The sequence below is a fragment of the Danio rerio genome, chromosome 17 (assembly GCF_049306965.1).
Source record: "Danio rerio strain Tuebingen ecotype United States chromosome 17, GRCz12tu, whole genome shotgun sequence".
Lineage (NCBI taxonomy): Eukaryota > Metazoa > Chordata > Actinopteri > Cypriniformes > Danionidae > Danio > Danio rerio.
In genome coordinates this window covers 32,205,675-32,345,569 of record NC_133192.1, presented here as the reverse complement: position 1 = coordinate 32,345,569, position 139,895 = coordinate 32,205,675, and the positions used below count along the sequence as shown (strand labels likewise).

Below are 139,895 nucleotides of genomic sequence, written 5' to 3'. Positions count from 1 at the left end.
GTGTGTGTATATATATAATATGTGTATATGTACTGCATGTATCATGTAATGTGTGTATAAAATGTAATATGTGTATATGTACAGACTGTATCATGTAATGTGTGTATATGTATAAAATGTATCGTATATGTATAAAATGTATCATGTAATGTGTGTATAAATATCATGCCAGTTCAACGGCAGTTGCTCTGAGCCTTTCAGTATTAGCAGTGGCGTCAAGCAAGGCTGCGTTCTTGCCCCCACACTGTTCGGAATTTTCTTTGCCCTGCTCCTAAGGCATGCCTTTGGTTCAGCAACGGAAGGAATCTACCTCCGCAAAATGTATCATACATGTGTATATGTATAGAATGTGTATATGTATAGAATGTGTATATGTACAGAATGTGTATATGTACAGAATGTATCATGTAATGTATGTGTATATGTATAAAATGTATCATGTAATGTGTGTATATGTATAAAATGTATCATGTAATGTGTGTATATGTATAAAATGTATCATGTAATGTTTGTGTGTGTATATGTAGAAAATATATCATTTGCCTATATGTATAGAATGTATCATGTAATGTGTGTATATATATAATGTAATGTATAATGATATAATGTATCACATGATATAATGTATCATGTGTGTATATGCATATAATGCATCACATCATCAGTCCCCAGTAGCTCAGTGGGTAAATCACTCACCTATCAAGCCAGATAATCAGGTTCTTGTCATCAGTGTATCATACATGTGTGTAGATGTATAAAATGTATCATGCAATGTCTGTATATGTATAGAATGTATCATGTGTGTATATGTATAAAAGGTATCATTTGCCTATATGTAAAGAATGTGTGTATGTGTATAGTATGTATCATCTGTGTATATGTATATAATGCATCACATTATCAGTCCCTGGTAGCTCAGTGGGTAAGTTTGTGTGTATAAAATTTATCATGTAATGTGTTTATATGTATAGAATGTATCATGTAATGTGTGTATATGTATAAAATGTATCATTTGCCTATATGTATAGATTGTATCATGTAACTGTGTCTATGTATAGAATATATCATGTGTGTATATGTATATAATGCATCACATCTTCAGTCCCCAGTAGCTCAGTGGGAAAGTCACTCACCTTTCAAGCCAGAGAACTGGGTTCTATCCCAAGCCTTGACATCAGTGTATCATACATGTGTGTATATGTGTAGAATGTTTCATGTGTGTATATGTATCGTGTGTATATGTATAAAATGTATCGTGTATATGTGTAAAATGTATCATGTAACATGTGTATATGTACAAAATGTATCAATGCGTGTGTATATATATATAATATGTGTATATGTACTGCATGTATCATGTAATGTGTGTGTATATGTATAAAATGTATCATACATGTGTATATGTACAGAATAAATCATGTAATCTGTGTATAAAATGTAATATGTGTATATGTACAGACTGTATCATGTAATGTGTGTGTATATGTATAAAATGTATCATACATGTGTATATGTATAGAATGTAAAATGTGTATATGTACAGAATGTATCATGTAATGTGTGTATATGTATAAAATGTATCATGTAATGTGTGTATAAGTATCATGTAATGTGTGTGTGTGTGTATATATGTAGAAAATATATCATTTGCCTATATGTATAGAATGTATCATGTAATGTGTTTATATATGTATATAATGTATCATGTGTGTATATGCATATAATGCATCACATCATCAGTCCCCAGTAGCTCAGTGGGTAAATCACTCACCTATCAAGTCAGAGAATCAGGTTCTTGTCATCAGTGTATCATACATGTGTGTAGATGCATAAAATGTATCATGCAATGTGTGTATATGTATAGAATGTATCATGTGTGTATATTTATAAAAGGTATCATTTGCCTATATGTAAAGAATGTGTGTATGTGTATAGTGTGTATCCTCTGTGTATATGTATATAATGCATCACATCATCAGTCCCTGGTAGCTCAGTGGGTAAGTCACTCACCTTTCAAGCCAGAGACCCGGGTTCTATCCCAGGCGTTGACATATATGTATAGAATGTATCTTGTGTATATATGTATCATGTGTGTATATGTATAAAATGTATCATTTGCCTATGTGTATTATATCATGTAATTGTGTCTATGTATAAAATGTATCATGTAATGTGTGTATATGTATTAAATGTATCATTTGCCTATATGTATAGAATGTATCATGTAAGGTGTGTATGTGTATAGAATGTATCATGTAATGTGTGTATATGTATAAAATGTATCATTTGCCTATATGAATAGATTGTATCATGTAATTGTGTGTATGTATAGAATATATATGTATAAATTGTATCATGTAATTTGTGTAGAATGTAATATGTAATGTGTGTATATGTATTAAATGTATCATTTGCCTATATGTATAGGATGAATTATGTAATGTGTGGATATGTATAGAATGTATCATGCAATGTGTGTATATGTATAGAATCTATCTTGTGTGTGTGTGTGTGTATATGTATAAAATGTATAATGTAATGTGTGTATATCTATCAAATGTATCATTTGCCTATATGTATAGATTGTATCATGTAATTGTGTATATTTATAGAATGTATCATGTAATGTGTGTATATGTATAGAATGTATCATGTGGGTAAGTCACTCACCTTTCAAGCCAGAGAACCGGGTTCTATCCCAGGCCTTGACACCAGTGTATCATACAAGTGTGTATATGTATAGAATGTATCATGTGTGTATATGTATAAAATGTATCATGTAATGTGTGTATATGTATTAAATGTATCATTTGCCTATATGTATAGAATGAATTATGTAATGTGTGTATATGTATAGAATGTATCATATAATGTGTGTATATGTATTAAATGTATCATTTGCCTATATGTATAGAATGTATCATGTAAGGTGTGTATATGTATAGAATGTATCATGTAATGTGTGTATATGTATAAAATGTATAATTTGCCTATATGTATAGATTGTATCATGTAACTGTGTATATGTATGGAATGCATAAATCTATCATGTATGTGTAATATGTTTATATATGTCTAAAATGTAGCATGTTTGTATAAGCATAAAATAGCATGTAATGTGTGTATATGTATAGAATGTATCATGTAATGTGTCTATATGTATCGATTGTATCATGTAATGTGTGTGTGTATATATAAAATGTATAATTTGCCTATTTGTATAGATTGTGTATAGAATGTATCATGTAATGTGTGTATATGTATAGAATGTGTATATGTATAGAATGTATCATGTAATGTGTGTATATGTATAAAATGTATCATTTGCCTATATGTATAGATTGTATCACGTAACTGTGTCTATGTATAGAATATATCATGTGTGTATATGTATATAATGCATCACATCTTCAGTCCCCAGTAGCTCAGTGGGTAAGTCACTCACCTTTCAAGCCAGAGAACCGGGTTCTATCCCAAGCCTTGACATCAGTGTATCATACATGTGTGTATATGTGTAGAATGTTTCATGTGTGTATATGTATCGTGTGTATATGTGTAACATGTGTATATGTACAGAATGTATCAATGTGTGTGTATATATATAATATGTGTATATGTACTGCATGTATCATGTAATGTGTGTATAAAATGTAATATGTGTATATGTACAGACTGTATCATGTAATGTGTGTATATGTATAAAATGTATCGTATATGTATAAAATGTATCATGTAATGTGTGTATAAATATCATGCCAGTTCAACGGCAGTTGCTCTGAGCCTTTCAGTATTAGCAGTGGCGTCAAGCAAGGCTGCGTTCTTGCCCCCACACTGTTCGGAATTTTCTTTGCCCTGCTCCTAAGGCATGCCTTTGGTTCAGCAACGGAAGGAATCTACCTCCGCACCAGGTCAGATGGCAAGCTATTTAATCTTTCTCGCCTGAAAGCCAAGACAAAGGTTCGCAAGACGCTGATCAGAGACATGCTTTTTGCCGACGACGCTGCAGTCACCACACACACCCAAGAAGAACTACAGTCGCTGATGAGCCGTTTTTCCATGGCCTGCAAAGACTTTGGGCTGACCATCAGTTTGAAAAAAACAAATGTCTTGAGCCAGGACACTGCCACTCCACCAACCATCACAGTAGATGATTACCAGCTTGATGTCGTCCACCAGTTCACATACTTGGGCTCCACCATCACCGATAACCTCTCCCTTGATGCTGAGCTTGACAGGAGGATTGGGAAGGCAGCCTCTACTCTAGCCCGCCTGACAACCCGAGTGTGGACAAACCATAGGCTGACAACTGCAACAAAGATGGCAGTGTACAATGCTTGCGTCATCAGCACTCTGCTGTATGGGAGTGAGACATGGACCACCTATGCAAGACAGGAGAGGAGACTGAACACCTTCCACCTAAGAGGTCTGCGTCGCGTTCTGGGCATTACCTGGCAGGACAAAGTCTCCAACGTCAAAGTCTTGACTCGAGCCGGCCTTCCCAGCATGTATACCATGCTCCGACAACGTCGCCTGCGCTGGCTTGGCCATGTGTGCCGTATGGAGGATGGGAGAATCCCAAAAGATATCCTTTACGGAGAACTCTCATCTGGGAAGAGAACAACAGGACGCCCATTTCTGAGATTTAAAGATGTCGTGAAGAGGGACATGAAGGCCCTCGACATAAACACCAAGTCCTGGGAAGACCTCGCAGCAGACCGCCTGAAATGGAGGTGCACCCTGACCAAACAGCTCAAGTCAGGTGAGAAGAACATTATGCGTGCGTCAGAGGACAAGCGAGTTCACCGAAAGGTGCAGAGCGTCAGCCAGGGAGGCACCTATCAATGCGACTGCTGCGGTAAAAAATGCCTCTCCCGCATTGGTCTCTTCAGCCACCAACGACGCTGTCTTAGACAATCAGTCATGCCTCAAGATAAGAGCTAGGATACGTCATCCATGGTCAACACTGACTAAAATGTATCATGTAATGTGTGTATATGTATAGAATGTATCATGTAATGTGTGTATATGTATTAAATGTATCATTTGCCTATATGTATAGAATGTATCATGTAAGGTGTGTATATGTATAGAATGTATCATGTACTGTGTGTATATGTATAAAATGTATCATTTGCCTATATGTATAGAGACATCATCAGTCCCCAGTAGCTCAGTGAGTAAGTCAGTCACCTTTCAAGCCAGAGACCTGGGTTCTATCCCAGACCTTGACATCAGTGTATTATACTTGTGTGTGAATTGAGTGTATATGTATAGAATGTATCAAGTGACTGTGTATATGTGTAGAATGTATCATGTAATGTGTGTATATGTATTAAATGTATCATTTGCCTATATGTATAGAATGAATTATGCAATGTGTGTATATGTATAAAATCTATCTTGTGTGTATGCATAAAATGTATCATGTCCCCAGTATCTCAGTGGGTAAGTCACTCACCTATCAAGCCAGTTCTATAATGTATATGTATCGTGTATATGTATGAAATGTATAATTTGCCTATATGTATAGATTGTATCATGTAATTGTGTATATGTATAGAATATATCATGTGTGTATACTGTATGTATATAATGCATCACATCATCTGAATTTAGTGTATATGTATAGAATGTATCATGTAATGTGTGTATATATGTATATAATGTATCATGTGTGTATATGCATATAATGCATCACATCATCAGTCCCCAGTAGCTCAGTGGGTAAATCACTCACCTATCAAGCCAGATAATCAGGTTCTTGTCATCAGTGTATCATACATGTGTGTAGATGCATAAAATGTATCATGCAATTTGTGTATATGTATAGAATGTATCATGTGTGTATATTTATAAAAGGTATCATTTGCCTATATGTAAAGAATGTGTGTATGTGTATAGTATGTATCATCTGTGTATATGTATATAATGCATTAATCATCAGTCCCTGGTAGCTCAGTGGGTAAGTCACTCACCTTTCAAGCCAGAGACCCGGGTTCTATCCTAGGCGTTGACATATATGTATAGAATGTATCTTGTAATGTGTATATATGTATCATGTGTGTATATGTATAAAATGTATCATTTGCCTATGTGTATAGATTGTATCATGTAATTGTGTGTATGTATAGAATATATATGTATAAAATGTATCATGTAATGTGTGTAGAATGTATCATGTAATGTGTGTATATGTATTAAATGTATCATTTGCCTATATGTATAGAATGAATTATGTAATATGTGGATATGTATAGAATGTATCATGCAATGTGTGTATATGTATAGAATCTATCTTCTGTGTGTATGTATAAAATGTATTGTGTATATGTATAAAATGTATCATGTGGGTAAGTCACTCACCTTTCAAGCCAGAGAACCGGGTTCTATCCCAGGCCTTGACACCAGTGTATCATACAAGTGTGTAACATGCAAGTGTGTATATGTATAGAATGTATCATGTGTGTATATGTATAAAATGTATCATGTAATGTGTGTATATGTATTAAATGTATCATTTGCCTATATGTATAGAATGTATTATGTAATATGTGGATATGTATAGAATGTATCGTGCAATGTGTGTATATGTATAGAATCTATCTTGTGTGTTTGTGTGTATAAAATTTATCATGTAATGTGTGTATATGTATAGAATGTATCATGTAATGTGTGTATATGTATTAAATGTATCATTTGCCTATATGTATAGAATATATCATGTAAGGTGTGTATATGTATAGAATGTATCATGTAATGTGTGTATATGTATAAAATGTATCATTTGCCTATATGTATAGATTGTATCATGTAACTGTGTATATGTATAGAATATATCATGTGTGTATATGTATATAATGCATCACATCTTCAGTCCCCAGTAGCTCAGTGGGTAAGTCACTCACCTTTCAAGCCAGAGAACCGGGTTCTATCCCAGGCCTTGACATCAGTGTATCGTATATGTATAGAATGTATCATGTGTGAATATGTATAGAATGTATTATGTAATGTCTGTATATGTATAGATTGTCTCATGTGTGTATATGTATATAATGCATCACATCAGCAGTCCCCCGTAGCAGGGAAGTCATTTTATGTATAAAATGTGTCATTTGCCTATATGTATAGAATGTATCATGTAATGTCTGTATATGTATAGAATGTATCATGTGTGTATATGTATATAATGCATCACATCATTAGTCCCCAGTAGCTCAGTGGGTAAGTCACTCACCTTTCAAGTCAGAGAACCAGGTTTTATCCCAGGCCTTGACATCAGTGTATCATACATGTGTGTATATGTATAAAATGCATCATGTAATGTGTGTATATAAATAGAATGTATCATGTAATGTGTGTATATGTATAAAATGTATAAATTGCCTATATGTATAGATTGTATCATGTAATTGTGTACATGATATAGAATATATCATGTGTGTATATGTGTATATAATGCATCACAGCATCAGTCCCCAGTAGCTCAGTGGGTAAGTCACTCACCTTTCAAGCCAAAGAACCGGGTTCTATCCCAAGCCTTGACATCAGTGTATCATACATGTGTGTATATGTATAAAATGTATCTTTTGCCTATATGCAGAGATTGTATCATGTATTTGTGTATAAGTATAGAATATATCATGTGTGTATATGTATAAAATGCATCACATTATCAGTCCCCAGTAGCTCAGTGGGTAAGTCACTCACCTTTCAAGCCAGAAAACCAAGTTCTATCCCAGGCCTTGACATCAGCGTATCATACAAGTGTGTATATGTATAGAATGTATCATGTAATATATGTACAGAATGTATCATGTAATGTGTGTATATGTATAAAATGTAATTTGTGTATATGTATGTAATGTGTGTATGTATAAAATGTATCATGTGTGTATATGTCTAAAATGTAGCATGTTTGTATAAGCATAAAATGTATAGAATGTGTCATGTAATGTTTGTATAGGTATAGAATATATCATGTGTGTGTATGTATAAAATGTATTATTTGCCTATATGTATAGAATGTATCATGTAATGTGTGTATATGTGTAGAATGTATCATGTGTGTATATGTATGGAGTGTATAAATATAGAATGTATCATGTGTGCATATGTATAGAATGTATGGTGTGTGTATATGTATAAAATGTATCATTTGCCTATATATATATATATATATATATATATATATATATATATATATAATGTGTATGTATGTATATTTATATATATATATATATTTATATGTATATAATGTGTGCATACGTATAAGGTGTGTATATGTATAAATGTATCATATGCCTATATGTATAGTATTTATCATGTATTATGTGTGTATATGTATGGAGTGTATAAATATAGAATGTATCATGTGTGCATATATATATATAGAATGTATGGTGTGTGTGTATATGTATAAAATGTATCATTTGCCTATATGTATAGAATGTATCGTGTGCACATGTATAGAACATATTGTTTGTGAATATGTATAGAATGTATTATGTATGTGTAATGTGTGTATATGTATATAATATATCATGTGTGTATATGTATATAATGTATCACGTGTGTATATGTATATAATGCATCACATCATCAGTCCCCAGTAGCTCAGTGGGTTATTCACTCACCTTTCAAGCCAGAGACCCGCGTTCTATCCCAGGCCTAGACATCAGTGTATAATACATGTGTGTAAATGTATAATGTGTGTATATGTATAAAACGTATAATTTGGCTATATGTATAGAATGTATCATGTAATGTGTGTATATGTATAAAATGTATCATGTGTGGACTGTATAAATATACAATGTATCAATGTACCGAGGCGTGTGCGTGTGTCACCAACTCGGTCCCAATTATTCCCCTCGCTGGCCAGCAGAGGCCACCATCTCCGGACTTCCAACATTACGTCATCCCTCCACTCTGATTCCAGCACACCTGATATCCATTCCGCTAATGACCCACGTACCCTTTATAAGCAGCTCACACTCACTCTTCTGTGCGAAGTCTTGTTTAGCCCCGGCCAGCATTTCTGAGCGTTCTATCCTGCCTGATCTCCCGTTTATCACTTCAGCCCGTTTCCTGACTCTGCTCTGTCTTCTGCCTGCCCACGACCAAAGCCTGTTTCACGGACTCTGATACTCGCTGCCTGCCCTTGACCAAAGCCTGTTACACGGACTCTGAATCACGCTGCCTGCCTCTGACCCATGCCTGGTAATCACTCTGTGTCTGTCATCTCCAGCCCATTCTCATTGATGTGTGTGTTGTATGTTCGCACAGTCGTGCGTGTTGTATGTTGATTAAGTGTGACTTAATAAATACTGCAAATGGATCCCTCCGTGTCAGTCTCCCGTTACAGAAGACTTCGCCCAACATGGATCCCGCAGCCATACAGGTTTTGTCTCACGAAGTCACAGCTCAAGCTCAGGTATTGACCACTCATCAACAGCAACTAACGCACTTAACTCAGTTGACAGACGAACTTGTGAAATCACTGCAAAACCTGCAAGCTGCTCCCACAGCGCAACTCACCGCCAACTACTCTCTGAGTCCACCTGTTGTGACACAACCCCCGATGGTCTCCGGAGCTCGATTGGCATTTCCTGACAAATTCTCAGGTAACCCACCAAAATGTAAAGGCTTTCTGTTGCAATGTAAACTGTTTATCGCCCAACAGCCCCATCTGTTTAAGGACGAGAATGGGAAAATTGCTTTTGTGTGCTCATTGCTCACAGGGAAAGCATTAGACTGGGCTACTACAGTTTGGCCAGACAGCACCCCGATATTTCCCTCGTTTAATGACTATCCCAAACGTTTTTGCACTGTGTTCGATCACCCTGAGGGTGGTCGTAATGCTGGCGAGGAGCTATTGTGTATCCAACAGGGAGATCGCTCTGCAGCTCAATTCGCACTGCATTTCCGCACTCTGGCAGCGCAAACAGGCTGGGCTGATGATCCACTTACTACGCTCTACAGAAAGGCTCTGAAACCAGAACTGCAAAAAGAGATGGCATGTCGTGACGAGGGAAAAACACTGGACCAGCTGATTGAACTATCCATAAGGTTAGACATTCTCCTCCGCACTCGTAACCCACTGTGCTCAATTGCTTCCAGTCCTGTATCCCCTGAAACCTCCGCTGAACCCATGCAACTGGGCAGAACCCGCCTGAACCCTGAGGAACGAGAACGAAGGAGGAGAAATCACCTGTGCATCTATTGCGGACTTCCAGGTCATACTAAGGTTTTATGCCCCAACAAGCCTCCCCCTAAAATCCTTCCGGTGAGTGCTACCATAATGTTCACGACCACTAATGACATTGAGTATACCTGTCAGTTTGAAACACAAAGGAGATGAGATTGTAACCATGGCCATGATCGATTCAGGAGCCGCTGGCAACTTTATCGATTACACGTTTGCTATCACTCACTCTATGCCTCTAACCTCCTGTGATTCCTCCCTAGCCATCACTGCTGTAGATGGGCGCCCACTAGGAGAGGGACACATAAAATTCCAGACTCTACCAATCTCTCTTCAAATAGGCTCTCTCCACGAAGAGGAGATTTCCCTTCTTGCCATCGACTCCCCTCGACACTCTGTAATCCTCGGGTTACCATGGTTACAACTACATGACCCTCAAGTTTCCTGGAGAACTGGTGAGATCATTAAATGGAGCGATCAGTGCTTTACCCAGTGTCTGCATTCTGTTTCCCCAGTCCAGATCAACACGATTACCAGCACCGAAGACCCTGAACTCTGTCAAATTCCCGAGGCTTATCACGACTTAACCGAGGCTTTTAATAAGCAGAAAGCTACCAAGCTCCCTCCTCATCGTGAAAATGACTGTGCCATCGAACTACTGCCGGGCACCACGCCCCCTCGTGGTCGAATTTTCCCTCTCTCTCAACCTGAGACTGAAGCTATGAATACTTTCATCTCCGAGAAGCTAGAAAAGGGCTTTATCAGACCATCTACATCACCTGCTTCAGCTGGCTTCTTTTTCGTGAAAAAGATGGATGGCAGTTTACGCCCCTGCATCGACTACAGAGGATTGAACGAAATCACTGTCAAAAATCGCTATCCCTTGCCATTGGTTCCAGCAGCCCTCGAACAACTTCGCTCAGCCCAGCATTTCACCAAATTGGACCTCCGCAGTGCATATAACCTCATCCGCATCCGACAGGGAGACGAGTGGAAAACCGGGATCTCTACAATCAACGGCCACTACGAGTACCTCGTTATGCCCTTAGGCCTAGCAAACAGTCCTTCCATGTTCCAGGCTTTTGTAAATGAGATATTTCGAGACATGCTCAACCAATGGGTCATAGTGTACATAGACGACATCTTGGTCTACTCCAATTCCTTATCAGAGCATATTCAGCACGTCAGGGCAGTGCTCAAACGCCTCATCCAGAACCAGTTATACGCTAAAATTTCCAAGTGCGAGTTCTATCAAACATGTATATCGTTCCTGGGTTACATCATCAGCCCCGAGGGCGTGGCCATGGATCAACAGAAGGTCGATTCAGTAATGCAATGGCCACAACCAGAAACTATCCGACAACTGCAACGATTCATGGGCTTTGCCAATTTCTATCGACGCTTTATAAGAAACTTTAGCTCAGTTGCTGCTCCACTTACCGCCATGGTTAAGGCAAATAATGCTCGCCTCAAGTGGAACCCAGACGCTACTCGAGCATTCACCCAGCTCAAAACCCGCTTCTCCAGTGCACCCATTCTGCTTCATCCTGATCCCGAGCAACCTTTCGTGGTAGAAATCGACGCATCAAACACTGGCATTGGAGCCATTCTGTCCCAGAGATCCCTATCTACGAAGAAGCTCCATCCCTGTGCTTTCTACTCTCGCAAACTCAACTCCGCCGAGAGGAACTATGACGTGGGAAACCGTGAACTCCTCGCTATGAAGGCTGCTTTAGAGGGGTGGAGACATTGGCTTGAGGGCACCAAACATCCTTTCACCGTCATCACAGACCATAAAAACCTGGAATACATTCGATCCTGCAAACGTCTGAACCCTAGACAGGCAAGATGGGCTTTGTTCTTCACACGCTTCGACTTTCAAGTCACATACATCCCTGGCTCGAAGAACATTAAGGCAGATGCTCTCTCCCGCCTCTCAGACGAGGAAACATCAGATAACGGTGATGAGCCCATTCTCAAAGATCCCCTGATCATCGCTCCCATTCAGTGGGACATCGAGCATGAAATTCTTTAAGCCTCTGAACACAGTTCCACGCCACAGTCCTGTCCTGAAAACAAGATCTTTGTTCCCCCGTCACTCCGTGAGAGACTCATCGCCGAGGTACATGACCACCCCAGCTTCGGTCATCCAGGCAGCACTGCCACAGCACAATTAATCCAATCCCGATACTGGTGGTAATCTATAAACAAGGACGTCATCAATTTCATTAATAAATGCTCACCCTGTCAGATGTCCAAACACTCCTGTCACCGTCCAGCTGGACTGCTCCAACCCCTGGAGGTGCCACGTCGTCCCTGGTCACACATTGCCATAGATTTCGTCACCGATTTACCTGTATCACAAGGAAATACCACCATCCTCACTGTTGTGGACCGATTTTCTAAATCCTGTCGCCTCATTCCCATAGCCAAACTGCCTACAGCCATGGAAACGGCCGAACTGCTCTGCGAATTTGTGTTCCGATATTATGGTCTCCCTAAAGACATCGTATCGGATCGAGGGTCCCAGTTTACCTCCCGACTCTGGTCCGCCTTCTTTAAGAATCTCCAAGTAAACGTTAGCCTAACATCCGGCTACCATCCCCAATCCAACGGTCAAACAGAGCGCCTGAACCAGGAGATCGGTAGATTCCTCCGCACATACTGTCATTCCAATCAGGCTGAATGGGCTAAATTCCTTATGTGGGCAGAATACGCTCAAAACTCTCTGAGAAAGGCATCAACAGGTTTGACTCCCTTTCAGTGCGTCCTGGGCTTCCAACCTCCTCTCTTCCCCTGGTCCGGCGAGACCACTGAACTCCCCACTGTAGATACTTGGTTCAAAAGTTGCGAGGAAGTATGGAATGCAGCTCACACCCATCTCTCTCACGCCGTACGGCGTTTCAAAGAACAAGCCGATCAACACCGACGTCCTGGTCCCACGTATTCCCCAGGACAATGGGTATGGCTCTCCACCCGTGACTTACGCCTCAGACTACCCTGCAAGAAGCTCAGCCCCAGGTACGTGGGTCCTTTCCAAATAGATAAACAAATATCTCCTGTTTCGTTCCGACTGACACTCCCTAATCAGTACCGTATTTCTCCCACTTTCCATGTCTCCCTGCTCAAGCCTGCTGTTGGTCCAGCCGAGGCGGATAGGGAGGTGGCAGCCGGTGAACAGGGTCCCCCGCCTCTCATGATCGATGGAGAGGAGGCCTACCAGATCCACGAAATCCTGAGATCCAGACGCCGGGGTGGACAACTCCAATATCTCATCAATTGGGAGGGGTACGGCCCGGAGGAAAGATCATGGATCAACCGCAAGGACATTCTTGACTCAACACTACTGGAAGAGTTCCACTTACAACATCCGGATATGCCGGCCCCTCGCCCCCGTGGAAGACCCCGGCGTCGAGACTCGCCTCACTTCAGGAGCCGTTCGTTGGGGGGGGGCTCTGTCACCGACTCGGTCCCAGTTATTCCCCTCGCTGGCCTGCAAAGGCCACCATCTCCGGACTTCTAACATTACGTCATCCCTCCACTCTGATTCCAGCACACCTGATATCCATTCCGCTAATGACTCACGAACCCTTTATAAGCAGCTCACACTCACTCTTCTGTGCGAAGTCTTGTTTAGCCCCGGCCAGCATTTCTGAGCGTTCTATCCTGCCTGATCTCCCGTTTACCACTTCAGCCCGTTTCCTGACTCTGCTCTGTCTTCTGCCTGCCCACGACCAAAGCCTGTTTCACGGACTCTGATACTCGCTGCCTGCCCTTGACCAAAGCCTGTTACACGGACTCTGAATCACGCTGCCTGCCTCTGACCCATGCCTGGTAATCACTCTGTGTCTGTCATCTCCAGCCCATTCTCATTGATGTGTGTGTTGTATGTTCGCACAGTCGTGCGTGTTGTATGTTGATTAAGTGTGACTTGATAAATACTGCAAATGGATCCCTCCGTGTCAGTCTCCCGTTTACAGCGTGCTATGTACCTGAGCGGCGGGGGTGAGTTGTGCCCAACGGACCTGAAGACCTGGGAGGCATGCGGTGAAAAGGGGTGTGCGACGTATTTAAGGACCGGAGGGGAGATTTCCAGAAGATTGTCATTCGTTTGTGGGCATCCAGCAGTCTCCCAAAGCTTTAGGGAGACTTGGGATGTCTGGGATTACATTAACATTAGCCATTTCGCAAGATTGCTAATGAGTGCATGCTTTAATAAAATGATATTCTTAGTTCAAAAGCGATGGTCTACTGCAGGGCTTTTCAATTGGCGGCCCGTGGGCCAAATCCGGCCCCCGTGACACTTTGTTCTGGCCCTCCAAACAGTGTGACCAAGACATCAAAAATAAATTTAGTTTAGTCCACAAACGGCCACTATAGTTATGAAGTTACGTGCATCTGTTCAATAACAGCACAAGCTGCAGTTAAAGGCTTCACAGAGCGTGGGTCATCATAAGCGAGTGGTGCAGGCAGCCGAAAACATGTTGGTAGAAAAGGCTATTTGTACAATGCACTGATATCGTTAATAGGGATGCAACGATTAGCTGATTTCACTATTAACTGCGCTTTAATTCGTCACAGTTTATTAATCGTAAAGTCTTCTCTAAGCCGCATTTCTGTTGCACGGAACGAAACAAAACCGGTGCAAAATGCCAAGTTGCATGTGCACTTGTTTTAAGTTTGAAGTACACCGAGGCTAATACGCACACACACAGGATTAACCATAGCAGCGGCCGTCCCCATATCTGCTTGCAAGTTTTTTATTTCTAATGTAAGAATATATGACAATATAATCTTATATGACAATAAGCGACACGCTTGCATCTTTCTGGGCGCACACAGTAGAAAAAATCTCACGGTGAGAGTTGTGAAACCATGAATATTCTTCAGACTATAAATGTACAACCAAAATCTATAATTTTTGCATTCCTAATTGTTATGTCGTTCAAAACATAACATATGAATGTGTCTGAATGTAGAAGAAGCCTACTTCAGCAATGCACTGCTTTTGTTGTGCTCTGAATCTGAAATACAACATAGGAATGTTTGTAAAAAAAAAAAAGTCTATTGTACAATGCACTGATATTATGTAGTTTCAAAATACAATGTATTAACATTTTAATGTAGAAAAAGCCAATGTGGGTGTCTTAAGGAGCAAAAATATACAGCATATGGGCTCTTATATGCTGTTGTGTCATCACCTATATGGCAAGTTATATATCTCCGGCCCTTCGTTTGGGATGCTTTTCATTAACCGGCCCCCATGACAAATTAATTGAATAGCCCTGATCTACTGTTTAACATGACAGTGGGGAAGGCAGCATGTTCTCTGCCACATCATTTGTGATGCCATTTTGAGCGTTGTTGCACTGAAAATTATATTTCATACTTATTCCCTTTTATCTTTTTAGATGTTAGTCTGAATTTAATCATTCGGTTTGTAATGTGTACCGAACCGAAAGTCTATATATACACACACACACACATACATACATACATGCATGTAAAGATACAGTGCCCAGCATTTACACCCCTTACAAAGATCCCTTTTAAGTGATTTGTTCTATGATGCTAAAAGATGTGTTCAATGAACAGTGAGTATGTTATGTTAGAAGACATATTAAATACAAGTTTAATAAAAAGGAAAAAAAATCAAGAACCAAATTATATATATATATATAATTTAATTACCTTATTCTCCGCCGACGAGCGGCCGCTGCCATTTGAATCTTTTTGGCTCAAGATTTCTGGTCTCATTCACTTCCATTCATTTTTAAAAACTGCTCGTTACGCTGCTTGATGTTGCAATTTGATATTTTATTATTATATTATTCTACTTGGTCTATATATAGATATATAGTCATGCAAACGTTTGTTTGTAGAGAAAGTAGTTTGACCGTTTTCTGCCATTTATCATTCCTGGTCATTTCTCCCATAGGCGACTGAATCTGAAGTTCTAAGACAATCGCGAAAACAGGCGCACTTCCGCATTTTAGAAAAAAGTAAATAAAGATGTTACATAACCAAACTACAAACTCTCATTGAATATTACTAAATCATCTCCCTGGGTTCGCGTGGGTTTCCTTCGGGTGTTCCGGTTTCCCTCACAGTCCAAAGCAAGTGTGCTGCAAGCCTGCGTTTGAGTGAAGGTCTCGGCCGTTAGATTGCCCCCTGGGGGCTGGCTGCAGTACAAGTCATAAAGCCCGCCTCCTCTTTGTTAATGAAGGAGACTTGAACCCAAATAAAAAAATTAATTACACTTGCAATAAAATGTCCCAAAAGATGGTTCTGGTCAATTAAGGCACTGATTATTGTGCTGAAATAGGTGCAGATCCTCATTTTTGTTAACAGTTTGTTTTTAGCAGTAATTTAATGCTGGGCGTGTCATCGTGATTGACAGCGGTGATTGACAGTTTCTCAAAGCAGCGCGTCTGAGCTTCGGCAGAAGACTGAAGTGTTATTACTCGATTTCTGTGATATTTTACTATGACAAAATGAGTTCAGCATTAAACTACAGTTTCTGACATACATGATCTGGTGGAACACTGTTTATTCGCTAAGGTCTGAGCTTTTTTCGGGCTTTATTAGTTTGCTAATACACGCCTAGCCACCCAGATAGCAAAATACACTGGAGCCAGTTCTTGCCTGCCGGAGACTTACCCCTCAGACTGACTACCTCTGCTGGACCTATTCCGGATGCCTGGACTCACTGCCCGATTCCAGCCCGAGTCAATTGAGCCAGATGCGGCGGCCGAGCGAGCAGGCGCTGCCGCATGCATGCCGGAATCAGCCCGCGACTCCGCGAGTAAGTTATGTGCGCTGCTGCCCGGAGCTGGCGCGATTGAATCTTCATTATATAAAACCCTCACATTTGTTAACGTTATTACAACCATTTTTGTTGATATGACAACAAACGCATGCTACTATGTGAACGCAAAGTGTATCACTGAGTTTAACCTTTGAATAAAGATGCAAACAGCATACATAGCAATTATTTAAATAAAGGACAAAATAAATAACAATAAACCTGTATCGATTGCACAAGTATTAAATAATAATACAATTGAATACATTTTGTAGTGCACAAGAATTAAGAAATACGAAAATGACAATAAAACTGCACAATAAAATAAACCCATTTAAGTACAGGGAAAATACAGGAGATCGTTAGCAGTAATTCTCTGTGTCTAAATAATAATCTCCACGTTGATCTCCTGTAATGTTATTTGAACTTGCTTTACAGGACGTCTCTGCATTTTAAGTTTTGGCATGTTATTAAGTAATCTACTGAATTTGCTGTTATAAATCATTATAAGGTTCTTGAAATCGAATCTTAACCTAATAGAGCTGTAAATGTTAGATATTATTTATTTACATCATTTACTGTTGGCGTTTTATTTGAACACTCCGGCTAACATTAAAATGAATGTAAATTCCTCGTTGCCAGATATAATGAAGGCATTGAATGAACCAAATGAAAACGGAGGCAAAAAAATTAAATAAATGAACAATTTAAGCGAAAATGAATAAACAATATACTAGTGATGTTGCAGCAGATAGACATTGTATTAATAGTGCAAAGTTTTTTTGCACAAATTGACAAATTGCAGGGTTGGGATGTGTAAATATCCTGTTGATATTTAGTAATCTTGCTGTATGGTAAATCGTTATGGTGTGTAGGCTATATTTTGGGATCTGTTGATGGCTAATTAAAAATAAAAACCTTTCTAAAAATGTATGTGTTGTTTATATGTTATTGTTCATATTTTACAAGTGTTATTTCTACCCCTATGAAGATAACAAATACCAACAACAAATAGGCTATAACAATAAGAGAATATATTATTTGTGCTCATATTCAGGCTAGAGTGTATAAAAGATCGTTTATTTCTGCAGTCCACCATGTATTGCTTTTATTAAAGTTTAACAGCTATTACACCACACCGTTTTTAAACCGTATATTATTGTGTTTTTAATGTAAGTGCTTCTATTTACATCAGTGAGCGTTTGTTATAGTGCAGACACCGGCAGTCGAGTGAGAAGTTCGGGGGGCGTGGTTGATTTTACATAAAGCGTTTGGTTGGAAGCTCGACTCCGCTCATTATCGCGGCTCCTCCTCTGGCTCCATCAGACAGTCCTTCTGCGCATGTCAAGGCTCCAATTTCAGCAGTCTTTTGCGACAGTTTGTGCCCGTCAAGCAGGCGTTTTGCCCTCAAGGCGTTCAATGGGAAAAGGGGCTGTCGCGTCGTCCATATTTTTTACAGTCATTGGTCCAAAGACATGGGTCGCTAAATTGTTCGTAGTGAATAAACTAAAAACTCAACTATTTAGTCTCCACTTCAATTCCTAATCTGCAATTGCCTCTCTGAATATCACACTAACTGTACCCAAAAAAAAAAAAAAAAAAATACTAATACTACTAATACTTTCCTTCTTAGACTTTACAGACCTAAAACTTGCCTATAGCACTTGTTCACTGTTGCTCTTAGTTGTGTAAATTGCTTCCTTGTCCTCATTTGTAAGTCGCTTTGGATAAAAGCGTCTGCTAAATGACTAAATGTAAATGTAAAAAATGAATGAGTGTGAATAGATGTTTCCTAGAGATGGGTTGCAGCTGGATCGGCATCCGCTGCGTAAAACATGCGCTGGATAAATTGAGGTTCATTCCGCTGTGGCGACCCCGGATTAATAAAGGGACTAGGCACTGAGCCAAAAAGAAAATAAATGCATGAATAAATCGTCTAACAACATTGTTTTATGTAAATGCGCCAAACTAGCCTATTTTGTGTATAGAAATGGATATCGCGCATTTACGCTGTGTGTATTGTATTATGTGTATTGTTATTATTGTTTTAACAAAAAATTACATTATTTAACATTAACAATAAATTACATCAAAATGACAATTACATTATAGGTGAAACAAGCACAAAATATTGTATGTAGAAACCACACAGACATTACTTATTTTTTCTACAATAAGGTAATGGTTTTGAACAAAAATGTAAAGAAATATATCGCTGCTGGATAATTCACAGAACTCCAGTGGTGAGAATGAGGTCAAACGCAGATCTCGCGAGATCTGGTTTGTCTGATCCTCAGGCAGAGTCCGTGAACGGAGTCAGTCAATGTGGGACGGAGTTTTGCCTGTTTGTTAGTGGAGAAGGAGGGGAGAGCGAGTCGTTGACTTGACACTGGGCTTGCTTGAAAATTACTTTCGGAAAGCAAGAAAGCCAAGAATGGCGTCGGGCGAGACACTGTACATCGAGGCCGACGGCTCGGAAATGCCGGCCGAGATCGTCGAGCTGCACGAAATCGAAGTTGAGACTATCGAGACCACAGTGGTCGGCGGAGACGACGACGAGCACCAGCCCATGATCGCCCTGCAGCCGCTGGTCACGGACGACCCGAACCACGTTAACCACCAGGAGGTGATTTTAGTGCAAACTCGTGAAGAGGTGGTGGGCTGCGATGACTCGGACCTCCATGCAGACGACAGTTTCGAGGACCAGATCCTCATTCCCGTGCCCGTTCCGGTGGCAGAGGAGGAATATATCGAGCAGACTTTAGTGACCGTGTCTGGCAAGAATCCGTCTGGTAGGATGAAGAAAGGAGGAGGCAGTGGGAAAAGAGTGGTCAAAAAGAGCTTCCTAAACTCCGCTGAAGCGAGCGGACGCAAATGGGAGCAGAAACAAGTGCAGATCAAAACACTGGAGGGGGAGTTTTCCGTCACTATGTGGGCATCGGGTAAGTTTTGACATCGCATCAAGTGCTTTGTTCTCGCGCAGGCCTCGTGTGGGCCTTCTTCCTCTCGAGCGCGTTATAAAGCTGCCCGATATCCCTATGCCAGAAACCTTTTTCGGAACGAAAAGCTACTTATTGAGAATGGTCCCGGTCTAAATGTTTTTGTTTTGATGGGAAGCCATGTTTTAAGTGTGGATGGGCGCCGCCATATTCCTCCAGACCATTATGGCGGCGGCCCCGAAACATGGCGGTTGTGTGAGCGGGGAAAGATGGCGGCGGGCGCGGAGAGAGGCGCTGTGAGTCCGCCGCGCTGCTGCTGCAGGCCGCAATGGCGCAGCTCGCTTTGAAGAAGGGGAGGGACCTGCTTATTTGAGCTGTTTTTCAGCCCCTGCAAACTCTTCTTCTTTCGGCTCTTCGTCTCCTAAAAACAAATGTTACCGCGTATTTAAATATTGTAACCGAGGATTTTGATCCATATTGCGCTTTCGCAGGACATGGAGCAGTTAATCTCAGTTTGCGTAGACGTGATTGTCGTGTGCAAGCAAAGAGAGGCGGGTGCCCTTTGCCTATTTTTATTTCATTTTAAACGCGGTGTAATGTTTTAAACATTGCGTGTTTCTTAATTTTAATAAGTGATGTAAGTGGTGATAAAATGAGTAGCGTATGGGGAAATATTAACGTGTTTATTGTGAGTGTTGCGCTCCATGGCCGCTTAAACTCGTATAAAAGGACGGAAGATGTTATTTTTCACTTTGATCTTGGATTTTTAAAGTTATTGTCATCTAGGTTAGAGGTTTCAGTCTTTTAGATGTATTTAGCGTTTCATGTATTTATATAGTTCTTTGTAAAAAGGTCCAAATGTATCTTGATGTTATAATGTTAAATGGAATTAATTTTGGTTTAATCTTGTTTTATTATGTAAAGTTATAAAGTTTGTAAAAAAAAATGCTAGTCGTTATAGTACGGTATGTAATTTATACTATAATCACGTTTATTTTAGCAATTATCAAATAAACCGTTTACTAAAATTTATGTTTCATTCGGTATTGCAATCATATTCATTAACGTTATTTAAATGTAAATATTCTATTATTTCCTTTCATTTACTCAAAAATGTATTTATTTTTACAGTTTTATTGAAATTGTGTGTTTGTGTGTATTATTTCTTTTAACAATTTTATGCTTTATCTCCAACTTAGATATTTAAAAACAATTTTATGATTTATCTCCCCGAACTGAACACTGCCTAGGCTTTTATTAAATAGGCAAACTATTTTAAAGCTTTTACATTTGGAGCTCACCTCTATTTAGTTTTATATAATGATGATAGTTATTTTATTTAGTTGTATTGTGAATTTATATATTTCTTAATCTCCATAGGGAGCACAATCTCATCGCCTGAACATTAAAATAAAGAATACAAACATGTATGCGGAAGCCTTGTGCACTGCGCATGCGCTTGAGCGTCGTATATGCGTTTGTTTATCTGGAACGCGCTCATAACGCAGTGCTGCGCAGAAACGAAAACACCCGAGTCGCACACTTCATCTATATACTACATATTCAATTGAAATGTATTACAAGGGCCATTTTCTACGCGATGTACGTGACCGGAATTTAAAATGCACCTCTGTCGTCTCAGCCCTGATTCGTAGTAAATTAATTGCTTTGCGCAGAAACAGTGGACAGATCATTCGTTTCACTCTGAAGATCAATTAACTTGGCCTACTTGTGACTAGCGTGTTGATCAGTGCATTTAGTATTTGATTGCTGTCAGTGTAGTTTATAAGCTCAGTATGAATGCAGGGTGTGTGATTTGATTAATTGCTTTGTTAAGCGCTTCATCTTGTTTTTGTGCAGATGATAAGAAAGATGTTGATCATGAGACAGTGGTGGAGGAGCAGATCATTGGAGAAAACTCTCCTCCAGATTATTCAGAATACATGACAGGCAAGAAACTGCCACCTGGTGGCATACCCGGCATTGACCTGTCAGACCCAAAACAGCTGGCAGAGTTTGCCAGGTAGGTGTAAAATTCAACTGTTGTGTGCATGTGCAATACTTTGATTCCTCTATACATAGAATAATAACGAAGTCAGTAATATAGCTAATGTAAAACTGATATAATGTGAATAAGCATGAGATTAAATCCCTTGGCACATTAAATAAATCAGTTTTGCATAGTTACTATTATGTTTAGTGTGTGTGTAGTATTTTGGAAAAATAAGCACAGATAAAATAACATCAGCGATTTTATTTACAAGTTTCTCAATACTACAACACACTTTGTTTATTAATAGCAACCTGTACATATATTCAGCTATTGTAAATCTCTGTTCATAGCTAATACAATCTGTATAGAATGTTTATAGTACAGCCATCTGTAAGTATTACCCATAGTCTTTCTATAACTGCACTTTATAACTTATACCTGTATGCTGCACTTGCTATTATTGCACTCCTGGTTAGACCTAAACTGCATTTCATTGCCTTGTATTTGTTCCTGTATAATGACAATAAAGTTGAATCTAATCTTCTGTTTAATTTGTCAAACCATTTTTGAGTTTCTTCATTTAATTTGAGAACTAAATGTATTGTCATTATCTAAATATACATATATATTTTTTTACACTATACAGAATGAAACCTAGGAAAATAAAAGAAGATGATTCTCCAAGGACGATAGCTTGCCCACACAAAGTGAGTGTCTGTTCTTATTATGTGAATATACAGTGCTCAGCCTATATGAGCAAACCCCTCACAAATCTCTTTTTTAAACTCATATTTTTAATAGGAAGCTATACAATATTATATTTGTGCATTTGCATTAGATTAGTCCGTACTGAGGCCAAACTTAAGATAACAGTCCAGAAACTAGTACACCCAAATGTATATGTTATATAAAAATATTAAATACAAATTAAAAAAGAGGAAAATTCAAGAGAAGCAAAACAATTTGAAAAAATTTAGTTGAAATACTGTTGGTTTTAATTAATTTTTGCAATATTTTGCTTGAATTTAATTGTATTATCTTTCAATTTCTAAATATGTTTGGTGACTAAAATATTATTTTAATAAATATATCTGTTTAATCTGCTTTGTTTAAACACACCAAAATACATTGATCATATTCACTGAGAAATGGATAAAAGAAATTTCAATTTCAAAATGGTGTGTACTCAATTATGTTGAGCACTATATGATGTTAAAAAATATTTGTAGCTAAGGTGCTGGTTTATATAGAGCAGGGGTCACCAATCTCTGTCCTGGAGGGCCGGTGTCCCTGCAGGGTTTTGCTCCAACTTGCCTCAACACATCTACCTGGATGATTCAAGTATACCTAGTAAGACCTTGATTAGCTTGTTCAGGTGTGTTTGATAAGGGTTGGAGCTAAAATCTGCAGGACACCGGCCCTCCAGGAACAAGCTTGGTGACCACTGATATAGAGGAAACCCATTCCTGAGTTTGCATGTAGCAAAGTGAAATCTAAAATGTAAAGAATTGCAATACTGAAAAAAGTTTGCTAAACTGTTTTAGTTATGATAAAGGACAGCAGTGTGATATATGATAGCAGTTTTGAGTCTCTTTGTGGTGGAAACAAGTGACCACCCATTTAGGATATTTTTTCATCAACATCAAGAATTAGTTGTTAAAGTTGTTCTGTTAAGTAAGATTGTAGATTATCATTATTGTTTGTCTCTTTTTATAGGGTTGCACAAAAATGTTTCGGGATAACTCCGCTATGAGGAAGCACTTGCACACCCACGGGCCGCGGGTTCACGTCTGCGCTGAATGTGGGAAGGCGTTTGTGGAAAGTTCCAAGCTAAAACGGCATCAGTTGGTTCATACTGGTGAAAAACCTTTCCAGGTAGGATGTGCATACCACACACATAGACTTTACTTAGGTTGCCCGCCCAGGTATGTTAATGTCTGCCCAAGTATATTTAGTCACACCTTTTTTTCTATTATTAATATCCTTTTACACATTTTGTATCTGCTCAATATAACTAAAGATCCACAATCGATAAAGTAGTGGAAAATCTTCTCTCGTTTACTAGTTTTGCTCTGTACTCACAAGACCTGTCAACAATCGTGCAGGCAGTTTCACGTGCTCTTTAGACCCAGAGAGCATTTTTAGGGTTTAAAATTTGCCCGACGCGGGTATCTAAATCTCCTGAAATATCTGAAATTCAACTTTTGCTTTCACTTTCTAAAGCTGGTGAAGACTACTTTCCACCTGGTTTCACAGCAGACAGCACACACATAGGCATAATACCAGAGAGAAAACGTAAATAATAGATTCATTAATCTAAACTGCTTAAAAACTTAACTATATACCCGAAGAGGATGAAATGACATCTAAACTGGCTGCAAAATCTACACCATTAGTAATGGTTTATTAACGCATGAGCCTTATTTAAAAAAAAATCTACTTGTTTTATTCTTGCAATTACGATCATTTTTTGAGATATTGTCTGTTTTTATGATCTTTTCTGTCATTTATTTCTGTTTTGCTGATCATTTTAATGTGTGATAGTGCTAATATTTTACATAGGCTATTTTATATACAAATTTAAAATGCTTTGGCATTCAAATCTCTTTTGAACTTGAAACAGAGAAGCGTTTTTTACCAGTGGGTGCACATGAATCTTGAAGGGCACAAAAGTTTTTCTTTTTTTTTCTTTTTCTTTTTTTTACTTCAACCCATTGTAAAGAAACAGTGTCATAAGTACAATTATTATTACAAATGAAATTGTTTTGTTTGTCCCATATAGTTAACTATTTATGTGATGTGGGTAAACAGTATTTTTTAACCCCCGCAAGAACATTTCAAACCTGTGAGAAGCACTGCATATTGTGAATTGTTGTTTCAAATGATTGATGCTGATCTGAAATTATTGTAAATAATTAATGTTTCGCTCTCTTCCACCACAGTGCACATTTGAGGGATGTGGAAAGCGCTTCTCATTGGACTTTAACTTGCGCACACATGTGCGGATTCACACTGGAGACAGACCGTACGTTTGCCCGTTCGATGGCTGTAACAAGAAATTTGCTCAGTCCACCAACCTGAAGTCTCACATTTTGACACACGCGAAAGCTAAGAACAATCAGTGAGATCCCTCGCTGAAGAAAGCTCCAAAAGACTCTGGTCTGACAACAGCTTCCTGCTCCAAAACCCTCTTTGTATGTCGTTTCTAGAAGCGTTCTTTTCTAAGAGAATCTCAGCACACATTTTGATGGGAATTGAAATGTGAACGAGGAACTGACACCAAACTTACCCCGTCAAGCATCTCGTGGTATAGACCTGAATTAAATAACTTCCCGGTTATGAGAGTTTCTTCTTTTGAAGATGTGATTGTTTTCGTGGACCTTCATTCACTTAACAAGACGCTCATTATCCTGAGCCCAAAGAAGCTAAATTGTCCATCTGTGTGTCTGTTTAAGTTTGCAAAGACTGCTTTTTAGATGTCTTCAAAGTGTGCATATTGTACACTTTTTAGAGCGTAGAGCTGTCGTGTGTGTGTGTGTGTGTGTGTGTGTGTGAGAGTGTGAGTGCGCGCGCGTGTGGGTGTGTGAGTCGTCCCTGAGACTTAAAACCTGTGAATGCTTTTCTTCAAGGAGAATGAGATGTCGTTCAGCTTTTCTTTTTCTTTTCAATGTAAATACTGCTTTTCTTTGTGAGAGGTATCCTGCGCAGGTATCTTGTTTTGTATACCTGTCCTGTACAAATGTTTTGAAATCATGTAGATAATAGAGATGTTGATTAGATTGTGTTTAACCAATTAAACAGTTTTATCCAGCTTCAGGAAGTACTGCTACATACACATGCCTTCTTTTGTAACACGTTAACAATCTTACTCAGTTTGTGGAAAGACACTCTTTTGTTTGTTTTTTAACTCTCCCTTCAAATTCTCTAATTTATTTGATGATATGGAATAAAGCTAAACTCCTCTGTGCAGTTGCTAAAAGCCTGAAGTTCATCGTGCTGTTCGGTTTGCTAAATCTGTTCTACTGCTGGGTTTGTAAAGCTTTTGTACTCGTGATGTTTCTAGTTAAAGCTAAATTGTTGCTCTTTTTGGTTAATACTAACTAACTTTAAGATTATGGTAACATTACAAATATGAGTATTTCACACTGCATCTACATCTGGTTTAGCAACATTCCTAACCTTCTAAATAATTTGAGTTGTGTAACTCCGCTGGTCCTACAGTACGCAAACTACTCCCAGCTGGGATCGAACCATGCTAAAGACTCTTGCATCTGTTGCTAGAGCACCTTTTGAGGTCAGAGGAGTGAGGTTTACCTGCACAGCACTTCGCTAGCTGGCCTGTTACACTCATCCATCTAACCTCACTACCTTCTGGATCACGACACCAATGTAACCCCACTGGGGGGAGCTGGAATTGAACTAGTGACTTTTCACATGGGAGTCGGTCGCTTTAACAAGGAGGTTAAAGACCATTGTCTCTGGCATGGTCAGAGGAGTGTGGTTTACCTGCGTAGCACTTAACTAGCTGGCCTCTGTTACAGTTGCATAATCCTAAAATATATTCTGAGCTATAATAGGATGGTTTTTCTCTATACATCCCATCTTGTAATTGACTTAACTTTGTTTTAAAAACAAAACTTTCAAATATAGATTTTCTTTTATTTATCGTCACAAATCTCACATTCCAGTACACATGTATTTAGTGTTATTTACCACTGTATGGTGGTAAAAGATGTGTTTTCCACTTCCAATTGCATTATGGTTCAATTAATTAAACCAAAAAACGTTTCTTTATTTTACTTAAAATGTACTCAAAACATGAACCACACAAAGATTACTTTTATTTCAAAATAAAAACTTTAATTTGCATTTATTTTTTCTCTCCAGCAAACAAATAAAGCAATTGTCCTCAGCCTATTCACGTACCTTTCAGAGGGAGTTCTGGAGGCAATACATCTTTCAGAAAAACAAGTCTGACCAGTTGCTCCAACAACATTTCAGTGCACTAGATGTCTAGTAGAAAAACACCACGAACCCCACAACAACAAACAAACAAACCCATTCAATGTTAATTCCCTGAGGATATCATCACAAAGTCTGTGAAATCCAATTTTTAAAAAGTCAAAAACAGGCCATTGGTTTATGCAGCTCAAGTATTTTCAATAATTAGGCTGGTTTCATAATAGTGTATCATGCTTCAACTAAATCTTAAAGCATTCAAAAGTTTATAACAGAAATAATACTTTGATATGCATTTTACAGAATATTGCACTTCGGATCATTGGTCAGTGAAGTAGATAAATTTCGTTGATATTTCTCAGTTTTTTGTTTAAAACTAAGAGGTGTGTTTAATATTTTGTTCATACAAATAAACCTCACCTAAAAGAACTGAAGTAACAACAATAATTGATCGACAGCTATGAATTGATGATATGATTCTACAACGTATTATTTAGATGCTTAAGTAAAACGATATCAGTGCGTTTCTCAGCGGCAGCTCAATCCATAAGAGAGGCAAGGAAAACTGGATAATTAGGTGTTCCCCATCCCGTAACCGGATCCCAGGAAGGGGAGGCGCAGAAACCCTTCCCCTCAACTTTATCATCCAGACAACTGAGATGACATCCCACTGTTACCTAAGAGCAAGAGGAGAAAGCACTGTGAAAATCAACAATTTGCTGAGAAGATACGGTTACTGAAGCAGCAGAACTAAATGTTTAAACAGTCACGCTTAAGCTTCTAGTTAGTCAAGCTCAATTTCACACATTGCTGCAGTAAGACATGTCTGTGCAGTGCATTTTTAAGCTTTGCCACAAGGGGCTCTACTAGATCAAGAAATTCCAAACAGTCCCCTAAAAAGTGCTGGGTTCCACACAATCGATTTGTGTTGAGACAACATGATGAAATTAAGCTAACTTATTCGCTTTTACAAATTTAAGTGGATTGAACAAATCAATTAAGTTGTCCTAACTCCTCAATAATCATGTTGTAGCAGCTCATTTTAAATTAGTTTGAACAAACAGGAAATGCCATTTTTTAAGGTGTAGAACAACATTGTACTTTAAAGTGGACCCAATACCAAATTCTGAGAACCACTCGTCTGTTTAATAGTTTTTAGCCCCAAGTAAACCACACATTTTTGGGTCCAAGCAAGATCATTTGTGTGTGTGTGTGTCTTTAAAAGCAAGTGAGCTGCTACACTTTCTAAAAGAGGACCGTGCCTTTACAGCTTGTGCCTCAGATACTTGATCATCAAACTAAAATACACTTGTCTATCTACAGATATTGACTAGGACACACCAAACTGACATAAAAGAATGAGCAGAAACGACAACTGACTGTGCTGTTGCCTTAAGTCAGGGTTGTCAAACTCAGTTCCTGGAGGGCCGAAGCCCTGCACAGTTAAGTTCCAACCCTGCTTTAACACACCTACCTGTAGGTTTCAAACAAGCCTGAAGGACTCAATTGGTTTGATCAGGTGTGTTTAATTAGGGTTGGAACTAAACTGTGCAAAGCTGCGGCCCTTTTGGAACTGAGTTTGACACCTGTGCCTTAAGTCATCTGTGTCTGGTCCTGTCTAGACCAAAATGATGTACGTGTCTGCATGAATAAATATAAATTTCCATATCTGCAGGTGTATGAACAGGCAGTATATGTATTGTCATACCACAAAGGGAAACCAAAGCTAGTACTGCACACATATAAACCGTTAACATTTTCACAGTATTTGATGCTCACAACAGCGGGACATCCTTGTGCAAATGCTTATGATAATCCATGTCATTTGCAAATATTTATAAAAACTGCAACACATTGACAGACAGTCGTTTCCTGTAATTTGTATATGTAATTTATCTTAATAAATACACTCTTATTGACACAAAATAATGCAAAGTTGGATAAATACTTTCAAATGTGTAAAAAAATGTAGAGATTAAACTGTCAAATAAATAATCTGCAAACACTTACATCATAAAGGCCTTTGCCTTGCATTTTGTAAAGGCGAGGGTTGATGAATCCCAAGGCGGGAAGGCCCTTCAGGAAGCGCTGGTCATTTATGAGGGACAGAATTCCACCCACAACTGGAGTTGATGCCTTCGAGAAAAAAAAGGAAATCCAGATTACAAAATATCACTCTTTATTGGATACTGTATTGAACCTGAATTTTGTCATTGTTATTGAACATTAATTCTGTATTTTATTTTGTACACCTGTTTAGCACTAGTGATGGGTATCTTTTTTGTTGTTATTTCAGAAAAAAAGTGTGCTGCAACAAGGACTTAAGGGACTTTGGAATCCCTCAAAGTTGTTTAGGATGAAATGTTTCAAGATAGTGTCACAACGCATACCTATGTGTGCCTATGATGTACCCTTTGATGCTTCTTACGTTCTTGTCGCAGCACGAGTGGCACCGAAATTTATATGCTAATTCGGTCCAGTGCATATCGGTTACATAGATGCATCGTCTTTGACAGCTTACAACCTCATTTGGCACTTTCACCAAGTACGATTTTGTAGACACCAATACTCCGATTTCAATATGATAAAGACAATTCTCTGATTAAGAGTCTATCCTGTAAACACCGATTTTTGATTACCTTAAAGGACCACATGTTGCTGATGTAAATGAAACATGCCGAACTGCAGCTAAGGTGGAAAAATAAAAATCTGAAATGACAACAAACTCCAGAGGAAACGTTGGATAGCGTGATGACGCAGTGACGTCAATCACTTTATGTGCTATAACATGTAAAACATGATCATAAAGGAACATTCAAAAAGCAACTCATGCCATATTACATGTCCACTTAATCATTCTCTTCTCTTATTCAGATTATGGCAAGTAATTAATTCGATTATAAAAAAATTTAATTTTAATCTTTATATTGTTCAATTAATATATATTTTTTAATCAGATAAAAGACTTTTCTAGAGTCGCTCACCATAATTTTGTGGCTCAAAAGTATCAGGCACTGTTTAGCACCCCAAACGATACCCAACCCTACACCTGAGTCTTCAAAATATTAAGCAGCATCATGTGACATTGTTGAAAACTGTGATAAGTTTGGCAGTTTTTTTTAATAAATAGGTAACAAAAAACTAATTCAAAGCATTTGAAAAAGGATAAATGTCTTTACTGTGACTTTAGATTAAGTTGATGCCAGCTTGTTGAATATATTAATAAATTATTAAATTAATAAAAAAATTAAATAGATCTCTGAATTTAAGTCAAAGTCCTAAACATTTAATTGCAATTTTGCATTGCATCTACAATAATACATTTTTGTACAACAACACAAATATGACAATATACGATTTGTAAACCAGGTGGACCTGGTGATTTGGGGGCCCTAGCATTTATGAAAAATAAACTGCATGTTATAACATTTGGTGCTAGGGGTTCTGAAAAGTCGGCAAGTTGTAATCACTGGCTGGCAATGTATTGACTGAAGCGCTCCTACTGTACGGAAGGAACGTTCCATTATTCTTGGGGGCCCAGATTTGAAAAGAAGTAACAGCATTACAATCTTAACAGTTATAGACAGATTTTACAACTTATGATAGAGCTGTATGAATAATATAGGTTTTTCGGCATTGGTTTTTCCCCAGGAAAATTCCCCGGGGCCCTAAGCGGCAGCTTACATTGCTTATTGGTTAAGCCCGCCCCTGCTAGTAAAAAATCTTGATATTGCACTTGCAAAACTTTCTTTTGATATTATCTACCAACCGAAGTTCCAGAAACCCATGGGATGGGCACACGGTTGGAGACGACCCAGTAGTTGTCAGAAAGCGCCGCTAGGTCTGGATAAGCTCTTCCAGTGGTGTTAAAATATGTCTGAGGAGGAAGAGACTGAACACTCTTCAGATACGCTCTAACAGCATCAACCTACAGAAAACAAACAAACACACATATCTTGATTTGTAGAGTCTTCACAACAAGCCAATAGGTAAACCCCCCTCACTGAAATTATAATACATTGCATGCAGCTAGAAAAGTGTTTCTTAACCACAGTGCTATAATACTCATACTAGTGCTGCAGTATGCAAATCATTTGTTTACTTGTAACATCAAAATGAGCCTTAATCATGTTTCAAACAAAACGTGTGAAATCTGATATTCACCATAGACAGTTAGGTCATGTAAATGTGCCAGCTAGAACAACAGCTAATAAAATGTGTTACATTTAAGACCATGTTTGCATGTGCGATGCACTACTGTTCTGTGTTGACATACATACAAACATGCATCATGTTTATTCATCAGAAATATAATTTTTTTAAAAACTAGCCGATACATCTGGAAACATCAGATGTTTCATTGCCTAGTATGAAAAATGCTACCTCAAAGACAAAAATGGGTCTCTTTGCATACTAAAGAAACAAATTAAAAGCTTAAACCTTAGCATGATCAAATTTTATTTGACACTTTTTCCCCAGTCTCCTTACCGCAACTCACTCTCAAAATTGTCATTAACACCATAGTGACCACAGCAACATTCTGACATCTTGAGCATTTGGCATCCATAATTTTTGACTCGAGGACTATGTTTGGCAGATACACTTTTGTTTATTTATGACACAGAGGCTACTTTTTTTAAAGACCTCTCCTGGCTATGTCCAATTAAAAGCATTTTTAGCCTCGTTGTTTGGGTTTGGTTTGGATAGAATAGATCTTTATTGTTATTGTTTTGAAGCAACGAAAGACTGTTTAGCAACCTACAAGGTTTTGGCATAATAGACTAACATAAATAAAGAAAATAAGAAAGAAGTGTTCCTAAATGCAAAACAAAAGTTTTGAACACATCCCCATTTTTCTCAGAAAACATTTCTAAAGGTGCTGTTAACATGAAATTTTCCCTGAATGTTGGTAACTAATGTAAAATGAAAGGATGCAGGGAAAAGTATTGAACACTTGAATAAAGAGAAGTGTAGAAAGGCAGTGAAAGCCCAGACAGTAGCTGAAATCTCTCAGTATTTCATCAACAACCCTCTGCCATTCATCATTGTAAACGAATATTAGCTGCCTCATTCCAACATCGACATTATCCGGATGCTGAAAATAATACCAGAGTGGAGCAAGAAAATGATCCAAAACACAGCCAAGGAAACTCAAATGCTTTCAGAAATTCAAGCTGTAGAATGGCCCAGCCAATCACCTGACTCGATATAAAATGCCAATTAAAGATCAGGTTTGATAGACGAGGCATACAAAACCATCAAGATTTTTACACTCTGTTGAATTCTGTGAAACCTGAGCAATTCAGGTGACGTCATTCCTCATATGAGGTGTCTTTACGCTGCCATCACCAAAAAGCCTTTTATATAAAGTATTAAATGTGTTTCAGTAGTTCAGTACATTATCCTTGTGTCATTCCATTGTTTTTACACATACTTTTCTTTTTTGTTTTGTTTCATTTTATGCTTGTATTGTTTGGGTTTTTACCAAAATCTAGTTCAATTCCATGTCTACAGCTCCTTTAGAAATATTATTCCCAGGAAAAACAATGTGTATGCAATACAAGACTGTATAGTGCAAACTAACAACAACTTACTCATAAAGCACGTACATTTACTTCAATAAAGAAGGAAGACTGAGGCTGCAATATATTTGTTTGTTTTCAATCTATAACAATTTCATTTATTTTGATTCATTATGAGCTTGTTTTTAGCAATATCTGGCAATTAAATGCTCATAACTCTGTGATTTCCAGGCCCACATGAAAGATGCACACTAAAAATATATATAAAAGGGACAGTTCACCCAAAAATGAGCATTTACTCGAAGTTCACCCACACTCAAGTGGTTCCAAATTCTAATGTGTGACTTTCTGTTGAGAAAAGTTAAGCTGTAATAACTTAGCAAATAGCAATAGAATAAACAAATACTGTGGAAGTCAATGGTTACAGTTTTCTTCAAATTATCTTATTTTGTGTTCAACAGGAGAAATAAAGTCAAACAGGTTTAGAAAGGGTGAGTAGTTGACAGTTTTCATTTTTGGGAGAACTATCCCTTTAAGCACTAGTATGATGTTACACTAAAAGAATTGTTTGTGGGATGTATATTTTTTTGTCACTCCTATAAAAGCCCACTGAATACACTGCAGACTGATTTTTTGCAGCAACATAAGCATAGCAAAGAAAACCGGCCGATCATGCTTTACCTGATAATCCGGCATTGGAAACACATTACTGAAGCCGCCTCCGCTGATGTAATCTGTGACCTCATAGCTGAGTTTGAAGGGGTTTTGAAAAGAAGTCCCACCCACAGTGGTCACATACGGACTAGTGATGGAAAAGTTTCAATTGTTAATCAGTTCATCAGTATTATACAGATTATTTAGAAAGCAATATCCACCTGGAAGCAGGAAAACTTGGCCTAAAGGTATTTCTTTCTTTGGTCAGGTGTCTACAGCCTGCTCCACTGTCACCTGCATTGATACATCCAGTGTATGGGAACAAACATTTTTGATAACCTTTTTATTTTATTTTTATATTATAAATTAAAAACAAAGTATGTAGCACCTTAAAGATGACTTTTGTTATCTTACCAGAAGCAAAGAGCATGGATATCCCTCTGAGGCCAGCCTTCATGAACTCAATGTTGATGCGGTTCATGTAGGCTTCAGACAGGCTGTCTTCATCGTCTCCATAGCTGATGGTGTGAACCCATGGCACAGCAGACATGTTACTGAGCAGCAGCATCCACTGGAGAAATGGCTCCTGAGACTCATGACGACCTGCAACGCAGAGCACAGGGAACGCTGGGATTTTTACAATGCATGGAGTGGAAGTATCTGTTTACTGAATTTGTAATATCCAGCAGACATGATCCCTAATGCAACATTACTTGTCAGTAAAAACAAAACAAAAAAACTACAAAATAACAAAAATGCACTAAAATTGAATAGAAAACAAATCTCCAATACAAATGATTAAAATATCATTATAATGACTAAAAAGAACACTTTAATTAAAAAACTAAACTACAAATAAAATAGCTGACCCCATTTTTTTTTTAAGTTTTAGAAAACTAATTGTAAAAAAATATAACAATAAAATAGTATTATATAAATTTTTTATTAGTATGTTTTATAGTTATTATTAAAACAATCAAACTATAATGCACTAACAAAAAAAAAAGTTACAGACAAAAAAATAAATAAAAATAAAAAACACTAGAACCAAGTAAAATCTAAATAAAAAAATAATAACTAAACAGATGTTTTGAAAACCTCTAAAAAATGTTTAAAAAAATAAAAATAGTAACTACAAAAGTATGACAAAAAATTACATACCAACATAAAAAAAATTTTAATATACACGTTATTAATTAAAAACACGTCAATGTTCAAATAATACCAGTGTGGATGTCAAACCTGGATTAGTGAAGACCCATGTAGAGATGTTTGCTCCACTGCTCATGATGTATTCCACATCCAAACTGGCCTCAATGCCAGCTTTCCCTCCTCCCTGAGTGCCCACGACCCGCTCCACAGTAGACATGTGTGTGAATCCACCACCAAACAGACTCATGAACTCAGCCAGGTCAGCAGGGTGGTAGTACTGCTCCAAAAACTAACCAGTGTACAAGGTCAAGTTAGAGGAGATATTTTACTACCAAAATGAAAATTACAGAGAAAATGAATATAAAAAAACAAGTCTTTACCATATTTACCCAGTTGATTGATTACATTAAGTACTACAAACTAAAATGCTTCTTAAATATTCAAATAAAGCATCATTCTATTAAACATTCACACATTTGCACAATTCTAGAATAAAAATGGAAGCAAGGTTAAAAAAAGCTTGTTTCTTTTTTGTTTGTTTGTTTTAAAAAGGATTTTACTTGGGGGATTTTGGGAATCTTATTTTATCACTCAATAATTGTGAAAAAAAACTGCTAAGAGTCACATAAAACCATTGTCACAATTTTAGTAAAATAAAATGTTCTAATTAATTTGCTTGATTATATGTGTAAATCCCCCCTATAAAAAAACATTTAAGACCTACAAACATGGATAAAGTTTGACAATAGACAAAGGTATTGACAGGTGCGTGATCAAAAAAACGCAAGCATGGATGAGTGAAACCTGCACAGTAAATATGAAAGGTGTACCTGAGCCACTGCCTGGCTGTTGTTGGCGGCAGTCCCCACATCTTTTGCTGTAAGGTTGTAGCGATTCCTGATGACTGCAGGAGTGACACCCAAATGATAGCCTAATATGGCTTGACGTGCTCCTTCCCAGCCTTTACTCACAATCTTGCGTTTTTGTGGAAAACGGTGAACTCCTCCAACTAAACAATAAAAAATATAAACATCATAAAAAGAACGACTTAAAGACTATCCATAAGGAACACCATATAACAGATATTTGGAATTAGTAAAAATAAATTATGAAAATAAATGTTAAAAAAGGACAGGAAATAAAAATGTGATACCGATAATGCAAATGATCAATAATAAATTAGTTACTTTTCTATATAGTTTATGATATTGAGTCATTTATAGTAATTTTGTTGTTTTTGTAAAATCTTTGTAACAATGTTTGTAACATCCTATGTTAATGTTTTCCCATTTAAACTTTAATTTAAGTCATTTTTATGTTTTGTAATTTTTAATAAAAGGAATTGAGCTGATTAAGTTGCATTGATTAAGCCAGATGATATCCTTTTTAAACATTTAGTGCAGTAGAAAATAAAGGCATCTCATAAAATTTACGGAGAAGTGAATCAAACTGAGCTACTTGACGTCTGGTGTTTTTGGCCACTTGCAGTGTACGTCATGCTTTCAGATGCACAAACGCTAAATGAAGCCAAGTTAAAAAAAAAACTGAGACTGCTGAATTTGATTTGTTTGGTTCTGTCAAACCTACACCTACTCTGAAGCTCAGAGTGTGTTCAGCATGTTTTATGCAGAACTGCAGAGAGGAACTAATGATGTCAGCTCCTCACCAAAGTCTAGATGCTGATGCACATCTTCATGAACTGAATACTGAGATGTCGACCTCAACAGAGTTTTTGTATTTTTACTGAATCGGTGAAATTTACTGCCAGGGAGCAAAGCTTCAGCCACCCTTAAAAAAGAAAGACAGAAATGAGAAACCAAAAAAGTAAATACATGGAGGAAACAATTATAAAATCACTGCTAACAATGGCAATATTTAATCAAAACTACATGAAACACTACTGATAAAAAGACCTGTCAATTTTAAGCTTTTTATGAAGTGTTTCAGTCTGATGTAAAGCAACATCCAAAATGCAATTCTTTTTTCTTTTGTCACACTTCAGCAATTTGTGTCTGAAAATTTCAATTACAGAACACTTTCTAAACTTTTTTTTTTTAAAACAAGTTTTTTTTATCCTGCACCTCATTGCAAAAACCACCACTTCGATAGCTTTCACATACACCAAACTTCAAAGTTTTATTCATATCTATACATGTCTATTCTAAAGTTTTTTTTTGTTTTTTTTTCTGAATTATGATAAATAAAATGAGTTAAATCCCACTCCAATATCTCAAAATAAAAACAAGAGTTATAAACCTGACTTCATCCAATGATTGTTAGAAAAGTATGCAAGTTAGAGCATATTTAAATGAAGCTCTCATGATCACATTTGCATATCTAAACATGACCTTTTCGAAAATTTGGTAATAGAATGATCAACTGGGAAATTCTGCTGAAAACTATTATTTTTTTACTTTCTTCATCTACAGTGAAGTGATTTTTTCTGCCATGAATAGTGTAGAATTCACTAAAATTGTTCTTACTCCACAGTCATGACACACTGAAGGAAGTCCCGTGTTATAATAGTGTGACAGTCCATGACCCCATGACTCCGAAGCCAATTCTCTACCACTTTTTCAGTCAGCGGAGAAGGTCTGGAAAGAGCAGCGACTTCGTCCAAACTCAGATACTTCCCTAAAAAATATAACAGGAATGGAAATCTGATGACTCAGTCGATCAATTGATGACTCGGCTGAATAGTTTCAATTGCAGCATTTGAGAAGCATATTAATACCATATTGATGTGAATCTGGATCTGATACTAGTTTGAGTAACTCTTCCATCTTGCTAACATTCTGCTGCTTCAGCGCAAATGTTAGTTCAACTTCTTCCAATGGTCCAACCCGTCCAAGAAATGTCCAGTCCCCAGGTACACTAAAACAACAGGGAACATGATTAAGTTTTGTTTTGTTTTGAAAATAGAGATTGTGAAAATTGCATGAAAAAAGATCAATGTATTTTATAGTTTGGACTAGGCAGGTTATTGTAAATATTACAATATTGATTTAAGCTACAAAATATGATTAGTTTAACATGCAATTCAACATTTTAGTGAAATACCTTATTGTAATTAAAGGGATATTTCACCCAAAATATTTTAATTCTCTCATCCTTTGCTTGTTCCAAGCCAGCTTGAGTTTCTTTTTTCAGTTGAACACAAAAATGCATATGCTGAAGATTCTTGTAGGGTTGGGGGGCATCAATTGACTTCTATCGTATTTATTGCCGTTGCTACCATGGATGTCAATGACCCTTTTCCCAACATTATTCAGAATATCGTTCATCTCACTTTATTTTTTTATTTTTTTATTTGTTTGCTTTTTTACGTAAGTTAGTTAATGTTAGATTTACAAAACAGCAGCTGAACCTATTAGCTAAATTAAATAAATGCTCAAAACGATTTCAACAAGTGATTAAACTTTAACATCACCTATGATAAATAAATGTTTTATAATTTTCCCATCATCAAGTCTGCACACAATCAGAATTTATAACATTCATTTAGCTAACTCACATTGTTGAGCTACATTGTAAACATTTTTAAATCAATATCTTGGACATGTTCTAGACCTGAAAATGGTTAGGTCACTTAAAAATATTGTTCCAATCTCATTCGTTCATTTCATCATCAACAAATTAAAATATTTTAGACCTCTCTCTCATCATCCATAAACAGGATAATAAAAATTATCCAGACATGTTTAAATAAGGAGCAAACATTATCAAAACATTCCACATGACTTCAGTTGTTTAATTGTAATTATATGAAGACCCAAGAACAAATTGTCATGAGATAAAAAAAAAAAAATCAAATATCCTTACATTGCCTATGTTTTCTCTCCCTCATCAAGTCATCAGGGTCTATATTTACTATGGGCAGTGTACGTATTACCATTAGAGTCAGCAGCACAACATGCAAGCACTGTTTTATTATTAGTATTGTCCATTTGAAATGAGAACCCTATTCTTTCTCAAGCTGTTTTATAGTCTTTTTCTATGCAATTGTTCTTGGAGTTTAATATGATTACAGATGAAGCACTGAAGTTAGATGCAATGCTGGTTTTTGTGTTTTTGTTTCTTTTTCTGGACTTTACATTTCTCAGGACTGTTGCTGTCTGGAGGAACACGATCTTGGTTTATTCTAAAATATCTTAATTTGTATTCTGAATATAAATGAAGGTCTCAGGAGATTGAAAAGAAATTAGGGTGAGTAATTATTAAGAGAAATATTTTTTTGGGTAAACTTATATAAATACATTAAGTTTTCAAGCATTTTTTAAAAGTTTTTTTAAAGTATGAATACAACAGTATGAATATTCTTAAAAAGTGCTGTACATTTTGAATAATACATATTCACTGGATTTTAAAGTACCAAGAATAACAATATCATGCATGTTCACAATATCACAATGTAGCTACCGCATTCTTGAATATCGGCAAATGTCTAGTTTGGACTTACACAGCATCTTGGTCAGCCTCGAGCAGCTCTCCATTGACGAGCCAAATGAAGCTCAGCACAAAAACAGCAACCCTATAAAAATACAACACTGTCACTTTAAGAGTTCACTTAAAAAAATTAAAAATGAATTATTTAAAGGTCAACGGACGAAGACATCAATAAAGTTACTGAACTGACTTTTGTCTCTTTTCTTACTTCAAATAGTCAATCTAAATGATTAAAATGCTAGAAGGCAAACTAGCAGCTCACATGTGAACTCGTTTCTGGTCGAATTCTCTCTCTGTCCTGACCATCTGACCTCGCGATGTGAACCACAGTCTCAAACAGTCTCTGCAAACATTAAACTAAGACTGACGGAAGATAACACAAAGCAAATAAAAAAGTAACTCACCGCATTGCTTTCGTGTTCGTGCACCTTGACAAACACAACACCAGTGTCCGTGTCCGAATCAGTCCAAATGTGCTGATCATGTGAGCGTCACGTGATCATCAGCTGATCTTTTGTTTTGATTGAGGAAGTGCATGTGCGGATAATATCGTGAAAACAGAGGTATAGCATGATATATCTCATGTCCTATGTTATAAATATTTTAGTGTCAAATTTTGGGTAATTTTGAGTATTTTTTGTATAAAGTTATACTTAAGTCGTGTGAACAAACTCCAAAATAGTTACAATGTGTTTTGTTTGTGTCTGTTATTCTAAGCAATCCAGATATAAGCACTCAGATTGGTTAATTGTTAAAATAAATAAAACAAAATAAGTTTTAAAAATAAATATAACTTTTAAAAATAAATGTTAGTTATTTAAATAACTTTTAAAAAGAGCAGACTAAAGAATTAATTTCATTTTATGACGTTTGGGCAAGTGTACTTGAAAATGCCCATAGAGATCAATTGTGGGGGTTAGTGACCTGTTAATAGATAAGCTTCTGACGCTGCAAAACAAAACAAAGATGATATGATTGAGGTCAACTTTATATAGTGAGTTGTTGGAAGTTGAAAAAAATAAAATACTCTGTTTAAGGGGGTTTAAATGGAGGGGGTTAGTTATTAATGTTCCGAAAAAGGTAAATAAAAATGAATTATAATGAACCTAATTCATAAAAAATATGTTATTGTTATAATTATTGTAAAACAAAATAATTAATATCAGTTTTAATGGGTCACAATAGATATAATCATGAATAATTTAATTCCTAATTAAAAAGTAAAATATTGAGTTCAGGAACAGAATTCAGCAAGAAATGAAGGAGTGCGATCTTGATTCATGGCTGCTCTAATTTATATTCATATATTATTTTTGAGTTATCCAGTAATTGAGTAATATTCATTCATTCATTCATTCATTTTCTTTTTGGCTTAGTCCCTTAAATAATCCGTGGACACCAAAGCAGAATAAACCACCAACTTATCCAGCTGGTTTTTGCGCAGCGGATGCCCTTACAGCCACAACCCATCTCTGAGAAATGAGTCATAATTAACATTTACAAATTTAGATTTTAAGTTGTATAAATAGATTATGATCCTCGTTCTTGTCTGTTTTGAGAAAAAAAACTGAAAGGAGGTAAGACAAAGAGAGAGAGAGAGAAAGATACGATTTTTAGGAAAAGGTGTTTAAAAGATGACCGATCATTCCCAAGATGATTTGGACATCTTTGACTTTCTGTCATTGGAGGAGTAGACCTATTGGGTTTGGATTTTCATTGACAGTTATGAAAATATATGCTCTGATTTTGGCGTCTACATGTGAAGATTGTGTTTATTAATCTATGTTTAACCAACTAGAATCGTTCTATGTGACGTAATGAAGTAGATAATGGCCTGACTGTATACGCAGATCAGCTCATCAAGTGCCAGAAAGTCAGAGATGTCCAAAACATGTTGAGAATAGTCTGTGACCCTTTTGGACACCGTTTCCTGAAAACTGTCTCTCTCTTCCTCTCTCTCTCTCTCACACGCACACAAACAGAGAAACTTTGGCCACTTCAAGGCCACTCCAAGCCTCCTAGCACGCTTGTTTTTCAAAACATTCTGATATTAATGAATTTTCTCAGAGGATGAAAACAGCAATAACAAACTAATAACTTTTTATTTATTTTTTTTTGAATATTTTTTATTTACTTTATTAACTCAAAATCAGAATTATTTAAAGCTTATTAATAATTTAATTACTGAATTACTTTAAAAATTTACATTTGACCCTAGACCATGAAAATGTATGTTTGTGGGAATAGCCAATATACGTTATGTTTTTTTTTTTATGACAAAAATCATCAGAAGAACTAAGTAAAGACCATCTTCCATAAAGAAATTCAGTAAATTACATAACATATATATATATATATATATATATATATATATATATATATATATATATATATATATATATATATATATATATATATATATATATATATATATATATATATTGTTAGTCATAAGCGTTGCTATATAATGAGAATATTCCATATATACTCAAAAATGACTTTTGCTGTTTGTTCAAACTACTTAACTAATTATTTAAAATGAGATGAAACAACACAATTCTTAGGTTTGTTTCGAGGACAACTTTATTGTTTTATATTCAATTCACTTAAATTTGTAAAAAAAAAAAAAACTATCTAAAAAGTTATCTTCAAATATTTTTGTTGGGACAACACAAAGGAATTGTTTGGAACTTCTATAACTCTGAAGATAAGAATAAGTTTTTTCCAAGATGCTTTTCAGTTTATCTCCTTCTGAAAGCATGACAAGCTGTGAGGTATCAGTCCATTAATGTCATCTGATGGCTCTGATTATGGGAACAAGTTCATAATAGATGTTTCTTTGGCTGCTTGAATGTGTTTAATGTGTTTTACTGACTCTACTGAATATTAGTCATTATGAGGTCAGAGAGAAAGCAGCAGAAATGTACTTTCTGGCAAAAGCTCGATAGTTTGTAACCCAATAGTGCTATATATTATAATAGAGTGTTGGCTAATCCAGCCAGCAAATCAACACACAATCAGCTGCATATCGACGTGGATGAGCTGCCGTATTTTTGTGGTGTAAAGTTGTATAAATTAAGTGTTCAGGTAGTAGCATTGGAAAAAAGCTTTACTTGAATCTGCACATTTCAGGCTGAAATGATTTCGGCCACATATTTCAGCTTAAGAACTTGAGCATGTGTTACCTGTAATGAAATGATAATGGATGGTTATGTTCCGGTAAGTGGCAAGTGAAAAGAAGCATATGCTTTATGATGGTTTAATAGTCTTTATTTTTTGGTAGTTGACAAGGTGTAAATCAATAGAAAATGGATAGCACGAAGAAAAAAAAACTAATCTAAATCCATGCTATTAATCTACATTATTGAATGCATTCACTAATGGGTTGCACAGCAGAGGGAATATCACATAACATAGCCAAAGCCTTTAAAGCTTTGTAGGTTGTATTTTTTATTTTTTGGAGGGGAAAAAACAAGGATTTTGTATTTGTGTTTAAGAGTTTAATTTAATCTAACCTGATTTGTTTATTAACCATCTAATCGTGAAACAGGGATATTATAGTTAAAACCATAAAACCAAAAAGATCAAAAACTTTAAAGTATTTAATTTCAGCTAGATGAAAAGGACATTTTCATTGTTTAACTTTAAACTATTTTTTAAAAAAGTTTTATATTAAATTAATTCATTAATTAAAAGAATAAACCAATAAATAGCATACAACAAAATTAAATAACATTTAATATAAAACCAAAAAAGATAACAATACAGGTGACTGCATACTGTTAACTAAAACTAGAATACTATATTACAACTAATATTAACTGAAATAGATTACCAGCAAAATCATAACAAAATGACAAAGAATATAAATGTAAGTACAAATAAACTCTGTACATATACAAAATAAATGAATGACTGACTGAATAAATGAATAAAGAGAATCTGCCTTAAGTGTGTTAAAGGACTTCAGTAAGTAATTTAAGATTTCTTTAAGTGGCACTGAAATTGAGTTTACCGATAGCTGAATTCACACTGATGTATATGAAGCTTTAACAAGTAAGTTTAATTTAATCATATGTAAATTACGGTTTTGTAAACTTCATTTTCCATACTCTCGTCATAATTCCGTAAGAAATGAAACATTATATGTTCACATGCAGTAATAAAACTGCAATACAATTTGAGATTTATACCTCTAAAACCTCCCCTTATTACCAATTTGTTTATAAACAATTCCAGAAAACATGAGGTTGATTTTTTAGTTGGAAAAAACAATTTCCTTACAATTGAAGTTAGATGTGTGACATAAAGACTTACTTTTTAAATCAAATGTATTGACTATTAATGCAAGTAAATATATAAGTTATACAAGTAAAAATATTTTCAAGCTAAAGCATGTTTTACAATTTATAAACGTACAACACTAGTATTATAGTCAACTGTAGATGGCAGTGCGCGCACATTAAAATATGCGATTACACAAACGATGGCAAGTAATAAAAAGTGAATTAAAAATACTGTAAAAAAGCAATTACTTTAAGTCAAAACAGTATTATTGCCCTCAAATATAATAATAAAAAATACAGTTATGCCTGTTTAAAAGACATAATTATTTTATTTCATATTAACAAAAATACATCTATAGGCCCACTAATGCAAAGATGAATAACTCGGCTGTTTTATTGTAATATATTCATATTTTACAATAGTTACGCTCAGTTTGTTTAGTATTATAAAGAATAAAGTGACACCCTTATTCCTAATCAAAATTAACCCACTCTTTGGTGATTGAAACACACATTTCTCAATCTGTTTCCGAAAGAGGGCGCCCTCTGAACACCGAGCAACAGGCAATCAGCGTCTCGCATTCAAGATATTAACACTATCTAAAGAGCAAAGGGGAGTTTCCAAAGTCATCAAGTCCATCCAACTTTGCCATTTTCGGCCAGAGACCACTGAAAATGACTCCCAAGAAGACTGCCGCTCCCTTCCTATGGGTTTCCTTGTGCTTTGGGAATGTTCTTGAGGCGGTGGTGCTGGGATCGGCGCTGTATCCCTCTGATAACGGGCTCCACTCACATCTGGATGCGCGCGGTCCAGCAGGAACCAGCGCGAGCTCCCGGAACGAGTCCACATCTGTTCATGTTCCGTCTTACATGATCTCTCTGTACAGAACTCTGTCTGAACTGGACCGACGGACTGGTAACGGCAGTCACACGCGCTCCAGGAGATATGCCAACACGGTCACCAGCTTCATGGATCTGGGGCAAGGTGAGGGAGACAGACAGACATACAGACAGAGATATAGATGGATGGGGTGTAAAATAATCTCCTCCTTGAGGCCATCGGTGCGGTTTTTATATTTACAGATTGAGTCTGATCTGTTGATTTTGATGTATTACACTTGGCACATCAGATCTGTATGGCATTACGCACATGTTGCAGTAATAAATCATGTTGCTTATTGGCTATAATTGACAGCTGTCAATCTAAGACGATTGATCTCTACTTGACTGACATTATTAATCCATGATATTGCCTTTAACTTATTTTATGTTCTGAATAGTACTATTTTACTAATTCTATTTTTTAATGATTATTAGTTGCGTATTATTATTGTTGGTTGTGGTGGTGGTGGTGATGTTGTTGTCGAATAATATAATTAGCTAATATTAATAACAGTAAATATTAATAATTATAATACGAACCAAAACTCCTAATTATCACTATTGATAAGTGACTAACAATTAGCTAGTATGCATAAAAACATTTACGCGCCGTTATGTATGTATTAGAATTAGTTTAACCTAGTTTGTGTCCTAATGAAACTACTGGCCACAAAAATACATTAGTTTAGAAAAAAGGCTAGAGTGATTTCATACTTTTCAATTGTATAAATATGTCTACTGGGTATGTCTGCGTAATGCGTAATTGCTTTAAAACAAGCTTAAAACTTCACTTTTTTTAGCATACCGCCAAATAATATGATTAAAATAACATAATGCAAAAAGAAATATGAAGTCAAATGTCTCAAATTTCCAACATCTGTGGCAAATAAAACTTCAGCAGCACCTTGAGCTAAAGTATCTAAAGCAGAGCACGCGCTCTCCCCTCCAGGTGCTGCTGATAAAGAAAGAGAAACATTTTAATTTGAAACGTATGTTCAAATAAAGATTGTCACGTGAAATACAGAATTTGTGAAATGTAGTGTGTCAGTCCGCCGTCCGGCCAAATATATAGATATGTGTAAAGAAAAAAAAAATGATGTGCGAGAGATTGAAGTGACACCCATGCATCGACGGGCCAGCTATTACATTTTGAGGGCAGACCCTTTGAATAATAAAAAGCGCCCAGTGTCACATTTGGTTAGGGGTATGGTTAAGTAGGCTATGAATTCCAAAAGTCATTTTCTGACCATATTTCCCAACATTTTGTGAGGAGTTGAGTCTTAACATCTGATTTTATTTCTGTGAGATCTTACAAAGCAAACAAAAAAGACGTGCATAACTTTGTTTAAAATTCAATAGAGGACTGAGGAGATAAAGCTGCATTCACACATCATAAGCAATGTCCAAATATAATTTTAATTTTTTTGAATAAAGCTGTCTTCACTTATATAACAATAGCATGAAACAATAATTCTTCTAAAAATATCTATTAAACATGAATCTATGATCTAATCAATTTCATTAAATGTTGTTGGTATATAAATAAATGCATCAGCCCTAACCATCAATTAGCAGTTTTAACATGTTTGCTTTGAAAATGAACAATTTCTGGTTCCAATCTGACCTATAGCATGGCTTTGTGGAAACATCACCTGTCCCCATCACAAATGATGCCAATGGATTAGACAAAAAAAAGGTAACACTTTATTTTGATGGTCCATTTGAGTATTAGTAGACTGTCTACTTAATATCTGTTGATACTGCAGCTAAATAGAAATTTAACTGACTATAAGAAACTTTGCAATACATGTCAACTTACGCTAACCCTAACCCCAACCCTAACCTTACAGTCTACTTATAATCTAATGAAAATTAGTAAATTCAACAAACAGACCATCAAAATAAAGTGTGACTAAAAAGAAACCTAATGAAAATCTTTGTGTAAAATTTGATGACCAATTTGACTGTCTGAAGACATAAAAACTTCAAATCCCAGGGTACTGGAGTCACTGAGTGCCTCAGCTTATTCTTAATGTTATGTCATTGTTTAGTCTTGCAAGCAGATATTAGCTCAGAGAAGGATACTTTACTTTAAACCCCTCTCCTCTCTTCACCTTTCATTTTATAGCATTCATTTGTCTCAGATAGGAGATAAACATATAGTGCTTTTATTTGAAAATACCTTTTGAATGGTCCTTCATGCACTCATGTAGCACCACAGGGCAGGTACAGCATTTCTGTTCAGTCCCCAAAAGTCTGGTAGCTTAGTTCAAACAGTTTGCAATCACCATTTTCAGAACCTCCCTCATAGCATAGCATCAATATGATATGTCCTGATCTGGCTTTGGGTTTTTTGTGCAGCCAACTCATATTGGATGAATCCTCTTCATGTTTAACCCATGAAACTGTGGTCCCCATATCAGGTTGCATGCTACTCTGGGTTTCATTTTTGAACTGGTTGTCAAGATGTCAACATCGAAGCTTGTTTTACTCTGAGCGCAAAGTCTGGTCTCTCTTAGCAAAGGTTGGTTCTGCATTATCTCAGTTACGGATGAGACTGAATATTGGATGTGTTTTGCAAGCAATTTCATTCTCCAGACAAAGAAAACAAAGAAACAGAGAAGAGAAGACAGCATCTTGCAGTCATAGATTTTGTTCCCCTACTGTGATTTCAAGTTAGCCATGCGAATAATGAAAGACCAGTTCCAGTTCACGGTGGCCACAGAAAACCGAGGTCCACCTCAGCTTGAAATGTTACCTAACATTTAATTACACCCTTAAGCCACCCACTTTTCAAATTTACTATGTCCTCCTAGGGACATATAGAGGCAGGAGGAGGACTTGAGCATTTCCAATGTCCTGCCAAACCTTCTTCTCACTCAATCAGTGTAATTAGCAGATGCTGCCAAAGGCCGACGCAGACTGACAGGTCAGCCAAATGCTCTCCACCTGGCCTCCGTAAGCACGCTGCACCTCATGTTTGGAGAAATCATTCAGGCCCTTGAATGTTATTCTCATCGAGTAGATGTACTGACAATTTGTGTATGCCATTTTCACAAAAGCCATATGCAAGACTGCTGAGGCAATGCATTAGTGTCTGCCTTTTGTAAGCCGCTTGTAACAAGTTCTTATTTTTAATATTCAGCACTAATTCATTCTTTCTCTTATACCTTTAGATGAGCCTTCACTTATGTTCCAGCAGCAGTACACATTCAACTTGTCTGGACTCTCCCGACTGGATGAACTGATGGAAGTGGAGCTGCGGGTTCTGAGGAGGCCACCGCAAGATGTCTTAAGCTTACTCTCTTATGGTGGGAACCTGTATCGTCTGCTCCTTCACACCTGCTCACTTCCAGGATCTCTTCACCAACCTTTGCTTCTCAGCTCCAGGACCATCGATCTTCTAGATACCTCTTCAGCCACATGGGATGTGTTTGATGTCGGCCCAATCATAAAGACCCCCCTCAAGCAGCACAGGACTGCAGAAGACACTAGGTTGTTGTGCCTTAGCATATCTGCTGTTTCTGATTCAAATAACGAGGCTGTGCATCCTGGGATGCTGGGTCTAAGCCGCGAGGATCAGCAGACCCATGAAAAAGCCTTACTAGTGGCGTTTTCTCAAGCACGGAGGAAGGAGAACCTCTTTAGGGAGATCCGTGAGAAGATAAGGGCTATGAAAAGTCGGAAGTTTTCTAATCCCACACCAGAGCATAGTATCAAAGGTCATCCGAGGCATCGGCGGAGGAGAAGGACAGCACTAGCAGGCCGTCCTGGAGTAGGACCCATTACCAGCGGAGGAAAGGGAGGTGGAAGACGGAGGACACGCTGCAGCCGGAAACCGCTTCACGTGAATTTCAAAGAACTTGGTTGGGATGACTGGATTATTGCACCGCTGGATTATGAAGCATATCACTGTGAGGGTTTGTGTGACTTCCCTTTGCGCTCACACCTGGAACCAACCAACCATGCCATTATTCAGACCCTCATGAACTCCATGGACCCAGAGTCCACCCCTCCCAGTTGTTGTGTACCCTCAAAACTCAGTCCCATCAGCATTCTGTACATTGACTCGGGGAATAATGTGGTTTATAAACAGTACGAGGACATGGTGGTGGAGAGTTGTGGGTGCAGGTAGCAATGTGAGCGAGGGGTGAGCGACCCCTGGACACTACCCTAAAGCCTCATTCGCGGAGGCTGAGCACAGCATTGTGGGCAAGACGAAGCAGTCGGAGCTGGTGTAAATGTGTGACAACGAGCATGTGTGTATGTTCAGATGGCGATAAGACAATGAGTTGTGTTTTAGAAGCGAGCGGAGGACATGTGTGCCGAGCAGCTCCAAATTCCCCTTACAACACCAAATAAACATCTCCTCAACGGAAAAATGAGTGAAAACCTGGGCTTTCCAGAAATTATTTTACATCCTGTTAATGTAAACTCAGTGATAGAGTGTTGAAGTATCCTTGCAGCAGCGATAGAAATGTTGGCCCTGTTAAACTCTGTCAGAGTCTGGGAATCTGTCAGCGGCAGCACACAACTATAACTTGTATAACAGTAAAGGTGCTTTGCATGACAGTCAGCTTATAGTCAAGAAGAAATAGCTCAGAAGAGTTTGTAATGCCTCTCTGAGGAGTCTAGCGATCCTAATCAGATATGGCATTGACTGAGCACTTTTCACTCCAAAGTTTTCCTGGTTAGCATGGCTTCGTTAGCCCCTGTTGGAAGATGTTGTAACTACAACATGTTGTAACCACCATGGCTCTCAGTTGAATTCTATTCAAAATAGCACATTTTTATGAGTCAACTGATTGGCAAGAAAACTGGGTGCAGGAATGAGCACTCAAGAACAAATCTGAGAGATTTGAAAACATAATACTCACATAATACTCACCAATAGCTTTCTTAGTCCTCCATGCAGTATGTTTTTGAAGCTTTAGAGGCTTTTAGAATTATAAAGTAGACAACTTCCAATCTCTAATGTTCAAAAGTTCATATCAAGCTTCCTAAAACTTCACAAGGGTTGTTTAGTTCATCATTTTATATTCTTAAAATAACGTTTTGAATGCTAAAATTAAGCTGCTTAACGAGAAAGAGAAAGGCGTTTTATGAAAAATAAAATGATGATGACACCACATTTGGCTTGGGTCAGATGATAAAGCTGCAGTATAGTACATGATGTGTGCAATATGTGAAAGATAAATGACTTCATTGCATCGAGTGACCTCAAACCTTATTTTGTGAAAGGCGCAGTGAAGCCAAAATCAAAATGATTGCTTTGTTTTATCTCGACACCAGATTTGGAGATCTACTTTCAGCGTTCACCTACATTGACTGAGAGGGTGTGTTTACTTGCGCTGGTAATTAAATTACATTTGTTTGATCCTTTAAATGTCATGACTTATTATGGATTATCATACAAATCCAAAACACATCCCCAAATGCTTAATTGAAAACATTTGCGATAGCAGCAAGGTTAGCAAAAGTGCAACATAATACAATAAGTATAACAAAAACTAACCCAGTTCACACCCAGCTTGAAAAGTGAAAATTCAACGACTTTCTTTCTTTTGTGGGACAAAAGCAGATGTTTTAAAGAATGAAGGTTTATCATTACAATTTGAGATCAATTTAAATGGAAAACAAAAAACATTTTCAGGGCCCTACAGTGGTGTCACCATCAGTTTATATACATTTAGTCAACATTTATGTTACAGCATAACATACAATGATTTTTTTGGTTCGTCTAAAAATTTGTTGCATAGGCTTATAGTTTTATTCATTCACTGAGCCAAAAAAATATAGACCAGTGTTTCTCAACCACGTTCCTTGAAGACACCAGCTTTATACATTTTCCGTGGCTGTTTCTCAATTCCAGGAACGCAAAGAACAGACTTAAACATATTTTAATACGAATTTCAGCAAATAAACACCCTTAATGTGTTTATGCCTTTATTGAGATTTTCATGGTAATGTTTACTTTCACCTGTTTTATTTAGGGAAACTCCTGAGGTAATCTCTGAACTTTAATTATAAATCTATATAAATATCTACATAAATTCTCACCTCCAGTCGGAATGACTTTCTGGGGCATTCTAGAGTGAGTTCGGTGCTGTCTGCATCGAAGCATACCAACAAAGCATCCAGAAACTCTCACTCGTCCTTCGTTCTTGTAGTCTTGAGATTTGGAACTGAACTTTGGCAGTTGATGATGATGTTACATGAGAACATGAGGACGCAAGATCACTGAAGAGCGCATATTGAGAAACAGCCCTTGTCTTTCTAACAAAACACACCTGATTCAGATCATCAGCTTATCAGCAGAGACGTGTGACAGGCAAAGAAGACATCGGCTGCGTTAGAAACCGCATACTTCCATACTATATAGTATGCTAAAATCAGTAAGCGAGCCAAGTAGAATTTCCGAATTTATAGAATTCGAAAAACAGTATGCGAGAAGGATGACCTACTACTTCCAGCGAGATTCTAAAGTGCGCATCCCATGGATGCTGCACTATCCCATGATGCTCCACGAGCGAATTAATGAATGGGACTGAAGCAGCGCAACTGACACGGGTAGGTCACGTGACCATGACAATATGGCGGATGTAGTAAGGTCAGAATTCCATTAATACTGCTCACATTCAGTCTGTATAGAACGTACTTTTCTAACGGCTGAGTAGTATGTTTAAATTCAAATGCAGTGAGTAGTAGACAGCTTCGAATGAAGTCATCCCATCCAGTGTTGGTGGTCCTCCAAGAACATGGTTGAGAAACACTGATATAGACAATAACAATGCCGTGGTCAGACTGACTACGAAAGTGACTTTTCCCAATAAGTCAATTTAAGCATATAGGCCTATTTTAAAAAAAGAAAATACTGTAATATTTTCACATTTTAAAGTTTGCAGTTCAATCCTACTGGCCTAAATATTATATTTTGCCACTACTTAGTAAGTATGGGGGGTAAAACTTTTTTTGATGGTCTAGTTGAGTATTTTTTAGACTTTCTGCTTAATATCTGTTGATACGGCTCCTTTAACAGACATTTAACTGACTAGAAGAAACTTTGCAAGTGCATGTCAACTTGTCCCTAAGCCCTACCTAACAGTCTACTCATAATCTAATGAGAATTAGTTGACATGTAGATGCAGTGTAACTTAAATACAACAAACAGACCATCAAAATAAAGTGTGACGGTATGTTATATGTAAAAACACCTTGCTGTAATTCATTTGTAATGTTTGTAGTTCTGGAAAAAAAAGGATTGTTCTTTTAATATATATCTTATATAATATTTATTTTATTTTCCTGAGAAGAAAGAAAGTTTGGGTTAACTGTCACTTTTAATGAATGTTAGTTTATATGCAAGTCTGACTTTTTGAATGACACTAAGCCATCAGAACAGAATGAAAATAAAGCTTCTAGTGTTCATTAATCTCAGTGTCAGGCCAGAAATATTTGCTTGCTTACTGTTTATATAACATCAACAATTTCCTCTATGAAGAAACACAAAGCAAGTTTTTAATTCATAACAGCAACTGCTTTGCTTTTTTTGACATTTCTCCATGGTAATTCTCCTCAATCAGTGTTGGTCCTACATTATGGGAATGAAAATTGTCCATGGGGGCATTATGAAAGTTGCATTCCTAAATCAACGCACCACAAGAAAAATTAGCCAAAGCATCTGTGCAGTTCAGAACAATATGATGGCACGAAATCTGTGCGACACTCCAGCAAAACTTCCTGCGTGGTTTTTACGGCACATTATTGTCGTGACTGTTTGCATACGAGCTTGTTGTTTTGATTATTCGTAAGTGCATAAATTCATTGGACGACTACACCGACTCTCTCACAGTATTTCTCATATCCTCATGCTGCTCTGAGGAAAATCTTGTTCTGAACGGTGTTTGAAAAGACAAGGCAAAATGCGATCTATTTCAAACCTATGAAAACAATTTAATTTCATTTTGGCCAGTCAAGGATACTTCAAGCAATATCTCGTCCCACTATAAACATTCCCAATCCCCAACTTGCTCCTTAATCTAATTCCTTACTCAAGGCAGTTTCTCCAAACAGTCTGATTCGTTTCATAAGCAGCCTTTCTTTCACTATTACCACACCTAACGTTAGCTGGAAGAGAAGAACATTACGGGACGCCATCTTCTCTTCAAGGAGATAAAGAGGCATGAAGACTGTTATTCGGAGGTCTGGAGGTTATCAGCTTAAGCGCTGCATGGGTTACTTCAGCTGGGCCTCGCTATTTGACTAAAGTGAAAAGCCTTAGGAGACATTTAGAAGAGAAGGAGATTCGATTCAGCAGGCCAAGTGCTCTCAGAGAAATGAATGCAAAGCCTGCAGGATTGTCATGGTTCAGTAGAGGGGTTTGGCACCCCTCGAATATACATGCTGATCAGCGCTTAGCAATGTTAACTCACCTTCACAGACATCTGTTTTATTTTACTGTAAGCTGGTAAAATATATGTTGCTCAAAAAAGACAAAAAATTGTAAGATACAAAGCAGAGCAACAAAGCCATGGCTGATATATATATATATATATATATATATATATATATATATATATATATATATATATATATATATATATATATATATATATATATATATATATATATATATATATATATATGTTGATGGGAAAAATGTAGAGACTTGGAAATTTGATTTACGATTTATGGTTGAGCTGGTTTATTCTGTAAACACTGATGGGAGGTCATCCAAATTTAAAATACAAAAACTGCCATTTAATACCTTTATTTGGCATAAAACAATCAGATATTTTTACATTTAAAATTTTAGATGCCACAAAACCAATGTTTTAACTTCAGAAGAGATTATTTTTTATTGAATTAACCCTTTTTTTATGAACCCCCCAATTTTTAACCCTTTTTAACCCAATCCAAAAAAAGATAGCTTAAAGGGGCTAATAATTTTGACCTTAAAATGTTTTTTTTTTAATTAAAAACTGTTTTTATTCTAGCCAAAACAAACAAATAAGACTTTTTATCAGAAGAAAAAATATTATCAGACATACAATGAAAATTTCCTTGCTCTGTTAAGCATCATTTGAGAAATATTTTAAAAAGAAAAAAAGTTTCAAAGGGGGGTTAATAATTCTGATTTCAACTGCACTTGCAAAGTTTCTTATAGGCAGTTAAATGTCTGTTGAAGGAGCAGTATAAGCCAATATTAAGCAGACAGTCTACTAATACTCAAGTGAGAAGTGATTGGCATGTAGTTGCAACTTTGTCAACAAAATGTGCAATAGGGACCATCAAAATAAAGTGTTCCCAATATTTTATCAGATGTTTATTATAATCCTGCTCAAACCCATACCTCAAAAATCCAAGTAAAATCTCTAAGTTTGTTCTATAGCTGTGTGAATCAAAATGAAGGCTTCAAATATGTGTAAATTATTGTACACTTCAAAGCATTTTTCCCTAATTTAATGCATTTAGAGTTGTGTATTTATCTGCCTGTGGAAAAAAAGATCAGTGTAGGATACAAAACTAAGAAAAAAGCAGAATGTCTTTTTTATTGTAAATGCACTGTGTATGTGAGAGTATGTATACTGTTAGATAAGTGTATATAATTCAATTGTAAATGTTCTGCAATATATTGCTTTCTTTTTACTTTTTGGGGATATTTTTATTACATATGTATAAAATATAAATATATAAACAAAAAGTAAACTCACTTTTTTTCAAACTCAGCATCTTTTCACACTTCTTCTATCGTATCGTCTTTTTTTTTGTACAGATGCTTTCATTTAGCTTATATAAAAACTATTGATGGAAAGAAAGAAAAAAATAGTCCAGCACTCCCGCAGCAAATCTTCTTTCCCAGACATCCACATGAAAGTGAACCCTCGGTGACTGTCTGACTCACCCACGGTTCCGGAATCATTATTGGGTTTGTATTTTGTCTCATTTTTTTGCCAGCAAGTGTTCAGGAAGTTTCCAGGTGATTCTCAATTCCATACGACAGAGGGTGAAGAGGGGGATCCGCCATTGTCCGCCGCTGGTAGGGGAGCCGCACGCCATTGTCTGCTAAACCACAGGAAACACTAATGTTTGTGTGGACGGACTTTTTTTCTTTAAATGAGCGACTTTTTGCCCTTCAATTGAACAATTGTCCGGATAAGGTTCTAATGCTAGAGCAACTGGAGAAGGATCATCAGTCACTTTTATTACAATATTTGAAAAGGAGTAGGAGCGATAACTTATTCAAAGACGTTTATGCCGTCTGTTAATCTGGTTTTGATGGATAGCGTAACTAATCTGAACGAAAGTTACTGATATTTCCTTTGTTGAGTCTACAGATATTGCAGTAATGCATTATATCAAACAATTATTAGAGACAGAATATTTTTGGCCCCTCAACAAGTTCTTTCTCAGGGATGGTTTTAAATGAACACTGACCCCTGAAATATTTGAGCAACTGCCTGGAGCCTGTGACAAGAGGGGATAGGGTTTTTCTTTAGGAGAGGAAAGATCACTTTAAACACGCTTGTTTCTTTTTTATTGAATCATGTCGCAGAGTCACAACTGAGACCAAAAAAAAAAAGCACAGTGGTGTCCAGACTTTGACTTCTGTCCAGATGTCTTTTCCTGAGATCCATGGTGGCCCGTATAAAATCTCATTCAGGTCACAGAAAACTGTGATAGACAGTTTGGGGAGGAGGAATTGATGAGGCTGTCATCCAAATCTTTTCTTGGGCCTATTGCAGTCTGATTGTGTAGTACTGTTCAAAGTGTTTCATTTAGACATTTGATAGAGGGCAGTGTAAAACATGATGAGCCCGTTAAGTTATTTGAACTTATTTCCACTCCAAATATTGTGACAGGTTTTGTTTTTAAAAAAAACATTTTTATTAAAATTGTGTTGAGTTTATGCATATTTCATAAGGCCGCAGTTTAACTTTTGTTTATATGTTTAACCCACACATTGTGACACAGGGCCGGAGTGGGACTCCTTTTCAGCCCTGGAGTTTCAAGCCTCAGACCAGCCCACCTCAGTTCATGACTGACATTAAAATAAGGTCATTTCCAAATCCGTTTCTAATGACACTATCACGTCTTTTTTTTTTTTTTTTGAGAAAACAGCTGTTTTAGAACTTCAAATGTTCAACAACCCTAACAGTATTATATGTGTTAACAATAAAACATCACACCGGGTCAGCGGCGTCGTAAAGTAACGTGCTATCCACTGAATCACAACAGTCTATGATTGAACAGTGACTCATCTTAGTTATATCATCATTAACTGCATCTTGCTCACTGAGCTGCGAGAAAATAGATGAAGAGTGGAGCTGCGGTAAAATAATGAATAAAAAGGCTGTGGTCAAGTAAATAAATAAATTTAAAAAGTGTGGCTGCTGAGAGCAACAGATTCTGGAGCTAGGGATACCGGCCCTCGCGGCCAAAAAACGGACCGGCCCACCGGGAATTCTCCCGGTCCTCCCGATTAGCCAATCCGGGCCTGCTGTGACACGTTCACAGCTGCCTTGAAAATGTGAGTCAACTCAACTTAGAGAGATTCTTTGTTTCAACTTAAGATGTTGAGTTTTAGTTAAATACAGTTGGAGTCAGAATAACCCCCCCCCCTCCCCCCTTGAAATGTTTATTTTTTTTTTAATATTTCCCAAATAATGTTTAACAGAGCAAGGAAATTTTTACAGAATGTCTGATAATATTTTTCTTCTGGAGAAGGAATTATTTGTTTTATTTCGGCAGTTTTTAATTTTTTAAAAGTTTTAAGGTCAAAATTATTAGCCCTTTAAACTATATATTTTTTATAATATACAGAACAAACTAAATAACAATTAAGTGAAATATCACTAAAAAACATTTTATAATAATAAAATACATTTTGTAGGGTTTAAAAAATAAATAAGATTCACTCTTTTTGAAATTCTGAAAATAAAATTTCTTAATAGATTCTATAAATTATGTATATTTATTTTCAGTTATTAGCATGACAACATTTCTTTAACGGTTACTTATATATACATCCACATGCTTTAGGTTTGTCGTGATGCCATTAATTAATTTTACAATACTATACCAGATGAAGTATCATGATACTGTACTGTACTGTACTGTAATTCATAAGTCAAATTATAATGAGAATTGTCAGAAATACACTTTACTTTATGTTATAATAGGCCTACTTGAATGTGATTCATAATTCCCTAAAGGCCAAAAAGTAGTATTTGCATCCCATCTCACCTAAAATGTGTTTGTTGTTTATTTTGTAGATAACTGACTAACAAAAATACATTCAAATAAAGATACAAATTATACAGAATGAAATTTGTTACAAGAGAGCATTTTTTACAATAAAATTAGGCTTTATGAAGTGGTCAAAAATTGTTTCAATGTTTCCTGTTGCTATTTCGGGTTTTTCATTAGTTTTTTTATTCAGTCTTATCAGTTAACAATCCAAAGTAATTCAAATTTTCATGTTGTGAGTCGACCTTTTAAAGAGATTGTTAGGGTCGCTAAGACATCATATTAACAGGAACAGAAATGAACCGAAGCGTTTATAAAAGCCATTAAAGGCGCAGTTTCACAACCTTAAAGGGCTCCACAGTCTATTAAAATAAAACGATCTATTGTTGCACAAACATTTGAGCATTTTAGTGACTTTTCCAATTATCTATTGTAGATAAACCATTAATGATGATACTACCGTTTACAAACTACAGTGGCAGCGCCAGTATTTTGTAGCCATAATATTGTGATACTACCATAGTACCGGTAAACTTTGCAAACCTAACATGATTAATAAATATCTGTATCATTTTCAATTCAAATTTAATAACAAAAAGTAAACATTTTATGCATTTAAATCCGTAAAAACCTGCATAATGAAATCCATCTCCTTAACAAACATTTAGACATTTACTATTTACAAATCTTTTCCTGAAATAAGAATCAGCTTGCCAAATTTGTCACACCTGTTTCATGTGTCCCGTCTGAATATACTATACACAATATGTTACATTTCACTAACCTTAATCATAAAAATAGCACCCACAAAATACTAAAAACCCATAAAATATTAACCATTCTGGTTTCACACACATGGCTGTCACCACTAGAATACAGATGGATGCAAAGGCAGCTTTAGTACAACTCCAGGCTGCCTGGCTTGTCTTTAGTGTATGTTTTTCCCATTAAAACCTTCATACATTTCTCTTCATTGTATTTCACTTTGCTGCTTCTAAAAGCACGTGATTCCACGATTACGCTCTGATGTTATTGTAAATGCTGTATTCAGACTGATTTAATCGCTCTAAACCAAATCAATAGCAATGATGGGCCACCGTGGGGGACAATTCTGGCTCTCTGTAAGTTACACAACCTGAAAAACATTTTCAATACTCCCATGAGAACAGGCTTTTGGGATGGGATGCAGTATTTGCTTTTCCTACACTCACAGTTTGTGTCATTGTAGGAGAATGTGGGACCTGAATTACACATATATATGGCTTTGGAGAAAATGAAGAGACCGCTTGAAAGTTCTCCTTAAAATTGAATATACTGTAAATACTCCTGTTATAAATATACGTATTAACCCCCAAGGCTGTTTAGTTTGAAGTTTATATTTAGCCGCACCATGTTGGTGTTTCTTAACATTCATTTTTATGAGGTGGGTCATTAGCCCAATGCTCACCCCCCAATCTGGTGGACCATGACATGCACACATACACTATGGACAATGTAGCTTACCCGATTCACCTACAGCGCATGTCTTTGGACACCCGGAGGAAGTCCACACAAACACGGGGAGAACATGCAAACTCCACACAGAAATGCCAACTGACCCAGCCAGGACTCAAACCAACGACCTTCTTGCTGTGAGGCGACAGCGATACCCACTGCACCACTGTGTCGCCCTGTAATAAACATAAGAAATAAATGTTTATTTAATCTATAAAGGTCTGATGACATTTAATCCTAATCTCAGGGGCAAAAAAATCAGAAAATGACTAAATTAGTTGGTCAAAATAGTTTTTATTTGTTGTGATTAAAAATCAAGGTTATTTCATGAAATACTGATTCGTGAAGTTTATTCATAAACTAATTTCAAGAGGATCACGTGCTTATGATTTACCACTGCTGCTCTCGCATTAGCTAATCATGATCTCCCAATCATATGATTCCTAAGTTACTATAAATAACCACAATCTTCAGTCCACATTCATCTTCATCTGGAAGAAACCCCCCTTCCTCCCCATTCTCCTCCTTTTTTCATAGTTTGGGCAGCACAGTGGCACGGCGGCCCAGTGGTTAGCACTGTTAGCCCCACAGCAAGAATATTGCCGCCCTGGTTCTCGCCAGGCTGGTCGGTGTTTCTGTACAGTTTGTATATTCTCTCGGTGTCCCCATGGGTTTCCCCTGGGTTCTCCGGTTTCCTACTACCATCCAAAGATATACATAATACATAACAGACTAAGCAAATCAGGCACTTGTCTAGCTCCCTTCCTTCTCAAGTGGTAGCTACTGCAGCCAGTTTTCGAGATCTAACTGAGGTTAAGCTCCCCTCTCGCTCTGCGTATAGGGGGGAGCTTGGACTCAAGGATCCCTTGAGCTCAGGGCTCTCTCCCGGGACAGCATGCTAAAGAAGCATATGATAAATCATCAGCTAAGTGTGAACTTTTGAAAAGTTAACCAATGAATACTTTTGCTATTTTATGGAAATCTTAATGTAGACTTTTTGTTCAAACACATAATTATATATATATATATATATTTGGAGAAACAAAATTCTGAGATATGAGATATGAGAGTGGTTTAAACCTTAAGTTTTGATTGAATTGACTTTTGTTCAACCCAGGCTCATTCTGAAAACGTAATTTTTTTTAAGCGAACGCTACGGGGCGGTATGACGCTGTTCCCTTTCGTGCTTACCGGCTGACCGCTTACCTCTGTGTGGAGGGCTTTACCGCCGAAACCAGTTTGTCCGGTCAGCTCATCGTGTAAGTCAGCAGAATTCAGATGCAAAGAGGAGGAGTTGACCACAGCGACCGGGTTCGAGTCCGGGGAAGAGCGGTTCCAGAAATCAGGTAAGACTAAAACAGAATCCAAAAAATAAAGTGAACCAGTTTATAACAGGGTGAGAACATGGTGAAATCCGAAAACGAGGTAAAAAAAATCAGACGAGGGCTTTTCTTCTTCTAGACGGCTTTTCTAAATTGTTGCTCGGGTTTAGGGAAGTGAGTGGGCAGGCGGGTCAATCTGTAAAATTGGTTGGGTTTAGGGAAGTAGGAGGGTGGTTGGCCAGTCGCGCAGTCAATCATTCAGTCAGTCAGACAGAGGCCTCTGGTGGGTTCACGCGAAAACAGCTGGGCGCGAACGACACTCACGAGATACATTCGAGATACGAAAAAGAGCACACATCGGCCTCTGGCGGATTCGCAAAAACAAAAACTGCAAAAATACGTACCTCCCGGGACGTATTTCGGGGTCTCCAGAAACGTCCATGGGACTACGTTTTCAGAATGAGCCTGGGTTGCTTTTGTTACAGTTATGAAATAGTTATAAACGTTCAGGAAACGTTCATGGGCCAGTGACATCACCATATTGAAATGGTCTATAGTAGGAAAAACAAATACTACGGAAAGCGATGGTTACAGGTTTCCAACTAAAACTTGAATTGTCATTTTTGGGTGAACTACCCCTTTAATATTTTCCATAGCTGTATATGGATATGAAGCAGCTACAGTATCCACACTGCTATTTTAAGACTGCTTCACAAGATAAATCTGACAACGACACCAAACACAGCAGACTTACAAATAATAGAAAAGATCGATTTCAGTTTTAACCCTGGATCAGAGATGATGTTAAGTTGGTACAAAAATCAAGAGAGAAGCGAACAAAGAGCAACTATTTCGATGTCAAAACAAAACATAACAAAGACCAGGGGAAAAAGAAAATGATCTATTGCAGATGATATTTGGCAGGAAAATACCAGAATATCTCTGGAACGATTCTTCATCACCACAAGAGAACCCAAACCACTCTGGAGACGTAAAACAGTAAAGCTTGTTTGCTTTGCCACAATTCAATCCACCCGGGCAGGATTACTCCATTTCCTTCTATGAACTAGCCCTGCCTCCTGGTTTAAATCAAGGATAAGCAAATTAAGGGGCTTTGTCATTCTTTTTGAGAAGCTTGGAAAGGAAGATTAAAGAGACCTGGGCTTAAATGGAGAGTCCCGACTTGCTCAGAGATCAGCTGGAAATATTTACTCTTTGTTTGCGAAGCTGAGCTTGCCAACAAGATGCGCCAATCAACGACACAATGATCCACCTACAGGACGTTCTGGTACAGAACAAGGTGCATTTCGAATCAAATGATCTAGTTGGTGCCTATGGGTCATATGGCAATACCTGTGAAACCTCTATATATGGTGGTGTCAAAGCCAAATTCACCAGTTCTAAAAGAATAGTTCATTTATTTTCCTTCAGCTTACTTCCTTTATTCATCATTGGTCGCCACAGCAGAATGAACTGCCAGCTTATCCAGCATACAGCAGATGTCCTTCCAACTGCAACCCAGTATTGGGAAACATCCATACACACATACACTATGGCTAGTTTACTTTTTTCATTTCACCTATAGCGCATGTCTTTGGACTGTGTGAACTCCCACTCGAACACGACCTTTTTGCTGTGAGGCGAGATTGCTAACCACTGAGCCACAATGTCACCCTTCTAAAAGAATAGATCATCAACAAAAAGTATTCCATCTCATAATGGCTCTCAAGTGTTTTTGAAGGATAACTGCTGCACATAATTTGAAAGTAAATGAAGTTTTGTTTTTGTTACACACTAAGCTGACGGTTTGCCGTCAGCCCAGTTCTGTCGTCTGTCCTATTCTGTCCTACTTCCATTTCAAAAGTAGGCCGCAAATTTTGATGACATAATAGCTACCATCAGATTGTGATACCAGCTTAAATTTTGATGTAGTGGTGTGATATGAGGCTGTAATACCGGCATAATTTACCCCAATCCCTACAACTCCAACCTCAGAACCATTCACATTCAGCATTGTATTGTAGCATAATCAGACAGCTAGGATATAATAATTAAACCACATTGAACTGAACTGAACCTAAACTCTAAAAACTGGACTGACACTGTTTCAATTCACAATAATCTTCTATGTGAAGCTGCTTTGACACAATCTACATTGGAAAAGCTCTATACAAATAAAGATGAATTGAATTGAATGATGTCAGGACACAGGCTATTTGGTTTGGTGCGTTCCACATTACCTCTCGTCGGGTTAACGTTGGATCTTGTTGGCCATCAGCTGAGGAGAGGGGTTTGATTGATTATTCAGCAATGAATCAGAGTGCGAGGTCAAAAAACGGAAGTGATGTAATCAAGAAAACAATTCAAATCAAGAGAAAAGATAAAAAATGCATTTATCAAATATTTCCAAATGATATGGCATCAGGTTGCTGTGTCCCAGCCTTTAAAGACACAGTTCACCAAAAAATAAAAATCTGCTCTCCATTTTACTTAACCTAGTGGTTGCAAACTTGTGTGAGTTTCTTTTTTTTCTGTTGAACACGAAGATATTTTAAAGGATGTTGGAAATTTGTAGCCACTGACATCCATAGTAATAGAACAAATACTATGGCAGTCAGTTGTTACCAGTTTTTAACATTCTCCAAAATATCTTCTATTAGATTTAACAGAAAAAACTCAGATTTGGCAAAGTGGAGGATGAGTAAATGATTCAGTGTTTAATGTTTGTAAATACATGGTTTATTTAAAGAGACATTTAAGTTATCAATACAAGACATCAACTACTTGACACAAACCGTTTTGAAAATAACATTCTAAAGGTTTGGTAAATAATGTCAAGTTGACCCCAGTGGGCAAAAGCTGTTATCTGGCTATAGGTTAATAGAAGGATTAAGCAGCAAGATGCCAAAAAGCCAAGGTTAAATATGCTAGTTTTGTCTATTGTTCCATAAGTGTGTGTTCATGTCTGTGGCAGTATGGCTAATTCAGCATGTTGAGATGGCTTTAGAGCCAATGTTGATAGAGATTAGTTTGAGGAGAATTTCACAAAAGCTATGTGAGCCAAATATGATCACATAATACTATGCTAGTTATTTGTCATTAGTTTTTTGGGAAACAAACCCCTAATTTAGTTCAGTTGAACAATCAAAAGAATAAAAGACGTTAAAGAATTTAAAGGGATAGTTCACCCAAAAATTAAAATTTACTTGCCCTAAAGTTGTTCCAAACTTTTATGAGTTTATTTATTGTTGAACACAAAAGCAGATATTTTAAAGAAAGCTGGAACACAGTAACCACTTGACTACAGCTGTTCAGCTTACTTCAAAATATCTTTTATGTTCAACAGAAGAAAGTCCAATAGGTTTGGAATAAGTAAAATATAAGTGAATGATGACAGAATTTTCAGTTTTCTGTAAATTATAAGCCTTTAAGACCTTTAGGGCCGGTTTAAACAGAATTTGCATGCAGAGATGAGGATTCTTGTTAAAATAGTAAAATGATTTGTTTACAAGCGCTGCACACTAGAGTTTGTGCAAACGAAATTCTGTTGTGCGGCACTGCGAAAAGGACTGGATTAAACAAGATGATTAGACATTTTAAAAAGTAAAAAAAATGTTTTAAATTTCGATCCAGAGAGGTCATGTTTTAATCCACGATTGGTCTCACACTGTCAAGTGATGCGATTTTGCAGTCAGAGTTCATGAAGCTTAACTTTCCAACGCGGCGACCTGCGAAACTTGCCGCATGAGCTTGCCTCTCCAGTCTGACGTATTTGCGTGTATGAATGGAAGTCTATGGGGAGAAAAGTTCAGTGTGACCGCAGTTTTAGCCTCAAGCTAAAGTTCAGGTATGATAATGGACAGTTTGTTTACAATACACACTATAAGTGACAGCTCAATCAGAATAGACTGATACATCTCATCTCAATCAGATCAGAGAAAGCTCTCTGTAGTCAGCTGATTCAAATGTTATCACTTGATTGAATGGGCGTTATCAGTGGTTATCAGCTGATAGATATGGGCCAGTAGGGGCCTTCTACTCCTACTGGTAGGCTCAGAAGGCTGTTATCATCCATCCACTTGGTTATAGCTATAGATCACATACAGCTGTGGCAGGAAGTTAACAAGAAATATTTATATTATTTATTAAATTTCCCATAATTTTTATTATTATTAAAGTCTACCCCTATCCCAACCCTAAACCCAATCGTCACAGTAATGTAAAGACAGGAGTTTTTTCTATTAGTATAGCTGATTAACCATGCAGATGGATGATAACAGCCTTCTGAACCTACTAGTAGGTGTAGAAGGCTTCTACTGGGTCATGTCTATCAAATGATAACCAGTGATAATGCCCATTCTATCAAGTGATAACATTCGAAGCAGGTGCTGTAGTTGGGCTCTAGTTGTAAATGTAAAGATTCTTTTTTTGGGAAAAATCTATAATGGTCTAAATTGACTTTTTAAAATTTAAATAAATTTGTATAAAAATTTTATACTCAACTAAACGTTTTTTATTGACTTATTCTATCTCCTCTGCTGGTCTATTTTAAAAGAGTCAAAATTTTGTTTGCAGACAAATACTTTAGACTGGTTTCTGAATCAACCAATGTGTTGAAAAGGTTCAAGAATCAAATGAATGATTCATCCAGGAAATGGACATGACCAATACTTTCAGGAATGTGGCAAGGAAAATAATTTTCAGTACATAATGATCTAAATTTTGGTCTGTTCCAATGCTAGGCTTGAGCAGATGTGGAATAACGATTGACTCATGTTTTAATACTTGTTTTTTGTCTTTTTGGAGATTGACAGTCCTTGCTCTTTTCATTATTATGGTAAAATGTGACTGGATGGATGTGCGTCCCACAATGAAGAAAGTCACAGGTTGGGAAGGACATAATGGATTGTTTTTTTTGCGTGTCCTATCACTTAAAGTTCAGGACTATCAGCTAAAGTCACATTGAGCATCAGAGTAAAACATGGGAGTTTTGATGTTTCGTTACATTGACTGAGGTGGTTAGAAGACTGAATAACATTACGGCTCCCCAGGCTCTTGAGGTAAACTGTCAAAATATTTCACTTGGTAACCCCCAGGAAATCATGCAAGCAGAGAACAAACCTACAGCCGGGTTTTCTTATAAGGGGTCCCTCTTTGGCTTCTCCGCTCACCATAAAGCAAGCTCTTGGGACATGCCAGAGCCAAGTCGGGGCCCATAGAATCCAAATAGATCTCACGGTAAGACAATAGCAGCTTTACAGGTAAAACACTATTCCAGAGTCTCACTGATGCCGTCTGGAAAATAAAAATGATCCAGGGCTGAAAAATGCATAATTTTTCACGCTTAAACCAGGGTCAGCCTGAGATTCATTAAAATGTATAATTTTGTGGTTTTATGAGGTTCCAGGTCACTGCTGACAGGACCAAATTTGACCCGTGCTAGTGCAGACATTTCCTGCAATATTAACACAATTTCTCTTTAGGCGGAAATTAAATCACAGGTAACATGTTCTGAGTGTAAAACATTTAACTGAAACATGCAATGTACTAATGCTAAAACAGTATTCAGTATACAATAGTTTCTCTTTAATTACTCAATATTCTTTTTTCAATTTTTTTATATGAAATTATTATAGAGATATTTAAAATACAAATGTGAATTCAGAAGATGTATAAATATCAAATGTGATTTTTCTAAAACTTTCAGAAATTCATTGCAAAAAACGACTAAAACTCGCTAATTATATTAATCACATTTTATTGATACCGCTGCATGATTTTTGAAAAAAAAATTCTTTGAACAATTTTGGTCCTTTTGGTCTTTTAGTATTTTAATTAAACCATAGCAGATGCATTTTCTATCTTATTCTATTTTCTGTCTTATGTTTTTTATATTTATATATAAAATTATATAATTTTTTGCTAATAAAAAACTTCCCCACATTCAGAGCACAGTGTTTTCATGTCAGGCTGCGGAATCTTTTTAATCTTGTTATTTTTTTAGCTTAAGAAATTTTAATGTTGAATAAAAAAAAAAAAGAATAATAACAATGAATTGATATTAATTAAGGATGCTCCACGCTACATGCCATTTCTTCACTTCATGTACTTGGTGTTTGCTGCACACTGTTGATAGATGAGGATTTGTATAGCGCTTTAGCCCCAAAAAATGATACTTAGCACTCCTTAAACATTTAACATTAGGTCTATTGAGTTGTACACAAATTTGTAATGGATTTAGTCCCCTTTAAATGTAATATAAAAATGGAGGCAGATTTGGGCTCCTCTCCATCTTTTAGCTCATTCTTCATTTAATCCACAGACCTCAGCAGCGCAGAGCAAATAAATGTGTGTGTTTACCAATAAGACTGTTATATTATCTGCATATTCGCAATTCTTTATTATAGATACAGCTTACTGTCATGTCATGGGGGAGCCCTCTGAAATATGCTGGTAAGGTATGTTTTGATGCTTTTTTCCCCAATTCAGGACCCCTCACAGGTACTATGAGTACATTTGTACTTTTTAGCTTTTAATATACACCTTTAAAAGAACACTCCATGTTTTTAGAAATAGGTTCATTTTACAAGTCCCCAACAGTTTTTCTTTTAATAATTAATATTTTCAGATGTGACTGGAGCACTTTTAGCTTAGCTTAGCATAAATCATTGAATTGGATTAGACCGTTGGAATGCTGTTTTAAGGTAGAAATGTGGACCTGTTAGGTGCTAAAAGTACCTTTTTAAAAGGTACTGCCCCAGTGACTGGTTTTTTAACCTTTAATACTGAGAGTGTAGTGGAAGAAATGATTCGTCAAGTGCTCACAGACAATGTTTTGATAATTATACTAGGCTGGAAAGCTTACGTATAGCAGCCCATAGAAACAATCGATAAAGAGACATATGTGTTTATAAATCTATGAGTAATGTTCTTAAAAAACTCATAGGGGGCCCAGGTACAATTTATAGCTTGCAGACATTAAAGTGGTTAAAATGCTAAATGTTTAGCCACTGTCAGAGCGTCCTGAGGTCATCTGAGATCCACTCTGCTGTCATTTTAGCCATTTCCTCCCCTGCGTCCAGGACGAAAGCATGCCGGATGCCTCTTTCACATAGTCGAATGTCCCCTTCAGGAAAGTCCTTCCTGATATCATGGCAATACTTTACTGGACACCAGTGATCCGTGGCTCCATAGTAAAAAATAATCTGATGGAGGAAAACACAAAACGAACAGCCCAGTTAAGACTTTAACTGACATAATTTAGGTTTGTTTTATAGCGTTTGTTAACAAAACATTAAATAAATCATAAGGTTTTCTGTTTTTCTGTCAGCCACTGTAGAGAGTGCTGCTGAATAATAATAATAATATTATTATTATTATTATTATTATTATTATTATTATTATTAATAATAATAATAATAATAATAATAATAATACATTTCCTTTTTAAAAGTACAGTATGTGATGGCAAAATAAAAAAAAAATCTGCCCTCAGATGTTATTTACACAATAACTTTAACCACCACTGGAGTATCTTCTTTTATAGCACAAATCAAGATGTTAGAAATAAATGATCAGTGAATGACATAAGTCTTCATTTGAAGCTCCAAACCTTTTTCTTTGAGGAAAATAATTAAAACCAAGAACCAAGATTTAAAATGATTTAATAAATCACATTATCAAAAATAAATGTAAACTTTACATTAAATAAACTTTAATAAAAAAATAAAGACAAAATTAGTAAATGCCCTTCTATAAAAGGTTTTACATTTATCTTTTTAGACAATAACATAAAACATTTATTAAATGCAATAAAAGCCTTACCAACGATTTAAATGCATAAAATAAAAAAAATAAAAAATAGAAAAAAATATTAATACACTGTAAAACCCAACAGTCAACTTTATGAAATGAGTGTAGTTAACTCAAACTTTACTGAAAGTTAATTCTACTCATTTGAAAAGTGTTTTGAACTCAGTGTTGAAGGAAATCCGTTAATGAATACCTCATTACTTCAACTTAAATAGAGTAAGTTCACAGTACTCATAGAGATTAGTTTTTTTTACTGAAATGGTTTGTAGCAATCGGTTCCCCAAATGGTTTGAGTTACCCTAACTTATTAGGTTTTACAGTACTTAGTTGGTTTGAGTTCTCTTCATTTATTGGTTTTTACTGTGTTCAAATTGTTTCTTTAAACAGTTCACAGTACTCATTAGGATTAGTTTTTAAACTTAAATGGTTTGTAGCAATTGGTTTCCTCAAACGGTTTAAGTGGTCTTAACTTATTGGGTTTTACAGAGTAAAATAAAATAAAATAAAGTAAAATAAAATAAAATACTTTGGTGGTTCAGACGTCACGAACAAATCTGTCGTTTTTATGAAATTATATTTTAATTGTATGAATTAGAAACAAGAATAAATTATTAAATTAGAGACTTTGCATAAATCTTAAATTAATGAGAAAAGTCCCTACATAAAATACATTTAACATTAATTAAACAATTTTAAAAGTAAAATACGTTTTTACAAAACAACAAAAAAATTTTTTTGTACAAAGTAATCTGCAAAAAAAGCAACCAAAAAAAAGAAAATACAAATTTGTTTGGTAAGTCAGTATTTCATTTCATTTCATTTCATTTCATTAATTGTACCAATTAAAGCAAAAAAAAAAGAAATAAATAAATCTCTATAAATCATCTTGTTATATTCAATTTGTCCAATAAACATGAATTAAATTAGACCATCCATCATGTGCCATGAATCTGTAAAGCGGAATAACTTCATAAATCACAGAGAAAATCGTCAGCAAAGGCATAGCAAAGCGAGTTCTTCACACGGGATCCAAATGGGAAAACAATCAAGATTGCATTTCAATAAAACAAAAATATAAGAAAGATTGACATTAAATCCGCCACGTCCCCCCGGACAGAAGAGCGGGACACTTGAAGGGTATTTCCTTCAGTAACCTCTGCTCGATGGTGCCAATAACATCAAACCACCCGTGCTGATTTCTAAAGGCTATTTATTGGTGAGACCTCAAGAGCTGGACACAATAGAAAGATCAAATTCTCTTGTCAGCTGCTTTGCATGATTTCTCTGACAAACTGCATAATGTTTGGCCTTTGCCGACTGTACCAGTTAATCGTGATGGCTTCTACATCTGTCGGCCTGATCGATTTCACCACAGCCCATAAATCTAATCGAGGAGTCAGATGCATGCGGTTTAAGGCTGAGAGGGGTTTAAACGTATGACCTCCTGTCTTCACCTTCAGCGTTTCTCGAAGAAAATGATTCTAGCATCGCTATTGGCAAGCAGGACGGACTGCAAAGCTGATACCAAGGAACGCTACACACTCTGACACCCATGCAGACCAACAGACAGTGGATGTTGGATGGAAAAGAAGGAGCTTCCTTCCTCTGTGGGATTATGGGTGGGATGCACAGATCAGACAGGGCTAACATTCGATCAGTTTGCGGGCTCAAGAGCTTTTCTAAAGCTTTGACAAGGAATGGCTGTTTCCATCCACCTATTTCTATCTGCATTTTAGGATGTTACATTAAAATATGGCATTTGAGAATGAGGTATATGTACATAGACTTTGATTATTCAGAAACCAGCTCATACATTTCCGGTTAACTAAAATTGCTGTGTTTAAGATCTGCTTTCTTCAAAATCACTGATCTTCACTGCCTGACTGAGATACGATATAAAGTGTGTATCAGACCGTAGAAGAAGCACTTAATTAAATTACATTGTTCCTAGACATGTCTTTAAAATATAACCATTTATTTTATCACAGTATTTTCAATTATTTAATTTGATTTGATTTATTTATTTTTTAAACAGAAATATCATACATAAGATATCATTAACAAAAAATACATTTCAACATGGTCGAAAATAAAGTGGGATGAAGCACAAGCTTATTATTTTCCAACCCCATTACCACATACATCATTCGTCTATTACTTAAACTTATTTCTTCTTTTTCTTATCTCTTCTTTTAACATTGGACATATTTATCCTTTTGGCAACTTTCACAAATTATATGTTTGATTTCATTTGTACCTTTACATTTTGTAACATAGAATCTAGAATCTAGAATTAGTCACAAACAAATTCGAGACTGCGCACAGTACAGTTTGTTTAAAGTAAATTGATCAGTTATAATAATAAATTGTAATATTGTATTCAAACAACATTCTAAATAGTGCTTCTTCCTTCCTGCCTGCCAAAATCTGTTAGTGGAAACACTTAAAAGTCATTTGAATAATAATGATGATAAAAGAATGATAATAATATTACAGGGAAAGAAATAACTTTTCCCAATTTTTTATAGCTTTCATTAAGTCCAGAATTTTCAATTCCTGTTTTTTTTTTTTTTTTTTTGGTTTTTCGCTCTGGTCTGCTGTTCCACAAAATGGTTTGTGGTTATTACCTTGCTGAGGTGTTGATGTATGGTTGCGTTGTCTCTTTCAACAACCAATCTCATTTCTTGGCTCCCCATGTACATACCGTTGGCTGCAGAAACAGAGACAAAAACAGACATGTGGATTAGCATGTTGCAGAATTGCAATAAATGACAACTAGGTAAACATTTGCATAACACAGCAGCCATGAAACTCATCCAAAACAAAAAAAAAAGCTGTTACTAGCTCAAAGGCCAGTGTTTGTACAAACACAAAAACAGCAATCATGAAGATTACATCAGGTCCCATTCACATTTACTGGACATACAGTCCTAAAAGTTTAATGATGGACAATAATGTCATTGCTTTGCAATTCAAACTGTTTTAGGATTTAACTGGAATATACTGTTGGAAGTAGTTCATAAAGAGTGTGTTCCTGGGTGCCTAGATACACAGTTAATCCCTGTGAATTTATAGTTGTCTATATACCCTTATATACCTTTTTTAAAACAGGAATCATTTGGTGTCACTTTAAAATTCTTTATTTAAAGGGGTAGTTCACCCAGAAATGTATAATTTGTCATTTACGCACCCTCCCCTTGTTCCAAACCTTTTTAAGTTTCTTTTGCTGGACACAAATGAAGAAATACTCAATAACGTTGGGAAAAAAACAACCACTGACTTTCATAGTATGAACAAAAAATACTACAGTGGATGTCAACGGCTGTTTTTTTTCTAACATTAATCAGAAAAAACAGAAGAAATTTCTAAAAGTTTAGAACCACTTGAGAGTGAACTATTTTACGTTGTGTCAGTTTAGTGGCTAATTTGTATGAATTTATATGAGTTCAGTCATATGAAAATGTAGGTGTGATACCCAACCCCACCCCTAAACCCAAGCGTCATTGTGTGATAAGCAAACCATACTAAATTTTAAGAAAGAGATTGTACAAATTCATACACATTCATTCATCCCACAGGTTTAAAATATCCTTATGGTGGTAGCTGGATTGAAACACACCTTTTACCCACGGCACATGGTTACCTATATGCAACAAAATAAGTGATTTTTAACAATATTTTTATTTATTATACACTATTTCTTTTCAATAGGTTGAAGTTTTTTTTAATAGCTTAAAATTATAAAAAAAGACATCCACTATTTGTTTTACTTTTATTCTATTCAGGAGCCATGTGCACCCACTGAAAGGTAAAATCTGCTGCTGACATTTTGTACAGCAAATGAGAAACAAATGACTTAATGGAATAAAAACATCTATGGAATAAAAATCCAGTAATTACTAGAATAAAAACTGTAGATTATTTAAATAAGGCAAATGATTATATATATATATATATATATATATATATATATATATATATATATATATATATATATATATATATATATATATATATATATATATATATATTTAGGGATGTAACGGTATCAGAATTTCACGGTACGGTAATACCTCGGTATGAATGTCACGGTACGGTATTTATTGAATCATTTACAGGAAAAAACAAAACTTATGAAAATACTCCAAAAAAGTGCCAAGTGTCAATGACATACAAATTAGCCATCTATCTGTAAGCTTTCAAACAGGAACTTCAATTTTAATAACAAAAAATTATTAAACCATGTAAAAACAATAAAGTTTCAATTTAGTATTGTTGAAAACTCATCACATTCAACATTTAATCACACTCAGCCCATCTAAACAGATGAGAGCTCTGCTAGTCGGACTTCTCATCAAGCATCCCCCGCTGGATCTAATCTCACTATATTTATTAAATGGGCTATTTCATTCATCTTGTTGTCTTTATCTAACGACATATTCCCTGACTTTGGTCATTGGAATCTATTACTTGTTCTCAGGTAACGTGTTTTGGCTGAGCGCAAAGATAAGTTAATGATTAATGTAACCACGTACATTCTGTATATTGACTGATCGCTTGCCTTTATTTCCTATAATGTATAAACTTATTGTATGTTATACTTTTAAAATGGCCATTATCGATTATTAAAACTGATACTCAGCAAAAGAGAGGCTGTGTTTCGTATTTTCACTGAAATTGAAAGGAGGCAGTTGTTATCGGCTCCGTTTTGTTATAAATATCCACACAGTGAAGATGACGCTCATCTTATGCAGCACGACGCCTCAACATGTCTGCTGTCTAAGTTGCTAATATTAAAATGAAAATAGGCAGTTCCTTAAATCATGTTTACATTTTATTGTTGAGAAAGTGAAACAAGCCAGGGTGATGTGAATGAAGTTATAAAGTACACTGTTCCCTTTGAAGATTTACCCGTGTCCTCGGTATAGTCTGCTTTTCCATATCAAACTGAGAAGAAGAGACTGCAGCCTTGATCAAACTTGCGAAGTCTGAACTTACAAGGAGAGGATGCAGGACTGAACTGTGCGTGTTAGGCTACTTAATATTCAGGAAAAGCCCCAATCAGAGAGGCGAACGTCTGCAGCCCCGCCTCCGTTTTCAGAAGTCTCCGTTTTCCATTATCCACACTGAGACATTATCCACACATTTCGAAACGCTCCGTTTTCGGCGCTCGAGAACTTCGGCGTAGTGTGGACGGTTGGCGTAACCGTAGCAAAACTTATGCGTTTTCAAACTAAAACGCATTAGTGTAAACGGGGCCTTAGAGTTTTCCAGCTCTTTTCATCCCCGCTTCTAGCAGCACACTCCATTTCCGCATTACTGGATCTGTAGCGACAACAGACCGCAAGGGATGATGGTCAAGCATGGGCTGATGGGTATTGTAGTTTTTGCTACCTCCCGTTCGCTTCATTCGCCTAAGCAAATTTTCTCAGAAGACCTATAGTTTTACCGAGTCATGCGACTTCGGTAATATCGAAAAAAATTAATATTGCGGTATGACGGTATTTACAATACCGTTACATCCCTAATATATATATATATATATATATATATATATATATATATATATATATATATAATTAGCCATTTCTAATAGTGTACATACTTTGCTGTTACATTTTTCCAGTTTAGATGTAATTTCGCCCTCTCTGAGTAAATAGAAAAGTTTATCTCAGTTTATCTGAGTCGTTTAGATCAAAAAATCTCAGTCTTGCAGCTGTGCACGCGCTTTCAGCTGTGAAGGTAAGTGAAAGTAAATCAGGGTTAAAATAAAAATGATGTCATTACTGAGCTTAGAAAGCTAACCCAAAAGCCGAATGTTGGATATTTTAGAAGATTTTTAGAAACCTTGAACAAACAAATTTTTAAGTTCAAAAAAGGCACGTCTCTGTCGGTCTCTGCAGAGCACTTGAGAATGTCTGTGGAAGGGATGACAGATCTTGCGCACAAAAAAAAGAGAATTAGGAAACGTATAGGGCAAGACGAGATTTTCCAGTAGTTAATTGATCGTGGATGCTTGGCTATTGGGCTTATACATAAAAAAGTGTAAAATATAAATAATAATAAAAAGAAATGTCATCAAATATACTTGGACGGTCGTCAATATACAGTGCATCCAGAAATATTCATAGCGCTTCACTTTTTCAGATTTTTTTATGTTACAGCCTTATTCCCAATATGGATTAAATTCATTTATTTTTTCAAAATTCTACACACAATACCCCATGATGACAATGTGAAAAAAATAAAAATTTAAATTGTTCCAAATTTATTACAAATAAAAAAACTAAAAAAAATCACATGTACATAAGTATTCACAGCCTTTGCTCAATACTTTGTTGATGTAACTTTGGCAGCAATGACAGCCTCAAGTCTTTTTGAATATGATGCCACAAGTTTGGAACACCTGTCTTTTCTGAATTTTTGCCTATTCCTCTTTGCAGTACCTCTTAAGCTCTATCAGGTTGGATAAAAAGCAACAGTGTACAGCCATTTTCAGATCTCTCCAGAGATGATGAATACGATTTCAGTCTGGGCTCTGACTTTCCGGATGCACTGTACGTCTGCGGTCTACAGTCTATTGGCCCGTTTCCACTGAGTGGTATGGTACGGTTTGGTTCACTTCGGTACACTTTTATAGCCATTTCCACTGTCAAAGGGTACCTAAAAGCAAACTGAATCATACCACTTTTTGGTTACCCTTTGCAAAGGTTACCTAGCATGAAAACCAAAAGACGTACCAAAAGGCGGAGCAAGAAGCACAGCTATTGATTTACAGAGATACGTCACTCGCACAAGCAGGAGAATGAAAACCAAGAAAGTGCCATTTTATAATATATACATATAATAACAAGTTATGGTCGACCTGAGCTCAAACAAACCTTGTCGTCGTCTTTATGAACAGCCACAAAGCCAAGAAGAACAAAATCTGCTGTGTCATGTTGTTTTTTATGAGCCCGTCTATGTGCAGGAAGCATTGCACTAAATCAAAAAGTTACGAATTGCTGTGAGAAAGAATATTGTGGCTGAAGCTGTCAAACATCAACTAAGAAGAACCGCCACTCCAAACGAGGAAGCAAATGGTCAGACTTTGTTTGAAGATTACCAAAACAAACATTTTTTCAATTAACTTGCATGGATTAAATGTTCACCTAAAGAATGACAAAGTGTGCTAAAATTAAAATGGTATTAAATTTGAAATTAAATTTGTAGCTTTGGTAGCTGCTCCACACCACCGCTAAGCACACACACACACACACACACACACACACACACAGACATACGTACACGCACACACACGAAAATACGAGCTGCTTGACCTTGATGACCTTGGCAACTATTCAAACAGGCTGATTCTGATTTTGCACATGGCTAAAGATTTGGCCAAGAGATGTGTTAATATCCTTTCTCATCAGGACATTCCTCGCATTGACGACTGTTCACCCTCAAACTGGAGGAAGTGTGTACACATGTGTGCGTAAGGAAAAACTGCTCAAATGACTTGCTTCCACTGAGTGAAGAGGAAGTGTGGGTATGATCACACATCCGCACGGCTCTACCGCTATCATATTAATCACGGCCGGTGCACTATATCATCCAGCCCTGTTAACACATTTCACAAGACCGAGAGCCTCACACTAAAAAGGGAAAAAGGGCAAGTAATCAATTTCATCCCTTTCTCATAGAAGAAAAGCATAGAGGAACTGTTTTAAATAATTTCAACTTCTGCCATGTTTCATTAGCAAACTCATTCTTAATGTTTGCTCCTCCAGAGTGGAGAGTTTAATTCAGCAAGGAAATGATTTTTGGAAATGAGAAAAAACTGAATGAAAGCCTTCTGTGTACAAAATGAAAGGGGTTTTCCCAATGTTCATGAGTAGTGGTGAGTTCACTACAAAATACGGATCTATGATTATTCATTAAAATTTTTATTTATTATTTTATTACATTTAATCATAACCTGCATTCAGTGACACAAGAAAAATGATCCCATTCATTTCAAAGGAAAGCTGGTGATCTCCGGTGAGCATTGGTGACCTGATGGAGATGTGTATAGGTAAGAAAAACATTAACATTGTGCAAATTAGCAGCGCATTTTACAAGAAACATCCAATAGGATCGAAGAGTATGTCAGAGGAGCTCACACATTAATGTCTTGAGTGCAGCAAGAGATGACATGCTTGTATGATTTACTGTTATAGATACAATAAAATGATGCATGGAAAAGAAGCTGTTGGCAGTCATTGTAACTTTGATTTATATACTGACTAATATGTTTATCATTTTATTATAAATGTAATAAAATGATACACAGAAAATAAACTGTCGGCTGTCATAAAGACTTTAATTCATATTGACTGTGTATAAAGCAATTAGCAGTTAGTACTGCTGCAGTTTATATTACAGTTTTCTCTGCATAATGGCCATCATTTATCATATTCAAACAATGTTTGAAGTGATATGTTGTCAGAGTTCTTATTGCTAACTACTGTTTAAGTAGTTTACAACAAGAAAACCTGTTTATAAACTGAAAAAATATAAAGATTAATCGCAATAAATAACATCCTAAATTAAAGTTTGTTTTGAAACAATATACTGTATGGATATGTATATATATATATATATATATATATATATATATATATATATATATATATATATATATATATATATATATATATACACACACATGCATGCATATATTTGAGAAAGTATTTATTTATATTTAGATGTAAAAAAATATGTGTGTAAAATATCAAATAAATTTAAATATCTATGTAACAAAATTATTTTATATAGTTTTGTTTATATGTATGTGTCCCACAATAACAAATAAACAAAACATGTATACACACACACACACACACACACACACACACACACACAAACACACACACACGTGTATATACACTCACTAGCCACTTTATTAGGTACATCTGTCCAACTGCTCATTAACGCAAATTTCTAATCAGCCAATCACAATCAGATTGACATCATGGAGGTGCAACTGACAAATCTGCAGCAACTGCGTGATACTATCATGTCAATATGGACCAAACTCTCTGAAGAATATTTCCAGTACCTTGTTGAATCTACTGTATGCCACGAAGGATTAAGACAGTTTTGAAGACAAAAGGAGGTCCAACCCGGTGCTAGTAAGGTGTACCTAATAAAGTGCCAGTGAGTGTTTATGTATATATAATACACACACATATATTATAAACTTTTATTTTGGATGCAAATAATCTGAATAAATTTTTGCCCAGCACAAAATACGGACATTTTTTTTATAATGTGGAGTATTACTAACAATCCCTACAATTTCTGATAATATTTTGTAAAGATATGTCCAGACATTCATTGTAAAGATAATGTTCACTCAAACACAATGAATGAATGAATGACATGAGACAAAATATTTTTTTTAGTAATATGAACAATTCCCAGTATAAACAATTTTGAGTATTTGAGTAATTCACCATCATTTATTCACTCATTCATTTTCTTTTCGGCTTAGTCCATTTATTAATCAGGGTTGCCACAGCGGAATGAATCGCCAACTTATCCAGCATATGTTTTACGCAACAGATGCCTTTCCAGCTGCAACCCATACACTTAGCCATTCACACACACTCACACAACAGCCAATTTAGTTTAACCAATTCACCTATAGCACATGTCTTTGGACTGTGGGAAAACCGGAGCACCCGTAGGAAACTCATGCAAACACAGGGAGAACATGCAAACTTGATACAGAAATGCTAACTGGCCCAACCAGGACTTGGACCAGTGACCTTCTTGCTGTGAGGCGACAGTGCTAACCACTTAGCCACCATGCACCTAAACACTGATGTCCAAGGTAGAAATCAAAATTGAGTAAATAACTTTTTGAAAAGAATTCATCAAATAATTACTTAATTATTATTTACATAATTACAAGAGTTCATCTGGTGGACAAAACAAAATGAATGAAGAATATCTCATTCGAGAATGGAACAAGCATAGACAATAAAATAAAATAAAATAAAATAAAATAAACAAAGAACCTTTATTATTTGGGTCAGCCTTCATTATGAGATCATTAATCCTTTTTTCAAAAAAAAAAAAAAAGGACTCTAATTCTGATCATTAAACTTGCTAAAAGCATACTTCACAAATAGTAAAAACGAAATAAAAGGAAAACAAATAGTGGCAGTCATATTTCAAAGAAATGTCCAAGAGGAACTGATGGTATAATGTGTCCTTTATTCCCAGCATCAGAGAGGTTTCAGAGTCATTTAAGTGTTTGGGTTGGCTGCTGTTGGCTTCTAAATAAATGTTAAAGTTATATGCAAGCTTTCCTTTGCATTTTGATGCGTGCCAAAGAGAGACTTAAGTCACTTGAGATGAAGAGCAAACAAATATTTACTACTGAACACAATGAACAGATGGAGACGGACTAAGGCATCTAATTTTATTACACTAAACACATCCATAACAACATCCAGCCACCGAAGTAAACTGCATTAGAGGATGTTTAAACTAGAGGGTTTCACAGAAAAAGAACATTGACTGTGCTTCCACTACCTTTAGCCTTGACTCAAAGACAAGAATCTTTGTCTGTAAGTACATACTCAGGTAGGCAAGATATTCAGTCAAATTATGATTATGGGACACAATGTATTGCACACTTCAATATTGATTACTTTTTAGAGTACTGTATATCCAAATATGTTTAAGTGAAAATATTTCTGCCATTTTCCTTCAGCTTACAAAGATGATAACGATGTTGTAAAAGCACAGAAATTAATATCTAATGAAAATATAAAATTCAACAACTACAGTACAATTAGAATGATTTGGTCAGATCATTTGTCCAGAATTGACTTATTTTTTAATGGGAAAATAAAACGAAACAAGTTAAAGACAGAATTACTACATTTTAATCTTATTTTAATAACTATATAAAAAGATATAGGATTATGATTAGTCTGATTGCTAAAAACACAAAGCAATCCACTTTTTACATTCATGAAAGCTGAATGAAAGCTAACAAATTAGCCAATCAATCAATCTTCTAAATTGTTAAAATTCAGGTGTGTATGATACAAAAACTAAAAATATGAACAAATAAAATATCACTCAGAAGTTGTAATATTCAGAATAGTATGTTCTAAATATATTATAATACATTTGTTATATATTCCCCATTAAATATTTCTGGGAGATCATAACTGCCACATCATAGAAATAAAAGTGTGCATATGAGACAAACTTCAGACTTTTAAACAATCTATAATATATCTTACAATTGCAAATTAAATTTTAACAAATCTGACTTTTTTAAAACTATTTTAATTTATATAATCCTCCTAAACAAATGACTTTGGTCACACTTTATTTTGATGGTCCGTTTGTTGAATTTAAGGTACATTGTATCTACTGTACATGCCAACTAATTCTCATGATAAGACTGTTAGGTTAGGGTTAGTGTAAGTTGACATGTACTTGCAAAGTTTCTTCTAGTCAGTTAAATGTCTGTTGAAGGAGCAGTATCAACAGATATTAAGCAGACAGTCTACTAATACTCAAATGGACCATAAAAACAAAGTGTTACCAAGACTTTTACTTAAGATGTAGGTCTGTGTAGTGATTGTGATAAGAAAGCCACACAATTTAATCCTTATTTTCATCAGAATATTATTATAACCATTATAGTCATTTGATTTGAAGAATAAAAAAACTTGTGTTCTGGTCTAGGCTCCAGTGCAATACATTGGAATTGAATTGTACACTTTAAATAATAAATTCACATTGAAATAACCTTTAGCAAAAGGTATGATGACAGACAGGAGGACAGTCCTTCAGGGAGAAGACAGAGGTTTGGTGATAGAGATGGGTGTGCCAGTCTTGGGGCAGTGATCTGCCAGACATCCCCTGCTCTATCTCACTTATCTCCAGGGGGGCATCGGGCTGGGGGGTTTGGCAGGGCACAGCATTCCAGTCAATTTTACACATCCTCACACATGCACCTAGTTAACTACTGACTGAAGAGGTAGAAACGATGGATCCGGGGTGCAAAAACGCAAACACAGACGCACAAACAGACAAACACTTGCAGATATATCAGAGTGTTCTGGATGCAGCAAGGCATAAAATCAGGACGGATTGTTTCATTTGTGATTATGTCATAAAAGCTAAACATGCAATAATTATGAACCTTTTAAATAGCTTTAGTCATGTATATGCTGAAATATGTGACCACGGACCACAGTTTTATGTTACACGAGTTGCACATTGTATGGGTCAAATTATTGTTTTTAAATTTTATTTAAAAAAAAAGTAATTTTCAGTAAAGATCAGGATTAATGAAGATATTTTATACATTTCCTAATGTAAATATATCAAAACTTTATTTTGATTGCTATTATTCACTTTTAAGTACTTTCTCAGTATTTTGATTTCAGAATGTCAAATAGTAGCATCTTGATTGAATATTGTCCTCTCCTAATGAACCAGACATCTAATAAAAGTTTATTTATTCAGCTAATGATGTATAAATCTTAATAAAAATGTAAATAAAATACAATTATGACTGGTTTTTGTCACATGTGTTATGTTAACAATATGTATAATGCAATTGTGGATTATAATTTCTCCTAATTAGCCAAGTGCAAGCTTAACGACTGTCTAATCATCAAAGATTTATAGAAGAAAATCAACTGTAAAAGCCTGTGGTGATTTAAGGAGCAGACTAAGCCTTGCAAACAAACAAAAGCTTTTAAATGCTTCATCCTGTTCAGTTCAAGATGCAGATGTGGAACAAAAAGGTTTCTTCTTCCACTGGGCCAAATGTGACTCTTTATGCTCTGTAGTTGCTCCCCAATTGTATTGTTGATATTCATTTTACACCACACAATCTTCTACTGCCACTAAATCCCATCTATTTACGTCTTTTCACCAGTCACTTTTCATTAGTAGCACAAAGAAGACAATTTCAAGCTCGCGTAATTTCAAAGTGCAGCGTATCATCCAGTTTCTCCACCATTTGCACGGACCGAGGCAAAATGTGCTTCTCTTTATTTCATTTCCCTTTAAAAGAGCTAAACGAATGTGACAATTATATTCTTCCTTCCAATTCAATAACATATGTTGTAATAGAAAGCCACATCAACTTTTTTTTTTTTTTGCATTAAAAGAACACAAGGTGGGTGGCCGTGATCAATTGCACCTTAAATAAACCCAGTTTGGACAGCAGAAATTTTGGAGAGTTCTACTGATAAAGGGATAAACAAACCTTACGTTATCATCTGTCAACACTTTTTCATTTGTACCCCTAATGAACAGGATATTCCTATTCGGCCCTTTGGGGGTGGTTTGTGCTTTCTTTTTTTCCTGACAGATCACACCTGATGTCTAGATCATGAACCATTATTACTGTGGTTTTGACTGTGCAAACAAGTTCTAGAGAACATACAGTTTCAGCAAGGCTCTGTTATTAGGAAAGGTCAACTATATATCAAAAACCACAATGAGAAAATAACTGTTGTTACATACTGGACGAGGGGGAAAAAAAGCTCACATTTTTAGGGGATTTTTACTACCCTCTGGGCAAACACAAGAATCGCAGATGTGGTTTTTGGATCTCAAGTAAAATAATAATATAAAAATAATATAAATGACTAGCCCATGGACACAATGTCATAAAATGACAAACCTTCAATATCAGGCAGCAAGGCACTTTACAAAGTGTGGAAAATCAGGAATCTATGTATTTGGATTTGACATGATCAAGTCACAACACTCTATTTTATTGTATAACTATTTTCCAATGGTATAATGTTTTAAAAATCCTTATGTTTCAAATCTTTAACAGATATATAATCAAACATCAAACAACATAACAATAAATACCATCCAGAGCAGGATATTCAAAAAACAAACCAAATACACAGCAGTATAAAACTGAAGATGTAGCAAGTTTACACACTGTAAATGCAATCAATAAATTAATTTACGTTTAAGTTTGAATACATTCCTAGAAGTCTCATCAGAGAAGCTCATTTGAAGCACAATTGCAGGAATTTTTCAGCATCATTTTGAACACAGCATGTGTTTGATTGTATCCTGCTCCATCTAATGGTGATGTTCAGGCAAATACTAGCACAGATTCTATGGTTATATTTAAGAGTACATCTTGGTTTGACTTCTTCAGTTATTTAATCAATTTGTCTGCTAAAACAAAATGCACCATTTGAGCAGTTTTCACATCTGCAAGGACATACAGTACATGTATCATGCTGAGATGTGGTGGAGCATTATAGTTATCATGCCTGATCTTGTAAAATGCAAAATATTTGGAATGACTGCAATGCTTTTTTTCATTTCTTTTATACATATACAGTTGAAGTCAGAATTAATAGCCCCCCTCCCCCCTTAGATTTTTTTATTCTTTTTTATACATTTCCCATATACTGTTTAACATAGCAAGGAAATTTTCACAGTATGTCTGATAATTTTGTTTCTTCTAGGGAAAGTCTTATTTGCATTATTTCAGCTAGAATAAAAGCAGTTTTTAATTTTTTAAAAAACATTTTAAGGTCAAAATTATTAGCCCCTTAAAGCTATATTTTTTCGATAGTCTACAGAACAAACCATTGTTGTACAATGACTTCCCTAATTACCCTAACCTAGTAAACCTAGTTAAGCCTTTAAATGTTAAAAAGCTGTATTGAAGTGAAAAATATCTAGTCAAATACTATGTACTGTCATCATGGCAAAGATAAAACAAATCAGTTATGAGAGATGAGTTATTACAACTATTATGTTTAGAAATGTGTTAAAAGAACTCTGTTAAACAGAAATTGGGGGAAAAAATAAACAGGGGGGCTAATAATTCTGACTTCAACTATATGTAATGTGTTCTTAAGTAACATGAGTATATGATGACAGAATTAAGGAGATTAATTAAATAATTAATTATTGTTTGGATAGAACATAACTAATATTTTTTACATTTACACATGCACAAAAAAACCTAATAGAAGTACACTTTTGAAATGTTTTGCACATTTCTTTACATGACACACACACATTTGCACGTTTCTTTTTTCAATCTGAAAATACAAAATCTTGAAAATGTGTTTTAAAAATGTATGTTATAAATGGATGTTATAGTCCCCTTAAACTAAATTTTAAGAAAATAATGATTCAAGCACATGCATTTTACACATTCAATATATATACTGTGTGTGAGCACTTGAAAAGAAAAAATAACAATGGCTGTCTACAGGCCTGTTCATGTTACATTTACACAACAGACATCGCCACCTGCTGGACTGGCATCCATATGTTTTGGTGTCATTTTGTGTCTAAATACACGCTTTTGACCAACGCTTTTCACTCTTGATGGCATTTCCAGCAAGAATTTCCCAAGCTTCCGGACACAGCCATAGATTACCATCAAAAATGCAGTTGCCATTCACAACCATTTCCTTTCCATGCTTTCCAGCTCGTTCATGAGCCACTTTAGGTGGGTTCATTTAAAAGCATTTGCAATTGCAATTGATGTAGAGCATAACGAAATAAGAGCAAAGGGTCTCAACAAAATCTGAACACAAGTCTTCCCAAGAGATGCACTTGAACCCAAGTTAATACCAGGTGGATATAGTAATGCATCATGCCTGACTACTTGTGATTGGATTACCAAAAACACATGCTTATACCAAGTGGAAACAGGTCCAAAGGCACACAATTTGATCAATGGCCAAATACTTTGTATTTTGTTCAATTTCAAGTCTACCAGTGTAAAGGTGTTCCACATATTGGCCGACTTTCCAAGCAGAAACAGGTGGCCGGAGGAGGAAGTGAATGTGACTCAAACGTAAGGTGGAAGATAAAAAGTTCATGACTTTAGCCTCTAGGTTCCAAAATCAGGTCGAAGTTAACTTAGTTCCATGATAACAGGAAAGGGAGCCATTTGCCGCTACGCTCTGGTTTCCCACCTTTCCCCTGTGAGACAAATGATGAACAGCAAAAGGCACTAAAGGAACTGATGCAGGGACGAATCTTCCGGTTCTCGTAAATTAGGCCAACAGAAGCCTGGATAGAAAAACGCAAAAGTGTTCAATCATAAAAAACATGGCATAAGAGGTTAGGTGAGTGAAAACAGAAGCTGTGTGAAGTGGAGTGTTGCAGCCTACTGAAAGGATAAAGCATATTAGAGAGCGTTACAGCGGCATGATCCCAGCGGACCTCGAGCAGGCACGCCTCATTGACGTTTACGCTCCTAGATGCAGAACCTTGATGTCTGCATGACAGACATTGTGTGCATGCTCCACATGCAGTTAACATCAAAATATCAACATTCTCAGTTTCAAGGAAAGGGATTTCTGAGCAAATAAATCCTTAAATGTGCCCAGGAAGTTCCAGCTAATAGCAACATGCTTTCTTAATTAAGTCTGTCAACTCACCATTAATTACGGACGTAATAAAAGACAGAGCTGCTTTTCGTATGCGGTCACGGGCCAGCACTCAATGGTACAAAACGCACGCATGCACATGTGTACATACAAGACCACCTGGCCTTTTCGATGAATAACAACGGATTAAACTCCCTCGCGGAAACGTATTCCAACATTTGATGGTATTTAATAAGGAACGGGAAAGAGAGCTGCAATTGAACATTTTGTTCAGAAGAAAGAAGAAACTAAATCCATTCCAATTGACACTCCGAGAGATGTGCTAATGATTAAAAGCATGCTTACAAGCCTTGTCAGGAGCGAAACTCCAATTCCCTGCGCAACAGGGGGAGAAGAAAACTAAAGGTAAAACTGACAAAACAGACAGAGAGGAGAAAAGAAGAGCGAGCGAGTGAGAAAACTGGTTCTTCGGAGCGACTAGAGAGTGGAGCTCACACTAATGCCTCTGGGCTCTACTGAGGCCTCTTTGGCAGAGACTCTCCGGCCATCACAACATCCATCACTCTCCCTCCAGGACAGACAGGGGAAACACTCAGCCTTTCACCTAGAGAGAGAGAGTCTAAGCTAGCGGTCCCTTCGCTGGAGAGGCCTCTTAATTACTCCTACTCACAACACTTCATCTGCACCATTAGTTCATGTACCGAACGCCCAGGAGATTATGTATATGAGTTATGATAAATAAAATCTTAATTCAAAACATTGTGAGGCACCACACTCTTGGCTGCCACTCAAACATTATTTGCATTTACCCCCCCTTCTCTCTTTTGGTCTTGATTTTTTATATTCAGCTGAATCATCTTTGAAGTGGTGATATACTTCTTCTCATCTGATAAAAAAGAGATAGCTATGCATCTGTACAGTGGAGGATTGGAGGGATGCCAGCATGTGAACTTTTGAAAGGTTTCAGCACCTCATTGAAGTGAGGATTAGATCTCTGGAGCAGAGTCCAAACTGAGAGATGGAAATGGAGACACGAGGGGACATCGCTGATGGGAAAACTTAAAAGTTGCGTGAGAGTTATGCTTTAGCTGTGTTTATTAGTGCTTAGAGTATTGAAGACTGAACTATTTTAGATAAATCATAACAAAATGAAAATATGGTCACTGCTAAAAACATATTATTAATAAGTCTGACACTTACAGCACAAGAGGCAATACACTTATTATAGGAAGAGTAATCCAGAAGGAACTTGAGATATAACATTTTGTGGAAGGCAGGTGATAAATAAGCTTCAAATAAGGTCCTAGATTAAAATTAAAATCACTATCTGTACATTTACACAATCCAACAGACATTTGTCTTGATATTTTCTCATTCTGAACAAATAAATGTAGTCTCCAGCTATAAGTATTTCGGCTTTTTACTTGATTAGGAGCTTTCCTTCAAAGCACATGTAGCAAATTTGATTTGCAAACTAAGAGTTAAGCTTTAGTTTCACCATTGAAATGAATCCCGCTTTTCTCTTAAAGCTCGTAAACATTTTGGTGTCTGCAAAATGTTAACCATTGCTTAACTATGGTGATGTTCTATATTTGAATGCTTCAACCAAATGTCTTCAGCCTTTATACTTTGTTTATCATAGCGCTTGTTGCAGGCTGTCGTAGACTAACTCACCATTGTGAACTGTATGCCAAAGCTGAGTGGCCTTCTCTGAATGTAAGAAGGTACAACCACTGGATGACTCTGGTCTACAAGGCTCTTCTGGGTCTGGTGCCTTTATACCTATGTTCCCTTCTTCATAGGTCAAAAAGCCAGTATGCCCTACATTCAAGTGAATCTTATCATTTGCCTGTTTCCTGGCTTTAAAATGAAATAGGGAAGCGATACTTTAGTCATGAACTAAAAATGTCTGAGCTCATACCAATTAAATAATTTCGCTCCTTCCTTTATAACAAACAACAACAGTCCATTTGTCAATGCATGTATTTTTAACATTTATTATTATATGTATTATTATAACTTTTTCCTTATTATTATCATTTTTATAAGTCGTGTGCTGTGGAAGGTCACCCTTGTAAATGATATCTTTATCTCAATGTTTTTGTTTTTTATATGGTTAAATAAAGAGACACACATATATGCAGTTGAATTCAGAATTATTAGACCCCCTTTGAATTTTTTTTCTATTTTTTAAATATTTCTCAAACAATGTTTAACAGAGCAAGAACATTTTCACAGTATGTTTGATAATATTTTTTTTCTTTTTAGATAAAGTCTCTCTCTCTCTCTCTCTCTCTCTCTCTCTCTATATATATATATATATATATATATATATATATATATATATATATATATATATATATATATATTTACTTCTGTATATGTATGATTCGAAGTAAAGTGCAAAGTTTTGTGTAAAGTGACAGTTATTTTTAATATAGTTTAAAGACTACACTAAATTACTAATACTACAGAAAATAATAAATTACACTGAATTAAACATTCATTCAGTGGATACGTTCAAGAGATAATTTAGAAATTTTTGAAAATATTTACATAATACTTCCCAAATTTCATTTTCAGATGTATTGTTCTATAAAGAAACCCCTTGCAATTCAGTGCAAAAAAATGTATCCATAATATATAACAATCATATGGAGCTGTTTAATTCATCTTTATATTTAATATAAGTTATTACTAGCCATTTATAGGCTATCCATCCACTTTTGCCTTTTTGTGCGTTCTACAAGAAATTGACGACACATCTTCTATACAGTCTCTATTGTAACTGCATGCCCTGCAGACCAACAACACCTTGATTTGTGATGTCATATTCTCTATGCGCTTGTTAAGTCGTGATGTATGGAATACTGTTTCCAAGTTCAAGTCGCTACTCAAATAAATTGGGAAAATATAAATTTACGTCCATTTTTTCATCATATCACACATTAAAGTGAATTTTATATAAAATCATGGTGTACACAACAGTATTTGGACTTGCTGCATCACTGACACCAATACTTTTACAATTTATGTATTAGAAATGCATGGATATATATTGCGGCTGTGATTTTCTGAAGTATTACATCGCTTTGTAAACGTTTGTTATTACTATTTGTTGAGCCTGCCTATACAGTTTGGTATAGCGCTTGGATCTGGAATCTGCATGATGTCACACTTAACAAGCGGATAAAAATACACCAAGACATGTTAAAGTTACTTTTTATAGCTTGTTCTATCTAAATAATAGAGTGCAAAGTTCACTCACCAGCACAGTCTACATTGATCAGGCTGACGGTGGCTGGGATGATAGAGTTGTCCAGTGCATATAAATTCCTCATGGCCAGACGCACTATGCCGACCTTCAGCCTCTCTGGAAGGAGAGAGAGCAGGAAGATGGGCAAATAGAAGGCATATCGCAGGCGGCAGAGCACAGGGGTCATGACTTTTCCTTGAGGACTGCAGGCCATGCGCTCAATTGTGGGGAAGAGCATCACCGCCTTCACAACCTGAGGGTGACAATACAGATTTCAATTACTGTTTTTTCTCTTGGCACATTTTGATTTATCACGTAATTGACACAGGAAAAAGAAAAAAAAATGTTCAGAAGTGCATATTTATGACAGGAAAGTTAGCAGTTTTAATCCTAACCAACTAAGTATCTTAATTTCAATGCTTAAGAGATATCAAGCTATAAAGATGACATGTGCTTTTGCTGTGCTGTGAAATCAATAGGATAGACGAGAGTAGGAGGGAACAGAGAGAGGGAGAGAAAGAGAGAGAGAGACTTCCAGAAACAGGAAACACCTGCCTCTGTTTGGCCATTGAGCAGAAGGCAGCGAGACTCATTCAGTGAGTAAGACAGAGTGGATGTGCTTCATCTGTCTCTACAATCCTTTGCAGTTTCGGCCAAGTATTTTTCAATGAAACTAAACAGTGCAATATCTTCAATTCTCCTGTGCAAAATAAGTGATAGCCAGCACAATTCTTTGTCAGCAATGCCAAGTGCAATCTATTCAGCTTCAAACCACGAAACTTCAAACTCAGCTAGTTCTGCAATCCTGAAAGAGGGCTGGTTTCATCCCGCCCTGACAACAGGCGAACAGGCAAAGTTCTGCTGCCGCTGAATTCATCATCTAAACGGGCCTTAAGGAGCTAAAAAATATCCATTTCTGTCAGTGGGAAAGATATCAGAATCCAAATGAATGAGGAATTCTCATACCAGAGTTCCTCTGTCTAAACAATTACAACGGTACAACACTTTTAAGTTAGTTGTTCGGCTTACTTATACAAAGGAAAATATATACAAGTTTCTGACATCTAAACCTCACCTTCTGTAATGAATGTGAACGGAGCTTGTAGTGCAGAGTAAATCCAGCCACTTAGATACAATGGTATTCAAAGTGCTGTGCTCAAATGCTGTTAAGCAGGTTTTTTGGTTGTTTGCTAGAGGGTTCCAAACATTTGCTACCAAAAAAGGGTTGCTAAGTCAGTTCCTTCACAATTGTTATGATGTTTGTCATTTTTATGGTGTGGTATAATATGGTAGTTTTTAAAACCTTTTATCAAAGTTGACCTAAAGTTATTAAACAAAGCCCATTGTCAGAGGACAATTTCTTAAATCTTTTTTGATCCACTTCAAATGACTACTGTATATATACACTGCCTGACAAAAGTCTTGTTGTTGTTCCCAGTTGTAAAAGCAACAAATAATAACTTGACTTCTCATCATTTGGAAAGTGACAGAAGGTAGATTTTTCTGATGAATCATCTGCTGAACTGCATCCCAATTATCTCAAATACTGCAGAAGACCTATTGGAACTTCCATGGACCAAGATTCTCACGGAAATCCGTCAAGTTTGGAGAAGGATAAATCATGGTTTGGGGTTTCATTTAGTATGGGGCACTCAAGAGATCTACAGAGTGGATGAAAACATCAACAGCCTGATGTATCAAGACATTTGTGCTGCCCATTACATTACAAAGGGCAAATTATTCAATAGGATAGCGCTTCCTTCTCATACTTCAGCCTACACATCAAAGTTCCTGAAAGCAAACAAGGTCAAGGTGCTCCAGGATTGGCCAGTCCAGCCTCCAGACATGAACATTATTAAACATGTCTGGGGTAAGACGAAGGAGGAGTCATTGAAGATGAATCCAAAGAATCTTGATGAACTCTGGGAGTCATTCCAGATGACTTTATTAAGTTTTTTGAGTCATTGCAGAGATGTATAGATGTAGTCCTCCAAGCTCATGGGAGTCATACACAATATAGATTTTTTTCCACTGCACAATGACTTTCTATTCTATACTGTACATTATTTCTATTAAGTGACAAGACTTTTGTTTAAGCAAAGTCAAACCTTACTGTCCAAATTCATTCATTTTCTTTTCGGCTTAGTCCCTTTATTAATCTGGGGGCTCCACAGCGAAATGAACCACCAACTTATCCATCATGTGTTTTACGCAGCGCATGCCCTTCCAGGCGTCCATACACTCATACACTCTCATTCACACTCATACATTACGGACAATGTAGCTTACCCATTTCACCTATACCGCATGTTTTTGGATTTGTGGGGTAAACCGGAGCACTCGGAGGAAACCCTCACGAAGGCAGGGAGTACATGCAAACTCCACACAGAAATGCCAACTGACTCAGCCGAGGCTCGAACCAGTGACCTTCTTGCTTTGAGGCTGGGGCAGTACCTTTTCAAAGAGTCCATATTGGTACCTCAAAGGTACATTTGGTTATTGATATATACCACTGAGGTACCACTAAGCACTCTTTAGGTACAAATATGTACCTTTTGAAATGTGATTAATCAAAGGCCATTTTCATGCCATTTTGTCAGTTAAGCCAGTTCAAGTAAATCTCTAGCAAGTGCTTTCAGGTAGAGCTGGGTTTACAACACAGAGTCATAGTACACTGACAAGCTACAGTGCATTTAAAATCTAAATCAAATAATTCAGACCTAATGGGATCAAGATAAAACATTCTGTGACAATGACTGAGGTTTGTGTAGCTTCACTCAATTTGTCCAAATGTGTATTTACTGTGCTTTGCCTTTGGATGACAGTATAGTGTATAATTGCAGAGTATGTCTTTTGGGAGTCAACTTTTGATTTTTAATGACATGTTGAATGTCTCGAATGTGTGGAAATAGATGTTCCAAAACAGTACATACAGAGGGTATGCATGCAGCATCAAAGTGGGAGTGTACAGGCATGTTCACCTACCCTCTTATCAGATTACCATCAAATACCATCTATGAATACATTTTTTATAGTTGTTAGAACATAGCTCTGCATGTGCTAAGGTAACACTACTAGAAATAGAAGCCCCTACAAACCCATATAGTGCATATAGAGCTCCAGGAAATGCACAACCTTCTCACATAATGCTTTTCATCTGCTATTACACTGCTCATCCTGATGCTCATCATTTGTCAGACAGAGAGAGTGGAAAAGAGGCAGTGAAAGAGAGAGCTTTTCTGAGCAGGTGATCTTTGATGTGCAAGCAGTGCTTTTGACAAGAAGCAGTTCCTCTTCCTGGAGGTCACAGGAATGTAACAGAGAACACAGAACAATCCGACAGAGTCTCTGGGAGTGGCTCTTTAATCAGAGAGACAGACGGCCAGTCACACACGCTTCCACTTCGAGAGGGTTTCTTCTCTGGTACTGCTGAGGTCAGGAAGGGGGAAGGAGTACTCTGCATCTGGAGAAGGGGCGAAGAGAGTTTAAACGTCACAATCTGACTTCCACGGATCTGAGATGTGAGAGTGCGATCTGATAGTGGAGGAATGTTAATGATGCACAGATCTACTGGAGCTTCAGACAGCATGATGGATCATACGGCAGTCCAGACCACATCTCTTTCAACTCAACCACTTACAGTGAAGATGGGAATGTGATGCAATGATCGCCTTCCCCTCACGTCAGCACCGTTTCGTCCTTTCCATCACTACCTTGCAGCCAGGCTCCTGATTGAAACGAACACAAATGACGAAAGGCAGTAGCTGGAAGTGTGTTAAAGGCCCATCTGATGTTACTAACTTCAAACGGCAAGTGTTTCTTGAGATTAAAGGTGTTAAGGCACTTTCAGAATTCTTCTTTCTCAAAGTTCCTCAGGAAAAGAGTGATTATTTCCATACAGGTCCATCGGGAAACAAAAGAAAAATCCCACAACATCAACACTATGATGACAGGTCAGAATCACAGCTTTGGAACTTTCCCAATCTTGCCCCCCTCTTATAATGCTTCTCAAGCCTCATTCACACAACAAATGACTTGCAGTGACTTTTCAACGGAGAGTGAGCGACTTCCAGCAACCGTTGGTAACCAGGTGGGCGTGTTGAGTGACACTACAAAATTGAAAATCCTTCAACTTTATGCAAATGAAGAGCGACAGCCAATAGGAACACCAGTAGAGCTCACGTAATCCTCTCTCAGCTCGCTCAGAGGCAGGTTGTATTTGTGCTGTATATATCTACACAGACCTGAGTTTGAAGCAGGTCGCCACTCAGAGCTACAGGCAGCTACAAAGTCACTGCTAGTCTGAATGAGGCATCATCAGTCCATACCCTGGTATCACACCTCACTCCTGAAAAGATTCCAAAAGAGTTTACTTGTGCGGGTAACCGGAGCACCAGAGGAAACCCACGCGAACACTGGGAGAACATGCAAACTCCACACACAAATGCCAACTGACCCAGCTGAGGCTCGAACCAGTGACCTTCTTGCTGTGAGGCGACAGCACTACCTACTAAGCCACCGCGTCACCCCATCATCATCATTATTTTTAATATTATTTTAAAATTTCCTAATAAATAATAAATATTAAATTTAATTTCTTACTAAATAGCCTCATTATTCATTTATTTAAATGATTTATATATGAGATTAGAATACGTGTTAGCTTTTGTAAGTGATTTTATGTTTTAGAATAGAATATGTAATGTTCTCAATAATGTTTGTAAAGGAAACATGGGCTCTATATGTGCCATTTACATATATTTCAATTACCATGGAAAACGAGTGAATGTTTTTACCAAAACTAATATTGGAAGTTTTTTTTTTATGTGTGTAGATGTAAAAAAAAATTATGGGGTTCTTCTCTAAAGAAGTTGTTACCACCCCATTTAGAGCATTATTATGGGCGTTTTACATTATAATAAACGCTAATGTGGTTCAAACGATGGATCTGCGACAGAGAAACTACGGGTTTTGGGAAACACTCGTCACTACATAGTTCTTTTCCCAAACGATGCATCATACTATGATAGTTCAGCTGCGAGTTATGTCGCTGTTTAGGAAACACATGCAAACACATTATTGCGTCTAAAAATGCAATACAACATTTGGGAATGGATTTTTTTTTAAATTAATGATCTTGTGACGACTTTGCTAATGTCAAATAAAATAGTTTTCTTGCCAACTACTAGAAACAGAAGCTTGCAATGCTTTCCCCAAGTTATTCATTCAAGTTATCCCCATCTTATTCTCTGTCCTCTGGTAAAATACAAATAGCCTTTTGGTACATTTAAGGGCACATTGTGAAAGAGATGCCATTAGTTGGGGCATTACAATCAAGAGTAGACATTTTAATCGCTTCATGAAGGAGCCTTTTAAACGCCAGTTAATGAAGGAAACATCTAATGGTCCTGTCTTACAACATTGAAAGACCTCACCTTAAGGGATCTGTTGTTAGTAGTGCATGAAGATGCTCACTTCCATTTAGAATCTGCCCTTAAAAGCTGCAGCCAAATTAGCCTTTAGTTGGCCCAAAGCCTTGGCCTAAAGCCCTAGTCTATACTGTCTTATCAAAATAGCAGTAGAAAAGGCAAAAATAAAACATCAGTAAATAAATTGGAGGATCACACTTCCAGGCCAAGGAAAACCATTGGCCATCATATTTCAGATCGAGTGATAAAAAAGATCTTGTAATAGTTTTCTCAACTGTGTGTCTGCATGTCCAATGGGTTGGACGGTCTGTGGTCACGTCTGGGAGCTTTAAAATCTGGAGAGGTTGTGAGGGTAATCCGAGCCATGGCTGTGTGCTGTAATGTTTATGCTTGTGTTTGGCTCATGCTGTGACTGTAACGATATTTTATTTGAGAAAAGTATGAAATCACACCAATACTTCAGGACTGTCAGTCTGACCTCTGCCCCCTGAAATGAGGCCCACCCAGAATGCTGTGACACATCCTCGCCCACTTAACACACACACTGTACAGGAAGAGAAAGACACAGTGTGTCGGGGGAACTTGAGCATATCATTGTTTCACAGAGGAGAATGACAAGACTTGACAAGAATTGTTTCTTGCAAAAATTTGCCAAAATCTTAAAGAATGTCTCACAGAATGCATCTCTTTCAGATTAGGGGGTATGTTTTATAATATCTCACTGAATGTGTATCACATCATGATGTTATGATTTGTGACTAAAAATTAGAAAGTTGACCTTAGAGTAAGAATTTGTGACTATTAAGGATGTATCGATTCACCGTGAGATGGTAAAAAAACGATTCATGTAATGACTCAAACCGGTAGAAATGTTGAAAGAATTGTGATATATTTTTTGAACAGAGGGGGCGCCAGACAAAACACAAACTGTGTGCAAATACTGCAAAAAGACGTTTACTTACACTAACAGAACAACTAACATGATGCACATAAACCATCAGCACAGTGAAAAACTACTGTCACAGACGTCTATACATATATACCAGATGATTTGCAGCTCCGCTTGCTCCGACGAGTGCTACAGAGATCACACTGTGCATCAGTGTTTTATAGCGAAAGTGTGAAGATGTTTTTCAGACTGAAAGAGAAGGTTGTTCTGTTACAGAAGCAGGTATTAGATTATTTTTACAGTTTCTTATTATTACTGAATAATTAAAAATATTCAAGATGATCTCTTCTTAAGTGTAACACACTGATACTATTACTAATTAATTAAACAAGTAATAACAATCCTGTTTAACTCCTGTCTCTCCTACTAGATAATTAGTAATTTTATAATCAGTTTTTTAAGCCAGTGCCAGTCCCCTGGATCAGAGGGCCCATTGACCACCTCTTTACACACTGCGCTCTGGTTTGGGAAAGGTTTACTTCTCCACACCAGCCATCTCAGTCCCCAGTGAAAGAGTTATTTTTTTCAGCTTAGGTCTTTGTAAATGAGCAAAGACCTCAGCTTATGCCAGAAATGTTTTGCTGATATTTCTTTTAAAAATTTAAAATCCCAGCAGAGTCACTTTTAGTTTGTTTATATTAATCAGTCTTCTTCAGATTGTATTTTTTATTTTTTTTTTGGAATTTGTTTTTAAAATAGCAATTTAGTTATGGCAGAAATTATTATTTTGCAAAAAGTGCAGCATCTAAGAAAAAAATGAAAGAGCTCTTTACCCTCAATTTGTTTTAAATAATTTTGTTAAAAAGTTGTGACTAAACAGTATCGTGAACCATATCGAATCATGAGTCAGGTGAATCATTACATCCCTAGTGAACATGGACACAAATTCTTATGATTCACAGGTATATGTCTGACAATAGACAAAAACTGTATTGGTCAAAATAATTGCCTTTTCTTTTATGCCAAAAATATGTTCCAGGAATACATTAAGTAAATTTCCATATTAAAGTGTATCTAATCTCAGCTTTTTATTCGTAATTTAAATTAAAATTTTTTCAACCCTCACATCCCAGCACTACCTTCTGCGCCACTGCATCGCTTCATTCCAGATGTATAAATTTCAATTTCAAACCTGACACTTTAAATGGTTTTGTAATTCATGGTAAAAAAATTTTTAAACAGATCAAGAGGTTTTTTTTTTACTTCAGAAGAATTTGAGATACACTGATTATTTAACAACTATAAGATGATGATGTGTAATGTGAAATGACAATAATTGTAAGGGTAGTGTTCACTCAAACACTGAATGAATGAATGAATGAATGAATGAATGAAAGATTTAATTAATGACATGAGACAAAATATGGATTTTTAGTAATATGATCAATTCCCAGTGTAAACAATTTTTGATTAATCAGAGTATTTGACCATCATTATCTATGACACCAATAAAAAGCAAAGCAACACTTTACAGCCAACAGATGTTGAACCAAACTATACATCTGTGGAAACTAGGAAATGACATCACCTTCCAAGGGCACATGGCAAGATAGCTGCTGCAGAAGGAAGCATAAAGCACTTCCTCACCAAAGCGCTCGACCTCAGGCTGAAGCGTCGACTGGAAAACAGCCTGCAGATTTCCAGCCCCTGCTGTGGCCTTGCATATGAGCGACAAATCAAAAAATCTCTTCGGACTGTCTATTCAACAACTGGCACATATACGGCATCACTTTGTTAAAACGACCAAGTACTTCAAACGCAACAGGGAAGGCTACAGTGAACTGGACTCATGACAGAGACAAACAATTGAGCACCTCCATGTGCAGTGAATCAAACTCTTCCTCTGGTTTTAGGGAGGCTTCCAGGCTACCTCATGCTGCTTCTGGTCTAAAGCTGAAATCTGCAAACCTTCTCCTCCAGAAGTGCACTAAAGAAACCCCGACCATCATTTACAAGAGAGGAAATTTTTCCCTCCTTCGTGCATGTTTGCTCTGAGCCATGCCATATCTGACTATATAATACAGCGATTTAGCAGGCCATCATTTGAAAAAAATTTTGCTGAATTTTTAAAGAGACAAAAGGTCAAGGAGACAAGACAAGGAGATAATCGATCTACTTTCACTTTCGCTCTCGTGGATAGGGAAACCTTTACGCACAGACATCAATTAGCCTATAAATAATTAATTTCACTTGTTAACCGCAAATATTAGTTTCAAAACTATTTCTAAATTCAGTTCTAATTTCCAGCAAACGAATAAATGAACAATAACAACGAAGTGTGCTCAAAAACCTGAGTTATATACTAAAACACATGCTGTGCCCCATATGGTCTAAAACCTGACAGGTGGGCAAATCTAAGCTTGTTTTTAATAAAAAAAAAAATATATATATATATATATATATATATAAATATATATATATAAATATGGATATAATAAATAATACTGCTAATAATAATAACATTATACAAAAGCAAATTGTTATGAATGAACTGAAAAAGCCTCCCGAGATGCAGAAGGATTCAATGCAGTGGTTTTTCATATTCATGTAGGCTAGAAAATAATATGTTTTGTAATCCTTTAATCCTTGATATTTATATCCTATATATATATTCTTATTATATCCTATATATATATCCTTAATATTTGTATTTTTTCATATGTAAAGATATTTGCGTATTGCTCTACATCTTGTGTGTACGCTATTAAGCAGTGTGTAAGCGAGGCGCAACTCAGCGCTGGAGTTTAGACCGGGTTTGTTTTGGTCTAATGAAAAATCTATTATAGTTTCTCAAAATAGCAACACGCCAGCAGTGCGCCTCAGAACGCCTTCCTTTTTAGACCAGAACGCCTATGGGCGCACATATGAGCGCAAATGCATTTGCTGTTTAAAGAGCGTATAGCGCAACGCCTCAAAACGGCTCTTGCGCCAAGCTAAAACTAGCAAACAAGTATTGCACCACGACTTGCACCACATTGCGCTGGGTGTATGATAGGGCCCTATAACTATATGACCATAATATATACACTGCTCAGCAAAATTGAGTACACCTCATTATAAAAATTAATATGTTTCTCCATTTCTCAGTAAATATAGGCAATGTATTTTGGTGCATTTAAACAAAACAGATTTCTTAAACAGATATATTTATTAAAATAATATTTTGTCACCAAACATATTTAGAAATTTAAAGATAATGCAATTAAATTCAAGCTAAATATTGCAAAAGTAAATTACAACCTATAAAATTTCAAATAAATTTTTTAATTTTTTGATTTTTTACATTTTTCTCTTTTTTAAAATTTGTATTAATATGTTTCCATAACATATAAATTTCAATGTATTAGTTTTGGGGCCGTTATCTTTCATTTATTTTGTTAGATAAGCTGCAGGTTTGGCTTCTGTACTGACTAATCTATTGTATATGCACAAATATAATATTGTATAGCTTCCTATAAAAAATATTAATGTATAACATAAATTTGCAAGGGGTGTAAGAACAGCATTTCATTATATCGTCACTTGTTTGTGTTTAATCACCACTTGAATGCAGATCAGTTTAATCAAAAACACAACAATTTTGACAAAAAAAAAAAAAGTTTTTTTTTCCCAAAAAATAATACAAATAAAATACAAAATATATATAAAAAGATGGGAGTACGCTGAAGGAAAGTTGTATAACTCATTTTTATGTGTGATCTGATTTACATTTACACTGATTCTTTGTATTTTACGCACAACTATCTGTCCAGGTCAGTGTCCTCAGCAGTAAATACATGGACCACTTTTAAACAAATGTTATTGTAAAGAAAATAATTAAACCATTATGATAAACAGAGTTAAAAATTACCCATTTAAACAAAAAGTTTAAAGTTTTATTAAGATGGATTTTTGGTGATTGTTTGGCCAGACTAGGTAGCAATAAATGAGCAAAGGAAAATTAAGGCTTGTTTTAAAAAGATTTAAGACCTACAACACAATATCGCAGTAAATTAAATTTTTCTTTAAGGCCTAAGATCTTGGTTTTAGGATTTGAGACATTTTAATAATTTTTAAGACTCCACGGAAGCCCTGGTGTGGCCACGGGCTTGCTTGATTAGGGACTTGTGGAGCTTCACATCGATTGATTTGCTCTTCAGTGTTTGGACTTTCAGCAGTGAAATTTAACCCACACTGAACTGAACTAACTGAAATCTGAAAACTGGACTGACACTGTTCCAATTTAAAACTTCAATGTTAAGCTGCTTTGACACAATGTACACTGTATAAAAGCTCTATATAAATAAAGATTAATTGAATATAAATAAAACACAGATTGCTGTGTATCTCTTCAAAGGCAGGGAAAGAGTTAATGAGAAAAAAAAAACCTTTCAGATTTTTAAAAACAAGTTTATTGATTCACATTTCAGAACTAAATCACTAAAAGTGGTTGGGAAGTGGAGTGTCTCCAAAAGTATCAGAACATATTTTCATCAAAATTTAAAAGACTGCACTGGCCCCATTATTGAAGCTAAAATACATTTCTCTTTGCCAGGAGGAAAATACGCCCCTCAACCAAAGGGAAATACTAAATAAGTGGTTAAGAGAGAGAAAAAAATGATTTTGTGGTAGAAAAAAATGCTTGAAAGTAAAAATGATAAAGAGGACATCTCAGAGCAGGAAAACCCCAGAGACAGAAAAAAATCAAGGTTCTTTTCCATGTTATTTAATCTTCTGACCTTTTACACAGCAAGTACAGGGAACAGAAGTATCTCATTATGCTGCTGATTGGCGTTGTCTCGCTGAGGTGACAATGCCAAGTTGCAAATCTCTGAGGTGGTCTGTACTGAACTGTAGCTGGTATTTATACAGCTTTATGTGGGGAATCAGACAGACCTCAGATCTCTAGAGAGGGAAACTCTGAAACTCTTTAGATATGGAACAGGGAAGATGTTGTGGGTCACTGGTCATTGGGGACTTGTTATTTAAAACAAAAGAAAAGAGTCCAACTAGGTACACTGCAGCAAAAGAAATAATAATAATTTAAAAAATGCTTTTCTTATGCATTTTCTAGACAAGCAAAAAACTTTGACTTATTTTCAGAAACATTATGTCATGAATGTCATATTATAATGTTATTAATTAAGTGAGGTTTTTTCTTAAAACAAGCAGAATAATCTGCCAATAAGGAAATCAAAATAATCTTGTTTTTGATTTGAAATATGTTTATTTTGCTTACCCCTTTGGAAGATTATATTGCTTGTCGTCTAGAGCAGAAATATACAGTGCTGTTACAAATACAGGTAGCCTCCATAAAATATGAGCAGTTGAGGTTTTAATACTAAAAGCTTTCCCCCAAGATTTCATTAGAAAAAGAAAATGGGGTAAAAGTCCATTGGTATAATAAATGTTTTTCTCAAATTGATGCTGACCAAAATTATTGGCCCTAGAAATTATGAAAATATCACTGAAGTATATTCATAGGTACCTAATTAATTTTGAAAATAATAAATACATTTAACAGATGAGGAATTTATACAGAAGAAATAACATGACATAATGTAATGTAATAATGTAATATTGTGCATTTTAATGTCCGATTGTGAATGTACACTGTAAAACCCAGAAAGTTAAGGTAACTCAAACCAACTGAGTAATGTAAAACCCAATAAGTTAAGGCAACTCAAACTGTTTGAGGAAACTGATTGCTACAAACCATTTGATGTAAAAACTCATTTATATGAGTACTGTGAACTTACTCCATTTCAGCTGAAGTAATGAGGTTCTTTTCAAAAGAGTAGAATTAACTTCCAGTACATTTTGATAAAGTTGACTGTTGGGTTTTATAGTAGGATTCAGATAAAAGCCTTTATTGGTTAAAATGCAATGTTATTAGCCCTCCTGTGAAATAGTTTTTTTTTTTTCCAAATACTCAAGGAAAAAGAGCAAGGAAATTGTCAGAATAAATCCAATAATATGTTTTCCTTCAGGAGAAATTCCTATTTCTTTTAATTTGGCTGGATTCAATGCAGCTTTTACATTTATTAAAACAAATATAAGGCGACACAGTGGCGCAGTATGTAGTTCTGTCACCTCACAGCAAAAAGGTCACTGGTTTGAGCTTTGGCTGGGTCAGTTGGCATTTCTGTGTGGAGTTTGCATGTTCCCCCTGCATTTGCATGGGTTTCCTCCGGGTGCTCCGGTTCACCCCACAAGTCCAAAGACATGCGGTACAGGTGAATTGGCTAAGCTAAATTGTCCGCAGAGTAAGTGTGTGAATGAGTGCGTATGGATGTTTCCCAGAGAAGGGTTGCAGCTGGAAGGGCATCCGCTGCATAAAACAATATGCTGAATAAGTTGGCGGTTCATTCCGCTGTGCCGACTCCAAATCAATAAAGGGACTAAGCCGAAAAGATAATGAATGACTGAAAACAGATATTAGGGTCAATATTATTAGCCCCCTTGAGTAACTTGACTGACTACAGAACAAATCGGGTTAGTCCAATGAGTTGCCTAATAAACCTAACTTGCCCAGTGAACCAAATTAACCTAGTTAATCTTTTAAACTGCTCTTTAAAACCAACACTACTGAATACAAGTATCTTGCAATATACTTTTAAAGAGAGAGAGAGAGAGAGAGAGAGATATGATATAATATTTTTATTTTTATTTAATTATTATATGTATATATCTTTTTTTTACTACTACTGTTTACAGTGTTTTTTATTATATATATGTATGTTCTTTTATTTTTATGTAAACTTTATAACTGCATTGGCAATACATTTGTAACGTTTGTCATGCTAATAAAGCAGTTATTGAATTGAATTGAGAAAGATAGAGAGAGAAAGAGAGAGAAAGAGAGAGAGAGAGAAAGAGAGAGAGCGAGAGAGAGAGAGAGAAAGAGAGAGAGAGAGGGAGAGACAGAGAGACTGAGAGTCAGAGAGAGAGAGAGAGCATAATGTATATTGCTAGATGATGTGCAGAATAGCTTTAACTTAATGTTACTTTCTCACCCAGTCGCTCATACCTTTAGTTCTGGGTCTCTCTTCATCATCTCTAGGATGATATAGCAGCCAATAGAGTGGCCAATCAGAAGCAAGTTGGTGCCCTGAGGCACATGCTTTCGTAGGAAGGCCAGCTTGTGTTCAATCTGCCCGTCTAATCCGAAAACATCCTCCTTCTCAGTCACAGATGCATCTTTGAAAAAAAAAAACAAGTGGAGAAAAAAAATAGCTTTCACCGCAAATCCAGAGCACATCATCACATGGTGGTCAGGACCATTGCCAGCGCTTTCATCATGACCTAGAACTAATAAATACAGCAAATAATATAATTAGACAAAGCTGCCTAGTTTGATCGATTGTGGATTTCCGATCACAGCTGAACGTGGACTGTAAAAGATCCAGAAGGCACTTTAAATTGTTAAGAGCTCCATATAAGACATTTTCTTTCATCATCTTGATCTTGTTCTTCATTATTTCTTTGGAAAGGAGTACAATTACGCTCTATTGAACTCTATCGCAGTAACCGGAGATCCCGATAACGCTTGGAGGGCTTTGATATGAATATCTTTCTACAGGTGCTCAATTCACCTGCATGAACCTGAGAAAGGCTGAGAATTAGAAAGACAATGGAGAGTCCAGAAACAAAAGGCTGACAGAAGAAGCCGGGCCGAGGTGAAGCTCAGGCATTTATCATTGTGATGAGTTATGAGAGCAGAACTGTTAATGATGAGACAGGGGGAGAGAGAGGAGTACCAGAGGGGAGAGAGAAATAACTCATTTTAGCTTCAAGACTTAAAGAGACAAAGTGCTCCTTCATGAGACATATCGCAATATATGGTTCTTGGAGCACACAGCATCTTCTCCTCTTGCTAAAATAATAAAGATATCTCAACTGACGTAGTTGCACATGGCTAATTACTTAGACCAGTTTTATGATGAGAAGTGCTGGAATAACAAATCCTAAGGGCCCCGTAGATTATCTAGAATTGGACTATTGTTGAAAGGCAAATTAATGTATTTTTAAGCGTATTTTGTTTATTTAGAGTTTTTGCTTTTAGAATTTATTTTATTTGTTTTTTCCCCAAGGAAATTTATGTTTTTACATTCTTAAAAAATAGAGTGCAACAGAGTGAAAAGATATGCTACCTCCTTATTCACACAAAGATATACACTCACCGGCCACTTTATTAGGTACACCTGTTCAACTGCTCATTAACGTCAATTTCTAATCAGCCAATCACATGGCAGGAACTCAATGCATTTAGGCACGTAGACATGGTCAAGACGATCTGCTGCAGCTCAAATTAAGCATCAGAATGAAGAAGAGAGGTGATTTAAGTCACTTTGAACGTGACATGGTTGTTGATGGCAAATGAGCTGATCTAAGTATTTCAGAAACTGCTGATCTACTGGGATTTTCAAGCACAACCATCTCTAGGGTTAACAGAGAGAAGAATGGCCAGACAGACATAGAAAGGCAACAGTAACTCAAATAGCCACTCGTTACAACAGAGGTATGCAGAAGAGCATCTTTGAACACACAACACATCAAACCTTGAGGTGGATGGGCTACAACAGCAGAAGACCACACCAAGTGCCATTTCTGTCAGTTACAAACTGGAATCTAAGGCTACAATTCACACAGGCTCACCAACACTGGACAATAGAAGATTGGAAAAACGTTGCCTGGTCTGATGAGTCTTAATTTCTGCTGCAACATTCGGATGGTCATAATATCCCATCAACAACATGAAAGCACAGTGTCTCTATCTTCTGATGGCTACTTCCAGCAGAATCATCTCAGACTGGTTTCTTGAACATGACAATGAGTTCAATGCACTCAACTGGCCTCCACAGTCACCAGATCTCAACCCAATAGAGCACCTTTGGGATGTGGTGGAACGGGAGATTCACATCATGGATGTGCAGACAACTGTGTGATGCTATCATGTCAATATGGACCAAAATCTCTAAGGAACTTTTCCAGTACCTTGTTGAATATATGCCACAAAGGATTAAGGCAGTTCTGAAGGCAAAAGGGGGATAAATCCGGTACTAGTAAGTTGTACCTAATAAATTGCATGTATATATATATATATATATATATATATATATATATATATATATATATATATATATATATATATATGCATTTCCAATATATTTTTCTAAGGTTAGTATTTTTCTAAGGTTAACCCCCATAAAAAAAAAGAAATTTGTTTTAGATTAACTACTGAGTAAATTAGTAATATACCATGAACAAGGATTAATAACTTGCCATGTTAACCTAATTAACCCGAACTTAAGCTGAATATTAGTATTTTGAAATATACTGTAACTAGTAAAATGTTATGTACTGTCATCATGGCAAAGACAAAATAAATTTGTGATTAGAAATTAGTTATTAAAACTAACATGATTTAATAATAAAATATGTTAACTCTTAACTTATAAATGTATCTCAACAATATGTGTATAGATATATAAGATAAAAACATTCATAAGATAAAAAAAACAGCTCAAAACACAGAAAAGGGTGAAGGAGCAAAGAAGAAATGCACGTGACCTTAAGGTACAGACACATGCAGGGGAGATAAAAAGGAAGCCGAAAAGAGGAGGAACTAATGAAACCCATTCAGAAAGTTCAAAACGCTAAATCATTTTCATTGCATAAAATACCAGTGGATGAACATGAATGATAAGATAAGACAGAAAAAAAGACATGCACATCAAGAGGGGCCTGAGACAAAACACAAGATTCAAAACTTTCTTTCCCATATGCAGCACAGCTTAAAGTTGGGTTTGATGCAGAATTTCTGTTAACTATAAGGCAAGATTTACTGCCAAATATCAATATGTAAAGGTCATATGGCATGTGATTTAAAGAGAGAAAAATAAGATTTTATTATATATTCATAGACTTTATTACATTTTTAAAAATATTTTATTTATTTATTTATTAAGACTTTATTAAATGTCTCAGTCATAAACGTTAATTTAGAGATGTTTTCAACACGAGAAAACCTCATAGAGCCAAGAAAACCAGATAATGTATTAAACGTTATGATTATTTTACAAACAACTGTCTGATTGTGCTCTATTGGGCCCTGGTTACATCTGCTATAAAGATGCATTTTGCTCGATCGCATCACAAGCAGATTTGGTAGATGCATTCCTGTTTACACCTGGTGTTTTAATCCCCCTCTTCTGTCTGTGAAACAAATGTGTATAAAATGTTTCTGATCTTTTGATTGATCTGTACAAATTACTGACAATGGAAAATAAAGCAGCTACAAAAAGTATAGTCTCTCATTTCTGCCCTGACAGCCATAAACAACACTAACATGTCTGGCCAAATGTGCTTTACATTACTTTTGTATGTTTTTAAAGGTGGACAAGCTTAAAATTACAGATCAAGTTTACAACTATATTTACACCCAAACCCTTTTGAACCCCATCTTCTCTCCCTACTGCATGACAACCTCATAACATGTGCAGTTCTGAGTGTGCCTCACACAGGTTAGTGGGCTTGACAAACCACCTGTAGGAATCACTGTTTCATCTCGCGGACACTTGCACCAGTACAATTTGCACCAGTTTTACACATTTGCACACTTTCTTACAATCCAAAAAATAATAAATTGTGCATTTATGAAGTGTGCTTTACATAGGTGAGTGGGCTTGACAAACCACCTGTAGAAGCACTCCTTTTTTCTCTAAAAAAAAAAGCACTTGCCCCTCCTTACACTAGCACTTAATTCTCTGAGCATTAACAGTTTGTATCTCAAACTTTGTATAATTAGCACTTCTTGTGTTTATTGCTGTCTTGTTGAATTACCGAATGACTCAATTGTAAGTCACTTTGGACAAAAAGGTCTGCTAATTAACAGCTTCAAAATCATGTTTAAATTTTTTGACATGCACACGCTGCACAAAGTACAGAGTTTACCTACTGTGTTTGTGTTCTTCCATCCTTATTTTATTTGTTTTCAAAAATTAAACTTCATAGTCATCTTCTTGTGTCCTGGCTATAGGAGACAGCGAGCACACAAATTTTTGCAATGAAGTTAATATAAATCAAGTAGTAAAAATGCAAATTCCTATACCGAAAACATTGTTTATCACATCCCTATTAATCTGATTCATATCTTTAGATGTGTATTTCTTTCACATCAATTGTAATGTAAATACAATGCTTGGTTTAAATGCAACTAGGAACTTAGCTAAAACTTAACAATTTCAGAAAATAGCTATTTTAAATTGTAAAAATATTCAAAATGATTATTGTTTTTACATTTTTTTCTGATCAAATAAATCCAACCTTGGTGAACATAAGGGTTGCCGTTATGATAACTATTTATTAGTTATGACAGTTTTGGGATGCGAAGTAGGACCATAAAAAGGAAACCCAGCTCTACAGCATACACATAATTTCCGAAAATCTATTTAACCAATAATATTTTCGTAAAAGTACTGACAGGCTCTCAATCCAGGGCTATTTTCATTCATGAATATAAGCGAGAGATCAGACACTGAGCCGTGAAGTCAGTGACCTGTGCAAGCACACACATTTAGCTCTCCCCAACCACTCCTTACACCTCATTTCCCATTTTCCAAATCTGATCTTGATTTTTTCCCCCCAAGTTTCCCACTGAAGTTTGCCTACAAAGGGGCCCTACATGTTTATCTACCAGCACAGAGGGGCACTATGAGCTCAGAGCCAAAACACCAACAGCACCAGTTCACACACTGAATGGCCTCTCAGGATTACCTCATGAACATTTAAGACTATCCTATACACATTAAACATACTGTACAATACGTGCCTATGACCTTGCTCACCACCTATATTAAAACAATTCTTAACTGTGGGAAAGATGCTTTAAAAAGTAATTTATATTATATTATATAATATTATATTATATAATATTATATTATATTATGTTATATTATATTATATTATATTATATTATATTATATTATATTATATTATATTATATTATATTATATTATATTTTATTTTATTTTATTTTATTGTATTATAATTATGCTATATTTTATCATCTTATGTTATGCTATGTTATGTTATATTATATTATATTATATTATATTATATTATATTATATTATATTATATTATATTATATTATATTATATTATATTTTATTTTATTATATTATGATGATATTGAGATGATTATAATAATATATTCCATTATAATATTATATTAATATGACCATATGAGCATGATACCACTGTAAAAATGCTGGGTTTCACACAATCGATTTGTGTTGGGACACCATAAAAGAAATTAAGTTAACTTATTAGTTGTTACATAATTAAGTGGACTGAACATAAAACAAGTTGGTGGGGGGAAAAACCCTCAAGAATCGTAATGTTTCAGCTCATTTTGAAAAGTTTAAACAAGCAGCAAAACAATTTTTTGATTGTATAGCATCATGCAAATCTATATTCAATAATGATTTCTCTTTCTTTTTTTGGAGTCTGGATCACTCTCTGTAAACCCTAAAAATGTTTTGTGCATGAAAATCTCAGCAGTAATGTGTCATTTCTGAAATATTCCTGTCTGGTACAATCAATCACATTTAAAGGTCACAAATTCACTCATTAGTATGGCTAATTATTCAGTTTTTTTTTTGTATTTGATTATGTGCATGTTTGAATTGTGCACATTACGTTAAAGAATGTGTATTGAGAAATTGGGCTTGAATTTGAGACTATAAAATACTAGCAACACAAAAGACATTCTATTTGGTAAAGAAGAAAAATGACAGCAACCTGTAATGGGCCCAGAAACGCATTTATGCAACATATGGCAAACACAAATTCCTCAATATAAAACAACGATTTGTTGGCAGGAGCGAACGATGTATAGGGAGCAGACTGTTAAGTGATTATATCCCCCTCTCAAAAATGTGCAATAAATATGTGGTGTATGTTTCATCTAGGGATCAGGTTGCTGAATATTAATGTCACAAGGAACCACAATAAGTGGTGTTACTGATTAAAACTGGCTTTATAGAGAGGGCTTTTTGAAAGTATTTTTTAAAAAGGTACATATTTGAAACATATGAATGGTGTTTGCATGCAAAGAATGCATATATGCATAGCTATAGAACATGTACAAGGCTCCTTGAAAATGGAGTTGGTTTCATCTTGGTTTATCTGGATTTAAAATGTTTATTTATTATTTTAATAATTTAATAACCCAAATTTCAAATTTTGTCAAGAGCCATTTTTGAGGCAATAAGACCATTGATCAGGATAGCAAATGTTTTTCTTTATGTTGTAATTGAAAATCACTGGTGTAAAGTAACAAATTACAGACACTCAAATTACTGTAACTGAGTAGTATTTCTCAGGAATTGTGATTTATTATGTAGTTTTAAAAATGTGCACTTTTACTTTCCCTTGAGCACATTTTAGTGCTGTATCTGTACTTTTACTCCACTACTTTCCTTCAACATGCAGTTACTACTTTATTTAATCTTGTCTACAGGCATTGGTTGAGTAAAAATCAGTCCTGTGACTCCTGTCCAATCAAATCACACATAGAAAAGTAAATCACATCATACTAAACAAACTCAAGGCATGGGCGCTTTATAAATTCAGCAAACCATTAGGAAGCCTTAAAAGTGTCCAAGAAGATGTCCAAAATCTTTACAATCAATGACCCAGAGGCTGTTACTGATGAGAAGATGACTACTGTATGACGAATGAAATTGCCAAATAGCCTTAAACAATCACTAATGCACTACAGAATGTTACGTTTACACACACACTAACAAACATAATACATGTAAATGCATCACCTTTTCACGGCATAATACTCAATGCTAACTACTCTTGAGTGGTTTTAAAAGGTTTACTTTTAATTCATAGCTTGAGTGATATTATACAGATACTTTTACTCGCAGTACATTTGTGGGCAAGTAATGGTATTTTTTCTTGAGTATGATTTTTCAGTACTCTTGCCACCACTGCTAAAAAAGAGGGTTATTCCACCAAATACTGATTTCTTAACTATTCTAAAGAAACAGTGGTGTTGTGTGGTCTAAAAATAAATACATAAAATAGTTTTTTGTTATTTTATTATGTTCTAATTTTATATTTTTATATGCATTGCTCTAATTAAAACATTTTTTATTTAAAATTACCAAAAAATATATCTGCATCTTACAGAATAAAACAAAAGTATGTTTTACTCAAACACATAACTATAGACTGTAAATTCAAGTGGTCTGTCATTTATCCCAGCTATGATGTAAAAAAGTGATTAGTTACTTTACTTAAAAGATGAGTAAACCTGTTGCCTTAAAAGCAACAGACTTTTCTTTTAAAAAATGAGTAAAGCAGTTGAATCTTGGTACTGCTAAGTTAACCTAATTTGGTCCCACTTTATATTAGGTGTCCTTAACTACTATGTACTTACATCAAAAAATAAATACAATGTACTTACAGTGTTTATAATGTATTTGAGAACACTTGTGGTGCTTTTGAGTTGGGATAGAGGTTGGGTTATAAACAGGTTTGGTGGTATGGGTAGGTTTAAGGATGGGTTAAGGTGTAAGGGATGGTCAACAGTGTATTTACAAATGTATTTACAAAAGTTAATTACAGATGTAATTACATACATGTATTTAATCAAGCATAAGTACTCAGTAAATACATGTATTTACACAATAAGTACATTGTAGCAAACTATTAGTTCCTGTGTAGGTAAATATTAGTTAAGGCCACTTAATATAAAGTGGGACCCTTAATTTTAATAATTATGCCATGCTTTGTTTACTTAAAAGTTTTAAAGCAACATGTTAATTCACTTTAGTAAAGTCAAGTAATTGCTTTAAAAGCTGGAATAGTTGGTGGTTCATTTTGCTGTGGTGACGCCTGATAAATAAGGGACTAAGCTGAAGAAAGATAAATGAATTTTATGACCATATGGAAATACTAATTTAAATTGAATGATTTCTCTTTTTTGGAGTCTGGGTCATTGTTTGTGAACCCTAGAGATGGTTTGTGCATGAAGCTCTCAGCAGATGAGTAATTTCTGAAATACTCCTGTGTGGTCCAATCAATCATATTTAAAACTCAGCAATTCACTCTTTGAACATTAAAGAGCATCAGAACAACAGAGTGATCAATGAGTGTGTATGGCTAATTATTATAACAGGTTTATTCACTCTTTAAAGTCAACTAATTGCTTCAAAATTCTGAATAGTTGGCAGTTCATTCTGCTGTGGCCACCCCTGATAAATAAGGGACTAAGCCGAAGGAAAATGAATGAATATTATGACCATATGGAAATGCAAATTTAAATTTAATAATGAATTCTCTCTTCTTCTTTTTTTTCTAAGTTTGGGTCATTCTTTGTAAACCCTAGGGATGCATGTATGAAGAGGTGCATGAAAATACTCCTGTCTGGTCTAATCAATCATATTCAAAGTTCAGCCATTAACTCTCTGAACATTAAAGAGCATTACAATAACAGAGTGACCGATGAGTGTGTATGGCTAATTATTATAACAAGTTTAAAGTCAACTAATTGCTTTAAAAGCAATGGGATTACTCTCTCTTTTTTAAAGTAAAATCAACTAATTCTTATGATCACACAATCTACATCAGTCTCGAAAGCCAAATGACAATCAATATCCAACTAAACTGAACAATATTATCCTACACACAAAAATATGAGACCAATTTATTTAAATATAAGCACCCATGTGCAGCCTGCTAATGTATATGCCTCTAATCAGCAAGACAAACATGAAACCCAATATGACTATAACTGGTCATAAAGGGTCATACCAACCAAACCACTTGGAACAATCAATTTCCTTTTTACTACACCCCAGGCAGTCCCACAAGAACGATGGAAATTCCTTTTTTATGCATGCTTTAATAGCCTGGGCATAAACAGAGGGTAATTGAGTCATATCAGAGAAGGGAAAGTAGATTTTGACTAGTGACTCTCTTACAAAATGACTGAGACGTGTAGGTCTGGCTGACGGCTTGACCCAGGGCAGGGTTATTGACATTGGCAGAGTCCAAAATGTTTCCCCCGTGTTTGCATTAACAGATATTTTTACTGTAATTAAAAGGCATCAATCACAAATCGCAAAACCACAGAAACAGTTCCTCCACAGAGATTTGGCATGTTTACCCCACTACCGTTTCCCTTTGCTTTTGTTTATGTTTCCAAAACACGGGGATGTAATATCACTTAATATATGCCGTTAAATACAACCAGGCCTGTAATGCCAAAGGGACTGAAGTGTTTGGCGGTGGAAGTTTAAGATCTCATCAATGAACTCTAAGTCTCTCTGTGGCTGCGCTGGACTAGACCAAAGGAGGTTTTTGCGGGTTCCCGAATGGCTGTGCTGGCTGCTGACCGCTGGCTGACCAAGTGCTCTTTGAACAGTAGTCCATCAATGGGCAGCATTCACATGAACAGCCAGTAGTGACTTCTGGTGGAGGAAGTTGAATTTGAAAACTTTAAGTTGTTTGATAGGTCAGCTAAAGAAGAAACCGCAAACCAGATCTGATGCCACCGGGTTACGGAAAACAGCAAATAGAAAGACCACTAATTCTACTACCAGCTTGGCTTTTTAAACCCTTAAATTATCACAATGTTTTGGTCAAATTTATTAAATAATATTTATTTTAAGCCAGTGCTATTTTAATGTGTGTACACTATAATCGTTTAAATACGCTTGTATTTTTTTTTCACAGGAAATGAAACATAAATATAAAATATTTGTTTTTAAACTACAGTGCTATTTTAATATTTGCAAATTAAACATTATAGCTTGTGTTAATATTGTTAATTAGCGTTTATTTTTATTTGTATGAAATAAATTCTAAATAAATTTATTTTTTCATTATTTAATTTTAGCCATTTTTTATTTTAGTTGTTATTTTATTATGTTTTCCAAAATTTCTATTTTTTTATTTACATTTTAATTAATCTAATATTTATTTCAGCTTTATTTAAATGAACAATGATTTTAATTATTATTATTATTATTATTCATTAATTTATTTTCTTTTAGGCTTAGTCCCTTTATTAATCTGGGGTCACCACAGTGGAATAAACCGCCAACTTATCCAGCACATGTTTTACGCAGCAGATGCCCCTCCAGCTGCAACCCATAACTAGGAAACACCCATACACACTCAATCACACACTACACTACAGCCAATTTAGCTTACCCAATTAACCTATACCACATGTCTTTGGACTTGTGGGGGAAACCAGAGCACCCGAAGGAAACCCAACACGGGGAGAACATGCAAACTCCACACAGAAATGTCAACTGCGCCAGCTGAGGGTTGAACCAGTGACCTTCTTGCTGTGAGGCGATTGTGCTACCCACTGCGCCACTGCATCGCCTTACTATTATAATAATTATAATGTTTTTTTTATGATTTAATATGAGGATTATCTACAACACAATTCTACATTTGATTGTCTTTTGTTATTGTATTCAAGCTTCAAAAAGTAATATTAAGATTTGTATTTATCTGCCTATATACACTTGTTTTCGCCTTTTCAATATCAGCCAAAAATTCCATATCAGCGCATTAGTACCTACTTATTGACATTATAAGTGTTTGACTCTTCTAAAGCATTAAAAATACCATAATATGTTTGCAGATATTTAAGAAACATGCAAAGTGAACATAATTTTTATCTGAAAAACAATGCTGAAGTCAGATATTCTGCTTTGAACATGTGCATTCTGTGCCAGAAAGTCTGTCTCGTTTTGGTCATTTAACCCACCCAATAACAGTTTAGCCAATTATATTTTAGTACTTCAGGTTGCCTTGGCGGAAAACCGCCATATTTCATTCTTTCAGTCTGGAAGCCTGTCAAAGTATGTGTCCACAACCGAAAATGCCACCTCCAGTGGACAGTAGCAGCCCCCAAAATGAGATGCAGATTCAGATGTATGAAACACTGCGTACGCCGAATCTCACGCATATTCTTTTGTACATCCGAATGAACGTGAAACTGAGCGCAACATGCACAAGCACAAAACCCCTTCCTGCCTCCTCCCCCGTATGAATATGCTAATTACTCTACTTTGGCAAAACCCAAAGAAAAAGCAATGGCAAAAGCAAGCAAAAAGAGAAACTTTGAACAGAATGTGAATTGGAGGTGCTGCTTTCGGAGGTAGACCCTCAACAGCCTTAGTGGCGCAGCTCGTAAGACGCATGTCAACATGTTTTGACACGTTCGAGCATGAACTCGGTTCGAATCCAGCGTCTGATGAACTCTTTCTTCTTTTTTCCCCCGCTACATATCAGATTTTGCCTACTATTTATCACGAGAAAGACAAGTAGGAATCATTAATAAGTCTGTGCATCATATTTTATTTGCAAATTTAATGAATGGAAATGTTTCTGATTCACGCATGCAAATTCATCTTCAGATAGTGTCTTTATAGCAATGTGCGTGCAGTAGATAGCTCAGATTACATTGGGAAAACAGGCGACCGCTGCAAATTGTGCTTTAATGTTTAGCTGGTCAAATGTATGGTATGGAAACCTTATATTCCTGCTAGATGAACCCGTCTCATACAGCTGCCATTGCAAGGCTCAGACACTTTGTAGAGAGGAATTTAACACAACTGCCTCTAGGAGTCGCCAATGGAAATAAAACAGACACGCACAAAAAATGTGCGTACGCCAGTCATAAAGCTGGCGTGGAGCTGCGCACATTCCCACGTTCAGTTCATTGTTAGTAAATCCAAACGTGAGTGATTATGAGCGTGAAACCTGGCATACGCAAAGTTTTTGTGCGTACGCAGCGTTGATACATGAGGCCCCTGATGTAAACTATCTACTGCTGCTTTCAGTAGTATTGCAATAAATGTCATGTAAAATGACTTTCAAACTTACATTCTAAGCATTTAACACAGAATAAAGCACATGAGGTTTAACTGAGGTGATCCTTGTCAGTTTTCTGTTGTTCAGCTGCAAGAAATATAAGGCATTTCTAAAATATAAATTTCAGATTTTAGTTACGATAAAAAAATCCTATTAATATGGAAAGTATTCCTTCTATACCATGCCATTGCTTTTATTTATACCAGGATTTAAATCAGCCTTAAATCAGCCTTTAGGCTTGAAACAGTGTCGTCAGTCTGTTAACCTGTGCTTGCATGTGTTTTGAACCAGGAGTGCAATACCTAGTTCAACCACTGGGTGTCAAACTTAAATAGTACATCTTTAATTAATGATAATTGACAATAAGTGCATAATAACCAATTCATTAAAATTCTAACAGCAAATAAAATTCTAAATAAAATAAAAAATAAAAAACACACCCTTGAGCATATGGCCCCGTCCTCAAACCATGCAATTGGTTGATCCAGCACTTATGTTAAAACTGCAGAGAGCATCTAAGTAATTCCAGAAAGAAACACAGGAATATCCAAATTATAAATCACTAAAGCCATTTGTTTAATCTAACATTATAAAAAAGGTTCTGCACATGCCCGCATGATAAAAACAACGTTTCTAGAATCTATTTAGCAGATTTTACTTGATTACACCCTGATATGCTACATCTTGAGAAGCAACACGAGCAGCTATTTCCTTAAACAGGGGCATCTGCGAACCAAATGGCAGAACATGATGAGGGATGGATCATTGAGATGAACAAGACAATATGGCGTGGAAAGAAAAGCCCAGCATATCTGATACCTCAGCCTCCTGATGGTAATCAAGAATGTCAGTCAAATAGCGATATTGAGGAAATGAAATATAACTTTTAATTGCATCCCTTCTTTCATCTTGGCTGCTTTGGCAAACGGCTGCCGCTTTTTGTCATCTCTTGGCACATTTGAATCCGCTGCTGAGTTTTGACTTTTAATCATTCAGCTCATGATTGCATGACATGATATGAACAGCAACGGATATCATCATCTGTTGTGCGAGCCAGAGATCAGCTGCGTGTCACTGAATACTTTAAGACTGTGATTCTGGTCAAAAGTAGTCCACGTGTTCACAATAAATGAGCAATTGTGTGATGCTTCAGTTTGATGATTATTCATATAAACAGGATGATTTAAAGGGCACCTATAACGCCCCTTTTTACAAGATATAATAGTGGTCTTCGGTGTCCCCAGAATGTGTCTGTGAATATTCAGCTGAAAATAAACCACAGATCATTTATTAAAACACATTTTTTTGGGGGGGTGTATGTCTAAAACAGTGCATTATGAGTATTTAGAACATCTACTATTCAATTTAAATCATCTTTATTTCTATAGTGCACTTTTACAACATAGATTGCGTCTAAGCAAGCAGTTTTAAAATAGATGTCATAGTAAGTTGAAATTGTGTCTATGGTATGTGGAACTATGATATAGTACATTTTATAAGGTTATATGGGGGCCAAAATTGTACAGCACAATCAAACAACTCGATAATTGCAGTAAATATACCAATGCAGGATTGTCAGTCATTGGCTTGTAGGTGGGGCCTAAAAATTGTGATGTCACATTTCTTACAGAATCAAAACTGCTTGTTTAATAAGGCAGTTTAGGAGTTTTTTTTATCAGTGTATAGGACAAATGTAGGAAATATTTATCTCATTTATTTTTAGGATGTTTTATTGTGGATCTACCAATTTAATTCTGCCTTTTTTTGGTTATCTTGTGGTAACTACACTATAAAAATGTTTATTAATGGATGTGAATTGCATTATGGGACCTTGATCTCTACTCTGTCAATGAAAATTCAACTCTACAGTTTAACAAAGTCACTTTTATTGACATTTTAATAATTTCAAATGACATAAGAAATAATATTTATAGAAATAAGTTTGTAGAAAATGTAGTGGCAGTTTGTTACAATGCTTTTGTACTGTAATATACACCAACCTAGACAATAAATTATTTTAAACTATTAAAAATGTTAATAAAAGTCACCTTTTCAAACTTTTCAAGGATAAAAAGGTTAAAAGAGAAGAAAGATCAAGGTCACATAATTCAATTTAAAACATAAACAAACGGTGGTAGAAACATGAGTCACAAAATACCTAAACCTACAGATATTTTTAGAGTGTATATCACAAAATGACATACTAATAAGTGCAAATCTTTATATGTCGTTTGTCCAGATAATACAATCGATGAGTCCAGTGTTCATCTTTCCAATCCATCAAGCAAGCCAGAAGAATTGCTGTTTTTGAGATGCAGACATCTGCATGTGGTTTGTCCTACAACAGGTGAGGGCTTGGTAATGTTTTTCCCACGTAGCAAGTTCAATAAAAATGTCCATGCTGCTTTATGGATGAATATGCTGGACTTTTATACACTGGTTCAGGCAAAGGAGGAGGCGCTTGGCTCTTTGTCAGTCTTCAATGTATTCCATCTTACTGTGCATCTCGCATCTGACAGACACTACTGTACAAACCAGCATATAAGACAGAACACTCTATTTATATGTATAGCTGTGTCTGAAACTCTCAGTCAATGACTTCACAGGAAGTATTTGTCGGAGATTTGGAGATATAAAGTTATGCAGTTGTTTCAAAGAGGCTTCAAAATGTCAAGTACATTTTTAAATCAAATTAAATGGAGGTCTAACAATAGCTAAGACTGGTTAAATAAATCATAAATGTAAAAAATAAATAAAAATACTAATAATATGACCTTAGACATCAATGCAATGCTGTAAAAAATTAGAAGTGATTTATTGCTTATCCGACACAAAAAAGTAACAGTAATTCAAATGTTATATGAATAAGGCTAGCCATTAATAATGGCATTTAATAATAATTAAATTAAACTATAGGACTATTACCAACATAATGTTTAAATGAAATAAAAATAAACCCCTCATAAATATTATTAGTGTAAAAGAATGATGAATAATTTATCTCTGAATAACTAAAGTCACTTAATTATCTGCTGCCATCTACTGACTCAATTATAACAGTGGTGACGACATCACACTGACTCACTGGACAGCACACCGCCAGTGGTTTCTACAGATGACCTATGATGTCACTCTACACACTGCTTTCACTATGACAATTATGTAAACACAAGTTCAAACTGTTTAAAGAAGTCCATAACTGTAAGCTCACTATCTGCATACAGATATTTGTGATATTTGTGACTCATTTAAGTTACCCTTTAAAAAGGCAAACTCTTTTAAAGTCCATGGACAACTTGGAGAAATGGGGCAGATGATACAGTAAGTTAACCAACTACATGACTATCCACCTTTTGCCTCTATACAGTTGATCAGTAAGTTTTACATCTTCAGAATGACTTATATACAGTGAACTTGTTAGTAATTTTACAGCCAAATCTGGACATTTATAAAGGCTGTCCACATACTTTTGCCCATAGTGTATGTAAAGAGGAAAATGTCTCACCTTCAATCATATCAAAGCTTTCTGGAGGCATACAGTGTCCAGCATGGCTCACAGCCCACACTGGATATCTCTGGAGAAACTTCTGATACAGTGTCCACATGTATGTCTTGTAGAAGCCCACCACACCTGGGTTACCTGTGCAAGGGTAAAAACATCATTTAGCCAAATTGTAGTTATTCTCACTTCAATATAAGGACAGTGAGGCATTTAATTCACTGTTGTTTCATGATATAACTTTCAATATGTTTTACATACTATATATAAAGCACAAACCCAATCTTATGTTGCATGAAAGATTTGTAGAAATAAACAAAATACATTATATGAGTAAAATTATTGACTTTTCTTTATGCATTAAATCCTTAAGATGTTTAGTAAGTGGTTTAGTAAGTAAATTTGGTAAGTTTTGTACACAGTAAACAAATCAAAACTCAATTTTGGATTGGTAATATGCATTGCTAAGAACTTAATTGATATTTTGAGTTTTACTGAACCCTCAGATTTTAGATATTTAAATATATGTGTCTCAGCCAAATGTTTTTTCTATCCTAACAAATCTTACATTAATGGAAGGCCTATTTATTCCACTTTTGAATTATGTATACATCTCAATTTCCAATAATTGACTCTTAAGACTGCTTTTGTGGTCCAGGGTCACATATAGTTTATTTTTATTATTATTGTGGCATATTGTTCTCCTAAAAACAAAACTAAAAAAAAACTAAATTGTTTAAGCAACTGGACTGCATTGTCTTGAATTCTCATTTAGACAAGAGCAGACGTGTGTTCCAGGTCTGCTGACGCAGCTCTGCTGGTTCTCCACAGATGAGGTTAACTGCGAGTGAGGGGAGATAAGGAGATAAATGGCATCTCCGATACCCAGCTGCCTCCAATCCAGAACAATGGGCACTCTGTGTGGTCACAGGGAATTCGGTCTCTCACTGTAAAAGTATCGACGGGACGCAGCCTCACAGACCCTTTCATTTACCATGCTGTTGTATGTAGTGAAAGTGAAGTGAGATTACACATCTGAGGTGAGAATACACAAACACTTCACACTTACGTTTAAATATTAATGTTTGAAGTTTTACACAGATTGTTAAGTGTTAAAGATTCCAACATCCCTTAAAATTAACTAACTTTGGGACTATTGCAAGTTATGTAAATGTAAGTCTGAGGATGTAAAAATCAGGATAAATTGTAAACAAAACTTATTTGCTATGCTGTATTCAAACTAACAAATAAAACATAATATGCTCTGATTAACAAAGTAATGTAAAGCCTGTATTTTCCTATTATTAGTTAAATTGACCAGTTAAAAAAATCTGAAATCTGAAAAATCTGAAAAAATGTTAACAAACATCTGGATGATTTAATACATCATACTACTATGGCCCATATGTGTGTGCAAATAATATATAAGATGAGAGAATGGAGCAATATTTGGAAATTTTGGGGGAGCTAGTTACAGGAACTAGTAGGGCTGACGGATTTGGAGAAAAAACCTAACTGTGATTTATCTCATCAAACTTGTGATTTGTGAAATAAAATGTGATTTACTACCATTTCATAAAACAGCTGGTTTGATGTGGTGGTTTTAACAGCACCTAAGAAAAACCAAGCATAATCACAAAGTATATGCAACATGCTGCAGTTTATTTCAAACCTCTTAAACATTGTAGCCATTTTTTTCAATAAAGTTGTCAGTTGTCGTGACAAATTAAGAAAAGAACTACAGTATTTTAAATTAAATTAAATTGAATATATATAAAATATATAAAACTTTAAAAACCTTTACATTTAGATTATGTTAATTTTTTCATATTGCTCAGGATAATGTGCTTACGAACTGTCAGAACTTTCAAAAACTATAGCTTGTTACCATGTTTGATAGTGCATTGAAATAATTGTAGCTTTTGCAATTTTTAAAATCGCATCCTTTCAAATCACGATTTTGGTTTAAAAATTATTAAAATGCCGGCCTAGGAACTAGCCACCAGGCTGGTCTCCCATGAATTGTTTTCCCCTCAGAGTATTTTGCTTGTTACGTTTGCACCGCCACTAACCATGAATTAATTTACAGCAAGCTGGCCAAAATCTATTGAGCATTGTAACAAACATGAACTGAAGACTGGAGAATACCTGATAGGTCAGATAAACACATTGAAATACAAGAACACTGCAGTCAAATTGACCACTGATCAGCAAAATTTTGGTGGTAAAATATATGCATTTGGAAGTTTTTACATACACTAAGAATGTTTCCCAGACATATTTTGCTTATTTTATTTGGTTGTTCAATTGAGAATTGCTTGTTTTGAAAGTCATCAACCTTGTGGGCTCATGAAATTTAATTGAAGTATAGCTAACAGTGCTGAAACTGACATCAAAACCCATAGGAGTAATTCAACATTTGTTTACTTCAAGATTTTCCCATGGGAATTTTGTTATTCATGAGTAAAAGAAGGTCTGTGGTTGACATAGCTTGAACTTTGTTCTATAGTGTAAACTGCACATACTCAACACCCAAATCATTCTTATGCAGGAATAACTACTACAAAATGAATAATAGAGTTCAATGAAGGAGTTTCAATGTAGAGCCAAATTCTTTCCAGTTTTCACTAACCTTGCAAAATGGTGATATAATATTATTCATTCATTCATTTTCTTTTCGGCTTAGTCGCTTTATTAATCTGGGGTCGCCACAGCAGGATGAACCACCAACTTATCTAGCACGTTTTATGCAGCAAATGCCCTTCCAGCTGCAACTCATCACTGGGAAACATCCATCCACAATCATTCGCACATCACAGACCAACCCAATTCACCAGTACCACATGTCTTTAGAGTTGTGGAGGAAACCGGAGCACTCAGAGGACAACCATGCAAACACGGCGAGTACATGCAAACTCCACACAGAAATGCCAACTGACCCAGCCAGGGCTCGAACCAGCGACCTTCTTGCTGTGAGGCGATTGTGCTACCCACTGTGCTACCGTGCTGCTCAATATATTATATTTATATAATATTTCATCTACGCAATGTCACTAATTCCTTCAAGTCCTCAAAAAGCTTGTCATGAAAGATAAATGCATGAAAGGACAGGATAATGGAGAATCTCAATGGTAAATTAGTTCAACGCTGCACCTGGAATTGCTCACCAGCTCCTTTAAGACAATGTGGGCTGAAAGGCCCAGTATGCAGTAACCAAATCTCTCATCAGCAAAAAAGTCAAAAGCCTTTACTAACCTTTGCTTATGAGAATGTTGTGTGGACAGAGAACTGGCCAAAAGCTCAAACTGAACCCAAAAAGACTGAACCCAAAGAGTGTAGAGAATGTGGAGAAGGAAGTGTCCTGTTTGAGGAATGTTTTTTGAGTGCTGTTACCTTCATAAATGTGCAACAGTTATTTTTTGTTCAAAACTAATTTGTTTACATGCCTAGGTTATTCTGTAGAACACTGCAAGACATCAGTGACAAGTAATATTCCTTCAAAATTTGAACAGTAAGTTTTACATTGTTTCTGAAAAAAATAAATAAATTGTGCTCCAATTCTGATCTTAATTCTAGATTTGTGTAGAGCAGACATTGTAGAGCAAAACAGCAAATTCCTCTATTAGGCTTTGATGTCACGTGACAGCATTTTAAAAAACTTTTCGTAACATTTATTTAACGTTTATTTTGATGGTCCATTTGAGTATTAGTAGACTCTCTGCTTAATATCTGCTGATACTGCTCCTTCAACAGACATTTAACTGACTATAAGTAACTTTGCAAGTACATGTCAGCTTATACTAACCCCAACCCTAACCCCTAAAAGTCTACTTATATTAATAAGATATAATTTAATGAAAATTAGTTGGCATGTAGATACAATGTAACTTAAATTCAACAAACGGTCCATCAAAATAAAGTGTGACCAAACCTTTAGCAGAAGGCAGAAGGCATGTACGCAACATGTTTTTCAGCACAATTCATTAAGTTGATCACTTAAAAGCCTATAAAACTCATGTATCAAATAAGAAACAGTAGGCTTTCCAGTATTAAAAGAGAGCTTTCTATCGTGCCGGTCCTCACAGCAGGGGCAGTGTACATTGAGATCTGCTTCACCGATACGAGCGGCCAGGGCCAACAGCAGCCCTTCCGAGCTCTTTTCAAACTGATTAAATCCATTTGTATGTTTTTATTCATGCTGAGGGTTCCCAAATCTCTTTCATATGGGACTTGACATGCTCAAAGTCCGAACTGCTTCAAGCCAGCGTTATTAGAAATGGCAGGTTTTTCCCAACCAGTCACCACAATAAAGTCCCAGACTCTGTTGCTCCAAAGGCAGATGTAGTCAAAGAATGCACTGTCACACATGGCTTCGCAGATAGATTTCATCCATAGGGGCAGAGGAGGTGGAAGAGGAGACAAGTGCTCTAGCTTTAAACACTGCTGCACCCTTGATCTGGCTGATAATTACACAGCTTTCTCATTTTTCTGTCCACGCTGAAGGTGAAAATGCTGCACAAAGCTGAAAGCAAATGAACCACAGACCGTCTATTTCAACTTTTTTTGGAAGGAATAAGATTTTACTGTGGACAAGATTACTCAGCTTAAAGTGACACACAGAGGAACCAAGCAACCAGCTAAATGCTTGTCTCTTGATATGATGCAGATTTTAAGGACAGAAAGTCAAATTCAAGGGAAAAGTTTGTCATTGTTTATTCACATGTTCCAAACTCAAACTCACTACTTTCTGCCATGCAATGAATATTGAAGGGAACTGTGAAGCTCCATTAATGTCGGAAAAAGAGAAAAAAATACACCAATAAATAAAAGCAGGCCACAAAGATTCTGTGGTATAGCAAGTCTTTTGAAGAGGCTCTTTAACTTTAATGTGTTCAAAAAGGAGCTGGCTGTCTAGTGCAGTCACAACAACCTGGAGCTCAACACGCTCAAAATAGTGGAGATGATAGTGGACTTCAGGAGAAACCCCCCTGGTCTCCCCACTGAGCATCATGGACAGCATTGTGGCAGCAGTGGAATCATTCAGGTTTCTGGGCACCATCATCTCTCAGGACCTGAATTGGGACACTCACATTGACTCCATTGTCAGATAATATACACTTCTGGTAGAATGTCCAACCTACATTTTTTCAGTCTTAAACAACAAAACAAAAGTGAACTAAATCAAAAAGAAAATAAGTTGACAAACTGAGCATCCACACCAAAGGGGTATATGCACACAGACTTTTAATTTTCAGCCAGGCAGACCAAGGGCTTCAGGTGAACATTTCATTACAAAATTGTCACGTTTAAAATCAGATTTCTTTAAAATTCAGCGATCTTTACTGCCTGTTAGATATACAATATGAAGTAGGTCTCAGACTGGACAAGAAGCACTGCATTAAATTCGTTTCCCCCCACCATGTCTTCAAAATATGACAGTTTATTTTACCCCAGTATTTTCAATGGAATTTCTGTGCTAGCCTGTTGCTACTGACAATGCCAGCGGTTACAGTGGTCTTTCATCTTGTTTTACACTTGAACAACTAAATGAAGTCTATTTAACTGAATGTATTGTAATTACATTACAACATCGATGCTGTAAAAACAACCGTGTGAAAATAGTCACATTAAGCTTTCACTGGAAGTTTATCGTTGGCTTTAAAATTCTAGCTAAGCATAGAGCCCATTGACAATATCATTCTGTTTATTGTTTATCTTATGGTCACAGTTATCATCATTATTCTGGCCCTTAACTGATTTGTTAATATCTATTTTTGGGAGCATTAACACACATTTTTCTACTATTTTTCTGCATTGCTCCGGGTTAAGAGGCATACATCAATAAAATTTTAATGAGACACAGCGATGACTCTATTATCCCTTTTTTAGTGTGTTTGTAACACCAGAAAGGTAGAAAGTCTCCTCCTTTTTGCGTCATGTCTGTTTCATCCCTATCCATGTAAAAAAAAAAAATATCATAAAGCTAAAAGTGCGGCCAAAATAAAAGCGTCTGAAAGAATGCAAAGGAGGCATTCCAAGCAGAAGAAAAGGACAGAAGCATGAGCGATCCTCTCCTCTCCCACACGTTATCATTTCCCCCTCTCCCCGAGTTCATAAATTCAGGCCTGCTCACCGGGACATTAAACAGATACCCTGCCTGCTGTCTCTGACCCCAAAACTACCACACCACTGACGTAGCCCTGCAGGTGCAGAACACACACATACACACTCTTGCACACATACACACACATGCCTTTCTCGCTTAAACATACGTCCTTCTTGCTTACCAACCACACAGACTCACAAATACACACGAGGGAAGCCACTAAATCATACATAAACACCAGGAGTTATGTAGGGCCCTAGTGGATATCATAAAAATAAAATACTGAGTTCAATTTGGCAATCGGATAAAGACATGCCTTCTGGTTTAGTCAGTGAATCAGTGTCATTTTGTTTTACTGAGGAACTTTTATACTGTGAATTCGCTTTAATTTAAATTTAAACCTGATTTAATTGCCATATTTAATGTTTTGGTTGTATGTTTTTGCCATTTTTATTAGTTATACTGTAGGGTTAGGTTAATATAGTGCATTCAAAAAGTATTCATGACACTTTACTTTTTCCACATTTTTTATGTTACAGTCTTATTCCAAAATGGATCATTTGTATTTATTTCCTCAAAATCCTACACACAATACTCCATAATCACAATGTAAAAAAGATTTTTTGAAATTCATTAAAAATAAAAAAAACTGAAAAATCACATGAACATCAGTATTTACAGCCTTTGCTCAATATTTTATTGATGCACCTTTGCCAGCAATTCCGGCCTCAAGTCTTTTTGAATATGATGCTACAAGCTTGGCACACCTGTCTTTAGGAATGTTTGCCCATTCCTCTTAGCAGTACCTCTCGAGCTCTATCACGTTGGATAGGAAGTAACGGTGTACAGCCATTTTCAGACTTATCCAAACATGTTCAGTAGGATTTAGGTCTAGGCTCTGGCTGGGCCACTCAAGGACATTCGCCGTGTTGTTGTGAAACCACTCCATTGATATTTTAGCTGTGTGCTTTGGGACACTGTCCTTCTGGAGGATGAAGTCGTCCCAGTCTGTGGTCAAGAGCACTCTGAAGCAGGTTTTCATTCAGCATGTCTCTGTACATTGCTGCATTCATCTTTCCCTCTATCCTATAGTCTTCCAGTTTCTGCTGCTGAAAAACATCCCCACAGCATGATGCTGCCATCACCATGCTTTACTGTAGGGATGGTATTAGCCTGGTGGTGAGTGGTGCCTGTTTTTTTCCAAACGTAATGCCTGGCGTTCACTCCAATGAGTTAAATTTTAGGCTTATCAGACCAGAGAATTTTGTGTCTTATAGTCTTAGAGTCCAGGGCCTACTCACACTATGCCATCCGTACCATGCCAGGCCCGTTTCCTGGATTGTTTGAGAAGTGCGAGTGCGCTGAATCGGGCTCAAGCACGGTTCACTTGGCTGGCCCTGCTCCGGTTGGAAGAGGTGTGCCTGAGCCCGGTTCACGCTTGTGTGTGAGTGCAAAACGCGCCAAAGCCCGAAACTAAAAGCGAGGCGTGACTTTTAAGGGGCTGTTTCATATGGATTTATTAATCATTCTTACTGTTTAGTGAACGCAAACTGCCGTAGTTTATTAAAGACGCAAACCTCTCACTGCACGACAGCTGCACACCTTCAGCAGACCTCCTCATTCCTGCAGCACGAGAGCATTATGATTATGAGCACCAAAAATGGCGGATCTGTTCGGCGAAATATCTGACTGCGTCTCACCGCATCCCTAAGGACTGTTTGGCGAAATATTTGACTGCATGTCACTGCATAACAAACGACTGAAACGATATAACTAGAGAAATCACCACTGTGCTGCTGAGTGAGAGAGCGCTTCTCACTGAACAGCGCAGCAGCGATGACGTAAGCGTGCCGAGGCCCGTTTGTGGTGTGAGTGCGGGCCGTCTGGGAGACGGGAGGGGGGACAAGCGTGCTTTGGCCCGGTTCGAGGCAACTGTACCTAATGTGAGTACGGCCTAAGAGTCCTTCAGATGCCTTTTGGCAAATTTCAGATGGGGAGTGGCTTCCGTCTGGCCACTCTACAATACAAGGCTGATTGGTGGATTGCTGCACAGATGGTTGTCTTTCTGTAAGGTGTCCTCTCCTCACAGAAGAAAGCTGGAGCTCAGACAGAGTGATCATTTGTTAATTGACCACCTCCCTGACTAAGGCCCTTCTCCCCTGATCACTCAGCTTAGATGGCTGTCCAGGTCTATGACAAGCCCTGGTGGTTCCAAACATCTTCGACTTACGGATGATGGAGGCCATTGTGGTCATTGGAACTTTCAGAGCAGCAGAAACTTTTCTGTAACCTTCCCAAGCTTTCCAGCTTTCCAATCCTGTCTCAAAGGTCTACAGACAATTCTTTTGTCTTCATGCTTGGTTTGTGCTTTGACAATCACTGTCATCCCTGGTACCTTATACTGTATAGACAGGTGTATCTGTCCAATCATGTCCAATAAACTAAATTTACCCAAGGTGAACTCCAATTAAGCTGCTGAAACATCTCAAGAATGATCAGTGGAAACAGAATGTACTTGAGCTCAATTTAGAGCTTCACAGCAAAGGCTGTGAATACTTGCGTACATGTGATTTTTCAGGTTTTTTTTTTTTTATAAATTTGCAACAATTTCAAAAAATCTTTTTTCACATTGTCGTTATGGGGTATTGTGTGTAGGATTTTGAGAAAAATAAATGAATTTAATCCATTTTGGAATAAGGCTGTAACATAAAAAAATGTGGAAAATTGAAGCGCTATGAATACTTTCCAGATGCACTGTATATATAATATTTATATTATTTATTTTGGTAATAATAATAATAATAATAATAATATGCATTATTTTAAATATATCTATATAGGTTAGTGCAGTAAGATAAAATAAACTAAATTCAGGTTTCTTAGTTGTTGTTTTTTTTTTATAAAACTGAAACATTTGTATTTTTATGGTTTAGGGTTGAGTGTACTATAATACCCCTGCAATAAAGCATTTCGAATTTTGATCTTTCGTAAAATGGTCAAACAAGTGACCCCCATTTAGTAGCATATAAGTACAGACAAAAAAGGGAATGGAGTTAAACAGGTTAAAGAGACCTGCCTTAAGGAAGGCATTAGCAAGCACTGGAATTCGTTCATGCAGACAGTGTGTGAAGTTGTCTTTAACTTATTAGCTCCAACATGCCATAAAGCTGATCCAGTCTGCAGAGGGAGAGGAACAAGTGAAAATGCTTATTGACTCTGGCAAACACGCAGACACAAGGGTGACTATAGCCAGATCTCCTGACAGATTGCCCTGTGAGGCTTGTTCCAATCTATTCAAGAGGTACAGTAATCCAGGATAAAAGGCAGTAGGGGAGTTGTCAACCTCAGGAGGTGGAAAAGTTGAAAAGCTTGGATGGATGAAGAACAATTTAAGAATCAATAGAGAATACCACTCCAGGTATTTTTAATATAACAGAGAGCTTTAACTCAACTGGCCCAGTAAACATGCCTTATTGTATTGTTTTATGTTAGAAACATTTTACTAATTAAATGTACATACACAACACACACTCATGCAAGCACACACACAAATAAAAAAAAAACTCACTAATACTTATAGGTCCTGTTATAAATGAAAATTGTATGTTTTCAAAATTATCAAAAAGATGCACATATGAAATAGATAGATGGATGGATGGATACATGTTAGCAAATGATTTACTATATACCACTCCTTGTTTGTTATTTAAAATGAACAGCTCTGCACTTATGTTTCTTAACTGCATTATTCTAGTCCCGGCGACGATTCTTACTATCGGATATAATGAAAACTCAGATCCAAATTCACCCATTACTCTTTGTCCTGCTGGAGAATTCATCACTCCCATTATCTATTAACCAAAGAAGGATTCTGTTGGTTGTTCTGACTGCTACTGCTGCTACAAAAATATCCTGAAATGATGGCTGGATCCATCTACTCCAGTTGAACTTACTTGAAGACTCTACTTTTTGGACATTAGGGGCCATATCATACAGTACACCCAGCGAAAGGCGCAACGCAATTGCTGTTTGCTAGTTCCAACTTGACGCAAGTATCATTTTAACGTTTTGCACTGTTTAAATAGCAAATGTATTTGCGCTCATATGTACGCCCATAGATGTTCTGGTCTAAAAAAGGAGGTGTGTTAAGGCGCATTGCTGGCACGTTGCTATTTTGAGAAACTAAAATAGACTGCACAATAGACCAGCTGAGAACAGGTCTACAGTACAGTGCAGAGCGCACTAGTTGTGTGCCTCTACGTAAATATAAAAACCACTACCTCCATGCCTTTTTCTTTTTATTCATGACAATTTGCTTTTGTATAATGTTATTATTATTAGCAGTATTATTTATTAAATGCATATTTATATTTGTTTTATTAAAAACAAGCTTTGATTTGCCCGCCTGTCTGGTTTAAGACCATATGGGGCACAGCATGTGTATTTGGATAGAACTCAGTTTTTTGACCACACTTCGTTATTATTGTTCATTTATTCATTTGCTGGAAATTATAACTGAATTTAGAAATAGTTTTGAAACAAATATTTGCGCTTAACAAACAAAACTAATTATGTAGCCTTTTGGATGTCTGTGCGTACAACATGTTTCCTTATCCATGAAAGAGAGTGAAAGTGAAAGTAAAGAATGAGGAGGGTCATCTCATTGTCAGGCTGCAGATGGTCTGTTTAACTGTTTTCTCCCCAGTGAAGAGCTCAGTTTTTCAACTTACAAAGTCTGCCATATAAATGGCAAATGCGCTATGGTGCAACACAACTGATTCTTAAAGTAAATGGGCGATGAGACTCTAATTTGTTTATTCTCAAAACACACCAATAACTCATTAAGGGAATAAGCTCAACCCTGTTAGACCATGTGCCACGGCGCAAAGCAGATTTTTTCAACCGTAAAAAAACGAAAGTGGATTCAGACATGCCCTTAATGATTTGCACCCTGAGCTTTAGACTATGTGCCTAGACCGTTAAAATAGAGCCCTACTAGTTTAGAATAAACATCAGCCAAAATAAACAGAGCCAGCAAGAAAACTATACACTGTTGGTCAAACTTTGGTGAGACTGTAGACATGTTTCAATCCTGATTGTGTACCTATCATATCACTATTATTGTTTTTATTATAATCTACCTTTCTCTGGCATGTTAGACACATGCAAAATGTTGCTGAATAGTATTTGAACTACTATTGTGCATGCAAAAAAAGTGATGATTTTTCTGGATGATCTGTTTCTTAAACATTAATTAATTAAAATAAAGCATATAGATAAACATAAAACATAATCTGATGTCCCCATTCATTTCTGTTCTTAAAAAATTCACAGACACCTGTAGAAACAACAAAATCTAACCATTTAACAATTAAAATGTGTCAAAATTTGACAATTGTCATGACATTTAAATAATTAATTTACACCAGTCTAATAATATGGCAATATATTTACACTACAACACATAGTAATAACATTTTCAGCACATTAAAGGTCACTCTGTCTCATTTTGCCTATGTGGCCTGTTCATGTCTACAACAAGTTGCAATGTGTGCTTTGGCCATCGAGTTAAAAGACTCGCGAGACTAAAGTGAAGGTAAAAGGTCAGTGCTGGACCAGCAATCAAATACAACCTCCGGGTAACATTCCTGAAAGCATTATGCCAGAAATCCCAGAAATGCATGAAAAAGCAAAAATAATAACCTCCCTTAGAAAGCCCATCGTAACTCCTGATCCACCTGCTCATCAAATGCTAGCAAGAGAATCATAATTGCAGAACATTCATATAATTTTATATAGTTGCAAGGTGGTCAGTGGAGTTGGCAGGAGTAGGCTTGTTCCTTGCATGAGCCATGAAAACTGACATAAATATTACATTCCATTTCCAAAAAAGAGAGGGAAACCCCATGGAAACATTTGGTGATTAAAAAAAGGCCATGTTATTGGGAACATGAGTTAAGTCCACACAGCTCAAGTAGAAACCAACACACTGTCTAAAGACGGCAAAGGAAAGGGGAATATTTGTAAGATTGTAATGTATTATCAAACAATGTGATACTGTGAGCTATTGGATGCAGCTGGTGGGACAAGCGGAGTGCTTTGCACAGCAGGTTCCTATAAATCAAAACCATCTGGATAGTCATCCTTGACCCATTGAACATCACTGTGCTTTAAATAGTGCTCATTACAATCTTTTTCTTCTTTTCAGAATTGTTAAAGGGCAAATTTCCTTTATAATTTTAAAAGTAAAATATAACTATATCCATGCTTGTATTATTCATCATTACACATTCTTCAGGTCAATTTCTGGATATAGATTAAGTCAAAATTATTAGCCCTCCTGTGATTTTTTTTCTTTTTCAAATATTTCCCAAATTATGTTTAACAGAGCAATGACTTTTTTACAGTATTTCCTATAATATCCTATAATATAATGTTTCCTATAATTTTTTTTTTCTGGAAAAAGTCTTGTTTGATTTATTTTGACTAGAATAAAAGCATTTTTTTTTTAAATTTTATTTAACTATTTTAAGGTCAATATTTGTTGGCCACAGGCAACATTTTTTGGATAGTCTACAGAACAAACCATCGATATACAATAACTTGCCTAATTACCCTAACCTGACTAGTTAACCTAATGAACTTAGTTAAGCTTTTAAATTGCATGTTAACCTAAATACTACAGTCTTGAAAAATATCTAGTCAAATATTATATAATGTCATCATGGCAAAGATAAAATAAATCAGTTATTTAAAAATTGTTAATAATTATTAGTTATTATGTTTAGAAATCTTCTTTCCGTTAAACATAAATTGGGGGAAAATATACAGGGAGGTTAATAAATCAGGAGGGCTAATAATTCTGATCTCAACTGTATATATTTCTAAAATATAATAGTTTATAATGGTTTAAAGTACAATAAAAATTGTCTGTGTGCCCTATGAATTAAGATTTCAAGTAGAGAGTTCATTTGATACAAACCAATTGCTAAACTGGGCCGCTAAACTATTTATCATTCTGAATATTTTTACTACTTATCTGTACTTCCATTATAAAGCTCTGAAAATGTGAAACTACATAAGAAATTTAGTCCTCGAGAGGGACATATGAAATGAGCAAAAACACAGCAAACCTGCTGCCATCCAGTGGTTTTATTAGTTAGCACTGTTAGCATGCTATACCAGCCAAAGAGTTTCAGCCTTTAAACATAAATGTCAATGTGCCTGCACTTTTTTTGAGACACCTGCCTCTATAACATGAAAATGACAACAAACAATTGTCTTTTGTAAACAGTATGGCTGAACAAAGTAGTAACACTTTGGCTGCTTTAAACATTCTGTTGACTATAAGTAACTTTGCAACACTAGTATTAGTCAACTGTTTGATTTATACCTTATAACACATTATTAAGATAGTTTATCTATAGACTGGTTCAAGACTCAATAGACCAGCCCAAAACTGGTTACTCACTGAAGCTAAGCAGGGCTGAGCCTGGTCAGTACCTGGATGGGAGACCATATGGGAAAACTAGGTTGTTGTGGGAAGTGGTGTTAGTGAGGCCAGCAGGGGGCGCTTTGAGTTCTAATACCCCAGTAAAACTGAAGGGGACACTATACTGTCAGTGGGCGCCGTCTTTCGGATGATCTGTTAAACCGAGGTCCTGACTCACTGTGGTCGTTAAAAATCCTATGGCACTTCTTGTAAAGAGTAAGGGTGAAACCCAGTTGTCCTGGCCAAATTCCCATCATTGCCTCTCAATCATCTCCATCCACCGAATTGACTGTGCCACTGTTTCTCCAATCCACCTATAGCTGGTGTGTGGTGAACGCACTGGCACCATTGTCCTGTGGCTGCCGTCACATAATCCAAGTGGGTGCTCCACACTGGTGGTGTGTGGAGAGACCCCCTCCCCATGATTGTGAAGCACTTTGGGTGCATGTCCATGCGTGATAAATGTGCGATATAAACACACATTACATTACATAAAACCCAACCTAAAATTACTTCTAGTTTTAACTTCTACTAGTCTATTAAGACTCTACAAATTAACGCATAGTTGCAACTTGATAGTTAACAAAGAAACTAGGGGGGATCATCAGAATAATCACTAAGCATCATAAAATATCCAGATATTTAAAAGTATACATATGGAAGTATGATATGTTCATTGCTTTGTTATACCATGCAGTAATCTGTATAATTTACAGAAAACTCGTGTAATGAAACTACTCAGATTTTTTGTTAATACACTGGTGCCAAGTAAAACAAATTTTGAGTTTATATCCATCTACTTAGCTCATTCGGTATCGTTATTGTCTCAATAACGCAACACCATCCAAAGCCTATTAAAACAGTAGCACCTGTGCTGGCCTGGCGGATATAAGAGCCAAGGGAGCCTCTGGCCAGACTGCAGAGATTATTGTCGTTATCTCTGAAGAAAAGGGCACAGGTTCTACAATAACAGTGCCGGCGTATGGGCTCTCCGTTTCCCATAAAGAGTCTATTGAGCACAATGCTCAGTGACATTCAGAGCCCGGTGAAAAGCCGCCCCTCTTTAAGGTCATCAGCTTGACCGTGCTCTCTCTCTCCAGGACATCTGCTGTTTAGTTCTTTTTTTCTAACAGATTACGTCAGGAAAATTTGTGGTTAATGTGTTTAATTGTTTCATCAAAACACAATACACTTTTATTTAGCAGGGATATGTTAACTGATCTAAAGTGATCGTAAAAAAAACGTGTATAATGTTTATAAGATTTCCATTTTAAATAAATGCTGTTCTTTTCATAAATAGATTCCTAAAATATTTCGAAAAGATATATATGTCAATATTGAAAACAGCTGCTTGAATTTTGTATATTTTTATGTATTTATTGTTTATAATAAATAAATAAAATAAAAAATTAAATAAATAAATAAATAAAAATATATAAAAATCTAAAATAATTCAAGTTCAAATATTTAAATTCAAGCTATTTTTTTTTTTATTCTAGCACACCAATTCATAATATTCAAATGATTCAAATTCTGAAGGGTCATGTGACACTGATTAAAAAAAATATTAGAAATATAGTATGCAAAAATAGGATACATAAAAAATACTTTATAATATCTACAATTTTTATATAATATATAATGTTACAATGATACTGCAATCAACATCAAAACGGTTTCTACTAATTCTAAATATATAGAAGTGAGGAAATCTAAATCTAAATATAGAGATTGAAATCTTCTGTGAAAGTCTTTGGCGCAATAAAAACCTTTTACTGTATTTTACACCAAATATATGCAGGTGGGCACAAGAACATTTTTCTGAAAACATTTTACTTTTAAAATGTATAGTAAAACGTTCAAGTGTGAAAACAAAGAGATGACTAAAACTGCCTTTCTTTATTTGGAGATACACAAAGGGGCATTAAGAGATGAGGGTTTGCAACTCTGAGATCTGATGCCATAACAAGAGACGTTTCACTGATTGCTAAATTGGTTTGAGAAGACAATTAAAGTGAACCTGTGTGATCTATTTGATAATTGTAAATACATGATGAATGCCTGAAGCTGATGACTTTCAGCTAAATGACTGCAATCTGTCTTTATAATAAACTATCATATCTGTGGAAAATGCTTAAGTTTTTATATGAAATCTTGACATAACATATGACACAATATATCTTCAGCCACATTATACCAAACACATCTAGCCACTGAATTTAAACTAAGAATGAACCAATAAAAAAGTGTCAGGTCTTTCTGACTAGGTGTAATAATCTGAACAGTATTTGTAGTGCTTAACATCTGCTCCTGGTCTACATGGCTTTTCCATGAAGTCAATGCGCTAGAAGCTGCTGTCAGGGGAAGAGTGGTGGCCCATACAGCCATTTTCCACTGGGGTTTTCTAGTTGACCCTGGGCCAAGTGTAAAAAAAATAGTAGATTTCCGACCATGAGCTTTTTCTTCATATCCCCTGCATCTGCTGGATGGACTGTGTTATGTCCAGTGCTTAAGATAGCTGTGACGCACTCACACACCTGTGTACCAATCAGTGCTAGCTATGTTTATTTATGTATTGGCAACAAAAACTGAACACAGCTCAGTCTGGGATATTTTGCCCCAAGACAGGTTTATTTGGTGCTTGTTCTTAATTGTGGAAGTGAGGTCATAGACTCTGAAGCTGAGCAAAACCCATAAAAGGCTTAAAGTTCATGTAAATATCACTGACTTTAAAAAAAATTCTAAATCTTATAATGAAACTTCAAAGCAAACTGTAAAACATTTTGTGTACATTATGTTGGCAAGAGTCAGATATTTCAGCCTGCCTCAAGCTAAAAATTTAAATACAATAAAAAAATTATAATATAATATAATATAATATAATATAATATAATATAATATAATATAATATAATATAATATAATATAATATAATATAATATAATATAATACTATTTTGAGGGGTGAATGTGGGATTTTTATATAAAAAAAATTAAGTAAAATTCCTTACATTTATATAGCGCTTTTTTCTGGATGCTCAAAGTGTTTTACACACTTTTGGGGGAAATCTTCTCATCCACACCCAGTGTGCAGCATCCACCTGGATGACACGTCAGCAGCCATAATGCACCAGACCGCACACCAGCTGATTGGTGGAGAGAAGGCAGAGTGATGAGGCCAGTTATGTTATAAGGATGGACAGAGCCCAGGTTAAACCCCTACTCTTTCTCAAAGGACATCCTCATATGTTTAACAACCACAGAGAGTCAGGACCTTGGTTTAATGTCTTATTGAGACTCGTTCTCACTGAGTAATATAGAGTCCCCATCAATATACTGGGGCGTTAGGACCCACACAGACCACAGGTTAAGCATCCCCTGCTGATCGCACTAACACCACTTCTGGTAGCTATCTAGCTTTCCCATGTAGTCATATAGTCCCAGCCCTGCTTAGCTTTGTGAGAGTAGCAGAGAGCTAGCTGCCGGAAATATAGTAATCAAACAATAAAATCTGTTTTTTTTCCCTATTATTTAAAAAAAAAAAACTAAACAAATAAATGAATATATATAGAGGGCTTTACGTTAACACGCGCCAACCCGCCAAATACGGGTAGATTTCAGCTCTGGCGGGTTAGACAGACACTCCACATGCCACTTTGGCTGGTTGGAAATCTGCTACAATGTGTAGTTTTCTTAAAAGCAGGGTTCGACAATAAGCGTGGCCCAATATTCGTGCAAATGTGATCTTAGAATCGAGAAGCAGCACGACTGACAAAAATAAATGTGTTTGCGTGAGCAAAACAAGAAGGTAAATACCGAACGAGAGGATGATCACTCGCGCGCATAAGTGATGTGATGCAATGCGCACGACTGTTAAAAAGTGTGCACGCTCCCGTTTACTTATGCAAAGCAACCGTGCCTAGAAGAAGCGCAACTGGTGCGATCTGAAATAGACTAGACAAAGAGCGACGATCATTCACCCATAGACAGTCCTGCTGCTTTCAAGAGCTCAAGATAAAAAAAAAATACACATTCTTTTGTAAGCAGCAGCGGTCACTGCTTTCATTTAAATTTTTTCTTTGAACAGATTATTAAAAGGCCTAAATAACCGTGTGCACATGAACATCCTCTCATTATCAAACACTGTATGTTTCACCTGGTTTCTTTTGCTTACAGTTATTTTTGTTAATATAATATAATTTAATTATATTTTGTTTACAATAAGTTTGCTTTAATGGGAGATTACTCCCTGTTTATGTGTAGTTAACTGCTGATCTGGGACTTTTAGCCAGGCCAGATTACTGTGCATATTTTAGATTTATGACAATAATTATTTTTTAAATGTAATGTTTTTTAAAGAAAAGGTTTGTTGAATTAAAAAGTGAACATATAAAGTTATATTTTCCTTGTTTTGACACATTCAAAATTTGTGGCTAAGAAATACTTATTTGGTGTGGTCGGAGATAAATTTGGGGAATCCTTAATTTTGAGCCCTGAAAAGTGGTGAAATAAAAACTAATTGTATTGCGACACAACCCTTTTTAAAAGCCTAAACAAAGTAAACTACATACAGTTGAAATCAGAATTATTAGCCCAATTATTAGCCCACCTTTTTCTCTTTTTTAAATATTGCCTAAAATATGTTTAACAGATCAAAGAAATTTTCACAGTATGTCTGATAATATTTTTTTCTTCTGGAGAAAGTCTTATTTGTTTTATTTAAGTTAGAAATTCACCTTTAGGGCAATTTTTTTTTTTTTTTTTTTTTTGATAATCTACAGAACAAACCATCATTACACAATAACTTGCCTAACCTGCCCAGTTAACCTAATTAACCTAGTTAAGCCTTTAAATGTTACTTAAAGCTGTATAGAAGTGTCTTGAAAAAAGTAAAATATAATTTACTGTCATTACGGCAAAGATAAAATAAAACAGCTATTAGAAATGAGTTATTAAAACTATTATGTTTAGAAATGTGTTGAAAAAAATCTCTGTTAAACATAAAACGGGGAAAAATAAACAGAGGGGCTAATAATTCTGACATTCTAATGCAAGGTGAAAATAGACACATCTTACCTGGAATGACAAGAATGAGTGTTTTGGGAGAGTTTGGGCCTTTGCTGGCGGTATGCAGGTCTTTTGGTCCATATTTGAGCAGCTCTGTGACTACCCCTCTGCAGTAGACAAACTCCACAGAGGCATCTACTCCAGGCCCTTCTGATCCTGAGCTGTTCATCACATCAACCGAATCAGCTCCACACAGTTCTTGGCCTAAGATAACAGTGACTGACACTATTATATACAGTAAACCAAAATATTAAAGGGGACCTATTATGCCCCTTTTTACAAGATGCAAAATACATCTCTGATGTCCCTAGAGTGTACATGTTAAGTTTCAGCTCAACGACACAAATAATGTTTTATTGCTCTTTGAAACTGCCCCTTTTAGGTTTTAATCATAATTGTGCCATTTTGGTGACTGTCGCTTTAAATTTAAATGAGATTGCATTATTTTCAGAAGAAGGCGGAGCTACAAATGTATGTGTCAGTGATTCAAAAACAATAAACTTTCTATGCTAATGAGGGAGAGATCTTCACTAATGGGCGGGGCTTTCACCCTCTGATGATGTGTACAAAAGGAAAATCTCAATCAAAGTGTTTCTGCAGAATGTTTTTACCAAGTGTGATTTTAAAGGATAACATGTACAATTTTTTAGCATTGGAAGCTGGTTATATTGACAGATTGTTGCCACAGAGCTGTGCTTAACCCCTTATAAAAGTGATTTTTGCTTAATAGGTCCTCTTAATTTGTTTAAAGTGGATGGTTTTGCAACTGCATAACCTAGTAGTATGGTTACTAAATATGATGATTGATACACTGTAAAAATGTATATGATCAGTTAGTCACTGTAACTAATTAAATTAAGTTAATCATGTTCTATCTTAATTTTATAAGTTACGCAAGCTGTTTTAAGTCAGTTCAACACAATATAAGTTCAATGGATCGATAAGGTTAATTTGATTCAGCTTAAAAATTTAAGGTAACCAGGATTTTTTACAGTGTAGATTACAGAATAGTCACTTAATCTAATGATATTTGCCGTTTCAACAGAGCCTACAGTAAAAGACAACCGAATATGGGGAATTAGTCTGTATGAATTATGATCACATATGATGTTATGGTTAAAGCTTATCAATTCATAGCGCACACTTTTGTACACTATGGCTTAAAATAAAGCTAAAAAAAAAACACTTGTCCTATTCCTTTTAAACAGACAATCTATCACTGGAGCAAAGGCCATAGAAAGCCAGGAAGGCTATATGGCAAGCTGTTTTGTTTCATTTGCAGAATATAAATTAATTGATGTCAACAATTCAATATCCAATAGATAAAGTGTTCATAATTGATATGAATAGTTCCAATAGCGAAAATGCAAAACACACACACACACACACACACACACACACACACATATACACATATATACACATACACACACACACACACACACACACACATATATATATATATATATATATATATATATATATATATATATATATATATATATATATATATCAATAATTGTATTTTCATTGAATATCACTTTAGGTTACCATTCAAACTCATTTGATGAAATCAATTCAATTGCTCATTTTTTTCAGGTAAATGTATTTGTTCTAGGTATTTCCAATAACTAATAATAGATTGCTGAAATTAGGAATAAATAACCTGAAAATAAAGTAGACAAGACAAGACAAAACGGCTTGCCATGGCAGTTCTGACGTGTAAATTAACCTCTGACAGAATGACAGGTTGCAACACACACTGCACATTGAGATTACGTTATCGTGTTCAGCTTAAACTAAATGTCACAGTGACTCAATAACGAGACAGAAACAGCACAAAGAATAGAATAGAATAGAATAGAATAGAATAGAATAGAATATAGTAGAAGTCAAAAGTAGCGTAATGAAATATTTGCAATTAGCCATCACTGACAACTTTCTGCTATGTTAAATAAGACCATGTCATTGTATAATTTCTTACCGATATGTCTAATATGTGAAGGTCTTTGAAATAATCTAACGTTTACACAGCCATATAACGTTCATTCATTAGATTAACCTCCGACTTTACAGACAAAGATCAGCACTTTGATATGGTTTATGATTTTATTGCAAGTCTTACCGACAGATGATATTCTTTTGAGTTTTTGTGAGCGGAGAATGTTTGTAAGAACAGATGAAATTACATTTACTGGTAATCTTCCTAGGACAGTTACCATCAAACCAACGGAGCGACTGATTCGCTTTCTACAGGACTACTTCTCTTGATGTTTAAAGTCATCCAAGCTTTAGAAGCTCATATCGCCACCTACTGTACTGTATGTACTGATAGTGTTTTTTTCAGTGTTTTTTTTTATCCCAAATATTATCTTAGCAAAGTTTTATTTAAGAGTGATGCGCGGGGTAAAAATCTACGTTTAGAACGAATACGATGTTTTACTGTGCTTTTACGGCATTTATAAACTTGTATTAAATAAAAAAAATTAGAAACTCTTTGAAATTACAAAATGCTGTATAGGGCTTATAGGGCAGAGTAGGGACGGTTGCAACATGGGGAAGTTGCAACAGGACTTATTCCGTCATGTAGGAATGAGCTAGAGTGATGATATTCATACTATTTTCATTTAGACCCTCTTTAATCTGAGAGAAATCAGCCATAGGTAGTATAAAAAGAGTTTTTTTTCAGAATATTTCTTATACTGTTTAATTTGTTTTTGTAAAACACTGTTCATTAGTATAATTTAAATCACTGTTATCTTAGCCTTAAATAGGCATAGCTATTTACCGTTAAAGCTATTTTATCTCCTTAGCGTAGACAGTTTAATCAGGGTTGACAAACTTGGGACAGTTGCAACATGCGGTTGCAGCTTTCCCCAATTACTAAATTCATTTAAAACCTTTCCACATTAACAATGTACGATTTAAATTTTATTACAGTTGCAATGTAATTTAATATAAAAAAAAATTATTTGAATAATTAATTCATTTCAATGTTCAAAGAAGTAGTTTAGTAAAAGTTCAGTCTGGATTTCTCAGTTTTTTTCGGCCTGGTTGTTCTTTTAATAGTCTGTATTTAACAATTACATTTAGTCTGTTTACCAAAAAATAAAAATAAAAATCCAACCTGGTGTTTATAATTTTTTAAATATTACATTTTATTAAAAGTTCCTATGGGTTGTTGCAACTGCCCTCCTGTTCAGGGTCAGTAACGTTTGACTTTGTCTGTTCAAGTTAAAATTCTGCATAAATTATCATATTTACACATATATTAGCAATGTGGGTGGGTGTCCAATATATGTCAATTTATCATATAAAAATTTTGGTTTTCCACAAAAAAAATTGTCCCGGAGAAACTGAAGGAAATACAAAAAGTGTTGCAGTAGTCCCTGCTCTCCCCTGTTAATCTAGACATTTGTTTCTATCAAAACAACACTGAAACATGGTTAATATTAATCAGTAAAGTTTTCAGACAAAGTAAACAAATATTGTTTTGTTTTTTAATGTCAAACAATTGCAGTCGTGCATCACCAAAAGTCTGTCCCAAAAGCGTTTGAGAAAAGATTATTTAGCGAAATTTATGACACTAATTTTACTTTTCTATCAATATATTGAAACATTAGCACATAAACATGCTCCATACATGCACTCTAAAATGTTGGGTTGTTTAAACTGTTATTTGAGTAAAACATTGTAAATAATTAAACCTATATATCTACAGTATGTAGGTTTATATACTTATATATACCTACCAAATATGTACAGTATTTTTCCTTAACTTTCATCCTTCTTGTCTCTTGTTAATTCACATTGCAGTGTATAGTGAAAAACAGGTAACTTCTGTAGTGATATTTGTCTAGAATGAGTTTAGCCTCTTTTTACCTACATCTTATACTATGTTTATATATATATATATATATATATATATATATATATATATATATATATATATATATGAGATATTATTTTTTTAACAAAGTAGATGACATGGTTTATAAAAGCACCCCTTATCATATTAAACAAAATCCACCCACATTTGCCCATGTGTGACAATGCATTGACTGCTGTTGATAAAGTGGACTGTGCTATCAGGTTCACATCGTACATTCCAATAGTTTGCTTCATCCACAAAACTATGCTGGAAAGTCCCCTTCGCATGCATTAGGTCATCTGCGTGTGAGAAAGTAGAAACACAAAATGTAGTTTTCCATACATATTTGGGCTGGGGGACTGAAGGAACAGATAAAGCATGAGCTGATAGGAGACAGGGTGCTTATAGATCTATATTTGATCATTAAATAGATTTTAAAACTGCATATGGTTTGTAAATTCAAGTGACGCCCCAAGTGACACTATGTCACTGTCATGACATTATGACAAAACTCTGCCTTTGACTTCCCAGAACCATATAGTCAACTTCAGCAGATGTCCAGGATCACCGAGGACTCAAACCTGCAGGGTCATGAGGGCCACACACACTGCAGTGTTACTTTTGGATATCAAATGTAATCTTTATCTAGTCACACGCTGTGAGCTTTCATAAAGATGTCCACAGAGGAGCAAACAAACTGCCCTCTGTTGCATATACAAATAAGCTGTCCAATAAGTCTCGACTGCAACTGTTTTAAATATCAGTTTTATCCATCCCGAGTTCCATAGTGATATCTGGATATAATCCATTCTCGTACAGAAATATGTTGAATCTGATTTTCTGCCGTGCTTCTAACGGCCAGTAAAATGTCAGCACTAAATCCAAGCAAAGCACAAAAGGCTCCAACACTGGCTTAGGCAGTAATCTCAGTATTCTTTCAACACACTATCAGAAAATCACGAGTCAATCACTGAAAAAAATTGAACTGATTAGAAGTGGTAAAAATAAAGGACTAAGAGCCAACATGGGAGGAAAAAAAGTTCCATGCTTTTTTTATTAGATGAAGATTAGTTTCAGGAAAGAGCATGCGATCTGACATGATGCACATGATACCATTCACAGTACCTGTGTTTTGTCATGTTGCACAGATGCTGTGACAGAGGCTTAGATGCAGGGTTCTCATGCAGAATTAAGTGTCCTGTGAGTTCTCACCTGAACACAAACCCGCTTGCAATCAATAGACAGATCAGCGTTTGATGTATTTAGTCCAAACCGCCAATGCACATGTACACTGTCGCATAGCAACATAATTTCGAAAGTATCCAAAGAAGATCTGGAAAGTGTAGGTCATACTCAGTCTAATAAACCGTTACTTTGTCAAAAAGACATGTTTTGTGATGGCTAAAGTCTGGTTTGGCATATTAATGTCTAAAACAATGTTTACTCATGATAAATGCTTGCAGAAAAAAATATGGAATAGTAATAAAGAGAAGTCAAAGTGTTGCCAACTTGTGTGTGTTTGATTTTAGCCAGAGAGAATGCATAAATAATGCATGTTTTTAATAATACTTATTTATTTGACTAACAAGAAAGCCAAATCTAAAGTGAAATCTTATTTTTTAGCGCACAAGTTTGTCTAAAGTTCAGTGATTCTACAAGTGCACAATTTAAAGTCCCAATGAGACTCGTGTGCTCTTGCATAAATCGCATAATTCCATAAATTTGCATTTCAATAGATATGAGAGAAAAACTGGTTGGGAAAACAATTGGAACAATTAGGAGGGTTGCAGTCCCATAGATTAATTGCTATTAAATCTTATAGAAGAGTAGTATATGTGTGTAAGATTTAAAACATCATTTTTGCACTTCAGAATTTCACCACAAGGTCAATTGTCTTCTGGGAACTTCACATGTAATTCATTAATTATTTTTTTTTTCAGCTTAATTCCTATATTATTCAGGAGTCACCACACTTCTCCCACACACACTGGTGCAGTCAGTGGTGGTTTTAACCAATAAGCGAGGCAAGCGGCCACTTAGGGCCCCAGGACATCTGGGGGTCTACAGTAAATATCTAGAAGTGTAAACTATGTGTAAACTATGTGTAAACTATACCTATAAACTATATTGTTTTCCATCATATTTTGTATAGTGAGACTCAAACAAATAAAATGTTTACATCATTAACCGTTATTTAATATACAATAAAAC

The 139,895-nt window shown here is 36.0% G+C and overlaps 4 protein-coding genes across 8 annotated transcripts; 2 read left to right on the top strand and 2 right to left on the bottom strand.

The window, feature by feature from the left end:
* The first annotated feature begins 19,327 nt into the window (after positions 1-19,327).
* On the top strand, positions 19,328-25,917 carry yy1a (YY1 transcription factor a). Its single transcript, NM_212617.2, is given in 5 exon segments — positions 19,328-19,951; positions 21,809-21,971; positions 22,588-22,648; positions 23,658-23,816; positions 24,884-25,917. Coding segments are annotated over 5 exon segments (1,074 nt in total). The 5' UTR covers positions 19,328-19,443; the 3' UTR covers positions 25,067-25,917.
* Positions 25,918-26,779: 862 nt separating this feature from the next.
* tpp1 (tripeptidyl peptidase I) lies at positions 26,780-39,160 on the bottom strand. 2 transcript variants are annotated; one of them, XM_005158808.6, is made up of 13 exons: positions 38,937-39,160; positions 38,688-38,759; positions 36,963-37,102; positions 36,712-36,862; positions 35,895-36,016; positions 35,059-35,237; positions 34,319-34,517; positions 33,491-33,679; positions 33,298-33,370; positions 33,104-33,224; positions 30,670-30,828; positions 28,911-29,036; positions 26,780-27,577 (listed from the first exon to the last, which is right to left on the bottom strand). In XM_005158808.6, exons 1-13 carry the CDS (start codon positions 38,978-38,980, stop codon positions 27,440-27,442), a joined length of 1,713 nt encoding a protein of 570 aa, XP_005158865.2. In that variant the 5' UTR covers positions 38,981-39,160; the 3' UTR covers positions 26,780-27,439.
* Positions 39,161-43,621: 4,461 nt separating this feature from the next.
* Positions 43,622-51,113, top strand: gdf7 (growth differentiation factor 7). Its single transcript, XM_689471.8, has 2 exons — positions 43,622-43,945; positions 47,019-51,113. The coding sequence occupies exons 1-2, from the start codon at positions 43,636-43,638 to the stop codon at positions 47,975-47,977; spliced, it is 1,269 nt and encodes a 422-aa protein (XP_694563.3). The 5' UTR covers positions 43,622-43,635; the 3' UTR covers positions 47,978-51,113.
* A 14,305-nt stretch (positions 51,114-65,418) lies between these two features.
* ldah (lipid droplet associated hydrolase) lies at positions 65,419-136,053 on the bottom strand. Of its 4 annotated transcripts, XR_012392781.1 has the most exons (8): positions 135,939-136,053; positions 133,823-134,017; positions 115,157-115,291; positions 99,763-99,932; positions 90,016-90,103; positions 86,388-89,838; positions 69,347-69,429; positions 65,419-66,112 (listed from the first exon to the last, which is right to left on the bottom strand). XR_012392781.1 is itself a non-coding variant. In NM_001130785.1 (7 exon segments), coding segments are annotated over 7 exon segments (1,113 nt in total). In that variant the 5' UTR covers positions 136,036-136,053; the 3' UTR covers positions 65,845-65,920.
* Positions 136,054-139,895: the final 3,842 nt, after the last annotated feature.

Coding starts and splice junctions, on each gene's coding strand:
- tpp1 (XM_005158808.6), bottom strand. CDS start 38,980: ATGGTCAGGACAGAGAGAGAATTCGACCAGAAACGAGTTCACAT. Junction 36,017..36,711: donor CAGTGTGTCATGACTGTGGA/GTAAGAACAATT, acceptor TTCTTTTTTAAG/GGTGGCTGAAGCTTTGCTCC. Junction 33,371..33,490: donor ATCCATGCTCTTTGCTTCTG/GTAAGATAACAA, acceptor GTATCAATGCAG/GTGACAGTGGAGCAGGCTGT.
- gdf7 (XM_689471.8), top strand. CDS start 43,636: ATGACTCCCAAGAAGACTGCCGCTCCCTTCCTATGGGTTTCCTTGTGC. Junction 43,946..47,018: donor CTTCATGGATCTGGGGCAAG/GTGAGGGAGACA, acceptor TTATACCTTTAG/ATGAGCCTTCACTTATGTTC.
- ldah (XM_073927393.1), bottom strand. CDS start 136,035: ATGGTAACTGTCCTAGGAAGATTACCAGTAAATGTAATTTCATCTGTT. Junction 115,292..133,822: donor ACTCATTCTTGTCATTCCAG/GTAAGATGTGTC, acceptor ACCCTTGCACAG/GTAACCCAGGTGTGGTGGGC. Junction 90,104..99,762: donor AGAGAGACCCAGAACTAAAG/GTATGAGCGACT, acceptor CGTTTCAATCAG/GAGCCTGGCTGCAAGGTAGT.